We start from the raw sequence: 117410 nt of genomic DNA on the forward strand, positions 1-117410 counted from the left end.
GGGGGGGGGGTACAAAAATATAGTATATATATTTGTGCCTGCCCTTTGACTGTCTGTATGTTCGGAGTTGGTAGCTACAGTCAGTGGGGCTGCAATTTGGCTGAAATTTTAGATATAAGGGCAGCTTGAGTCATGAAGTGGGATAGGCCCGATGACGTGGCACTACCACTTTCGGTTTCGAAGTTATAAACTTCCGGTTCAGGGCTCTACCCATGCCACGCCAGGCCAACCGCTAGTATATAATAACAAAAAAACCATTGGCTATTATATTTAATTTCATTCACAGATACATCTATATTAATGGCGTCCGTTCACCTAATAAAGCCAGATTAAATGAATATCTAATTTTCATCTACTCTGCTTGTGAGATTACCGAAACTACCGATAGTGACAACACTTGGTCCTATTTAGATTTGTTACCCAAGGCTGAAACAGTCACACGGTCTTTAAGCTGCACAATCCAGTATTCAACGGTATAAAATAAAACATAAAAAAACAAAAGCAAGTGCTTGCAGACCACGTGTGATCTGATACAAATGTTTATTTTGACAAAATCTATGCCCTATATGTTTTTGGGACAATGTCGTCTTACATTTTAAATACATGTAATGTACAATTATATACATTTACTTATACTGGATAATAGTGTTGAACTAAGTCACAAACAGAATCATTATCTCCAAACACAAACTGTAAAATGGAATCCAAAGAATGCTTAAAGGAGCTAAATCGCTAACATTTAGGACCTAGAAATTGACAAAAGTGGGTCGCAACGCATATAATACTGTAATATGAATGTATATAAACTGATTTTCATTCAATCGTTTCCGTTTTTACTCCAATTTCAAATCAGTTATGTTCGGCGAAATAAGCCTGTAGTCTCAATCGAGTGCACATTTCTAGCGTCTAGTTATTCCAGTCTACATACGCCGTTCGATTTGGTGCAATGTGTCTAGCCTCGTCCCAAGAGTCTCTTTTTACAACTGAGGCTGAAGCGCATTATGGTACACGATTCGTGTACCAATGGTAAAATGTTTATTTTGTCTTAAATATTGGATATCAAAAGCCCATCTTATTCCGGTAAGATCACAACATCAATGTTGATTTAATTTGACAAATAAATCGTGTTTTCAATGTTGAAGATTTTGGATGATATTGAGTTAGAGACTTAGCTACTTTAAGTATCAGTAACCACTATAACATTCGAAAAACGCTGCACAGTTTTAAAAATCCTTAACATTTTTATCCGAAATCGCAGGTTTCCAGTAAACTAATAATGTTAAAATTTTGTTTTGCCTTATTCTGTTCTAAATGAGAACCCAAAACATGAATTTCAATTCAAATTTATTTCAATTCAAATAGATTATTTTGTGGATTCATGGTTGTGGTGATGTCGTTCCGTATGCTTCACAAACAACTCCAAACAATGAATTAAGACAACAATCCTTAATGAAAGAAACCAGTTAAAAATGCCATTACCACACAACCAAGAGCAGCATTGATATTCATAAATGTCTGCCATTTTGGATTTTCGTAAAGAAATTGTCTGATTTGTTTCTGTGATATTCCCGGTGTGCCACGATCTGGTTTGTTTTCAGGTAAACCGCATATAAATCTGGCCCAATAATTACAGCCTTTCGTTTCAGTTTCTTCTATAACTACTTCTTCACTAGATTCTAGTTTCATATCTGAAATAATTAAATCGTTTACATGTTGTAACGTCAACAAGATATGTACATTTCGCCTACGTTCAGCGATAACGTGGTCGATATCGTAATCAATAAAGGTTGTACTTTCGATATCCAACATGCAATGAAAATGGCAGCAGGCTAACATTTTGCGTGCATATCAAATGTTCAGGTAGATTGATATGGGGTTTAAAATCCACTCAACACAAACTATGTCATTTCGGGATTAATATTGCGGTACAATTGTATTTCAATAATTCGCTTGCGCGTAGGGGACTTTAGCAGTGGGAGGAGTTCGAATGACCCGGAGAAAACCCATGAGGTTAGGCAGGCAACCTTACCCTAACCTCCCCAAATGTCCAGGCTGAATGAACTAATTTCTAAGACATTCTGATATAAAATACCCTGATTTATTTTATGTGGAAATACTTTTATGGTTTATGTTGTCTAATTTGTTGAATAATGAAAAGATTTGTAGAGGTGACATGCTATTTCCCCGAAAGATTGATGTTTTCATAGATACAAATTTATTCGTATTTTTCCAGCTTAATGTTTTGTATGTTCCACTGTATAGTTTGTTCTGTCCTTGATTTTCCCGCTGTTATTCTGTATTTATTAAAGTTGAATATGTCTTACTCGTGCTCCAGTTGGCAACCCCAGAAGATTACGATTATCATACAGAGGGGAATTAAGAAGAGGAAAAAATGTTTACCAGAATGCCCATTGAATGAGTTAAGATTTTCCTCCTCGAATTTTCTGGTTTCTTCGGACAGTTTATCTATCCTGGTCCAATACGTTACCCCGCGTAACTACAAAGAAACAAAAAAAAAACAGAATTAAACGAGGAGGAGAATAAAATTGTCATTTTATAACTAAAATAAGAATACAATATACCAACTCATTTAAAGATTTCATTGCTTAGTAATGAATGTACCTTTATACCTAAATCATGCAATTTTAGTTGGTAAATATCGTCTGCTTTAAAGTTGTGGTGGTTAAGAATATACTTTTCTTCCGGGGGTTTACTAATTGGTCTTAATATATAACTATTATCTGTTCTTTTGTGTGTTTATTAATTGGACCTAATATATATAACGGATCTGTTCTTCTGTGTGTTTACTAACTGGACTTTATATAAATATATATAACTAATCTGTTCTTCTGTGAGTTTACTAATTGAACTTAATATTTTAACTGATCTGTTCTTCTGTGAGCTTACTAATTGGATTTAACTAACTAATCTGTTGTGGGTTTACTAATTGGAATAAAAATAACTGTTGTGTTCTGCTGTTGTGTTTACTAATGAGGCAGCTACATCTATATGCCGATCCGTTTTTCTGTAGCAGATTAACAAACTTGGCAATCAACAACTAAACACTGACATGCCCCTTCACAATGGATTTACTAAACATTAATATGCTTCTGTTGTTCTGTTATGGTTTTACTAATTGAATATGATGTATAACTAAATATTATTTTATGGTGGGTTCCTAGGTATACTAACTTGTTCTTCTGTAGGAGCTTTACTAATTAAACTAAATATAACTATACTAATACACGTTATAATTAGTATCATTGAACCAAAATATGTATAATGGACATAAAGTAACACTGAAGGACGAGATTCTTCTTCCCCGCATTCTGGTGCTGGATAACTGAAATCTACTGCCATTCGTATCACTCCACAGACATGTCCAACAGCAATTCCCCAAAAAGCACCCTGAAAAATAATTGATGCTAGTATATGGTGCAGCGGTAGTTTAGGCAGCATTTTAAAAATAATGAATGTGTAGATTACCAAACCTTACTGGCCTTTGTACATAAACTTATAACTGACATAAATTTGTCTTCCCGTGCTAGGTTTCTGTCTTGTTGACACGGACTATACATTCACTGAGGGAGGCGGGTAACTATCTAATTCTATATAAAAGACAAGTTATGACAATGAACACATAGGGGATAACGATAGGCCTGTTACGCTCACTAATTTGACAGAGGTTGTCAAATAAATGCATATAATAAATGTAGACGCTTGGTTCCGTCAGAAATTTTACTAAATAGGAATAACTGTTAGTTACCATTTAAAGGAAAAATACCCACGTTTTCATTCATTCTTTTCCAGAACACCGCCATGACAAATAACGATGTAATGGGTGTACCAAGATATCCCTGGACAGCTTGAATATAATTGAAGAGTTGTCCACCTTGTGAAGATTTTACAAGTGGAATCCAAAGGATACTCACACCACATAAGAAGAGGACGAATAATCTGCATTAAAAACAAACAAAAGGTTAGAAGAAGCATTAAATCGGACAAGTATCTGTTTCTAATCTTATTTGAATGATATTAACTACACCAACAGAGATTATCCACGGTACTGGTATACCCTGAGTTTTGCCGCCCGGGACATTTAATGCGCTTACAGACAACGTCCCCACTCCCCGCGAAAAACACTACGCAAACCACATGCAACATACTTAAACTGTTAAAAAAAATCGTGTTTTCGTGAGAAGAAAATAACATTGTGTCCAAGTAGAAAAAACAAAGATACCAACTGACATACCTTCCTACTATAAGTAATTCTCTTTCTTGTGCTACAGGTCGCATCCTCCGCCATAGATCCATGGTGAATAATGTACTGGCGCTATTAAAGATGGACGTCAGAGAACTCATTATAGCTGATAACATGACCGCCATTAATAAACCCCTCAAACCTGAAACACAGTGAACAATACTCGCTAAATCGTCCAGCAATGTTAAGTCTAAAGAGATTGAAAATTTGTTGAACGCGCATTGACTCAGTTATATAATTCAACGACTCTTCCTAGACTACCATTGGCGGCTCTAGGACAATTCACCACTGAGCAATTCGTTACTGGACAATTCGTCCTGAGACAATTCACCCCAGGACTATTCGTATCATAGGACTATTCGTATCATAGGACTATTCGTCTCTCCAGACAATTTGTCCCCTAGGACAATTCATCCCCTAGGACAGTTTGTCCCTGGACAACAATAGTGGTATTTCAATTATCAACAACTGAATTAATCTTTACTTTTTATCCCAAATCTAAGTTTTGGTGCTAGTTTTACATCGTTTTACATTTAGTATTAAATCTAGGCCTTAACTTAATGATTTCTGGAGTTTCTCCGAGCCAATTGATATACATGTAGTAATCAGCTATGAACAGTGACACCTTTTGTGAGTTAGAGAATCCATGTATCCCTTTACTATGGGCATTGTCCATTGTCAATAATGCACTTGACTTATAATCAATATGCATTATTATGTATGATAAAACAATGTAAATTTAGACCAGACATCAGTTAGTTTCAACTTCTTCCCATTTCTTTAGAATTAGTTGTTGATCATAATTAGGGGACGAATAGACCTAGGGGACGAATTGTCCTAGGGGACAAATTATCCATGGACGACCGCGGGGTGACGGAAAAAGACTTGGGATTTATTGGAATTGACGGTACTCACCTACTGGTAGTAACTCTAGTACTAATTTAGGATAAGCTATATTGGAACAACCAACAGCATTTTCACAATATTTCTCACATTCCGCGGGATCTACACAACCAATTGAATCTGAAAAATTAGGTATAAATTGGAGATATGAGAATTGACTACTTAGGTCTGTTGTTCTGGTATGGTAAACAGCACATCACATTCGGGTGCTGGTGTTTCTGAACTGGTTTTTACTGGCACCGTCGGGGTGCTAGAAACGTCACATTCTTGTTCATTTGGTTCGAAATATTCGTGTAACGACCAGAATGACATGTACGGCTGACAAGGAACCTGTATACGTAACAGACATTTGCAGTACAGATAAAGATTCCTGAACTTTGAAGAAACCCACTGTCTGCAAAAACGTATTGTGCTGACCATTATAGTCGAGTGTTAACCGTTGGCACTAGATGGAAAGTGTACCCAGTCTTTCGGATAAAACAAAAAATCCCTCGGTGTAAACATTGCAGTGCATTTCAGAGAACCCATGACATTTGGAATTCAAAAAAGGGGGAGTCCGAAATGACATTATCCCTGCAAATTCCTTTTCTCTAGCATTAAATAAAGCGTATTGTTGGTCTTAAAATGTCTGAATTATTGCGTTGAAGTTTTTAAAATCCCTTATTTTTTTTTTTTTTTTTTTTTTTTGCTTAAAGCAAGAAACCACTGGCATCTTTCGTCTCAGCTTCTTTAAAATCATCTTATTTTTTTTTTTTTTTTAGCTTCATGTACACGAGTCGATATACCAGTTAAGATATGCGTGTACGTTGTCTTATTCAATCTATTCCTCTTCAAAATGATTGAAAATGTAAACTGATCTTTGAAAGTTAATGTAATCGTTTCGTTGTCGTCATCGGCCTTATATAAATCGGTTAATCGGTCATTACAAATGTACTATAGAAATGTAGAACTTTCTATAAAGACGTTTATGGGATCAGACCAGACGATATAATAAGTTGTATCGTGCGGTATTTGATTTACAGTTTATTGGAAGGATATAGTTCCCACCTTCACCTTGCATTTCAAATATTTAGGAAGCTGTGTTCAGTTTTAAGTAGTTTAAGAATCGTAGCCGAGACAGACGTATATTTCAGTATATTGGACTATAGAACATTTTTAATTTTTTCAATAGTTCATTCGTATTTCTGGGCAGGGAATTACATTCACGTGATATTTCTATGTATCCCTCGGGTTCGTGCGCTAGACAGGGGCCCTATGCTATGATGTATGTTGGTGGCAATAATTGAATACTATATAATAATAAATAATAAATATAAGTTTAATTTCATCGACCATTAACATTTGCATTCCTGCGAGTGGCTGTGTGCTGGGGTCCCAGTGCATTGCTTTGTTTGCCCGATGGGGGGAGGGGGCTATAATGGAGTCGAGACCCCCCCCCCCCCCCCAACGGCTAACCATTTTAAGATAACCTTTCTGATGGCGATATCACAACAACTAATTCATCGGAACCGGACTGTTTGTAATTTAAAAGGATAGTAATGAACTGAATGCATATGTCTCTCCAGCTATCGCCTCGTGATCCTTTTGCGTTGAATCGTCACACTGTTCTGTATCTATACATCCAAATAATCTATTCTGATATGTTTAAAATATGTGTGGTCGACCCGACCCGTCTTTGGGTTATTCTGAGACTATCTGATTTTCTATGGTTTACAAGGCAATTTGTGGTAGTCAATTAATTTACCCAAAATACTGAATTTCCCTGCTACAACAATCATTTAAGTACACTGATGACCTCTTTTTAAAACCAATATGACATTCGATGCATATATAAAGTAAATTTAATAAGAGTTATCTAACCTGGATACAATGCTCTACTAATCATACCCGGGAATATCATTAGAAATAATGGTAGAAGTTTCAGATATCCAGCTAATATAGAACCAGCTTTAGCGTGGGTTAGGTTTTTAGCAGCTAGTGTTCTCTGAACGATGACCTTAAATGGATTATAACAATTAAAGTACATATAATTCACGTATATGTAGAAAAGACCCCAATAGTCTGTACAAATAGAAAGGGGTCGAAAAATGACGCCAAGTGTTTGGAAACAAAAATGTACAAAGGATAATAGTCTTTACAACTGCCAGAAGGGGCTTGGACAATGACAAAGTCTTCAGGATCAGTCAATATGCAGTCGGTCCTGAAGTAGACAACATTAAGCAAAGGAAAGCGAGAGAAATCCGATTTGATTCTATAACCTGTTTCGTGTATCACCATCACTAGAAAATCGAATGTGAGCAAGTCGTATAAAATCGAGAGCATTTCGATAAACATATCAATGGCGACATGATGTCGATCATGTAATTATTTTTAGCTCCTTAAAATTAGTACGATATTACTTAACCTCGTGTGCGAAAATAGATCCTAATAGGGTAAGTTTTTTTTCTAAGGTTAACAATATAGACCTTACATGATCAAGAGTTGGGTGGCCGAATGGTTTAACGTGTGCGCGTTAGATCATAAGGTCTGCCATTGATTCAAGTGGCGTGGATTCGGTTCCCTCGTGTACGTGATATAGAGCTACCTGTCCAACCTCGTGGGTTTTCTCTAGGTCCTCCGGTCTACACCCATCACTAAAGACCCCTCTCTCTCTCTCGCCTTACCTGATCACAGCACCAGTACCAAAGGCAGCCCAAACTAGTTTGTATCAGGAGTCCTGGCCATGGATTGTCTGAGTTGATAGGATCACGGAAGATATGAAAAGCGTCTGCTCTAGGTTCCCCACAAGTTGTATTATTTGCGCGAACAGATGGTATAGCTTCCATGTATTTATACTGCAAAGCTTCATAACCCCCAATTTTATCAAAACCTTAAAATAAGCACCCATGAAATATTAAGCAATGTGAATAATAAAACTCTGTATAAGACAGTCGGACCATAAATCTTCATAAAAACAATTATTATATCAGTGTACATTATTTGTTAATTTCTTAGAAAATTGGTAAAATTGGTTGATCAACAACATTATCAGTCGGGTGTGGGGGTAGGGGGCAAATCGGTATTGATGTAGTCAATCTCTTTGATCAAAAATCATATTAGACAGCCATAATAACTCTAAAACTACTTTTGTGAAAATTGTTCAAAAACACAACTCTGTAAAGGGGGTCCAAGTGTGGACATTTATGTTTTGTCTACGACGGGGGCCACGCCTAACTGCACTCAGCTGTATATTCACCTGGACCTTGCACTAGATTGCACAACAAATTATATACAACAAATTATATTGTGACATTTCGTCGTCGGTATAAACTCGTTCTACCATCGCTTTGTTGCAACAGGAACCTCGACGCGTCGCTGAACCAAATTGTTCTCCAGCATTGTTGTGACCATACCCTGTGTTTCTGAACCCACTGAAGTCGGGTTAGACGCTGTCGCGGTATTTCAAAACAGCAGCTCTAACTGCTCGTAATCCGGTTTCACGTGGGCGTTTGCGGACTGTCTAGTCTGAGATCCTACGCCGTCCACGAATTGCTGCTGCAGTAGAGGTCGCTGTTGTGAACCGTTTCCGCAAATTACGTAACCGGATGTGATGATCCAGGGCAGGTGGGGTCACTCTGGTTTGGCCTGAGTTTGGGCGGACACGTGTTGAACTTCGCCGTCGGTACCTATCCCAAAAGCGAGAAATTTCAGAAATTGTACCCTGGGAAACATTCAGCAGCGTGGCTACATCTGGCTGGTATTCACCCGCTTGTAACCGACCGATAGCGTTGTTGCGTCGGTCGTCGTTCAGCTGTGACTTCACTTGACTCGTTGAGTGTTTACAGGTGCAACTGATTTTGAAACTGAGAACCCCGGGATTTTAAAGGCGTTAGTTTTCATTTTCATGCGAAACGCTTGCGAAGTTGTTAAACTCGTGTCTTTGTACAACCAAGCGAAAACAAATTTCGGCAAAAAGTATGACCAGTCAAAATTAATGACCCTACATTTAAACCAATTCTAAATTTCTTTTATCCTTACATAATGACATTAAAAACAAGTAATATTTATGGAAACAACGACCCCGTTTAAATAAAAAAAATGATGAAAAATGGACTATGCGTTTCTGTTTTTGAAGAAAGGGCCTAACATTAACAGTGTCCCGTGTACTTATTGGAGTGCACGTAAAGTAAGCCTTGACAGTTTGCTTTTGATATAAGATTAGGCCGTAGCGCCGTTGGCCAGGTAAAATGTAGAATATTGAACCCCATTTCATTTATAATCCATGGTGTTCAGATGTTTCCCATCACGAGACAACGAGCAGTGTTTTGCCAAGGGCCTGGGTTTGCCGCTGATTACATCTACTTACTTATAGCACATAATATTAAAGCTCCTATCGTCATGACGACAGTTTGAAATGTATCTGTGTAGATGACAGCTGCCAATCCCCCTAAAAAAATCAGAAAACAACCGTCAGGGCATGTAAATTAGTGAGTATTCCTGAAAATCGGAACTGTTTGTCACCAGAGGAAAAAAACATCAGATTTCTCCAGACAGTTGCATCTCGCGCTTGAAGAACATTAAACATATAACTGTTATCTAAGTGGATTTAATAATTTGATGGGAAATGCAATCGGTGTGCCATTTCCATCCTATATTCATAACCGTCTAAACATTTCATAATCGTCCCGTAGTAGATATATAACATACTTACCTAATACTGTATATAAACCAGTAATTAGTAATAAACCAGTAACAGATATATACATATTCCATGCTAGAGCTAGTTTTATAAATAATCCACCAGCATATATACTAACCTGTAGATATAAAATTTTAACAGGTATATTTTATTGGCTTAGCAATGCATCAAAAGACAATTTAAAGCAAATATCCATGCTGACTGTGCAGGTTCAAGTGATCCATATGCAATACTGTCCTAACGTAAGGAAATAATTTCGTTCTCTTTAGAAAGAACTTGTCGATTTTCATATATTTCTCTGTGGGACTGAGATAATGCATATACTGCGTATTTTATGACTCTGAACCATTTCCGGTTCCCACTGTAAAACCAAGGAGAAAAGCAGTATCTACATATACTCACTAATTGTTTCTGTGATGTACGGACAGTTTACAAACTGCATATTTAAGCATAAATATTATTGTTATAGACATTTCCACGTTCAGTTGTGTCCTAACAGTTGGCATAATTACTCTTTTTCCCGGGAATTTACATTTACTGTCAACGCCTCGTCTTAGGTTATCATACATGTACCAAGGAGAACGACAGTATCGACTCTTACTGCGTTTCTCCTTAGTTATACCAGAGCAATTTACATTTACTGCCGAAACCTCGCTCAGGGTTGACATAGGTGTATCAATGAGAATAGCAGTATCTACACTTACTGCGTTTCTCCTTAGTTATACCAGGGCAATTTACATTTACTGCCCAAATCGACACTGTATACCTCTTTACCTAATTTAGATACAGGAATAAAGATATACTGATAAAGCAGATACTGCTGATCACAACGATACCAACGTATTTGGCCAAAATTGTAGGTACTGCCTTCTTCCTTTTTCTTTGCAGAATACATAATGGTTGTGTTTTAAAATGTCGATGCAAGAACTGAACCCTTAGTGGCACCGTACTGAAAAAGCTGTCATTTAGGTCGATTTATATGAACACGATATGATTGATATGAGGGTTTATGTTTTTCGGATTTATTTCTTTTTAAAAAATATATCATACTTGTAAAAATACGAACCGCTAACTTAGTTACTATATAGAGTACTAGAGATAAACAACTTAAATATACTCTAATCCTCTTCCCACCAAATCTCTTCTCCATATATTCTGGCATTGTGTAAACCTGTAAATCATAAACCTCTCTAATTTTTATTTCTGCTCGTTAAATTGTCCTCCGTGTCAACAAAACAGTAATAAGGATTTCTTTATAAATTTGGTTAGAGGTAGGGGAAGATTTGGGATACTTAAAACACGACTTGACGCAGGACTAAAACCATAAACAAGCCTACAGAGGACAGTACAGGAAGTAGACTGTATTTTCAAAATGTTCAGTCTTGGGTAAACGTTTAGGAGATTTCGTTGTAAATATCGATGTTGTCAGTCAATAATGACGATTTGTATGGATCAATGTTAATAGAGAACTATCATAAAACTATTTAGTAGCCACGGTGACTCAGTGTGTAGGGCGCTGAATCACTAACTAGTCTGCCGGGGTTCCATCCCGGTATTGGTCGAGTGTGTGAAATAAATTTATTTAACGTCCGCTTCCACCGAGTTGATATCGCAAACAAGCATTGGCCGAGAGCCAACCGAGCTTATGATGAAGACAGACGGACGCTATCTCGCCTACTCTTCGTTGAATTCCAACTGTCAAGGATTCTTTTAGGTGCATGCCGGCTAGTAGTAGTACATGGTATCTCTTTTATTTTCGTACCATCCAGACGACTAGACATTATTCCTTTCCAGGCCCATGTATTGCACCGCTGACAAGGGAAAACTACACTGGAATATCTCTGGGAACTTGTAGAAAAGCATATGACGTTAAACCTCGTTCATTGTATAATAGTGTGACTTCATGTTGGCACTCAGACCACAGAATAGCTACTATAAACTTACCCCAGCTGATATATAAACAGGTAAAAATATCCATCCTAAACAAATTACTAGTGGCATTGACTGAAATATACAAATCGTACAATCAAAGTTGACCTTGCATTATTAGGTAAATATTATTATGTTCGTCATGTTATGGTAATCATTACACGATAGTGGTGACCAGTAACCAATGTGGAGTTATGTAATCGTGGCAAAAGAGGAGTGGTGAACTCAATAGAGCTTTCATTTTGTGCTATGTTTGGCGTGAAATAACCGAACCACTTGACCATACTTACAATCCATTCATACATGACCATAGCTATACCAGATGCTGCACCAGTACCAGCCAGTCCTACAAAATGTTCACTGCCAATATTACTGGAGAATAGCGATGCTCCAACCTGCAAAATCATATTTGCGTTCTCTTTAATTTGATTTTGGTGTAAATCTTTCTTTATTAAAGATACATTATGGGATATTCGATAACGAGTTGGCAGTTCTCACTATAATAGTTAAAAACTAGATACTGTAATGTAAAGGCAATTTGCTGAAAATTTCATTCAAATTGATCCACTTTGAACCGAGAACTAAGCGTTTGAAATTTCTGCCTAGCCTCTATCATCATTACTAAAGTCAGTACGTTAAACAGCATAGTCTCGATTATACATTTAATCGTTAAATCGTGAAGGAAATTTATGTAGTAAATCGACTCACAATCCACATAAGATCACAGGCCATGGTCTGGATAGGTTAATTAATGTCTAATTAAGAATTTAGATAACATTTCAGACCTAAAGAAAGACATGCAATAGACAGATTTAGTTCTTGCATAATGTATGTTTAAGCCAATGTTGGGATAGTATAAACCAAAGGTTTAAAATAATGCACATAATTATTTTAGACACAAATCATAGATTGTAAAGATACATAGATGTACAATATATCTCTTATCTGAACCACAAATAAACCATATAATACGCAGCAAGTAAATGGATTTATATACATAAGGGTATAAGTAAACATGTAATCAGTGTATTCTAACCAAATACATTATGTATACTTAAATCGAGAGAGTTTAACGCCCAAACTAGGTCATTTCAATAATTCGCTTGTGTGTAGGTTTTTTTAGCAGTGGGAGAAAACCCACGAGGTTGGGCATGCGACCCTACTTCTTGTCACGTACAACCGGTGAATCGAATGACAGACCTTATGATACCGTGCGCACGTACTAACCATTCGGCCACCCAACCCTCCTACTTGCATCGAGATGTGCTTTCTATCGGTAATATAATTTGCATGACTCAATTAAGTAATCATATGATTGGTAATAAAATGTTTGACATGTTTCAAGCGTAATGGCAGCTAGTCGTAACAGACTATATATTTCATCTCCCTCGACTCCAGCATCTTTTAAGTAACAAAAGGCTTCGATTTTCATATTTTATTAAATAATTTATGACAAATAGTAGACATAAAAAACAATAACAATAATATAACAATACTTTAGCATAGCACTTTGGTGTGAGGATATTTGTATTTATTTATGAGATTTCTTGTGACGTTGGAGATTACCAGACTGTGCAAAACCTTTACTACAAATAGTACAGACATAAGGCTTTTCTTTGGTGTGTGTTCTTAGATGCTTAATGTAAGTTGAATTATCCGAGAAGGTTCTTCCACAATATTGGCAGCCATAGGGTCGTTCTCCGGTGTGAATACGGACGTGAGTCTTCAGGGTTGATCGCTGATTGAAACATTTCCCACAATATTCACATTCGTGTTGTCGACTATTGGGTAGTTTGACTGGCTTATGTTTTGGTTTTGGTGTAGGTACTGTAAATTCTGTTGCTTTCGGTGTTGTGGTGACTGTCGATTCAGTACTTGTTTGAGATATTGGTTCCGTACCATAAAATGTGGAGTATTGTGTGTTAGATGGAATGTAATCTATTTGGGGCGCTACCATATCAAAACCTAATACACTTTCAAAGAAGTCGTATGTCTTCACTTCGCATTTCTGCTCGGGTAAACTGAGGATGCTGGCGATATCGTAAGCTCTCGGTTCTTTCTGGGTGTCATTAGTATCATCCATGTGTCCGTTGTCGGTTTCTTCTTCCATCATACCTCGAGCAAGGGAAGCAGTGAAAATAGATGTTGGAGGCATCAGCTCTTCCGGATAGGTGAAGCAGGGGTCGGTGGCCTTGTAGTAGGCACATGATGGTGTTAATGGAGAACAGGGTGGTAGGCTCTGGTTACGGGTTGCTGATGGGCTGGTAGACATTGATCTTGTCACGTTGTTGGTGTGCCAGTAGTTATGACTTGGCTCGGGGTAGAAGTTGGTCTGTGGATCAAAGTTGAAGTATGCTACAGTAGGCATAGTAGATGGCGTGGGGACATAAAAACCTTCTTCACCTACTCGGTGATTCATCTTGGCCAAAATATTAACAACCTCTTGACTAGCCGGGGACCTGAAACGATAGAAAGGTAAATTAAACATATGGACATTCTATCTTTTGATCTGTACAATCATGGGTATCTCACTCGAAATATATTTTCTAGATTGTCATTCTTAATAATATGAAAATTGTTAAATAATATGAAAACATAACTTTGTACTTACGTTTCAGAGAGTGCCACAGTTCTATTATATGGTTGATATCTGTTATTGGATAAAACTATCTTGGCAGGACATCTATGTTTGTATTTATTGGTCTCCATCGGGTGACTTGAGGATCCTGAAATAATAGTAAACCATACTTAAAAAATAATATAAATAATGTATAATACACTAAGCATAAACCTTCAGGTACATCAGGCAAGATAATTTGTCCAAAATAAGGCAACAATATTTAATGCTGTATGAGGACTCGGCAATTAACTTGGATCTACAGGTATTTAGTAACCGGTGCCCTTAAGATTCTGATAAACAATATTACTTACCAATGGTCGATGTTTTAGTTTCCATCTTGACAGGGTTGACTTAATTTGGATAATCTTAGTAGTTGTAGTTGGCAGGAATAGAGAGTGAATCTCGAATGAGGTTAATATGTCAATTTCGAAATATTTATACCCGCTAAATTCTGATTACAATAATCATGATTAAAAATCAATCGTGTAAATAATTAACAAATCATTATATTATTGGTTCATCAGTGTAACAGATATCAACGACCACTGATTGGCTGACAGGTAGCTTGGAATTATGATTACTAAGGGACATGTTGAGTAAATTCTGACTGATTGTTAATTGATTTGTGATTACTAATATTTTTTTATTGTAGTTTTAACAATAACGGTCATGGCTTGTTAGACAACTTTTGTTTTCATCATGGCTTTGTAATTGTTAATTTCTTGCATATAACTTTCCTTTTGAATTTTTTAGTATTCAAATTAAATGACTTAAGAAGTTTATGTCGATTCTTTGTTCAATTTGAAATGCCAATGCTGCATTAATATTCAAGTTTCTTTAATAATTATCATTTTTTTTTAACATTGATGGAATTTATTAGTATTCAAATTAATTTACGTAAGAAGTTTATGTCGGTTCTTTGTTAACTTTGAAATGCCAATGCTGCATTAATATTCAAGTTTCTTTAATAATTATCATTTTTTTTTAACATTGATGGAATTTATTAGTATTCAAATTAATTTACGTAAGAAGTTTATGTCGGTTCTTTGTTAACTTTGAAATGCCAATGCTGCATTAATATTCAAGTTTCTTTATTAAATATCTTTTTTTTAACATTGATGGAATTTATTAGTATTCAAATTAATTTACGTAAGAAGTTTATGTCGGTTCTTTGTTAACTTTGAAATGCCAATGCTGCATTAATATTCAAGTTTCTTTATTAAATATCTTTTTTTTAACATTGATGGAATTTATTAGTATTCAAATTAAATTACGTAAGAAGTTTATGTCGGTTCTTTGTTAACTTTGAAATGCCAATGCTGCATTAATATTCAAGTTTCTTTATTAAATATCATTTTTTTTATTTTTAACATTGACATTTAACTGGTTGGAAATGTTAGCTTTTAGGGGAGGAAATAGTTTTTAATGATTAAGTTGTCTTGTTGCTCAGTCTGTGTATTGAACAAGGTCCGCGGCAGGCGGGGACGCGATGTTTCTACTTTTCATTCGAAGCTAACTTCCCGGGTTGGTTTTTTTTCATCGATGCAAAGATGTAATTATTTCCGTTGATTGTATTCCTTATCCAGACAAATTCTAAATCGCGTAATCATCGAGAATTCTTGAATAAAACAAATTCTTTAAACATAACCAAATATCTTTTTAAAATTATTTCCGATAAATATTATTAATCTATATTATAAAGAAGTTTAAGGACCTTTAATATGGATATATAATATCATAGTTTCAGGAACTGTGTGGCAACAATGATTATGAATATTTTATATTATATCCATGATGATAATTATTCAAATAAATCGCAACATGAATGAAATGTAGAAACTTCATTGGGCATTCAGCTTTGTATAGTTATTCAACTGATTTAAATTTCTTTATTGTTTGATTGGTGGTCACGTCTGATTTGAAATTGATAACTTGAGTGAAAAGTCACAACTTGTTAATTGATTTGTGATTACTAATCAGACGTTGAAACCATTAAACAGATGATGTTAGTTTATTGTTTATATAAAATGATTCCATTATTAGTTTTAACAAAGGAATTTTGAATTGTTTGACATGTGATTTTAGTTTGTTTTTGTGTTTCACTGAAAAGAAATCTTTGAACGTGTCTTCATTACAATAATACTTAAATTGTTTATACAAAAGAAATCTTTGAACGTGTCTTCATTACAATAATACTTAAATTGTTTATACAAAAGAAATCTTTGAACATGTCTTCATTATTATTTTAGTAATGATATTGACATACTGAATAATTAGTGAACTGCCTCTCATTTGGTTTCATATTAATAGTAAACTAATTTTTTTTTTTTTTATAAAAAGCCAAAAATAAAATACTATTGTATTGTAAGTTATTTTTTTATTCACATTAATTTTAAGACACTTTAAATAGTACTTATAGCAATAATTGATTAAATAAAACAATGTCATTGACTTGATTCAATTTTATTACATCAGGCAGTACTCTATTAGTTTTGTTGTACTAAGTCAAAATTCAATTTTCAATGAACGTACTTGCACAGAAACATTTCCTATACCACAATTGTTAAAAATTTATAAAGCTTATAAAACGTTTAAAAACAATCAAACTACGTACCGGGAACCATTTCATGTCTCTACCAGCAAGAAAATAACTTTTAACACTTCCACGATTTGGTCTACATAGTGACTGGAATAAAAAATAGTAACCTGCATACATATTATTTTGTATTAAAAATAAACAACTAGAATCTTTTTACAAACACGTTCATAAAAATAATTTAAACAATATTTATTTCCTTCACTTACATATTGAATTCTGTTCCCAATGCTGTATTATCACATTCGTTTTTTCATTAAGTCCATTCAGTGCAATAATATATCTATTCATTCAGTGTTTTAATCTGTCTATTCATTCAGAGCAATAATTTATCTGTTCATCCTGTCTTAACCTTTCTATCCATTCCGTGCTTTAATCTATTTATTAACCGAATGCAATAATCTATCTATTCATTCACCGAATGCAATAATCTATCTATTCATTCACCCAATGCAACAATTTATCTATTCATTCACCCAATGCAATAACCTATCTATCCATTCACCCAATGCAATAATCTATCTATTCATTCACCCAATGCAATAATCTATCTATTCATTCACCCAATGCAATAACCTATCCATTCTCATTTACCCAATGCAATAACCTATCCATTCTCATTCACCCAATGCAATAACCTATCCATTCATTCAATGCTTTAATCTACATGTATCTATTCATTCCGTGCAATATATGTCTATTCAATCAGTTTAGTTGTTAAATCTATCTATCTATTCAGTACAATAATATATCTATTCAGTACAATAATATATCTATTCGTCCAGTGCGATAATCTATCTATTCATTCAGTTGTTTAATCTATCTATTCATCCAGTGCAATAATCTATCTATTTGTCCATTGCAATTATCTATATAATTATCTACATGTATCCATCCATCCAGTGCAATAATCTATCTAATTATTCAGTTCAATAGTCTATGTATTCATTCAGTGCGTTAATTTATTTATTCATTCAGTGCAACAATCAATCCATTCAGTGCAATAATCTGTCCATTCATTTAGTGCAATAATCTGTCTATTCATTTAGTGCAATAACCTATCTATTCATTCGGTGCTTTAATTTATTTATTTATTCACCCAATGCAATAATCTATTTATATTCGCCCAGGGTATTGGGTTTTTTTTATTTTTTAGGGAAATGAAACGAAATGTGGTTTTATAGCACGTCAGCTCCAACCGGGGTTTATTGCGTGAAACATACGATGACGTATACGAGACATATTAAATAATATCACATTAATATATTAATATAGATCAATAAAAAAATGTATCACAGTCGATATAATTAAAATTAAATAACAAAATTTAATGTACATTAATAAATCATGAAAAACGAAAAAATATACAAATTAAAATTTTCCATAAAGATTTGTCTCTTTTAAAAAATTTACCGTTTTACAATATAGCTCCAGATGAGCAAATAATATCTTTGAGGTGCTTGCACTCAATCAAAATGTGTTTAACTGTCAAAGGAACATGACAGTGTTCACATTCTGGCTGAGGCTCTCGCTTCAAGATGAAAATGTGTGTTAAAAAAGAATGACCTATGCGAGAGCGACACAAAACAACTCCATTCCTCCTGTTAGTTCGATAGGAGCTTGGCCAATCTCCTTAGAAAGGCTTAATGTGATGAAGTTTGTTTGTGACTGCAATTTTAAGAAAATTTGATACCAAATTATTTCTTGATATAGTATTTCATAGTTTGCCGTCTCTATGCTGGGGTTTGGCACTCGGGATATACTATAGAGGCACCATTTAAAATTAGCTTTTAAAAATATTTATTTCTCGCACCCGTAGGAAGAGAGGGGGGGGGGGCTCACGGGACCATACTCAGCGACCGGAGCCAAAGTCCGTCCCTGGGGTTTTATACTGGGGTTCAGTCTGGCTATCCATTTGTTCAGTGTATTCATTTGATCAGTTAGTATACTCATTTGTTCAGTTAGTATACTCATTTGTTCAGTTAGTATACTCATTTATACTCATTTGTTCAGTTATTATACTCATTTGTTTAGTTAGTATACTCATTTGTTCATTGAACATACTCATTTGTTCAGTCAGCATACTCATTTGTTCATTGAACATACTCATTTGTTCAGTTAATATATTAATTTCTTCGGATAATATATTCATTTGTTCAGTCAGTATACTCAGTATACTCATTTGTTCAACATACGCATTAATTCAGCTCAATTAAGTTGCTGTGTATTTCATACAACCCACCATTCACAAAGTACAATCAACCATTATATTCACCCAGTGCCACTAATTAATTATTTGGTACAATTAATTATTCATTAATTAAATTTGATTATTCATTCAGTGCTGTAATCCACTATACACTCACTACACAAATTCATTATACATCCAGTACAGTGATCCATTATTCGCCAAATACATTAATTCACCAGTCAATTAAATGTTTTCATCGTGTTCATACATGCATTTCATCATTCCAACTGACTAATAATTTATCTAGCATAGTTATTTGTGTATTTGAATATTTTTAATGTAGAAAGAGTTTTTCAAACACACTTTTGAATCAAGTTAATCTGATACATAGCAAATGTTTATCTCCCTGCCAAATCTTGACATGAGAATAAATATAAACAAAAGCAAACATTTAGAGCTAACAGGGTCAGCGAGTTTATGGTCCGCTTCCACCTAGGGTGATATCGTAGAAAAGGTCAGTTAAAATAAATCTTGTTATTTTGAAGAAAGCAAAATTATTATCCAGAATTGTACCCTATTTTACAGTACATCAGAGATTTTTCTCTGCTAAAAAAAGGTTTTTTTTATCACAAAGGGGTAACAACTCGTTTTGTGCAAATGATGAATTTTGAAAAAGTACATCTTGAAAAAAGAGAATGCGCATCATAAATGTATGAGCAGCGTGGAACTGAGATACTAATTTGACAGCACAGATATTGGGTATGTCATGCGAATGGGGTGGGGGAGGGGGTTACCCCTATAGGCGATAGTGTCCCTTTAATTGCATTTTTTTTAAAAAAGTATGTTGACTTAAGTCTTACGGGAAAAGAAACATTCTTAAATATGTGGAGGACTATAATCTTCAACATTGATTAGTAGTTTTCTCTACGGAAAAACGTAATACGAAACTTTGGCTATATAAGTCGTAGAGAGATAACCAGGAGAATGATACAGTATAAAATAAGTGTGACAGCGACAGAATCCATGGGGAATTACTTGAAACTCCCTTAACCTTCAGTTGTTCCGGAAAATCTGACAAACAAGGACATTAATTCTGGACCATCTGTTAAAAAACCTGCCAGAACAGTCTAGTTAAAATAATACTATAATTTCTTTTTCGTGTTTATCTCTTTTATATACTCATCAAAAAAAGTAGGGGATATTGAAATGCAAATGCATATGCAGGTTGTGATATGATAAATAGTCATGGACACTTGACATGCTTTGAGAGTATGTTCACAGATGAAGAAAACTTATCGCCCCAACAGAACCACTGAGCTGCACTTGCGACACGCAATAACACCATACACGTTTGAGGGGTTCATTCTCAAATTTGACACATCAAGGAAGGGTTGATGGAAACTGTCGCGTGCTGGTTAATCCTATCCATGTTTGCTTTCCTATCGGTTCTTGCATAAGATTTACTGTTTAGCGTATCTTTGCTTTAGTGTGTTACGTTTAATTTGCAATGAGACATCATCAACATGATGAACGTCCACGTGCTATTGGCATGCTTCAAATGGGTTCTACACAGCGAGCAGTAGCCAATATGCTTGATGTGTCACAGTCTTTGACCAGCAGACTGTGGAACCGGTACCAACAAACACACAATGTTGATGATAGACCTCGTTCAGGTCGTCCTAGAGCCACTACACAAGCCCAGGGTCGATACATTCGTACACAGGTCCTGCGAAATCGAGGACAAACGGCCAATCAGCTTTCTGTAAACTTGTACAAAGTTACAGGAATTCGAGTTACACCCCAAACGGTTAGAAATCGTCTACATGCAGCCCATTTGCATACGCGACGACCGCGTGTTGTGCCTCCATTAACTCGCAAGCACATGGCAAACAGGCGTCAATGGTGTAGGCAGCGTAAAAATTGGGGTAATCGTCATGTTCTCAGATGAGTCCAGATTTTCTCTGGATTTCACCGATAGGCGTGCTCGCGTTTGGAGGCGTGTAAATGAGCGTCATGCTAACGTCAGACAACATGACAGATTCGGGCGTGGGTCTGTTATTGTGCGGCGAGGAATCACCATGACTGACAGAACAGACTTGCATATTGTTCAAGGAAGGTTCACTGGTGCGAACTACCGTGACCACATCCTGGCACCGATAGTTCTGCCCTTTGCTCAACGTGCAGGTCGACGTTTCATCTTTCACGAAGATAATGCCCGTGCCCACCGCGCTCGTGTCGTGAATGATTACCTCCAGCGTCACCATATTTTCCATATGCCTCAACCAGCCATGAGTCCTGACATTTCCCCTATAGAGCATGTTTGGGACATGATCGGGAGACGCGTTCCTCGACGTCAACGTCAACCCACAACACCGCAAGAATTGGCCGTGGCACTGCAAGAGGAGTGAGTCAGATTGCCCCAAATCGTGATTGGACGCTTGATTAGCAGCATGCCATGACGAACTGCTGAATTCTGAGGATTGGTGGAGCAATTACTCATTATTAAGACAAAAATCAAAAACGTCCATTTTCACTTTTGACGTGTATCTCTTTGCGAGTGAAATGGGGCCGTCAGGTAAGCCGCCCACATGAACTGTTTATGTTCATGTGTGGGCAATTGGCCTGTTATTAACATACACTGGTTACCTGTAATAAAAACAGCAGTGCATTTCCGCAGTTTTGTATTGTTTCTGAATATCCCCTACTTTTTTTTTTTGAAGAGTATATTTAGACTTTATGTAAACTGTAATAACATATTTAAGTAATTTTATGATCGCAACTGACCAAAGTGGATGAGGCCAGTTAAAGTCAAAGTGGCCAAAGTCAGATATTATAGAAAACAGATAACCGGTAAAGCGGTAGTCAGATCTTATGTAGATCTAAAATTTAATTATTAGTTTTTCATCAAAATGTCACCATAAAGAGTCAGACACTACGAACTAAGATCTAGTTTACACCTCGCTCATCAATAAACTAACTGCTATGTGTGTTTGTTACTACAGTTTAGAGAAATAAAAATTACTTACCCATAAACCCACTGCCAGAACCAAAACAAAATATATGGCAACAACTGTGATGTCAGCCCAATGGTCTAATCCTGGCGTGTCCATCTTGATTCAAGGCTCTGATACTGATGAATACACTTTAATCAAACTGAACACCAAAATAAATTCCAGAAATTCACTCACAGCTTAAAACTAAATTGTTCCATTAAAGAAAAAAGGAAATTTAAAAACAGGATTATCTAGTGTAAGAGGATTATGTTAGAACAGTAATGTGAAGTTCGCTATTTATCGTCACCCTGATAAGCAGATGTCTTCGTGTTCTAGAAATAGTAGGTCTGTGACACTGATTTATATCATTTTAACCGACGACCGATGGTAGTCTAGGAAGAAAGATAGCAAAAAGTTTGTAAAGTATTATCACTCGCACTATTCACCTAGAAAATAAATGATTGATTTTGATTTATTCCACATTAAGACTACCTTAATGACCCATTTTAACAAATCTGTGGTAAACGCAATGAAAACGATCAAAGATCCTTAATTCGCATATCTGAGTGATGGCTGGGCACATTTATCTCAATTTTCTATTATGTCTGATTTGCACATGTCCCATGTAGTTTCACAGAGGTCATGGTCTAATCAGGCCAACTCGAAACCAAATGTCTCTTTTAAACTGTATTTCTACTTTCATATACATGCATAAAACATTTGTATATATATTTATACATGCCCTTGGACGTTAGAATTTCATTAATTTTGAACCTTATTTAAGTCATATTTTAGAAATGTCTTCTTAACCAAACATTTCAGACAAGAGAATGTGAATGGCTATTTTATATTCATTTAAATTACTTAAACCATATACAAATATCACGCAACTCGCTAATACGTTAAATATACCAATATGTTCAATATTCAGGTTTATTTTGTAAAAATATTAACCCAAGACTAACTTTTATAACAGTCTTGGTGACTAAGTTGTTTGCTGTAATAATTCTTGGGCAAAGAAGAACCTTTGAGTGTCCAATTGGACTTCCGGTACACACGTTGACTTGTAAACAATGATATTTTGCACCGACTTTCTTTAAATTCTTTGGAAACCACTAAAAGAAATTGCACAAGTCATTGTAGATTTGTCTTAAATTTCGAATACAATTTGCACGTACGATACAACACTATAGTCAAATTGAAACTTATTTGCAAATACCTATAGAGCCCCAAATCCTGTTTAATAGCAAGGCTATCAGTTTTTAACCGATTCTTTTTCAAATTTGGTGTGAAGGATTGGGGGCATCTCTTCGCGACCCTAGATTCTGATGACAACTTCCCTTTGCTGTATACCTTGTTAGCGCTATAGAGGCTATGGAGGCTATAATAAGCATTGGGGTAAAGAGAGGACGAAATCTATCGTTCTGCAGCCTTCTGTGAAAATGTTATGGCATGACTAATTTTTAAAGCTTCCCGTAACACAGTTAAATTATGAATCTGGAAATTAGTCCTTGAAAACTACTAAAATAAATTGCATGAAATGTACGATTTTAAATGGCTAATGGGACGAAATTTAATTAGCTATATCCATCAATGGATAGTCTTTATGGCTGACGTAAGCATCAATATGTCAATGACAGTAACATAATCTCTAAACAATTAAGTTATATATATGTAAGTTGCCATTACGTAAGGGATGTGGCCCAGAATAAAAACCAACCCTCGTTATTTGTCACCAAAGATTTGCTATAAAATCGTTAATATTAGACTATTTCTGTCTGAAGCAAATTTTCTCGACATTAGTTTGATAATTGAATCTATTAGTGATGGACTGGAATAGCTTTGAAAATGACCCAGTTGTTTTAAAGGAAGACCAAAGACATATATAAAACAAAAGGTTTTATAATTACATGCTGATTCATTATATGTGAGTGTACCTTAATATTTTCTAGTTATACATTGCATGGAATTTCCCACTTGAATATCCTTGGTTCGAATCGCGAGGTGGGATAACAAGAATTATTGTGAGTTTCGCTCCTTGTTCCATTTTTAAGCGCCAGAGCATGTCTTTTCTCCCCTGACTGTTCGAAGGTTACACTACGCGTATTCACTCTTTTCTTGAGTCGGTTCTTTTATTATTAGTTTTTCATTTTGACTGAAATCTATGACAATACAGGCCCGGGAGCCATTCACTTTATCTGATGTGCGTTTGTTGTTTGTGATGTCTGTATATTGTACCCTGTCCGTGGGTTTGTCTTGAGTAATTGTTTGTGTGTGGTGCGCCCCCCCCCCCCTGCACTTACTAATATTTCATAAACATGCTAGAATATAAAAAAAACTTACCTGTTCAAGCTTCCCTTCCTGTTTGTGTAGATGATCCGAATATAACTCAATGATATTTTTAAAAAATAACAACTATTTAGCATGGTGTCCTAATTTCTTTAGGCATATAAACGATTGACAAACTACCCTACACACACGTTATAATTTACTATAGCAATTCGACCCTAGCACCCTATCTTAAACACTTAAAAGACATTGAAATAATGATAATAATACGTGTGAACAATGATAAAGACACGGGACTTATCTAAGATTGCTTCGTGTCTTATCAGTTCGTATTAACACCCTTGATGTATCCATTTACAAGATGGTGCTTTTATTTACATAGTTGACATTGTCAATATTATGGCGGTGGCGTGCCGGCGGAAGGGCATGGGGTGTGTGTGGTTGGGCACCGGCATCCATTTCAGGGACGGTAGAGGGGATCATCCGATCGAAGAGGGAAATTTAAAATTGTCTGGTAGGAGATCTTATTTATGGAAACCAAACCGCCAAACTAAATTATTGTGGCTTATTTATACCTAATTTGAATACAAAGTTTACATCATTTGTTTTCCATAATAATTTACACCGCCCACTTTTCTCATATTTCTCAGTCCTATACTTGAATCTTGGGTGCATAAAACTAAGTAGTAGTCACCAAGCCTCTGCACTCCCCTGATATAGAGATTTAACTAGGCCAAAATGCCACCACCGCTTGCTCATGGAAATAAATTAATAAATATGCTGAAATATTGATATCGCAAAGCATATGGTTTATAATTTAAGCAATATGAATAAAAAATCTAAATAATGGCGTCTACTCGACACTACACTAGGCGGGACTAAAATATAGTGTATACCTTTGAATTGATTCAATCTTTCGCTTGTGGGCAGAAGTCTGTAGAGGTGGGAGGAACCGGGGAGTACTAAGATATGGAGCTCTACAGTACACCACAATGATCAATATCATGTCTTGCATATTATCCCATATACCATATCAACAAACTTTATGTCATTTGTTGCTGACTGAATGTATGCTGAGAAAGGTATCCCTAAATTAAGATGTTTAATCCGATTCATTAGAAAATTAAAAGGTCTGACTGTCTCTCTTCCAATTATTTCCGGTGTAGGAGGGGTGGGGGGGGGGGGTACTAGATGTGCGGGTTCTCAACAGAAGGACCCGGAGGTATGCCGAGTAATGTTTTTCAAAACAGTTGTTGGTGTAAATTAATAATAGCAAAAATACACTTTTACTTGATGTAAAGTACATGTAGAAGAAAATCGGTGACTTTTCTGAATGTTGGTACCTAGGGGCGTGGGTAGGATTAGAATCTGTCAGTCCACTTTTTTTTTTGGAAAAAATGGTGAATTAAAAAACTATAAGCCACATGACCGGGTCTTCGCGCTGTGGGGCCCGACTCTTCCCCGTTCCACTTGAGGCTCCCATTGTCGTCAGTGTTTCCGGGTCCCCTTCCATTTGAATCTAATTCAATATGATTTGGGTATTGAAAAACAATAAACGAATAGTTTATGTGATGAAAACATTTTCATTTTGATATTTTGGCGTCTAATGGTCACGGCATTTGTTTTTCCATTTGATTGCTTGCTTAAAATATCCTTTCCAAAATCGTGCACATATTCTGATTATCGTTATGATCAGTAAACCATGCATTTGGTATGTTTCTGTGTTTTAACAAAGTGACCCCCAGTTACCCCAGATACACGCTAAAATGACGCTATAGAGACATGTATCTTTCAAAAATTTTCGAGCTCAGACTGAGACCCCCCCCCCCCCCACACACTCCCCTCGCACGATCCACCCGAGTTTTGTCGCGGGCCCTGACTCTTGTATTTATAATGACAGGCAGGTAGTTAGGAACATTTTACAAAAATGTGAAAGCATAGTTTTATTTTAGAATGTATACATCGTATATAAAGTATAAATATAAAACAGTACATTGTAAATTAAATCTATACAAATAAAATGTGTATGTTATCCCATCACGCTTCGTCGCCACAATCCACCTCCACATAATATCAAATTAACCAGCATGGCCCTGTGAATGTTTTAGGCGAATTGGACCTGGGCTACGGGCGAATAACGATTCGTCGCCGAGCTCCATCCCCAGTGGTATCAAACTGACCAGCATAACTCCGTGAATGTTTTAGGCTACCAAATTTGGGCCCTGGGCGAATCTGGACTCCGGGTGAATTCCAACTTACTAAAAACCAGGCATGTGAACTCTCCAGAGATTCAATTCAGAGATTCAATTGTTCGTGCTTAATCAAAACCAATACATGTAATTGGCTGATTTATATACTACATGATGACCGCCAAAGTTCTAATTCCCCTGTAATGGATCTGACAACATAACTAGCCCTATATAATTGAGTGTTGGATCTCTAGAAATAATCTGACGACTTGTTACTCTGGTGTATATCTCATCACCAACATCTAACTCAAATACACCAGAGATATAACTTGAGTGGAAATCAATGTTACTTCTACGTTGTGTTGATATCTGTGTCAAGGTGTGGACACTTTGTAATAATTTCTCCTCCCCATCATTAGGTAGATTATCATTATACCTGTCTACAATATGACTGATGATTTTTAATCCATCAGGCCAGTTAACATCTTCAATCAGTTTAAAATAAATCTGACTGTAGACCAAATAGATACCTTTAGTTTGAACAATTAGACGATCGTGATGTAATTTAACACCTGATAATAAAGATAATGATCTGGTAGGTAATAAATTGTGGACAGGTGGAAGGTTTTCAACATCTAAAAAAAAACAAAAACAAAGACATCACGAATTGTGGTTGTATACGTATATATTACTATGGGGTTATCGATTTAAGAACACGCTGTCCTGTTTAGTTTACTAGGGCTTTGGGGTACATAGGTGCCATAATTGCTATATAAAGATAGATCATTGTAATTCCTTAAGACAACTGACTTCGTGCATATGGGAGGTCCGTCTGTATTGCAAATAAGATTATCGGATCATCAGGTGATCCGGGGTGATCTGGAAATAAACTGGTTCAGTGACGTATTTAATGTCTGGTGATCGAAATTTGACCATAATCTTTGGTACCCATCATTAGTCACGAAATAATCCGTCCTCTCCCAACTAATTTTTAGAAAAATAGGCACGCGGTTTCCATATTTGTGTTTGAATCTAGGGTAAAAGCCTTTGCTGATGATCAATAAGTAAATAGTACCTCGTTGGTTCCCGTAGATCACTCTATTAATTGAATAGGGTGTCCCACCAACAAGATGGTGTTTCAGCAGCAAAGGACAATTTAACTGTAAAGTCAATTATAGTAAGGTAGAACTTGTCAAGGAAAGAGATGCTATTTCACCAAATGAGAAGATTTTCAGGAGAGAGAATGGATTGTTCTCAAAAGACAGAAGATGCCCAGTGGGGAGAGGAGAGGTGACATTGTTTATTATCGGTTGGATGATATCAAGCAGAAACGCAGACATTAAGGATCGGGGAATGTGGTTGTGACCAAGCCAACGAAGACTGTTGCATGGACACATTAGAGAATTTCCCATTAAAAGGCAGGTGGCGTAGTCCACAAGTTGAAACAAATAACCTGGTTAACAACACAGTAGAATGTCCAAATTTTAGACTGTGCTTTTCAACTTACCGTTTTTCCTTGTGTTGTTTTGATGATCAGAGAGATCTGCACCAATTAACATGTGAGCTGCTACTGGTGCCTTGTGTAACAGACTAAATGTCACGTCTTCTGTTTCTTTGTTAGGACTGCCTAAAAAATTGTTAATTGCACACATTATAGTTCGAACGTCGTGTACACGTTTCTATTTCTCAGACAGTGATGTTAAGTGAAAAGTTTAAGATGAACATAATGAACTTACTTGCTAGTAATCTGTTCAGTTGCAATTTGGCTTGAATCTGAAAAAAAAACCAACGTTACAAACATTCGAAATTTGCACTGTTTAAAATTGATTTTCCATCCTGAGAAATTCTACAAATATCCATTATAAAGCAACATCGAAAATCCAGATTTGTAATCCGTAAAATTCCAGCGAACATTTTATTTTTGAAAAATCTCAAAAACTTACATTTATAAAGTTGGATAAAAAAAAATGATACTGTGATTTGTAGATTTATAGACCATAGTTGAACCCCATTTTTAAAAAGGCGATGTAGTTTAAAACTGTTACGGGAGGGAGATAACTCGTCCAATAGTTACACCACCACTGGTAATTCCCTTCCTATTAACTGTATGGCATATATCGGCATAACATCTTATTGAACATACCGGTGTGTTTGTTTTTTATAACCCCAAAGATCCCAACATGTCACAATTATTTGATAAAAATCTTGACGGCGGTTGGCCGTCTCTATTTATTCTAACGAGGTCCAAGAAATATATATAGACCGTGACGTCATTGGGAATTTCCCCGATTACAAGCCTTTTTAATTCCCTCACGATAGTTCCGCCCACAATCATGATATTCACTCAAACCTGTTATTTTCTTCAATTCATGACCAATTAACACGCACACAGCCGACACAGGGGAGCGAGTTAATTATTTAAATAGACGAATTCCAGCAGGAGATAATTACAGCAGTAGACGACGTATATTTCCGCACACGTGTATATTGAAGAAAATGAAATGGGGTTTGTTTAACGTACTACTGTTCGGAAGCGACTTGGGTAATGAAGACGGGCATACGCCATACAGTGTGCTATGAGGGGAATATTTCCTTGGCAGTACGTCCTACTCTTATTTCAAATTCCCACGTGTACACGGAATCATGGTTTTTCGTTCCATCCGAACAGTCCTCTGTCCTGCACTACTGAAAAGGGGAAACTACGTCTGAAAATCTCGAGGAAATTTCTCGACCAGCCCCGGGAGAGAACCCTAGACATCTATGCTTTTGAGCCAGCGTCTTACTGGTTGGGCTACCGCAACTCCTTAAAGAAAATCATATAGCAGCGTATGTCTAACACTTATAATATTTGTTATTTTGCCTGGAATGGGGTAAATAAATATTCTACCTACCATTTTCATCAATAACGTATATTGTTCGGATGTTTTAGCACAGCATTTTAACTTGTTCTCTTCTCTTCTAATTTCTACATTATCTTTCTCTATTTGGTTAACAAAACTTAATTCTGAACACTCCATACAGAACTTTGGTAAATCTTGTCTCACATCATCCACTCTAACCACAGTTTTATAAAGAATCATGACACAGATTCCTATGCCAATTAATATCAACAGGAAAACTATAACACAAAAACCTGTTCGATGTTGATGAGGCTTGGCGTGTCCAGTATCTCTTGTTATAAAGGCTTCAGTAGACGTTGTGTCAATATATTTCATTCCATTAAACCTTGGTACACCCATCGTTTAAACAAACTATTACCTCTTCAAAGTCTTCTGGTAGAAATATGTACAACAACTGTTAAACACAATGTGAATGAATAATAAATGAGTTTTCTCAGAAATGAAGATTACTCATGATTCGCCGGCGGAATACGAAAGAGAAACTACTGTTTCTCCCAAAATGGAAATGGGAACTGAAATGTTCTGTTAATCTCGGAGAACGGTAGATTGGTAGTGACGAGGAATTGACTCAAAAGTCAGTGCTATGTTTTTGGTGCTCATTATTAAATACTGTTTTATTAATCAGCCGAAAGTGATTTTATTTTATGAGAAAACCGCGCTCAATGTCTTTACATTTTTAACACTCGGTCCACCGAAGGAATCCGAATGCATGAGCCGCTGATATCCCAAATAAAGTAAATGGAATGGGGATTAACGCCCTACTGTTCTGATCCGAACTGGGCTAATGAAGACCGCATACGTCATACAACGTCTGTGACGGAAATTTTGCCCGGACAGCGGCACTACGGCCTACTCTTATATCGAATTCCAACTTCAAGGGATCTTTTACGTGCACGCCAATGTGTACACGGGACCCCGGTTTTTCGTCCCATCCGAAAGACTAAACAGCTGTCCTTGTCCGCCCCCCCCCCGCCTTGTATCGCTGACAAGGGAGATAAACTTGCTCGGCCAATGCAGGGATCGAACACCCGACCTACAGGCTAGCGAGCCAGCGTCTTACCCATAGCCACCGTTTCCCATTCCCCCTCCCCCAAATAAAGTAGAGAGGGTTTACTAATATTAAAAATCGATTATCACTTACTCAGTTAATGTACTTTTCTTTCTGCTTTATCTTTTAAATTGTAGATTCTTCACCACTCTAGTATTCAATATACTAAACTGTCCTATCGTGTTCTTCGGCTATTTTGTTATCGTTGCACAACTTATATAACATATTATGTACCCTTTTAATATATTTCATGTCTATTGTGTCACTGGGAATTACCTATAATTTTATTCGTAATTTTAATATATCTATTGCCTTAGAGGTTGTCAAATAACTGCTATACAATCATATATAGGAATCATTCTAGCACTTACAAAATAGATTCACATAAAAATTGGAAATAGTTTCTACTCGCCGACGGTATAGCCTATTTATTTTGGAATTTGTATCATTTCTTGGATTTAAACAGAAAATGATCTATTTGCCAACTGACACAAGTAAATTATAGGATTTGGGGTTATTATTATGTGTATCGATGCCATCACGTATTTTAAGGCTTTATTTTAGCATATCCAAGAGTAATATGACTAAAATAATGCAATATCGCTTTAATGTGAATTCACGTCTCTTTGACCGCCTCCAACTTGTTCCCAAATTTTCGTGTGGAACATGTGGCAACCTCTTGTTGAAAAGCAGTTATGTGGTTAACCATGGAGCAGGTTCAAAATCTGATCTAAAGCAAAAGTAAAAGTAGAAAAGCAAAAGTAAAAGTAGAAAAGCAAAAGTAAAAGTAGAAAAACCCTTCTCATAAAAAGTAGCATGGATATTGGATATTATCGCAGGCTGTTGTCGAATATAACTTCGTGTTATCATAACCTTAACGCCGTAGTCTCTCTCTGCAAGACACAAAAAAACATCAATATGTTAGCACTGTGGTAGGTCTCATCACACCCTTCTCTTCCTATTGACATGCCATTTGTCGGCATGTAACATCTTTATTTAATCTTTATAACGTCAAAGAGCAAAACATATGTTACAGTTATCGAATAAAGCCTTGATGACAGTTCAATATCTCCATTTATTTCTATACGAGCTCAAAGAAACATCCAGGCCGTGACCTCATTTTCAGTGGGGATTTCCCGATCACGTTTGTTAACCACATGATCGTTCCACCTGAAAATCTCGAATATTAACTAAAGCCTGGCAAAATATGAACATATGAACAATTTTCTTAAATTCTAGATCAAAAGCATAATCAATATTGACTTGCCAAAGGTAAGTAAAGGGGAGAAGAGATAATTGCTATAAATAGACGATCTATGTGTACGTTCAAACAAATACTGGGAAAACATTACTAGCACACGACGTAATAACATTTCGTCAACTACTGAAATACATGCATATTGTTAGAATAAATAAAAATAAGTGTAACCCGGTTAGCTTTATTCTTCTGACAAAGGCACAATATTATTATAATAGCTATTTTAGGCAGCTGAGTTATCATTTACGTGGAAATCTGTACAAAAAATAGTATACAGCTTACTGTGTTTCTTTTTTTAACCACGTAATATTTATAAATAGAAATCTATATCAAACTTCGCCGATTTTTAGGGGGATTTTTTTCTTTTCTTCTGTTATTTATTTTTTCTATATGATTCCTGAATTATACAGGTTCTTTACTAACTTGACCTTTCGCGAACACAAAATTCGCTACTTTTCCTATTAACTTTCAGACGCACATGCTTCATAGATATACACTGTATATTGTTTTAAGTCAAACAGCCGGTTTAGACTTGACTCACAGGTCAGTCGGTAGTGATTTATTTGTATGCTATTGAGACATGAGGGATTACTGACAATCGGAGTTGCGGGACCCCATTATAGGGCCAATCACTGCAGTCAACTCAAGTCGACCTGACTATGTATTTTGTGCTGATGTTTTAGCATTTTAACTTGTCCTCTTCTCTAATAATATTAACATTGTCTTGCTCTATCTAGTTAATAAAACTTAACTCTAGACTGCAGGACACACAATACAGAACTTGGATAAATCTTGTCTATTATCACCCTCTCTAACAACAGTTTTATAAAATACATAATCCATAATCCAAGAAGTTGCAGTCCGCTAAGCGCGAATATCGACAATATCCAATATCTTTCTGATGTAAATCCATATTTCTAGTTTCGCCAAAATCGGATAAAAATTGTGAACCGTAGAGCGTGGACGATGTGGACGAGCGGTCAGGGGCGAGTACAATATACACGTACATCCACATGAAAATGTGGGAGTATAAAAACTGCTTGATTTTGATGGCCGTGGTTAGTCATGTCTTTCTTTTTATGAAGGCTTCGGTAGACGTTGAGTTAACATTTTTCACTAAACCTTGATGCAGCCCGCCCTCGGGGCATCATAGGAAGGGAGCGCTACAAAATTTTTTCCAGTGCCATTAATCTGCAGTTGAGCGAACCTACCAAGGATTTTTTTTAGCAATAAATCTTTCAAAAAAGATGTTTTAATTTAGGCATACATGTAAATTTTGTTTCATTTCAAAATAAAAGTTTATGTTATGGTTCAATATCGTTTCATTTTCAAATTACATTTCCATGGGGAAACCATATTTGTTTTGGTGTTTAGAGTATCTAAATTTCTTAATAATCCTGGTTTTAATTTTGAAAGTCTTCTTGTAGAAATCGGTGTAGCCTTGAACATATGTTTTATGGGGAATTATAAAGTGCGGCAGTGAGTCAGTGATGAATAAGCTTTACCAGGAAAAACCTATTATTCAGTAAATGATTGAAAGATATTTATACCCCGGAACCACCTACTTGCTCTCAAAATAAATTATTGCTTGAACGTGTAATGAATTCAATTCAGTTGTCGGTTTATTGATTTACGTGATTTAAGTGTTTTATCAAGTCTGTCATTTTGAAAAGCCCCATAGAAAACCTCTCAACGATTTAATTTCCATTCCGCGGGTAACTAGTCTGTTTACTACTTTTAGTTTCGTCTTAGACCTACATGTTGGACGACCGTCGTCTCGACAATATACTGGAACATGCTGCAGACTGCATTTATCATTTGATCTTTTTGAAATGTACATATTATATTGTGTCCATTAGTGAGATGCAGAAGCCCATTGAAGACATGCTTTCAAGATACTTTCACACGAAAGTATTTTTCAGGTAGTTGTTAGAATACATTAGTTGTGGTATATTATGGAAAGAAGAGACACTCAATCTAACAAGAAAAATATTGGATTTCATTGAGGATATTAAACGCCCAACGATTAAACTGCAGGAAAAGAAGTTGGCACAGGATAATAGGGATTTGAACAAACTTTTGATAAATTAGTTTGAATATGTTTTAGTCCAAATATATGATTAAATCACACCGTTTGTATGCTGGAAGGCATCTTTAAATACCCAATCTCATATCTCAGACCCGTAAATGCAGTTTCCTGGTACATGTAACTATAAATAATGTTTATCTGTCACACTTTGAAAGCTTGGTAATAAGTGATAGGAAATATTTATTTCTATTTTTATCTCGTTTTCGTCATTTTAGACACGAAAGCAAACCGTTATTAGTCTATTATTACGTGTTGTTCTTTCCTGGGAATAGAAACAAAACAGTCCACTAGAGGGGGCGAGAGAGAGAGAGAGAGAGACCCAAACACGTGCGCACACACGCAACTTAGGCCATTTCGGGACTTACCAATGGTCGGATTTTATTTCAATAATTCGCTTGTGCGCATGGATCTTTAACAATTGGAGGAACCAAGAGACCCTATTCCTTTTCACGTACAGCCCGAGAAACGAAAACACACCACTCGACTAATGGACAGACCGTATGATCTAAAGTGCACGCGCAAGATTATGTCTCACACTGTAGCATAGTGTCAATAGCCGATTTAGTGTGGGGTCGCTGGATAGTCTTGAATAGTTGATACCGTAGTGTCATACAACATGTTTGACAGCAGAAAGCAAAAAACATTCAACTGTTACTCAGCTTTAACTCGGGTCATTTCCTAATGCCTCTGTAGCTTACTTAAATATCATATTAATTAATTGGTCTATTTCTCACAATCTATTTATCAGACAAACTGATATGCTTCCAATATTGCCTTACTTTTACAAGGAAAAAACTCAAAATAATTTAGTTTGTCAATATGCTTCTTTATAATATTTTGCTTGATTATCAATCTATATAATTTTTTACCAGCTATGTTGAGTGTAATGTCGAAGACCTTTAAGCAAAAAATCCAGTTAAGAACACCATCACCAGAAGACCAATGACTGCATTGATATTCATAAATGTCTTCCATTTTGGTTTTTCATAAAGAAATTGTCTAATTTGTTTTCGGGATATATGCGGTGTGACATTTTCTTGTTGCTTTTTAGGTATACCGCATATAAATCTGACCCAATATTTACAATCCTTGGTTTCGTCGTCCTCTACAATAATATCTTCGCTAGATTTCAGTTTCATATCTGAAAAAGTTTAATATTACTCGTATATTTCGCATATTTTCTGCGATCGGCTAGCCGATCGTAAATGGCAATCAAACTGTAAAGTTTATCAAACAAAAAGAAATGAAATGAAATGGGTTTTTAGCGTCCTATTTTTCTGCACCGACTAGGCTAATGAAGACGGGCATACACCATGCAATGTGATATGAGGGAAATTTTTACGTGCAAGCCAACGTATGCACGGGACCTCGGTTTTTGTGTCATACGACCGACTAGACAGCTGTCCCTGTCAGGCCCTCAGTCATGCACCACTGGCCAGGGGGAACCACGCCGGAAAATTCAGAGACTTTTTGTTGGCCAACTCGGCGGCTAACCCGAAACCTCCAGACTAGCAAGCCAGTGTCTTATTCACTGAGTCATTATTTGTTCGTCAACACGGTGGCTAATCCGAGACTTCCAGACTAGCGAGTCCGCGTCTTACTCCCGAGCCATTGCGGCTTCCTCCCACAAAAAGCCAAGTTGGTGTAGTAGTAGGTGACAAGGTATGGTGTTTTCTAAAAAAAAACGTAGCAGATAAAGTAGTTTATCCAAAAATTGATTAAACATACATTATGCAAGAGCTAAATCTGCCTATTGCACGTCTTTCTGCAGGCCTGAAATGTTTTCTAAATTATTAATTAGACATTAATTAACTGATCCAGGCCATAATCAAGTCTCGATGGCATCGGATTCAACCATATTTTGATTTAATCTAAAAATGGAGGAGCTCGAACAACCAGTACGGTGGTTGCAATTATTGCACACGTCTTGTCAAACCTTCAAAGGCTAATATCTTCGCTCGCAATAGAGTAATTTGACCGAAATTTTCGAATTATTCATTTTACATTATCTATTTTAGAACTATTATTATTTTATTATAGCATGAATGACTACTTCTTTATCTAAATCTTACATAATGTATATTTAAACATACATTATGCAAGAGCTATATCTGCCTATTGCAGATCTTTCTTTAGGCCTGAAAGTTTAATGTTATATAAACTATTAATTAGACATTTATTAACATGAGAAGACCTTAATCAATCCTCGACGCCATCTTATGAGTCCGATTTTCACTGGATTTGAAACCGATCTGCTGCTCAACGCTCATTGATTAAATGCAAAAGTGGATAATCGAGACTATGTTTTTATCGTATCGACTTTAGTAATGATGGTCGGGGCTAGGCCTAAAATTCATTCGTCAATATCTCGGTTCAGAGTGGGGCAATTTGACTGAAATTTTCAGTATATTCCCTTTACATTATCTAGTTTTAACTATTATAGTGAGAACTGACGACTCTTTCTCCAATCTTCCATAACGCATCTTTAATGATTTTCATATGTCGCCACTTACTACGCCATAACAATCGCGGAGCGGGAGTATGATTTCTTGAATTAAATCGGTAAAATATGTCGACAGTTAAAAATGATTTATATGTGACTGGGTTGGCGCTCTTTATCGACAGTAACGCGTGTAATGTAGATATCGCTAGCCTGGACCCCATTTCATCGTAATACAGATAAACTTTACCAGAATCCTCATCCAGGGGACTGTTGGGATTTTCCTCCACGTGATTTGGGGAATTATCTTCGAGCTTATCTATCCTTGTCCAGTATGTTACACCACGTAACTAAAACAAACAAAATATAAAACTTCATACATTGACAATGGACAGGTACAGTGATATGAATTAAATCGAGCGTGAAAAACATGCAAGAGAATATGCTGAAAATTTCTGTCAAATTCAGACCTCAAAAGTGCACGCGTTAGACCCCCCCCCCTCCAACAAACTACTACTTCTGGTCAATTCCTTACTAATTATACCAAATTCCAGTAATCTAACCTGTTCTTCTGTAGGCGCTTTACTGATGAAATTAAATATAACTATACTTGTACACGTTATACTAACCGGGTCTTTTGTAGGAGCTTTACTAATATTAAAAACTAAATATACTAACCTGGTCTTTTGTGGGAGCTTTACTAATTAAACTAAATATAACTATACTCATACACGTTATAATTAGACTCATTGCACAATAATATGTATAATGGACATAAAGTAAGACTGAAGGACGAGATTCTTCTTCTCCACATTCTGGTGCTGGATAACTGAAATCTACTGCCATTCGTATCACTCCACAGACATGCCCAACAGCAATTCCCCAAAAAGCGCCCTGAAAAAATAATAGTTTACTAACACCATGCTTAAATAACACTCATCTTTTTATAATTTATTTACATGGAATTTCTTCTCATAACATTCTAAAATTTTAATGTTAGTCAAGTTGATAAAATGAAAGACAATCGGGGGTTTTCTAACTGCTAGTTAACTTTTTGGCAGGTAAATACTCACATTTTCATTCATTCTTTTCCAGAACACCGCCATAACAAATAACGATGTAATAGGCGTACCAAGATATCCCTGAACAGCGTTGATATAATTAAAGAGTTGTCCCCCCTGTGAAGATTTAACAAGTGGAATCCACACAATACTCACGCCACATAAGACAAGGACGCAAAATCTACAAATAAAAATGTACGGAAGCTTATATTAGAATAATGACTTTATCATAACTACCTCTGGGTTGTCATAACCTACTAATTTATAAAAAAAAATACGGGTGTATTTCTACAGAGCTACAAGATGAGAATCGATCTAAATGTAAAACGGACACATTTCTTTGGCGGCGAAAATGCCGTGGGTCCGATCTTCTACGATATACATGTAGTTGCTTTCTAGATTTACTGTTATACCTTCCTACTATAAGTAATTCTCTTTCTTGTGCTACAGGTCGCATCCTCCGCCATAGATCCATGGTGAATAATGTACTGGCGCTATTAAAGATGGACGTCAGAGAACTCATTATAGCTGATAACATGACCGCCATTAATAAACCCCTTAAACCTGAAACAGTTAGTACAGTTAGTCTTGTATTCGTCACGAATGACATTGGAAATCTTCGTATATGTCAATGCTAAAGGAGAAGATAGAAATTTAGTGACGAGATAAACACAACCAAATACCACATATGAAAATTGTTCTAAAAGAAAAATCTCCAGAACTTCCTCTGGATTAGCAAATTAGTAAACGCAATCTGGGCACAAACAAGGGCGATAATAGGAGAATTACACTTACCTACTGGTAGTAATTCAAGTACTAATTTCGGATAGGCTATATTGGAACAACCAACAGCATTTTCACAAAATTTCTCACATTCCGCCGGATCTACACAAGCAATAAAATCTGAAAAATAAGTTTAAAGGAGCTAAATCGCTAATATTTGGGGCCTAGTAATTGACACGCTTTATAATAATGTAATATGGATGTATATAAACTGATTTACATTCAATCGTTTCTGTTTTACTGTAATTGCTAATCATTTATGTTCGGCGAAATACGCCAGAAGTCTCAATCGAATGGCAATCTCTAACATCTGGTTGTTCCAGTCTAGTATTTATTGCACATGCTCTCTAGATAGGAATATGACGTCACCGTTTGACATAACTTGTGGAATATATCTAGCCTCGTTCTTCGAGTCCCCTATTACAAATGGCACTGAAACGCATTATGATACACGATTCGTGTACCAATAGTAAAAATGTTTATTTTGTCTTAAATATTGGATATCAGAAGCCCATCTTTTCCCGGTAAGATCACAACATCAGTGTTGATTTAAATTGACAAATATTTCATATTTTCAATGTCTGAGAATTTGGATGAAATTGAGTTAGAGACTTAGCTACTTTAAGATTAGAGATATGTATTTTTCGGTGAGGGAACACCCAAAAAGGACGATGGTTTTGTTTCCCAGATGAATCCATCACGCAAGGGTCCCTGTGTGTTTGAACCTTTATTTCAATGTCAGTTTTCGAGTCGATGTTATAGTTGGGTTGAAATAATAATTGAGAGTAAGCACCAGAGGACACCGGCGAGTTGAGACAGTCGATATATATATATCATATTTAAAAGTTTCTAAATTCAACTCTCAGGATTATATACACCAAGAAATACCAAGATTTGGATGTTAGAATCTATATTTTAATAACATTTGAAATTTGCCAAGATCTTTCAGACTTAGGCGTCTTCGGGGCTATGTGTACAAAAGACAATAACGTCGCTTAGTTACATAATAGCCCGACGTCAATAAGAGGTCATCATAGAAAATTTCTATGGAGGTCATAACCAAAGCCCTGTAGGCCTATAGGGAAAGTTACGACAACTCATTTACAGGCGCCATTTTGGGTCCCAACTATGACGCCATAAAAACTATGACGTCATGGCGTCATGTAGGTTTACTTAACAAATCGTTTTATTTTTTTCTTGGTATAACGTTTTACGGGCTACAATTTATACTAAACAAATTGCAAAAGAAATCAATGCGGTTTGGTTCAATGATAATATGTCAGACAAAATCATACTCAAAATCGACCAAGGCAAAATGACATGATTAACATAATTCAATTTGGCGTTCTTCGGGAATTATCGAGAGCGCTATATCGTAATCAGTGTCTTTCAGTGGTGGTAGGATAAATAATTTATTTTTAAATTCCTCAAACACAGAGTGGTTATGCAAGCGAAGTGTGTCGAAAAATCGAATTTGACAAAACATCAATTTAAAAATGTATTTTTCATTTGATGGCGGGCATTTCTTTCAAAGTAACTGCCAAATTAAAAAAAAAAAGAAAATAAAACCCCATTAATTTGGTAATAAAAGGGCAGCGATAATCTCAAAAATTTAATTTCGAGAATTCTTGATGGTAGAAATTCAAAATGGTGGAATTTTCATTAATCGTCATTTCTTTCCGTTGGGTATGACTTGTAATATGTGGTATATTAATCACGAAATGACATAGTTGCTCTTAAATGAATATATTGTTAACGCGCTTTAAACATCTAGATGCAAAAGACAAGGTGTAAAAACTTGATGTTATAAAACACATTATTTATTCAGCTCGACGCAAGATTTGAAATGAATAGATGCGGTTCGTTTAACTTGAATGTAGATATATCATGCATATATAGTACCTTTCGGTTGAATCATATCATAGGAATATCTTATTTGATAGTTTTACGTATTTGTCGACATTAAGGTGTACATGTTCTATAGTTCCATTTAGCCTATACATTTTCTTGTTTCACTTGACTAAACAAAACACTGATAAATGTTGAGATGTGTGGAACATGCTCGAGGCGATTTGTAACAGGCACGATATACTCTTTAAAAAAAAGGTAGGGGATATTAAAATGCAAATACCTATGCAGGTTGTAATATGTGTAGTCATGGACACTAGACATGCTTTGAGAGTATGTTCACATATGAAGAACTTATCGCCCCAACAGATCCACTGAGCGGCACATGCGACACGCAATAGCACCATACACGAGGGTTCATTGTCAAATTTGACACTTCAAGGAAGGGTTGATGAAAACTGCCGCGTGCTGGTGTATCTATCCATGTTTGCTTTCCTATCGGTTCTTGCATAATAGCGTATCTTTGCTTTAGTGTGTTACGTTTAATTTGATCGGGAGATGTGTTCGTCGAAGTCAACGGACAACACTGCAAGAATTAGCCGTCGCACTGCAAGAGGAGTGGGTCAGATTGCCCCAAATCGTGACTGGACAGTTCATTAAGAGCATGCCACGACGAATTGCTGAATGCCTGAGGATTGGTGAAGCAATTACTCATTTTTAAGACAAAAATCAAAAACGTTCATTTTCACTTTTGACGGTGTATCTATTTGCGAGTGTAAAGGGACCGTCAGATAAGCCGCCTATATGAAATGTTTATATTCATGTGTAGGGCATTGGCCTTTTATTAACATACACTGGTTACCTCTAATAAAAACAGCAGTGCATTTCCGCAGTTTTGTATTGTTTCTGAATATCTCCTATGATTATTTCACTGGGTATGGGACGCAAATACCCAAAGGTGTCGGACAAACTCTAAAGCAACTGCGTCTCCTTCACTGGGCACCTTCAATGTATGTCTACCCGTGGAATAACATGTACATTATTTGTATCTGTTAAATTTGTGAGGTTTATATATTAGATTGATATTATTATTTATTCATGGGCGCAGGGGCGGATTGGGGCCGGGAACCGGCTCGGGCTCCCGTGTCGGAGCGGCCCCTTTTACTGACCGCGAAGCCCGGATGGGGGGCCCGGGGGCTCTCCCCCATTAAATTATGAAAAATGAACCCCAAATATGCGATTTGGTGGCATATCTAATTATAATCTCTGTCAAATAATATATCTCATCAATCGATTAATTTAGGCCAAAACCCCGACCTGCAAGTAATTTACAACCATCAACCTGTGAAATTATCATATCGTCATATTAATTAACGTATTATCATTGTATCGTCAAGACCAGCAACATCAAATTCTGCTGAGGCCTTAAAATTGATTATTTTTTTTTAGTTACGAACCATCGGCAGACGTTTCTGGCGACAGCGTCGGGTGAATCCCATGAAATTTTCGGATGAAATTCGGAATCCCCATCGCAGGATTCCGAATTCCGGCCAACACCCAGCCCAGAAAGTCTATTATACCAGCCCATTCCAGACCCTAGTGATGGCGTGGCGACAGCGTCGGGTGAATCCGATGAAATTTTCGGATGAAATTCGGAATCCCCATCGCAGGATTCCGAATTCCGGCCAACACCCAGACCAGAAAGTCTATTATACCAGCCCATTCCAGACCCCAGTGATGGCGTGGCGGCCCGTTAAAGTCACCGGCCACATACAACATGATCATCATCGCTCCATATAATGTTCAGCAGAAAAGGTTTTTTAAGACGAATTGGACAAAACTTATTTTTTTCATTTTTTGTTCGACCGGCCCTTCGACCGATCGCCCGATGGCCTAATCCGCCCCAAACAAATTGCAAAAGACACCAGGAAGTTTCGTAGAGCGATATCTCGTTTCACATGTCACTGATGAAACATATGCCCGAAACACATGTTACGCTAGACACCTTTTATTTAAAGGAGCTAAATCGCTAATATTTGGGACTTACAAATTGACTCAAATGGGTCGGAAATAATGTAATATGAATGTAAATAAACCGATTCGGTATTTCGCCGAACATAACTGCTTTGAAATTAGAATACAAACGGAAACGATTGAACGTAAATCAATTTATATACATTCATATTACATTATTATATGCTTTGCGACACATTTATGTCAATTTCTAGGTCCCAAATATTAGCGATTTAGCTCCTTTAAATTACACTGATTTTAAGCTACACTGATTTTAAATGTTTTATCTATTCAATTTAAAGAAATTTCTATTTTCGAAAAATTGATGAAACAATTAATGATTGATGACCCAATCCGGAATGGCTCCAGACCAAAAAATAATGGAATTTCAGGCATTTATTTTGCCGGCTAGAAGGCTAAAAGGTTTTATCTTCCAAATTACTATATAATTTAAATTTTTAATTTTTCACTTTACCCGTCTGCACAAAAAATCTGATTTTTAAAAGCGTATGCAAGTTAAATATGCAAGTAATTTACAACCATCAACCTGTGAAATTATCATATCGTCATATTAATTAACGTATTATCATTGTATCGTCAAGACCAGCAACATCAAATTCTGCTGAGGCCTTAAAATTGATTATTTTTTTTTAGTTACGAACCATCGGCAGACGTTTCTGGCGACAGCGTCGGGTGAATCCCATGAAATTTTCGGATGAAATTCGGAATCCCCATCGCAGGATTCCGAATTCCGGCCAACACCCAGCCCAGAAAGTCTATTATACCAGCCCATTCCAGACCCTAGTGATGGCGTGGCGACAGCGTCGGGTGAATCCGATGAAATTTTCGGATGAAATTCGGAATCCCCATCGCAGGATTCCGAATTCCGGCCAACACCCAGACCAGAAAGTCTATTATACCAGCCCATTCCAGACCCCAGTGATGGCGTGGCGGCCCGTTAAAGTCACCGGCCACATACAACATGATCATCATCGCTCCATATAATGTTCAGCAGAAAAGGTTTTTTAAGACGAATTGGACAAAACTTATTTTTTTCATTTTTTGTTCGACCGGCCCTTCGACCGATCGCCCGATGGCCTAATCCGCCCCAAACAAATTGCAAAAGACACCAGGAAGTTTCGTAGAGCGATATCTCGTTTCACATGTCACTGATGAAACATATGCCCGAAACACATGTTACGCTAGACACCTTTTATTTAAAGGAGCTAAATCGCTAATATTTGGGACTTACAAATTGACTCAAATGGGTCGGAAATAATGTAATATGAATGTAAATAAACCGATTCGGTATTTCGCCGAACATAACTGCTTTGAAATTAGAATACAAACGGAAACGATTGAACGTAAATCAATTTATATACATTCATATTACATTATTATATGCTTTGCGACACATTTATGTCAATTTCTAGGTCCCAAATATTAGCGATTTAGCTCCTTTAAATTACACTGATTTTAAGCTACACTGATTTTAAATGTTTTATCTATTCAATTTAAAGAAATTTCTATTTTCGAAAAATTGATGAAACAATTAATGATTGATGACCCAATCCGGAATGGCTCCAGACCAAAAAATAATGGAATTTCAGGCATTTATTTTGCCGGCTAGAAGGCTAAAAGGTTTTATCTTCCAAATTACTATATAATTTAAATTTTTAATTTTTCACTTTACCCGTCTGCACAAAAAATCTGATTTTTAAAAGCGTATGCAAGTTAAATATATTTAATATATTTATCTGGTGTATCTTTCATTTCATTTTCTTATGAATTGGACTATATTATAATAACAATAATGTGCGCTTTTTGTTGTATAACAATAATAATAGTTTGTTCAGCTATACTTTTCGTTTAAAAAATGTATATTTTATCTCTTTTTCGCGGAATTCTATGAGATATCCATCTACATCCCTGTCATTGGCAGCCAACTTAAACACAACAGTATGATAGGACATAAAATAGAAAGTGAGTAGGTACAAATACTTGGGACCCAAGATGGCGTCTTTGTGCACTTGACGTCATATGAAATTTCTGGCTTCACAGTTGTCGCAACTTTATCTTATTATACGGCTTTGGTCATAACCAAAGCCCTGTATAGGGAAAGTTACGACAACTCATTTCCAGGCGCCATTTTGGGTCCCAATTATGACGACATAAAAGCTATGACGTCATGGCTTCATACAGGTTTACAATATTTACATACCAAAATTTGTTTTTTTCTGCAGTATTAGGCGTTGAGGGATAACTTTTTACCCTAAACAAAATGCAAAAGAAACCAATGCAGTTTCGTTCCGTGATAAATATCGGCCTATCACACAAAATCATACTCAAAATCGGGGAACTTTCTGAGAGCGATATCTCGTAATCAGTGTGTTTTACTATTTACTGGTGGGATTATAAATGATTTCTTTTTAAAATTACCCAAACACAGAGTGGTTATGCAAGCGAAATGTGCCGAAGAATCGAATTTGATAAACATCAATTTAAAAAAAAGTATTTTTATATGGTGCCGGGTGTTTCTTTCATAATGGCCGCCAAATTTGGTAATATTATTAAGCTTTCATATTACATATGAAAGCTTATTGTTTCTGTTAAGATTATTAAGCTTTCATATTACATATGAAAGCTTATTGTTTCTGTTAAGATTATTAAGCTTTCATATTACATATGAAAGCTTATTGTTTCTGTTAAGATTATTATTGTTATTAAGCTTTCATATTACATATGAAAGCTTATTGTTTCTGTTAAGATTATTATTGTTATTTTTTTTTTGTGTTTTGTCCACAAATCGGATTTCTCAGAATCTAACCATAGGATCGTTCTGAAACTTTTACCTATCCCCCCAAAAATGGGTGGTGGCTGTTGATTAAATATATTTTCAAAACGTTTTACGAATCCGAAATCACCGAATTTTACGAAGGAATGCATTTGACCTACAATGCTGTAACTTTGTGACTATTTGACCTATTTTACTAATTCTTTTTTCTTTGAGTATCTTGAAACATTTACTTCAAATCTGCAATTTCGGATTTTGGCATTTCGAAAATTCGTCGCTGTCATTTCGAACCGGAAGTTATTACCAATTTGACAACTTCTTTAATAGTTGTGCGATTTTCGTGAAATTTAGAATGTTAGTAGATCTTGCCAATGCGACTTCAATGATGTCCTTGGAAATTTTTCTAAATTATCTCCCCTTGGTGAAATTAAGGATCAAATTTTTCAAAAAAATCGTCGAAATATAGGTCAGAATGATCTAAAAAAAAAAATTCGATACTAGACAAGTAATTACTGATTCGTACACAAAATATGGAGTTTGTCGATCGAACCGGAAGTGCCACCATCTTTAAACGTGAAAAATCAAAAAGGCTTTTTTGCTATTTTACTTACAGACTCGGGCGTCATATTTTCGGAATCCTGGAAGGAATGCCTAAAAATCTATCGGATCAGAATTTTGATTTCGGTCACGTGATGGTCACCATTTTGAATTGAAAATGAAAAATAGAAGCAATTTGAAGGGCCGGGACTTTGGAACACAAGAACTCTCCTTCTAATTAAGCTAGAATGTTCAAACTTGGTGTAGGCGTTCACTAGGTCAATGTCATGATTGAGTTCAAAGATGAGCATTTTTTGCCTAGGGTAAGCAGAGATAAGCAAGCTGATTTGTTGATTCTTTAGGGCACGATGACATTGGTTATAATGAATGGAGGGCGATGAAACTCTTGTCAATCGAGAGGCTAATAGCTGGCCTGTTGTGTGAAATCATTGTATCATTTTTTGAAAATGTCCGGGGTAGCCGAAAAAAGGAGATCGAAATCCAAAAAGTCGTATTTTTACGATTTGGGGCATTTTTAGAGGTCGTGTAAAGTAAAATAAAGCATGCATATACATATATTATTGATATTAAATATATCATATAAAAAACTAAACAATGAATCAGCTGTCATTGACAGATTTTATATTATAAGCATGGTCAGTGGAAGGTCAGCGTATTGTCTAACTTGAACTCACTGACTCCGTAACATTATTGTGGGTATGGTATAAGCTGAATTTGATGAGATGCACATATCTCGTATGACTATTTGGTACTTACAGTGTTAGACTTTGTCGTAACGTTACGGTCTCCATTCATCAAATCGTCGTTGGGGCTATAATACGATTTTGAATCAAGTTATTTATCACTGAGGGACTCAAAATTAGGTTTGATGTAGCTCTGCTCATTTACAGTGGCGAATTTAACGGGCTCATGGGTTCCAGCTCCCTCCTCTAGAAATTTCACAGCACCCGCATGGATTGTGGCTAATTTTGTGGCAGAATTTTATTTTTCTGGGGGAGGTATTTCTAAATGGCTCCGACACAAGTGCCTGAAATGCCATGAAATCACGTTTTCGGCCTCCAATTAAAATTTCTTAGCGGGAGAACCCCCTGACCCGACCCCCTTGCGGGGCTTCACGGTCGGTATCAGCCCCCCTCCCCACCACCATGGTTAATCCGGCGTTGATGTTCCCTCTTGTGCAGCTGCAAAAGAATTTCAATAATTCGCTTGCGCGTATGGGTCTTTAGCAGTGAGAGGAAACCGGAGTGCCCGGAGGAAACCCACGGGGTTGAGAAGACGCCTCTATCTCCATGCCACATACGCTCACACCTGGGATCAAAGCCACAGCCACAAGCCAGAGGTGACCGACCAGCTAGAGGTCGAAGCGCGGCACTCTAGGCCATCCCAACCCCCCTTTCTTGTACAGACCTGTGCATGTGTAGTCAATGTGAAAATGAAAAAAAAACTGTTAAAGAGACCGAATTTGATGTTAATACATTTAGTGACAGTGATGATGATAATGAAGATTAACTTTGATGACATTTGATGTGCAGAGTAACTGTTTAATTTTGATTTTCAATGATTGTTTCACTTTAATAAATAATTTCACAACTGTTCATCCTGTTTTCTAACCTTTCCCTTCATTCCAGCCCAGATACACAATTATTTTTTTTAACTTATATCTACATGTATGTTTGTAATTTGACCATTAATCATATCCGAAATAGTAGTTCACAGCTACATGTACAGTTGTAAAAATACTGTAGTGGCTAATTGAAAGGGAACATGTATGTGGGTTTAGAATGTTTATCTTAGTGGAAAAAAATCATGTGGTTCAATGCTTATAAAGTGCTACTGATCTCCATTATTTCAAAAGCATATCACTCAACTACTGTCAAACATATCCCCTGGCTAGAATATGCTACAAATCGACTCTAGCATGTTCCATACAAGCGATAATTTCTGAGCAAACATCCAACAACCAACCCTAACAGGCCCTTGAGATCCAACAAACAAAATAATTATTGGGCTTGTTTGCCCACACCTGGTCTTATGATTCATACAAGACCTGATAGTCTATCAATTACAGGCATTTGACAGAAAGGGAGATAATTCTTTTTTACCGTTAATGGATTTCCACAATTCTTTATTCACCCATGACATTTGTGTTTTGAGCATTTTTATTTACATCAAAATCTGTCCAATAAACTGTTCATTGCCAAGGATGAAGGCATGAGGTGTTTTACCAACTATTTAATTTTATGTCAACTTCAGAATTGTTAGTACACAAATAGCATTTATTTGACAATTTTGACGAATTTCATCTGGCCCTAAATCAATAAATTGCAAACATTTTGCTTGGAACTCCCAGATTTTGTCTTCCTGGCATCATAAGCTTTCCAAAAATGTATAGTTTTTCTTTTATGGAAGACCGTGTAGCGGAGTTGTGTTTCTAAGCTAGCTAGAAATTTTGGCTGCAGGCCTACACCTCCCAAGCTAAATTTCCCTCATGTCATCCTGTATAGCAAAGGCATATGCCTGTCTTAATTAACCCAGTACTAAACACAATTTACTTGTTTAATTTTTCCAGCATTTTTCAGGATAGCTGATGGGATGCGGGTCAAGTTATGCCACTTGTCTATTTAATTATTTACCAGTGAAAAATCGAATTAACTTCACCAAATTTTTACTGATTATAATGATTTTTTTTTTCTGTTCATATTATTTCTATGACATGTGACAGTGACTGTGAATATGAAAGCTTTAATATCTGCTTAGCAGATCTAGTTTTTTTTTTGTGTTTTGTCCACAAATTCGGATTTCTCAGAATCTAACCATAGGATCGTTCTGAAACTTTTACCTATCCCCCCAAAAATGGGTGGTGGCTGTTGATTAAATATATTTTCAAAACGTTTTACGAATCCGAAATCACCGAATTTTACGAAGGAATGCATTTGACCTACAATGCTGTAACTTTGTGACTATTTGACCTATTTTACTAATTCTTTTTTCTTTGAGTATCTTGAAACATTTACTTCAAATCTGCAATTTCGGATTTTGGCATTTCGAAAATTCGTCGCTGTCATTTCGAACCGGAAGTTATTACCAATTTGACAACTTCTTTAATAGTTGTGCGATTTTCGTGAAATTTAGAATGTTAGTAGATCTTGCCAATGCGACTTCAATGATGTCCTTGTAAATTTTCTAAATTATCTCCCCTTGGTGAAATTAAGGATCAAAGTTTTCAAAAAAATCGTCGAAATATAGGTCAGAATGACCTAAAAAAAAATTTGATACTAGACAAGTAATTACTGATTCGTACACAAAATATGGAGTTTGTCGATCGAACCGGAAGTGCCACCATCTTTAAACGTGAAAAATCAAAAAGGCTTTTTTGCTATTTTACTTACAGACTCGGGCGTCATATTTTCGGAATCCTGGAAGGAATGCCTAAAAATCTATCGGATCAGAATTTTGATTTCGGTCACGTGATGGTCACCATTTTGAATTGAAAATGAAAAATAGAAGCAATTTGAAGGGCCGGGACTTTGGAACACAAGAACTCTCCTTCTAATTAAGCTAGAATGTTCAAACTTGGTGTAGGCGTTCACTAGGTCAATGTCATGATTGAGTTCAAAGATGAGCATTTTTTGCCTAGGGTAAGCAGAGATAAGCAAGCTGATTTGTTGATTCTTTAGGGCACGATGACATTGGTTATAATGAATGGAGGGCGATGAAACTCTTGTCAATCGAGAGGCTAATAGCTGGCCTGTTGTGTGAAATCATTGTATCATTTTTTGAAAATGTCCGGGGTAGCCGAAAAAAGGAGATCGAAATCCAAAAAGTCGTATTTTTACGATTTGGGGCATTTTTAGAGGTCGTGTAAAGTAAAATAAAGCATGCATATACATATATTATTGATATTAAATATATCATAAAAATTTGGACACAATACGCCCATTACCACCCCGGACTCTGTGCCTTACCCCCATTTTGATCCCATTAAAAAAAAAAGAGTTTTAGCAAAAAAACGATTTTCGGAATTTAATATTGGTTTTAACCCTGTACCCAGACAAGATATACATATTATTATAATCCCTATGAAATATTTTAATTATTTACTGCTATAATATGAATTATCACTTATTCCCCGTTAAATAAATATCGGTCACCGGGTGCAGCTGTACAACTTCAAGGACCCTGGCTTCAAGTCAATTTACGGCTTCCATGAGGGGAAAAAAGTGGAATTTCGCCGTGACACCGGCACCGATTGTCCGAAAACCATGAAATTTTGACACAATACGCCCATTACCACCCCGGACTCTGTGCCTTACTCCCATTTTAGCAAAAAAACGATTTTCGGAATTTAATATTGGTTTTAATTAATTTTGAAATTGCAAATGCAAAGAGATTTTATCGCCTCTTCCGTATGTGATAGGTATTGGTACTATACACATTATCCTTAAAAGACAATTTTTTAAAATGACCGTAACGATGTATCGACACTAGAAACCGAAATCGCCTATTTTGACCTTTTTTGACTGCTGAGGCATCCTTCCGGTGGTCCAAATCTCTGGAATTTCTAGCGGTTGGCTGCGCCGCGATGATATTTATCACATATTAAATTGGGAAAATCCTCAGATATCAAGAACAATAAAAATTCGATAAAATACGGCAATTTTTTAAGCAAAAAACCTTTGATTGTTGGGGGTGGGTTTTGAATTTATTTTGAACGTTCTCGGAATCCAACACTCTTCTATTTTTAATATGTGATAACTAAGATCCCAAGGTACATTCTGTGCAAATTTGAAGGCAATCGGACGACAGGAACGTTGCCTGGACAGAGCAAATCAATCCGGTCGCGAAAATTTACTCATACTTCAAAGTGATTATCATGTTGTGTTATGATCGCCATGTTAGATCAATCTGAGTCTCTGATCCACCGTCATCTACCAAACCACTCCGAAATATACCCAAAATCCCAAAATCGACCGTAATTTCTTTTTACTTCGCGCATGTGCCACGCTGGAACCAAAGGTACGTTGACTACCAAATTACGGCGAGGAACTTTTCACGTTGGTACCTAGGTGCACTGAAAACTTCAAGGCGATACCTGTATTCGTTCAGGTCGTTTGTTCTTGACACGGTTCCTGCTGTTCGTTTTTTCCGCCATTTACGGCTTCTGTAATGGCGAAAAAAGTGGAATTTCGCAATTCCAAATGCAAAGGGATCTTATCGCCTCCTCCGTATGTGATTGCTATTAGTACTATACACATTATCCGTAAAAGACATTTTTTTTTAAAATGGGCGCAACACCAGAAACCGAAATCGACTATTTTGTCTTTATCATACATTAAATATTATATGCCATCGGTTAATTTTTATACGCCCACATTGAAATGTGGTCGTATATTGTCGTCGCCGCCGTCCGGACGGCTAAAGTTAATATCCGATTACTTTAAATTTATACACAGTGTTTAAGGTCATGAGAGGAAGAAGCCTACTGATTTTAAGCGATTTCCGATAATTACTGTCAGAATTATGGTCCTTGACCACTTCAAAAAATCTTGTGCACGCTCTAGAGGTTAAATTCAATATCCGATTGACTTTAAATTTATACACAGTGTTTAAGGTCATGAGATGAAGAAGCCAATTGCTTTTCAGCGATTTCCGATAATTACTGTCAGAGTTATGGCCCTTCATCACTTAAAATAAATCTTGTGGATGCTCTAGAGGCCAAAGCTAATGTCCGATTGACTTTAAATTTATACACAGTGGTTAAGGTCATGAGACGAAGTAGGCGATTGATTTTCAGCGATATCTAATATTTACTGCCAGAGATGTGGCCCTGATCACTTCAAAATATCTTGTGGACGCTCTAGAGGCCAAAGTTAATATCCGATTGACTTTCAATTTATGCGCAGTGTTTAAGGTCATGACACGAAGATGCCTACAGTATTGATTTTCAGCGATATCTGATATTTACAGCCATTTCCGATAATTACCGTCAGAGTTATTGCCCTTGATCACTTTAAAAAATCTTGTGGACGCTCTAGAGGCTAAATTCAATATCCGATTGACTTTAAATTTATACAGTGTTTAAGGTCATGAGATGAAGAAGCCAATTGATTTTCAGCGATTTCCGATTGAATCCTTTGAAAATCACACCTAACTCTAAAACTAAAGGCAAGAAACGGGCCGGTTTACATTGAAGCACAACTAATTCCTGTCCTGCGTACTCTGTATATAATATACGGTTTTCTAAATATGCCTTGGATGGTAGCCACAAGTCGACAAGTTTTGTTTTGTATTTTTCCCATTTTGTTCATAAGGTAAATGTAACTTTTCAGATACCTGATGACATTTATACTTATTGTTTCAATAGATTCTAATAACCCCCATTGCAGTTAATATGAAAGCTTTCATATCTGCTATGCAGATCTAGTTATTGTTATTTTTTTTTTGTGTTTTGTCCACAAATCGGATTTCTCAGAATCTAACCATAGGATCGTTCTGAAACTTTTACCTATCCCCCCAGAAATGGGTGGTGGCTGTTGATTAAATATATTTTCAAAACGTTTTACGAATCCGAAATCACCGAATTTTACGAAGGAATGCATTTGACCTACAATGCTGTAACTCTGTGACTATTTGACCTATTTTACTAATTCTTTTTTATTTGAGTATCTTGAAACATTTACTTCAAATCTGCAATTTCGGATTTTGGCATTTCGAAAATTCGTCGCTGTCATTTCGAACCGGAAGTTATTACCAATTTGACAACTTCTTTAATAGTTGTGCGATTTTCGTGAAATTTAGAATGTTAGTAGATCTTGCCAATGCGAAAATTTCTAAATTATCTCCCCTTGGTGAAATTAAGGATCAAAGTTTTCAAAAAAATCGACGAAATATAGGTCAGATTGCCTTGAAATTTTTTTTCTGTACTAGCTAAGACAGTACTGATGAGTACACAAAATATGGAGTTTGTCGAGCAAACCGGAAGTGCCACCATCTCAAAATGTGAAAAGTCCATACGGCTTTTGCAATATTTTACTTAAAGACATAAGAGTTACATTTTCTGAATGCTTGAAGGAAAGCCTAAAAATCTATCGGTTTAGAATTTTGATTTAGGTCAACTGATGGACGCCATTTTGAAATGAAAATGAAAATTAGTGAAAAATCCACATTTATGGGCTTGAAAACATACACAATTGGTCGTGGCTTAGAGAATCTGTCTCTTATTACCGAAATTAATACATTTGAGGATAGCCTGGATCATGGTCAAATGTTTGGTATTTGAATATTTCAAAAATTCGAATTTCTCCTTTGATGTTTTCCGTGCCGACAAGGTTGTTTTCGAGTTTAGCTGGTTTTGATTTCGCGCATGCGCTACACAGGAACCAACGGTACCATGAGTACTAAATTCCGGCGAGCAACTTTTCACGTTGGTACCTAGGCACCCTGAAAATTTCAAGGTGATACCTGCATTCGTTCAAGTCGTTTGTTCTTGTCACCTGCCTTTCGTCGTTTTTTTTTCTAAGTCAATTTACGGCTTCCATGAGGGGAAAAAAGTGGAATTTCGCCGTGACACCGGCACCGATTGTCCGAAAACCATGAAATTTGGACACAATACGCCCATTACCACCCCGGACTCTGTGCTTTACCCCCATTTTGATCCCATTAAAAAAAAAGAGTTTTAGCAAAAAAACGATTTTCGGAATTTAATATTGGTTTTAACCCTGTAATACCCAGACATGATATATTATTATAATCCCTATGAAATATTTTAATTATTTACTGCGATAATATGAATTATCACTTATTCCCCGTTAAATAAATATCGGTCACCTGGTGCCGCTGTACAACTTAAAGGACACTGGCCTCAAGTCAATTTACGGAGAGAGAGAGAGAAATGGGGTTTAACGTCCACTCGACACAAACTAGGTCATTTCGGGACCAACATATGGTTTAATTTTATTTCAATAATTCGCTTGCGCGTAGGGGTCTTTAGCAGTGGGAGGAAACCGGAGGACCCGGAGAAAACCCACAAGGTTGGACAGGCGACCCTACTCCTTGCGTCAATTTACGGCTTCCATGAGGGGAAAAAAGTGGAATTTCGCCGTGACACCGGCACCGATTGTCCGAAAACCATGAAATTAGGACACAATACGCCCATTACCACCCCTGACTCTGTGCTTTACCCCCATTTTGATCACATTAAAAAGAAAAGAGTTTTAGCAAAAAAACGATTTTCGGAATTTAATATTGGTTTTAATTAATTTTGAAATTGGAAATGCAAAGAGATTTTATCGCCTCTTCCGTATGTGATAGGTATTGGTACTATACACATTATCCTTAAAAGACAATTTTTTAAACTGACCGTAACGATGCATCGACACTAGAAACCGAAATCGCCTATTTTGACCTATTTTGACTGCTGGGGTATCTTTCCGTACGTGACAAGGAGTAGGTCGCCCGTCCAACCTGTGTATTTTTTCAGGATCACCCGGTTTCCCCCCACTGCTAGACCCCTACGCGCAAGCGAATTATTGAAATAAAATTGAACCATACGTTAGTCCCGAAATGACCTAGTTTGTGTCGAGTGGTCGATCAACCCCATTTCGCTCTCTCAATTTTAGCACTCCTAACTCTAAAACTAAATGCAAGGAACAGGCCTATTTACAGAGGTCACAATTTTAACCTACATGCACACCTACATGATATACATATTATTATAATCCCTATGGGATATTTTAATTATTTACTGTTATAATATGAATTATCACTTATTCCCCGTTAAATAAATATCGGTCACCGGGTGCAGCTGTACAACTTCAAGGACCTTGGCCTCAAGTGCATGGGACCAACTCTACATTTTCTGAAATGTCAATAAAAGCCCTGGAATGATTTCATTTAAAAAAAATAATCAGAAAGTAAATCTAGTTTTATTTATATGCTATTTGTTGCCAGAAAATATATTTTGTTACGAGTCTAATTCAAATTTAAAAATAAACAATGGGTCTGAGGCATATTTTATTGATATATAGAAATTAATGCAGTGTTCTCATTATGTGATAAAAGAGTGCCAGAAATGTCTCGAAATTCAGCCATTTGTGTATTTAGTATATCAAGTATATGCGTGTATTACAAAGCTCTGATTTGTGTGATTTGTGTACACCCCGCTCCCCCCCCCCCCCTCCTCGTGTCACTATCATGTACATATCAATTCTGCTGCCAACCCACCCACGCGAACATGACTAAATTATGAAACATTGTCTAGTCGTTTGTATGTTACGACAAAACGAGGCCAGCGTGGCTCATTTGCTGCAGAACGGAAGGCCTTGCAAGGATTAGTGTCTAGTCGTTTGGATGGTACGAAAACCCGAGGTCAAAGTGGTTCCCCGTTGGCAGTGGTGAAGTATGGAAGGCCTAGCAAGGATCTGTGTCTAGTCGTTTCGATGGGACGAAAAACGCCCGTCCCCTCGTCCATGGTACAAGGATTAGTGCCTAGTCGCTTGGATGGTATGCAAAACAGAGGTCCCCGTTCTCTCCCTTTGTCTGTGGTTCTTGACCGAAGGCCCGACAACTAACTTTGCGTGCAGTTTTTTTAGGTAGGACGAAAAATCGAAATCCTGTGTGCATATTGGCGTGCACGAAAAATAACCCTTTGCATTTGGAATTTTATGCACCCACCCCACCCTCGAACAACGCTTAACATAACATTTTGTTTTCACTACCTACATTGTAAAATTTGTTTGATTTCAGATGACTTAGCCCCGGTTTTTCACAGTGAAAGATTTTGATGAAACTTGACATGCATGTTTATAACCCAAAGATATGGTTCCTTTCGATATTTGCGCATATCGAATCGTAACTTTATGAATTATGGTCCCTGATTGTAAGAAAAATCACTTTATATTTCGCGTGTTCTCTATCTATCTCTCGGAAATGGAATATGGAAATACACAAGCTAGCTAGTGTATTACAGGTTGGTGGTGGTGGGGATGAGGTCTTCTATTTGCAATGATTTTTTGATTACAAAATATACGCTCTAACTCATTACTCAAACTACAGCAAAAAAAAAGCGGAACGGAAACCCGATTTTATATATTCTTACAATAGCAACGCACTTCGGGATTAACTTAGAAATGGTTCCACTACTGATGTCTTCCGCCTTACTCCTGCCACAGTAGTGGCTTGTCCTACGGAGTTCCTTTCCGCAAGTTTTTTTTAGTCAAATGACTACAAAAAGGTTACTGGCCTATGTATAGCTCCCTTAATTTACACATAAACTGACCTAAAACTGCACATATAATAAACCAATTCCCATTGAAATAAAGGTGAAGCCGTACCGCATAATTATATGATTTGATGAAACCCAACTGCTACCTGAAGTTTCTCGCCTATCGAAGTTATAATATCCGCCGGTGTCATGGCGGCTCGCACATTATAAGAATCATTGCTTTGAAAATGTAGAACGCATTAACACAAAGAAAAACTGATGGGTAACTAGTTTAGTGGTCCAGTCTTCACTATACTTTGTGATAGAATTACTTATTTAAAAAAAACTGAATGATGTAAAAATAAAAATGGTTGGAGTGCCCAAGTTTAGATTTGTCGTTGATTTCATAAAGATGTTAGGATATAGAACGTTAAATACTGTGTGATTCAACATGGCGGCCGAGGGGTTTAATATGATATAAGTACGAAATACATGTACATGTAGTACCAAATGGTTTATATGTATGAGAGTCAAGGTTTGGACTAAATGTCTTGGGGAAGTAGGGGGCGACTAGCATGTGCCTCTCTTTAGTGGACCGATGTGAGATTGCCCATTGTATTAACTGGACGGGTAGGCCTATTCACCTTCAGTTATGTGTCAAAGTCAAATAAGCGGCTTCGTATCAACACGGTCGGCTCTGGGCCGGTTTAATTCTACGTATCTCTCGTAGCTGAGAGAAAAAAGATTTTTTAGCCGAGAGAATATCTTCCGTCAGAGTGGTTGTTGATTCATAGATTCTAATAACCCCTTTTGAAGTTTATATGAAAGCTTTGATATCTGCTATGCAGATCTAGTTATTGTTATTTTTTTGTTGTGTTTTGTCCACAAATCGGATTTCTCAGAATCTAACCATAGGATCGTTCTGAAACTTTTACCTATCCCCCCAAAAATGGGTAGTGGCTGTTGATTAAATATATTTTCAAAACGTTTTACGAATCCGAAATCACCGAATTTTACGAAGGAATGCATTTGACCTACAATGCTGTAACTTTGTGACTATTTGACCTATTTTACTAATTCTTTTTTTTTTGAGTATCTTGAAACATTTACTTCAAATCTGCAATTTCGGATTTTGGCATTTCGAAAATTCGTCGCTGTCATTTCGAACCGGAAGTTATTACCAATTTGACAACTTCTTTAATAGTTGTGCGATTTTCGTGAAATTTAGAATGTTAGTAGATCTTGCCAATGCGACTTCAATGATGTCCTTGTAAATTTTCTAAATTATCTCCCCTTGGTGAAATTAAGGATCAAAGTTTTCAAAAAAATCGTCGAAATATAGGTCAGAATGACCTAAAAAAAAAATTCGATACTAGACAAGTAATTACTGATTCGTACACAAAATATGGAGTTTGTCGATCGAACCGGAAGTGCCACCATCTTTAAACGTGAAAAATCGGGCGTCATATTTTCGGAATCCTGGAAGGAATGCCTAAAAATCTATCGGATCAGAATTTTGATTTCGGTCACGTGATGGTCACCATTTTGAATTGAAAATGAAAAATAGAAGCAATTTGAAGGGCCGGGACTTTGGAACACAAGAACTCTCCTTCTAATTAAGCTAGAATGTTCAAACTTGGTGTAGGCGTTCACTAGGTCAATGTCATGATTGAGTTCAAAGATGAGCATTTTTTGCCTAGGGTAAGCAGAGATAAGCAAGCTGATTTGTTGATTCTTTAGGGCACGATGACATTGGTTATAATGAATGGAGGGCGATGAAACTCTTGTCAATCGAGAGGCTAATAGCTGGCCTGTTGTGTGAAATCATTGTATCATTTTTTGAAAATGTCCGGGGTAGCCGAAAAAAGGAGATCGAAATCCAAAAAGTCGTATTTTTACGATTTGGGGCATTTTTAGAGGTCGTGTAAAGTAAAATAAAGCATGCATATACATATATTATTGATATTAAATATATCATAAAAATTTGGACACAATACGCCCATTACCACCCCGGACTCTGTGCCTTACCCCCATTTTGATCCCATTAAAAAAAAAAGAGTTTTAGCAAAAAAACGATTTTCGGAATTTAATATTGGTTTTAACCCTGTACCCAGACAAGATATACATATTATTATAATCCCTATGAAATATTTTAATTATTTACTGCTATAATATGAATTATCACTTATTCCCCGTTAAATAAATATCGGTCACCGGGTGCAGCTGTACAACTTCAAGGACCCTGGCTTCAAGTCAATTTACGGCTTCCATGAGGGGAAAAAAGTGGAATTTCGCCGTGACACCGGCACCGATTGTCCGAAAACCATGAAATTTTGACACAATACGCCCATTACCACCCCGGACTCTGTGCCTTACTCCCATTTTAGCAAAAAAAACGATTTTCGGAATTTAATATTGGTTTTAATTAATTTTGAAATTGCAAATGCAAAGAGATTTTATCGCCTCTTCCGTATGTGATAGGTATTGGTACTATACACATTATCCTTAAAAGACAATTTTTTAAAATGACCGTAACGATGTATCGACACTAGAAACCGAAATCGCCTATTTTGACCTTTTTTGACTGCTGAGGCATCCTTCCGGTGGTCCAAATCTCTGGAATTTCTAGCGGTTGGCTGCGCCGCGATGATATTTATCACATATTAAATTGGGAAAATCCTCAGATATCAAGAACAATAAAAATTCGATAAAATACGGCAATTTTTTAAGCAAAAAACCTTTGATTGTTGGGGGTGGGTTTTGAATTTATTTTGAACGTTCTCGGAATCCAACACTCTTCTATTTTTAATATGTGATAACTAAGATCCCAAGGTACACTCTGTGCAAATTTGAAGGCAATCGGACGACAGGAACGTTGCCTGGACAGAGCAAATCAACCCGGTCGCGAAAATTTACTCATACTTCAAAGTGATTATCATGTTGTGTTATGATCGCCATGTTAGATCAATCTGAGTCTCTGATCCACCGTCATCTACCAAACCACTCCGAAATATACCCAAAATCCCAAAATCGACCGTAATTTCTTTTTACTTCGCGCATGTGCCACGCTGGAACCAAAGGTACGTTGACTACCAAATTACGGCGAGGAACTTTTCACGTTGGTACCTAGGTGCACTGAAAACTTCAAGGCGATACCTGTATTCGTTCAGGTCGTTTGTTCTTGACACGGTTCCTGCCGTTCGTTTTTTCCGCCATTTACGGCTTCTGTAATGGTGAAAAAAGTGGAATTTCGCAATTCCAAATGCAAAGGGATCTTATCGCCTCCTCCGTATGTGATTGCTATTAGTACTATACACATTATCCGTAAAAGACATTTTTTTTTAAAATGGGCGCAACACCAGAAACCGAAATCGACTATTTTGTCTTTATCATACATTAAATATTATATGCCATCGGTTAATTTTTATACGCCCACATTGAAATGTGGTCGTATATTGTCGTCGCCGCCGTCCGGACGGCTAAAGTTAATATCCGATTACTTTAAATTTATACACAGTGTTTAAGGTCATGAGAGGAAGAAGCCTACTGATTTTAAGCGATTTCCGATAATTACTGTCAGAATTATGGTCCTTGACCACTTCAAAAAATCTTGTGCACGCTCTAGAGGTTAAATTCAATATCCGATTGACTTTAAATTTATACACAGTGTTTAAGGTCATGAGATGAAGAAGCCAATTGCTTTTCAGCGATTTCCGATAATTACTGTCAGAGTTATGGCCCTTCATCACTTAAAATAAATCTTGTGGATGCTCTAGAGGCCAAAGCTAATGTCCGATTGACTTTAAATTTATACACAGTGGTTAAGGTCATGAGACGAAGTAGGCGATTGATTTTCAGCGATATCTAATATTTACTGCCAGAGATGTGGCCCTGATCACTTCAAAATATCTTGTGGACGCTCTAGAGGCCAAAGTTAATATCCGATTGACTTTCAATTTATGCGCAGTGTTTAAGGTCATGACACGAAGATGCCTACAGTATTGATTTTCAGCGATATCTGATATTTACAGCCATTTCCGATAATTACCGTCAGAGTTATTGCCCTTGATCACTTTAAAAAATCTTGTGGACGCTCTAGAGGCTAAATTCAATATCCGATTGACTTTAAATTTATACAGTGTTTAAGGTCATGAGATGAAGAAGCCAATTGATTTTCAGCGATTTCCGATTGAATCCTTTGAAAATCACACCTAACTCTAAAACTAAAGGCAAGAAACGGGCCGGTTTACATTGAAGCACAACTAATTCCTGTCCTGCGTACTCTGTATATAATATACGGTTTTCTAAATATGCCTTGGATGGTAGCCACAAGTCGACAAGTTTTGTTTTGTATTTTTCCCATTTTGTTCATAAGGTAAATGTAACTTTTCAGATACCTGATGACATTTATACTTATTGTTTCAATAGATTCTAATAACCCCCATTGCAGTTAATATGAAAGCTTTCATATCTGCTATGCAGATCTAGTTATTATTATTATTATTATTACAGCATATTTATAGCGCGCCCTTTCATAAAACATGTTCAGGGGCACTTTACAAAGTGACAATATAATCATAAATAAACAACAAGATTATGGACATCTTAACGATTGTATACAGAGTCAGTTAAAAGCCTCATTAAATAAATGTGTTTTAAGTTGTTTTTTAAAAGGATATAAGGTCCATCATCTCATGTACGTAATGTTCGGCCATTATATCGTGGTTAGGTACACGAAATGAGCGGAAATCGAATTTGACAAACATCAATTAAAGAAATGTATTCTTCATGTGGTGCCGGGCATTTTTTTTAAAATGGCTGCCGAATTTGGCAATATAAGGCCATTTAACAAAATACCCATAAATTTGGTATAATAAAAGAGCATCTCTTAAGATACGTAAGATATGATTTTTGCTATGTCTTTTATATGGTTTTCGATGTCTCTGAATTTGAATATAAATTTTGAAAATACAAAATAGCAGCAACACAAATTGGCGGATATTAAATTAATCGTCATTTTACCTGTTGGATATTAGATAGTGTCCCTAAACTATGAGGTACACGGTAGTTCGATTTACCCTGTAGTTAAGATACAGTCTCCAAACCGTGTTTACACTGTAGTTTGGGTGTAGTTCGTCAAATGAAGATGAACTTTACGATATATTCATCCTGAAATAACAACCAGCGGCTGCCAGGCAGGATACGCCCACATTTTTGAGAGATGGATAGAGAACAAGCTAAAAAGAAAGTGATTTTCCTACAATCAAGGGCCATAATTCATGAAGTTACAATTCGATATGCGCAAATATCGAAAGGAACCAAGATCTTTGGGTTATAAACATGCATTTCAAGTTTCATCAAAATCGGATTAAAATTGTAACCTCTACAGGGCCCACAACCTTGATATACCATATTTTTACACCTTTCGCGTACAAGCGGCGGCCACTTTGTCCGGCAGTTTTGGTTTGATTTTCAGGAAATTTGAACTCAACCTTTATTATGGTGTTACGGTGATACATTCAAACGATTTTTAAAATCAGATAATAACTGTGACCTTCAGAGGGACCACAAGCTAAAAGAGGCGATTTTTCGTATAATCAGGGGCCATAATTCATGAAGTTACGATCCGATATGCGACAATATCAAAGGAACCAAGATCTTTAGGTTATAAACATGCATTTCAAGTTTCATCAAAATCGAATTAAAATTGCGACCTCTACAGGGTCCACAACCTTGACATATACCATATTTTTACACTATTCGCTTACAAGCGGCGGCCATTTTGTCCGGAAATTTTGGTCCGATTTTCACGAAATTCGAACTCAACCTTCATTACGGTGTAACGGTGATATAATCTAACGTTTTTATAAATCGGATAATAATTGTGACCTCCAGAGGGACCACAAGCTAAAAAAGGCGATTTTGCGTACAATCAGGGGCCATAATTCAGGAAGTTACGATCCGATATGCAACAATATCGAAAGGAACCAAGATCTTTAGGTTACAAACATGCATTTCAAGTTTCATCAAAATCGAATTAAAATTGTGACCCATACAGGGTCCACAACCTTGATTTACCCTATTTTTACACTATTCGTGTACAAACGGCGGCCATTTTGTCAGGCAATTTCGGTCCGATTTTCCCCAAATTCGAACTCAACCTCCCTTAGGGTGTAACGGTGATATAATAATACGGTTTTTTAAATTGGATAAAAATTATGACCTACATAAGGTCCACGAGCAAAAAAACGCGATTTTTTGTATAATCAGGGGCCATAATTCAGGAAGTTACGATTCGAAACGAACCAAGATCTTTAGGTTATAAACATGCATTTCAAGTTTCATCAAAATCGAATTAAGATTGTGACTCATACAGGGTCCACAACCTTGATTTACCATATTTTTACACTATTCGCGTACAAACGGCGGCCATTTTGTCCGTCAATTTTGGTCCGATTTTTTACGAAATTCGAACTCAACCTTCCTTAGGGTGTAACGGTGATATTATAATACGTTTTTTTAAATCAGATAAAAATTATGACCTCTATAGGGTCCACAAGCTAAAAACGCGATTTTTCGTACAATCAGGGGCCATAATTCAGGAAGTTACAGTCCGATATGCACGAATATCGAAAGGAACTGAGATCTTTCGGTTATAAACTTACATGTCAAGTTTCAACAAAATCGGATAAAACTTGTGACCTCTATAGGGTTCACAAGCTAAAAACGTGATTTTTTGTACAAACAGGGGCCATAATCCATGAAGTTTCGATCCGATACATGCCAATATCGACAGCAGACAAGATCTTTTGGGGATAAACCTATATTTCAAGTTTCGTCAAAATCGGACAAGAATTGTGACCTGTAGAGAGTCCACAAACAAATTGTGGACGGACGGACAGGGGCGACGACAATATACGTCCACATGAAAATGTGGGCGTATAAAAAATGAATATATTGTAAACGCGCTTTAAATATCTGGATGCGATAGACTTCGTGATAAAAAATTCAAGGTACATATATCATTGGCAATAATAAAATTCAATTTTAATTTTTAGTGACACACTGTTAACCAACAATAGATGTTTTAATGACAATAAGTCATAAAATGTATTCAGCTAGACGCAAGACTTAAATATAGATACAGTTGGTTTAACTTGAATAGAGATTTTAATTATCTATGCTGCATATATGCATATATCACCTTGCAGCTGAATCACATTATATATCTTTTTAGTTGATGTTCATATCGTCTTACGTATTTGTCAACATCAAGGCGAACTTGTTCTATTGTCCCATTAGCCTATTCAGACTTGTTACCACGAATTTACTCACCCCACCCTCGCATAGTTATGAATATTCTTGTTTCACTTGACTAAAGAAACATTTTTTAGGAATGTGTGCTTTTATAGATTGGACACTTGTTTGCTATATCAAATAAGGGAGACGGGGTTTCAGCCGGCTGATTTAAATTATTTCTTTAAATACAGTAAAGCTTGAAATATGTCAGTTTTCACTCTTTAGAATGTTTTTGTAAATAAGTTTTTATTGTAGTTTCCGTGACGTATTCCCAATAAGCGTTAGAAACAAAGATATATACCCTTAATCCTGGTGCCGATAAATGTTGGGTTGTGTGGAACATGCTAATAAATCTCAGGTACGATATACGTTTGATACTGGTTGATAACAGCATCATAGCAACATGATTGTTTTCACTGGAAATAAGACGCAAATACTCAAAGGGATCAGACAAACTCTAAACCAACTGCGTCCCCTTCACCGAGCCCCTTCAAAGGGGCCCTGTCTGTTTACTTGTGGAATAACATGCATTTGTATCTGTTAAATTTGTGTGGTAGACAGATTGATATTATTTATACAAAGGCGGGGGGTGATAACGCCTTACCCCAAACTGCAAAAGAAACCAGGAAGTTTCGTAGAGTGATATTTCGTAATCAGTGTGTTTTAGTGATGGGGGAATAAATAATTTCTTTTTAAATTTTTCAAATACAAAGTGGTCATAGAGGCGAAATATGCCGAAAAACGAATTTGACAAAAATCAAAAAATGTATTTTTCAAATGTATGGCGCCGGGCATTTCTTTCAAAATGACTGTCAAATTTAAAATGGCATTTTCCGACAAGACCAGCGATAATCTCGTAAGATATGACTTTTACTAGCCTATGTCTTTTAAATGGTTTTCGACGTCTCTTAAAGGTCACCGCCGAAGTCGTGAAACGCACCGTCGGGGGATTTGTTAGGGCCTGTCTCCCCCAGAAAATTTCTAGAAATTTCAAGCCGGAAAACGCGTTGTCTTGCCAGACCGTGAATACGGCAACCTGAAAGTGGTCCAATCAACAAATCAATCAATCAGGCTGTTGTCGTTGCATTCACATGACACCAGACGTGTCACTGATGAAACAAATATGCCCGAAGCAAATGTCGCTGTTAGTGCGACCCATTTGTGACAATTTCTAGGTCCCAAATATTAGCGATTTAGCTCCTTTAAAAGCGAATGCAAGTTAAATATGTTTAATAGCGCTTTTATCTAGTGTATCTTTTATTTTGATTTTTCTTATAGAATAAGGCTATATAGCAATTATGTGCGCTTTGTGTTGTATAATACTAATAATAGTATGTTCAGCTATACTTCTCGGTTAAAAAATGTATGTTTTATCTCCTATAGACACTTATTCGCTGAAATCTATGACATCCAACAATATAATAGGGCATATTAATAGATAATGGGTTGGTAGAGTTACTTGGGACCCAAGATGGCGTCTTTGTACAATTGACGTCATATTTCCATGACGTCATATGAAATTCCTGGCTTCACAGTTGTCGCAACTTTATCTATACACGGCTTTGGTCATAACCCCAGTATGACCCAATCAAAGGGGTTTTATAATCAAAATGTTCATTTCAATCGCCGGTTAAGTTAAGGAGAAAATAACCCTATAAACTTGTTCTATTTGGCTTCAAATATATGTTCATTTATGAAATTCAACTTATATACTCAGCCAAATTAAAAACTTGACACTGATGAATTTCAACAAATTTTTTTTTCTGGTAAGTCAAATAAATTTTAAAGTGTTTCTAACGATAGTAAGTAGTAAGAAGCCTTTAATTTCATAAAATTGTAAAGTCACGAGGATCACGTGACTTTTGAACATATAAAGATGAAAAACCTAAAAAAACACGTGCAAACAGAAACTCGTGAGGTCAATCGATGCAAGTTTGCTTAAACTGAACACGCACACGTAACTTGAACTGGAAAAACAAATTAAAATTGTTATTTTCATCTTTGTTAGAAAATGCCGCGCCTTTCAAATGTAGAACGTCTACGTGCTATAGGTAGGCTGTATGCTGGTGAGTCTGTGGTCACTGTTGCAAGAGCCTTTAATTGTTCACGCCAGACAATAATTAAACTTAGAATGAGAGTGCTTCAAACTGGAACTATTGCCGACAGCCCCAGGGCGGGAGCGCCACGTGTGACGTCACTCCAGGAAGATCAAGCAATACGATTACGTCATCTTAGAAACAGATTTGTCACTGCAACCTCCACAAGTAGAGAGATGTTTGGTGGAAAGGTAACTGTACAAACTGTTCGAAATCGCTTGTAGACTGCTGGTCTTCGAGCTCGGAGGCCCTATAATGGACCAATATTGACACCTCTTCATCGCCGTAACCGACTTGTGTGGGCCACAAGACATAAGATTTACTCAAAGACAGTGGAATTCGGTTGTCTTTAGTGACGAATCTCGATTCACTTTGAGATTTGCCGATGGCAGGGTCCGAGTGTACCGCAGACGAGGTGAACGTTACGCTCAAGTATGCGTCAGAGAAGTTGACCGATTTGGTGGCGGCAGCGTCATGGTTTGTGGTTCTTTTTGTGCACATGGACGTTCTCCTCTTGTTGTTGTCCAAAGGAACTTAAACGCTGTCCAGTACAGGGGTCAGATTTTCCAACCTGTTCTTCTTCCGTTTATGCAGAGCCCCGACCTTAATCCTATTGAACACATCTGGGATGAACTGGGTCGACGTGTTCGCCAGCAAGTGAATCCACCACTGACGTTTCAGGACCTTCAACATGCTCTTGCATGAAACTTGAAATATATCTTTATAACCCAAAGATCTTGGTTCCTGTCAATATCGCGCATATTGGATCATAACTTCCTGAATTATGACCCCGATTGTACAATATATCATCGGTACACCCTAAGGATGGTTGAGTTCGAATTTCGCAAAAATCGGACCGAAACTGACAAAATGGCCGTCCCTGGTTCGCAAATATACTATTCAAAAAAAGTAGGGGATATTTGATTTTTAAGTGTTATTAAAGTCACCTAATGAAACTCGCGAAGAAACAAATGACAAAATGAAATGAAGTTCACATTCATCGATTTATTCCAAATGATCGTTAGACTAAGTAAGGCACAGACTGACCATTATAAGGGTAAAATGATACCCGGGGTCAAACAGCAAAGTTACCACAGCATCACAACCAAGTCAGTAACGGGTAAATCCTCCTCTGTTTGCCAAACAAGCATTGATCCGACGTGGCATACTCCTAATGAGACGTCTAAGGTCATTTTTGTCCAGATTGTCCCATTCCTGTTGCAACGCAGCAGCAAGTTCTTGGACATTGGCAGGACGTTGTTGACGTTGACGTAACCTCTGTCCAAGCATGTCCCAGACATGCTCGATGGGGGAGAGGTCAGGACTCAGTGCTGGCCAAGGTAATGTGGTGATGTTCTGTTGTTGGAGGTAACCTGTAACGATCCTGGCCCTGTGACATCTTGCGTTGTCATCCTGGAAGATGAAACGGCGGCCATGACGTCGTGCGAACGGCACAACATGGACTGCCAAGATGTTGTCCCGGTAGTACTGGCCTGTAACACGCCCTGCAACAACATGTAAAGCCGTTCGTCCAGCAACAGTGATGCCTCCCCACACCATAACAGAACCACCCCCAAATCGATCATGTCTGATGACGTTAACGTCTTGGAAGCGCTCGTTTCGACGACGCCACACCCTCCTACGTCTGTCCAAAAAATCAACAGTGAACCTTGACTCATCTGAAAACATCACATTGCTCCAGCGTCGATTATCCCAGTGTTGACGATCCCTACACCAACGACGTCTTGCCTGAATGTGATGATCTCTCAAACAAGGGATCACGCGAGGACGTCGGGCGCGAAGGTGACCCCTATGCAGTCGATTCCGAATCGTCTGGCCACTCACTCTCACACCAGTGTCTGTTTGAAGATGAGCGCTGATCTGATTTGCTGTGATGACACGATTTCTCAAGGCCAAGGTACGGATAAATCGATCCTGGGCTTGAGTTGTCGCCCTTGTTCGACCTGAGCGTGATCTGTCCTGTACAGACTGTGTATCACGGTATCTGGACCATAGCCTGCTTATGACAGACTGCGAAACATTCATCGTCTGTGTTGTGCCGATCTGTAGCATGCCAAGGGCACGTAACCTTTCATTTTGGGTAAGCCGACGCATATCAAAATTTGTTTTCTGGTCACTAAAACAATTAAACTGATGTTTCCACCCTGGAATTCAATGCCACAATGACTGTAACATTCAAAGTCAGAGTCGTGCAAATCTTGGGTTGGACCCCCATGATGATCCCAAGCATCACCTGCATTCCATGCGGTAGCTATTGGTGCGTTTGGGCGTCACATGTAACTGGAAATGTTTCTTCTGTTAGGTTCTATAGTGACTTTTTTCGTAGTCATTTGCATATTTTAGTATTATGCCCCCAAAATCAAATATCCCCTACTTTTTTTGACTAGTATAGTATCAAGATATTATGTATCAGGGTTGTCAGGAGCACAAAATACTTCCCGGTGAGGAGCAGCCTCCTAATGTGCCTGCCTCTACAGGTGGGCAAAGCGTATATAACCGACGCCCTAGATGTCCAAAATACACCTACGTCGTGTGACGCCAACAGGCAGCCTCGTCACATCTCAATTTTGGAAAAATATATTACTGCTCGGGAACCATGTGACCTAGGTATTTAAAATGAACACAAAATGGCATTTTTTCATGTTAATCTGGATTTCAAACAAAGTCAACGTGTCCTGTTTTCTATTTGTCATTCGTTTTCTGTGGTTATATTACCGGGGCTTCAATGTGAACGTTCGTATAATTTGTCATTTATTATTTGTGTATATTTGATTTTTCTGTGGCTAAAATAAAACTGATATGATATTGAAATTTCTTTGGAATTATGAATAATAAATTCAATATCCTCTAAATATTTCATAACTAAATTCATGTTTACATTTATTTTGAATGTTCGCATAATCAATCATTGAAATGTATTATTTCATTTTGTGTATATTTAATTATATTCCAGATAAAATAAAACGGATAAGATGTTAGAATCACATTAATACTGGCCGATAAATATTTCATAAATAAAATCATATTTACATTTATTCTGAATGTGAAACAGATAACGCCTTATCTCTCTTTATAAATCTCTAAATTAATTATTGATAAGCATTTTCCATGTCGCACAATATGGATGTTTGACAATATCACTACAAACTGCAGGTCCGTCGCTCAAATTGTGTTAACATAGTACGTGTTTTAAAAAAGAATGTCCATTCACTTTTTACGAGACTGAGACGTCACATCAGACGCGGCTCTAATGATTTCCCCATTGACTTTAATGTTAATTCTCGTCTCTTAGACCGGCTCTAACTTTTTCCCAAATTTTCGTTGGGTAGAACGCTTTCTGCCACAGATGGAGCAACATGTGGCAAACTCTTGCCCAAAAGCATGTATGAGGTTCACCATGAAAAACTTGAGATACACAAGCTGGAAGTAGAGACATGTAAACATGCAATTTTCGGCCCTACATTTCAAACTAACCAACATCTCAACTCTTGTATTCTTCCGCCTCAAAATCGTGAATATTCACCAAAACCTGGCAGAATATGTATTTTCAAACCCCTTTCTTCGATTCTACATAACAAAGGCAACAGAAATCGCCATGCAAAAGTGAGAAAAGGGAAAGGGAGTGAAAGACTAAAAATAACGAGACGGCGTAGAAATATTTGGCGAGCTGTGTCCATATAAACATATAGTCAATATGTCTATCATCTTGCACTTTCCACCCAGAAATCAAGCTTATTTCTGACCAATTTGCCCGTGCATCCTGTATAAACCTTACAAATTACGTATCCATATGATTCAAACCTCGGGACTGGTGTAATATTATTGGGTGAATTATGCTATCCTAATGCATAATAACATTTGGTGTCTGTTTATTTATATTACGATAAAATGCTAGTAAAGAACATTGACCGAGTATTTTGTCGAGGCCAATGTCCATATAAGGGTGGTTCTCAACGGCATGAGGCGTAAAATATAACCAATCACTTAATTAACTGCATAAACTTGGCCAATTGAATAATTAATAGCGGAAATTTGGATATATACAAAGCGCTGGAAGTGGGCTGTACTTTTAGATATCATGTAGATTCTTTACATATCTGTCCAGCATTGGATTCAGTAAACCCCGTTGATTCGTAGGCAAGCCATGATGTAGGGGAATCCGTTCGTAACTCGCCTTGCGAGTTCATGGGGTTGAGAGAATAACTTTTATGTATCCTCAGCTTGACATAAAATGTAGAAACGAAACTGTTGTAGTGTTATTCCCGTAACCATATAGTTAGCTGTTGTAAATACACAAAGTTCAAGTGAAGTCCTAGAGTAGAGAATTGCAATAACATACGTCCGAGAAAAATATAGACGATCACAGGTTAACCAGATGTGTAGCAAGACAATATATCAAACGATTTGATGGCACCGTTTTAGAGATCCGACCGACGTGTATTGTTACACTGGTGCAGTCACTAATCTTTTGTTTATATTCTATATTAAAAATCTACCCCAGGCGTTGTGCGAAAAAAAAGTCCAGGGGCTTTCTATCGAAAAGGGGTTATGGGAGGATGCATGAAACAATTTACGACAAATGGCCTAAAGGATACAATTCGAGTAAAATGGGCAGAAATATGCTTAAAAGTAATACGAAATTCCATTTCTGGGTGGAAAAGGCACATACAAAATGTAATATACTCAGCCAAATTAAAAACTTGACACTGATGAATTTCAACAATTTTTTTTTTCTGGTAAGTCAAATAAATTTTAAAGTGTTTCTAACGATAGTAAGTAGTAAGAAGCCTTTAATTTCATAAAATTGTAAAGTCACGTGGATCACGTGACTTTTGAGCATATAAAGATGAAAAACCTGAAAAACACGTGCAAACACAAACTCGTGAGGTCAATCGATGCAAGTTTGCTTAAACTGAACACGCACACGTAACTTGAACTGGAAAAACAAATTAAAATTGTTATTTTCATCTTTGTTAGAAAATGCCGCGCCTTTCAAATGTAGAACGTCTACGTGCTATAGGTAGGCTCTATGCTGGTGAGTCTGAGGTCACTGTTGCAAGAGCCTTTAATTGTTCACGCCAGACAATAATTAATCTTAGAATGAGAGTGCTTCAAACTGGAACTATTGCCGACCGCCCAAGGGTGGGAGCGCCACGTGTGACGTGACTCCAGGAAGATCAAGCAATACGATTACGTCATCTTAGAAACAGATTTGTCACTGCAACCTCCACAAGTAGAGAGATGTTTGGTGGAAGGGTAACTGCACAAACTGTTCGAAATCGCTTGCAGGCTGCTGGTCTTCGAGCTCGGAGGCCCTATAATGGACCAATATTGACACTTCTTCATCGCCGTAACAGACTTGTGTGGGCCACAAGACATAAGATTTACTCAAAGACAGTGGAATTCGGTTGTCTTTAGTGACGAATCTCGATTCACTTTGAGATTTGCCGATGGCAGGGTCCGAGTGTACCGCAGACGAGGTGAACGTTACGCTCAAGTATGCGTCAGAGAAGTTGACCGATTTGGTGGCGGCAGCGTCATGGTTTGTGGTTCTTTTTGTGCACATGGACGTTCTCCTCTTGTTGTTGTCCAAGGGAACTTAAATGCTGTCCAGTACAGGGATCAGATTTTGCAACCTGTTCTTCTTCCGTTTATGCAGAGCCCCGACCTTAATCCTATTGAACACATCTGGAACGAACTGGGTCGACGTGTTCGTCAGCAAGTGAATCCACCACTGACGTTTCAGGACCTTCAACATGCTCTTGCTGAGCAATGGCGACGTCTTCCTCGGGTAGTGTTTACTAATGTTCTGAGATCCATGAGAAGACGTTGTGTGGCAGTACGAGACGCTAGAGGAGGCCACAACCGTTACTAAACACTTTATTCCGATTGTTCTCCAAGTCTGTGAATTTCATTTTGGGGGGTACTGTGACATCACGAACGTTATCAATGTCAAGGACTTTCGGCGAGACGTATTCTTGCTTTCTGTTGATGTCAAGGTCGTCTGTGCACAACATAACACTAAAATAATTGCCTTAAACCAAATATCAAAAATCTAGTCCCAAAAATCCCGAGTGTCAAGTTTTTAATTTGGCTGAGTATATATTGGCGCGGCTTTGAACTTCCCTTTACCACATATGTTCAGATGGTTACTTAGTAGAACTGTTCTGTTTTCTGGGTGGAGCATCTGGGACGTGTATAGATTCATTCGAAGGTTAAGTTGTTGGTCGTTTTTGCCAATATAGTATTCCCCGCATCCCGAGCAAAATAACAAGTAAACAACATGCTTAATTTTGCAGTTCATGTTTTGTTTAACAGTAAATATTCGGTTATTTGACATAATCCACACCGTTTATCACCACATTTTGATACGCGTGAATTTTCCGTAATTTCATTCATATCAAACTAACAAGATGTCAATATTTCCCTAAGATTTGCTAGCTGTTTGTAGCTGCTAATAAAGTTTGTTTTTGAAACAATCTTTTTCATTTTTGGGCACTTATCCAGCACCGGCTTGTTCATATCGATGATGTTCATTGTCAATCAGGTTTACGGGATGATCTTGTTATATAAAAAATTGATTCAATTCGCCAAGTTTTTAATTATTGTCCATACCCGCCTCGCTAAATTGTACGGGATGTTACGTTTCGTGTGTGCAGGATGACTTGATATGAAGTTTGGGTATTGATGCGTATCCCGTTTCTATTTCACCAGTATCCGATAAATGGAATATTTCTATCTCCTTTTCATCTGAACGTCTTGAGGCTTTGGACCTTCTATTTTGATAGAAATTATTACATTTAGTTAGAATTAATACCACCGCAACAACGACTTTAAAAATCTCATAACCTCTAGCCTGTGAAGTGTTAACATGGCTTCGTTGACAGGTGCAATAACTATGTGATAAATCATTGCAAGATTCTAAATGTGGACAGTGTTGCGCCGTTTGACTAACAGATCGGTCTACTAGAATATGGCGGATATTGAAATGCAAATACCTATGCAGGTTGTCATATGATAAATAGTCATGGACACTTGACATGCTTTGAGAGTATGTTCACATATGAAGAACTTATCGCCCCAACAGAGCCGACACGCAACAGCTCCATACACGTGGGAGGGGTTCATTGTCAAATTTGACACTTCAAGGAAGGGTTGATGAAAACTGCCGCTTGCTGGTTTATCCTATCCATGTTTGCTTTCCTATCGGTTTTGCATAAGATTTACTGTGTAGCGTATCTTTGCTTTAGTGTGTTACGTTTGATCGGGAGACGTGTTCGTCGACGCCAACGTCAACCGACAGTGGCACTGCGAGAGGAGTGGGTCAGATTGCCCCAAATCGTGATTGCACAGTTGATTAGGAGCATGTCACGACGAATTGCTGAATTTCTGAGGATTGGTGGAGCAATTACTCATTATTAAGACAAAAAACAAAAACGTCCATTTTCACTTTTGACAGTGTATCTCTTTACGAGTGAAAGGGGGCCATCAGATAAGTCGCCCATATGAACTCTTTATGTTCATGTGTAGGCAATTGGCCTGTTCTTAACGTAACAGTGCATTTCCGAAGTTTTGTATTGTTTCTGAATATCCCCTACTTTTTTTGAAGAGTATATATATAATGTAAATTTAAATAAGAGTTATCTAACCTGGAAACAAAACTCTACTAATCATACCCGGGAATATCATTAGAAATAATGGCAGAAATTTCAGATAACCAGCTAATATAGAACCAGCTTTAGCGTGGGTTAAATTTTTAGCGGCGAGTGTTCTCTGGACGATGACCTACAAGGAACGATAGAAGATATATTCTCATGACTCGCCTTTAACAAATAACAATCAACTTTGCTTTCTAATCCAGTAAATTTGTTTAAATTTAAACTGGAACTATACTCATTTTAATGTTTCAACCCCTGTGGCTTCTATGTAGTAGGTGCCTGTTTAAAGACTACCAAAATACGTGTTGTTTGTTGTTTTCTGGATTTCAAATTTAACGTCCAATACACTAAAGACCAACGAGCATGTTAAACGAATTACATCACTTCCGATTTAGATAAAGATTAATTTCTCGCTTACAAAATCTGTTTGCTTGAGTTACAGGGGTGATTATTTCTAAATATATATTTAAAATTTATGGAAACCTCGTGTTGAAAATCTTCCCCTTTAAGATTTTTAACATATTAAGGAGTAATACAAAAAAAAATGAAAAAAAAAAATCTTGTATATAATACTTTGATCAATCTACTATGGGAAATAATGTTTAAATCAATCTGATTAAAACACAGATCCTATTTCGTTTCGTTTTTTATGGCTCAAAATTGTGTTTTACTTGTCTTTACTACACCAGCATCTGGAAGAGTTGTTATATAATTCGCGTTCTGGATGATGTGAGGGATTAGCCAATGAAACGGTCTGTTACGGCGAGTTTTTGGCGTAAGGTGCGCGGAACAGCGGGGTAACCCACTAGAAACATCAATGCTGATTGGTAAATCAAATGTCTGACGTCATAGGGTCAAAAACCGCTCGTATGACCCCTGGCGCGACCTTCTACTACACGCGGTCAGATCTTCATGTAGTAGAGGCCATCGAAAAATAAAAAAAAACGAAACAAAATATAGATCTGTATTCTAATCAGATTGTTTTTAAATATGGCAAAATTTAGGATGATTCATAATCAGTATACAAATCCTTATGAATTAGCCCTTTACCTGATCACAGCACCAGTACCATATACAACCTAAACTGGTTTGTATCAGGAGTCCTGGCCATGGGTTGTCTGAGTTGATAGGATCACGGAAGATATGAAAAGCGTCTGCTCTAGGTTCCCCACAAGTTGTATTATTTGCGCGAACAGATGGCATGGCTTCCATGTATTTATACTGCAATGCTTCATAACCCCCAACTCTATTGAAACCTTGAAACATAACATATTGAATATCAACGAAGCAATTGATTCATAAAGCTCTGTAATAATGAAAGTAATAATCAATTACATATCAGAAAAGGTAGGAATATCACAATATTAAAGAATGAAATGAAATGGGGTTTAACGTCTTACTTTTCCGCACCAACCGTGATTATATTCGCGTACTATTCTGAAGACACCTAGTATTATTGATATTGTGCTGCTTCAGATGCCCCTTTCCTTTCAAAGAAATCTGTAAATCAATTTTCCGCTGTTGTGTTACTTACCTATTACACATAATACCAAAGCTCCTACCGTCATGACAATAGTTTGTAATGTATCCGTGTACATGACAGCTGCTAATCCTATTTAAAGATAATTGTAAATTAAAATCAGGACGGTACAATTTTATACTGTAGCATAACTATGATACAACAGAGTTACAGTTTGCAAATTAAACGTCGAAATTAAACATATCACTCTAAAATGAACACCAAATTTGCTTAACAGATAACACAGTTCAGATGAAGTGTTTCCTCTAATTTTTCCTCGAAAATATTAAAGGTATTGTTATCCATACAAACTACGGTTGTTGGAAAGCTTATTATGAACAGAGTTATTAACAAAGATTTAGACAATTAACATTCCGTCGAAACTAAACGCAGACGAATTCCTTCAGCCGAAACTAAAATCCCATCTCGGTGGACATACATTTGAAATGGCTGTAACATTTACAAACATTTCCCTTCAAACAAGTAAAAACATATACCTTATTATTATATTCATGTATATGACATAAATGTACTTACCTAATACTGTATATAAACCAGTAATAAGTAATAGACCAGTAACAGATATATACATATTCCATGCTAGAGCTAGTTTTATAAATAATCCACCAGCATATATACTAACCTGTAGATATAAAATTTTAACAGGTATATTTAATGCATAAAATTAATATGAATTGAAATTGGCTAATGAAGACGGGCATGCGCCATACAGTGTGCTATGGAACTTTATCATTTAGACATTTATTTACACAAGGAAGATGATAAGCAACTCTCTAGGGCATCGAATGACTTACATATTGAATGGATTAGAATACCTTCGCTATTTAATAATTTAACGATAAATTGGATAATCGAGACTCTGTTTATTATCGTAGACGCGATAGTTGACAATCGAGACTATCTTTTCAAAACTTCAGACACTCACAACTTCGCTCATAATAAGTAATAATAATATATCCATTTCCCATTTTCTATTTCTGAACTATTATAGCAAGAACAGCCAGCTCTTTATCTAAATCTGACATAATATATCTTTAAAGTAAAGCTGAACAGTCTGGCCCGTGCACAAAACTTTTCACTAAACGTATAGCTAATTAATAATTATCCGTAACATTCTTGTTTGGGGTTTTATCTTGGACGGCGTCGGCGGATGTGGGGGGGGGGGGGTAACAGAAATAGAAATACGAACCGCTAACTTAGTAACTATATAGAGTACTAGAGATAAACAACTTAAATATACTCTAATCCTCTTCCCACCAAATCTCTTCTCCATATATTCTGGCATTGTGTATACCTGTAAATCATAAACCTCTCTAATTTGTGTCTTACATTACGGTTGTTTAAAGTTATGTAGTTGGAGACTATGTTAAAAAAAAAAAGTTCGTTGTAATCGAGTGGTCAGGGAACTGAAATGTCCTCCAGAATGTCCCTGGACCGAACCGCTGAATATGAGGGACGAAAATCCTAGGCCCATTCGTGTGCACTTGAACAAAATCTAGCCAGTTGGAAATCTTAGAAAATTAGACAAAATTGTCACTGCCTGAGACGAGTAGCTTTTCTTACATGCACAAATAGATAAATATAATTTTTTGCTGTAGATTTCACTTTTACTGAACCTGATTACATTACGGCGTAGTGATACATCATTTTCTGACAGCAATTCAACCATTGCAAAGTCCTTTATATTAACCCAGTGTTTCCATCAATGTCAATTAAATAACAATAGTTCATTTTTAATAAGAAAAAAATTTACTTTTAAAAAAAATGAACTGTTCTTTGAAAATAAAATAAAGTAGTTCCTTTTCAATTGACCAATCAATAAGGAGATATCGCAGTAGATTATTAAATATATCACACAGGGGATATCTACTGTACAATGTATTATTTGGTGATAAATAAAGATATATTACCCCGGCTGATATATAAACAGGTAAAAATATCCACCCTAAACAAATTACTAGTGGCATTCCCTGAAATGCACAAATTACATATATCAAATATACATGATCCCATATTAATAATATATATTTAATTTGAATATATGCATTATCATTATCCTACACTGTAACAGCTGTGAACGAAAGAATCCCTCGGGTTATTTTTCCATCTGGGCACAACCGAGACGGGGTTCGGGTATTTAAAAATGACTTGACTGTGAGAAGTTTATAATTCTTACAATCCATTCATACATGATGTTAGATATACCAGATGCTGCGCCACTACCAGCCAATCCCACAAAATGTTCACTGCCAATATTACTGGAGAATAACGACGCTCCTACCTGTAAAAGATGAACTATGACATAGTTAAATACGTCACATATACACAACCAACCAATGTAGACCGCGAATTTAATAAATCTAAATCTATTTGAACATACATATACCCACGGATGTGTTAGAGTTTGTTTTTTATTGCAACTGCGTGATTTCTTTTGGGGATTGCTGAACTTGGTGTATTTAAAAGACGATTTATGGTTAATACAAGAAAGATCCAATCCCTCGATATCGTCTCTAAACATATACTAAATCTAAATTGCATTGATATTGGACTGAGAGAAAATATGTACCAGAAAAACACATGGAGAAAATGAAGGTTTACTGAAGGTGGGTATACTGAAAAACAAAATTGCTTAATATGTGACATACTTAAATACAAAGATCGTTTACTTTAGTTGGAGAATCATAATAATTTGTTAAAACTTATTTAACATTAACCAGTCATGAAAATTGAAAGATATAAGATATAATCAGACGATAAAAATAGGGAGAGCTATGTAACATATTTTATACTGCAATCGGAAGAGGTTGTCGACAGGGCGAACCTTTATCTCCTTATCACTTTAACCGTTGCTTTGAAAATTTGGCAAATCTTTAGAAAACACACACACACACACACGCACCCCCCCCCCCCCCGCACACACACACACACACACACACACACACAAATTTTTCTATATAATTTTTAAAAAACCTACCGGGAACCATTTCATGTTTCGACCAGCAAGAAAATAGCCTTTTACAGTTCCGCGATTTGGTCTACATAAAGACTGAAATAGAAGTATACGAATAAAAATATCATTGATATTGAATGTAAATATAATACCGTTTTTATTAGCCCAGTCGGTGAAGAACAGTTGTAAATAGTATATCAGATAATTTGTAAATTATTTTCTGTGCACTCTTCTGTTTGATTTTCACAAACTGCGCAGCATGGCCCCTATGTGGAAAACACTTAACCCCCTGAATAACCATTATAAAATATTTGAAATTTAGATGTTGTGGCGTTAGGTCCAGCGAGTCCACCATTTTATTCTAATAATTAAACTATACTCGACCCATAATCTTTGTTCGCTTCGCGGCTGAAATATTACCGAATCAGTCTTTGTAAACACCCCTTCTCGTTTGAGAAATTCCTTGTACTTTTACTTTAAAATATTGCTTCTTAGCAAGAATATGGAGGTGTGTTTCCTAATAATAGTAAAAATATTATGTACATACCCATAACCCAACTGCAAGTACAAGAATAAAATATATAACAACAACTGTAATATCAGCCCAATGGTTTAATCCTTGTGTGTCCATTTTGGTTTACTCCTTTCTAAACAGTCAATTTCAATACCTGGATAAATTCGAGAAGTTAACAAATATCGCCCCACTATTGACAGACTGTACTCCAATCCATGATCTCGGTGGTTGTATTTTGTCTTTTATCATAGAGTGATAGCGGGTGTAGATTAAAGTGATCAAGAAGCTACGGGCTTCTCATTTCCCCATGTAGCATGTAAAATTCCTCTTAGACTGACCGTTAGTCTGGGTGTGTGGATTACCTATTGTGGGCTTGATTGTGGTTTTACTCAGTGTAAAAAAGGACTAATTATGCCCTATATTGTATTATATATACATTGATCACACATTATTATATTGTTATGTGTTTGTTTTTAGTTTGAGTGGAGCCTGTATCTCTACTATTCCGGAACTGTACTCGAACTATTATAAAATAATAGTGCACGTCAAATATGCATCCACATCAAACGTCAACAGAGTTTAATTTTTTTTTAATACACTGGCTTTGATCAAGCTATAGAAGTACACACGAAAGATAGAATTTCCATATTACTGAGTTGCCAATCTATTACATAAAATGTTATAACATATCCTATTATATATAAAAGTGTAAAACGTATATTATTTGATTATACATTGAGAAAAATCTTGAGTTAAAGTTCAACACAAGGACTTGTGTGAAAAATGATGTACACAAACTTCTTTTCTAATACATTAACATAAACTTGTGTTCTTTTCTAACACATTAATGCTAACTTGTGTTCTTTTCTAATACATTAATACAAACTTTTGAAAAATTATCAAATGATGTGTTTTCCGTATATTTAGCAAACGTAATGTGTATTCTTCGATAATGACAAAATATGTGCTGAATCTTAATGATATATATTGATTTAAGAGGACAGAAGAGTATAGAAATGTTGTGAAGTGACCTATATAGCTATAATATGTCACCCGTTCTAGTTTAAAGGGGAACTGGGTAAGATTAGATAACGAGCTGACAGTTCTCGCTATAATAGCTTAAAAAAGACAATGAAAGCAAAATAATTAATGTCTATTATGTTTAATGTTATTTAATAATAACATTACTCAATGCTTCTTAATGCACCTCCATTTCGAAATACAACAACTTTTGTTTTCGAAATGTTTACATCAAGATCGAATTTATGACAGAAGTTCTGCAAGATATTAAAGATATTAAGTTTTTGCTGTAGGTCCCCTACACTGGCTCACACGTAAATAAATTAACTGGAGAATTCTGGGGTTCAACAATATTTCCTTCGGCATAAACAGAATAAATATATCCCCCCTCTCTTGAATCTTGAAAATTCCCTAACACCTCCTGCCTCCATATACTCGTTGGCATACAAAAGCATTGTAAAAGCTATCGTACCTTTTCAACGTCTAGTAAATAGTTTAACTAGAGAATTTTGGCGACCAAAAATATTTGACTGATCATACGTTGTGTATGGTTCAGGAGAGCACCATTACTGATATCTGTAACACTACAGATAACAGAAGATCAGCATAATTATAAGACATTTATTAAGAACATGAAATAGACGTAAGTCGTGGGGAGCTCTATTCCGAGTCTCACTTATTGTCATCAAACTCCTGGTTATATAGCGTCCTACAATAGTGAAAATGGATAAGAGTCATCGTCATATATGGAATTGATAACTTATCAGGTCATGGTATGATTAACTGACCACTGCACATTTCCTTTGAAGTCATGTATCAGGTCATGGTATGATTACCTGACCACTGCGTATTCCTTTGAAGTCATGCCGAGGTTGTACACAGATCATATGTAGCTTGTAAAGGACATGTGTGATTAATTGCATGTTAAATTAGAACACTGTTCGTGACTAACAGAAGTATATACAGCGTTGAAAAGTCAATATCAGATATTATCAAAAAACAGTTGGTAGGCAATAAGTTCTATCTTTTGACCTAATTGATCGTTCAATTTGATGAAAGTTATTGAGCACGTTGTCACAATATAAATATATCCTCCATCTCTTGAATCGTGAAAATACCCCTAACACCCCCAGTTTCCATATACTCTACTATCGGACTCGGTATGCAGTCCAGTCTAACCCACAGGAGCATGTAACGTGGAACATATATCAAAAAGAATATTAAGTATAATTATTAAAGGCTCAATACCACTCTTGTTGTAACTGAATAATATGTCCCAATCTTTATTCTGGTCAACAAATTGTACTATTTTAGAATATTTCAATTAATTGATGATACAAATTTCATCTTAACACACCTTATTTAAAAATTTTGAAAAATTCAACATAATGGTTTGAAACGTCTAACGTAAACCTTTTCAAATTTAAAAATATTTTCGAACCCTCTGCACAAGTAAAATAGGATGTAATGGATAATTTACACAACAGGTAGGACACTTTTACATCTAGTACTTAGATAGAGATATTATTTATTTTCTGGAGCTTTCAAGCCAGCAAGAGCGTTATTGTCCCTTTAAGTATAATGTCTGAAGTCTGTAAAGTCCATGTTCGTAAGCGAAATTATTAAATTATTAAATCCGATTTCTAACTCAAGGGCACATAACTCGTTTGAAACCTGTTCTCTTTCAGTAGATATAATAATACCAAGGTGAGAAAAGGATTTGAATTAAATAATTGGGATCAAAGTTCACTACTCTAGATTCCACCAACCAGTGGCAGTACTCACTAAATTTCGCTAGGTAGACAATCGGGTCTACGATGACTTTTTTTTTTAATTATCCACATGATCGCTTTAAAGTCACGTGGAGATTTTTTAAATTAGAAATTGGAATCAGCCCAATTATTTGATAATCTCGCTTACGAACATGGACTTAACAGACTTTAGAAATGAAATGAAATGGGGTTTAACGTCCTACTGTTCTTCTCCGAATTGGGCTAATGAAGACGGGCATACAGCGTGCTATGAGGGAAACTTTGCCGGACAGCGGCACTACGGCCTACTCTTATATCGAATTCCAACTGTCAAGGGATCTTTTACGTGTACACCAATGTGTACACGGGACCTCAGTTTTTCGTCCCATCAAAACGACTAGACAGCTGTCCTTGTGTAACAGACTTTAGATATATACTTAATCATTGTTTGATGTTATTTTTTTAATATTTCCAAGTTACAGGCGACTGTGGTCTAATCCCGGAAATACAATCGAAATAAGGCGTTAGTTTTGAATCTACCTTAACACTAGAGGAGACTGATTTGTACATGGTTTTTAAGGCATTATGCATTTTACCTTGAATACCTCTTTACTAATTTTAGGATACTAGGGCCATTAATTTCAACCGGTTGATAGAATCGTAGGCTTTAGAAAAATATATATGAAAAACACATATAGACGGCCTTTAGATTTTGAGAGATGTTTTTGGACAAGACCCTGCAGAGTGAAAATAAATGCATTGTATAGATCTATAAAGTGACGGCAATATTTCCAATGTTGATTGTTTACGATAAGAATGTTTCATATTGAGATTCTTTGTATCTGCAAAGGAACGGCAATAATTCCAATGCTGATTGTTTACGAAAAGAACGTTGTATATAATATGTACTTCTTTGTATCTGTAATATCTATGTATTATATAGTCGATGAAATGAAATGAAATGAAATGGGGTTTAACGTCCTACTGTTCTGCTCCTATACTGGGCTAATGAAGACGGATATAGTCGATGAAATAGGTCAATTCGAAACACCAAAGAAAATAGTAACATGACAGGCGTGGTTACAAAAGGGCTTTACCTAACGACAAAACTTTAGCTGCACCTACGGTTCTGTGATAATCGTCGTTTCCCGTAAAATATTAACATGACACACGCGTTTACTAAAAGGTTCTACCAAACGATAAAGCATTAACTGCACTTACAGTTCTTTGATACTCATCGTTTCTCGTAAAAGTAATTTTGTTGTTTATTACAAATTTAACGTCAAATACATTATGCTTGATATTATGGACAGATTGATTTAATTCATTTATTTACATTTGAAGGCGTAATTAATAAAAGTATAAAAACATATAAAAACGTGCTTGTATATCAAAATGTCACCTTAAAGCATGGTGATAAATTGCGCTTTCGCGAGAAGAGATGGCGGGTCATCTTCTCCTTTTGTCATAATAATATCAAATTAAAACAGGAGGTCCGTCTGATTGATGTTTGGTATCGTCAATGCGGATAGAAAAAAACGCGGGGAAAAGAATCCACTTGATTAGTTTATGTATGCGGGATAATGGACCAATCAGTGCATATCGGTGTAACAATTTCAGGTAATATTCTATCATATCCTGGTGTGCATAGTTGTGGTTCAGTGTGATTTTTATGCATACAAATGAGTGCCAAAATCTAAATATTAAGGTCCACTGCAGATTTCGTCAAAATCGCGAGATGTAAATAGGGTTAGGGCACGTGATTGTTGACAGATTGTGGGTTAGGGGTAGGGTTGGGTTACCCCTGTTCACGTCTCGTGACTTTTGACCAAATCTGCAGTGGGCCTTAATGTTTAGAACTAACCAGTTACATCAAATGTCATGAGATATATTAACCATAATATCCTGTATTATATAAAAACATGAAAAGTATTTTTGCAGTTATCAAGTTTCAAAGGCCTAGAATACAATTATTTAGTTCGCTCTTTGTTGGAAATATTGTGAGAACATATGAAACTGACCATTTTAGTCGAATTCACTAAAGATAGGGGAGGAAGGGGACGGGGAGAAACATCCTGTACGGCCCGTAGACCGGAGGGTGGCGATGCCGGCCGGGCATTTTCCCTCCAATAATCTACTTTATATTTGAATTTACCTTTGATCTGTAACTTAATGAATTAATAATAATTTTTAAAAATTTTGTTATGTTATTTATAAAACATTACAATTCAACCAGAACAAAATGAAGGCTGCAGCATGAGAACCTGGGAAAGGTGGCTATACTGGATATACAATGGGACTCAACTTTATGTATGGAAACAACACAAGTTTGTGTATGGAAACAACACAAAATATACCATGAGACAACACAAGTTTCTTAAATTTTGACACAAGTGATGTGTTCATTTCCACACAAGTTTCAACACAAACTTTTATTATTTTCTTAAATTTAACATTTGACACCTAACTTGTGTTGAAAATAGCACACGTTTGTGTTGTTTCAACATAAGCTTTTATTGAGAGTGTATCAAGCTTATTTATTTGGCTCACATCGCTCGACTGTCTCTTTTCTTATATCACTTTGTCGGATATATTAGTAGCTATTTTCGATGATAAATCATAGGCCACTGACAAGACTTGATTGCGAAAGCATATGGCAGTGATATAAGAATGCCCCAAACTGTTTTAATATAGTATGTAGCATATAGCCGTGGTATTTATTCAGAACAATCACCAGAAAACGTCAAACAAAAAATTGCATCGTTCCACTCACCAGGAATTTGCTCTCGTGCCCACCACACTCATTTGTGAACAATCTTATATCCGACCCTGTCCATACGACATATGAGGACGAAGCTTCGCCATAGGCGTACGAGCCAGGGGGGCAGGGGGGGCGGGGGGGTACAGCTGCCCCCCCTCCCTAACTTTCGGGCAAGCTGACTTTTCGGGCAGACGGGTAAAGTGAAAAAACATTTTTATTTCATCTACTTGGCAAAATAAAGTGCCCGAAATCCAATAAAACACTAATTTTACGGGCTGGAATAGCAGTAAAACCTTCGCCGCTGTCTGTAAACCTGAAATTTTTCGGGCATTTCTAATTTTGCTTCCCTAACTGTCATCGAGCCCTAAAAAAACACTAATTTACTTTTCTTTTAATTGAATACCACGAATTTGTACTGAGTTGACTATGGATTAAAACATTTTGTCTGGAGCCACTCTAATTTGTGCGACATTTTTCGGGCATCGATTATTATTTGTGAATGCAGCTGCAACAGTCTGATTGGGTGGTTGGAATTCAGAGTGCGATTTCGGTTACAAAAACATTGGATACTTTTGGAGTTGCTTACACGGGATAGAATAGCAGAAAACGCATTTGCGGTGGTTAAATTTTCAAAATTTTCTCCGGGAGGATGGGTGGGGCCCCATACCCCGCGACGATTGATTGGTTGTTTGGAATTCGGGTCAGCCAGGTAGGCTATATTAAATAATAGGTGGTTTATATCGTAAGATAAAACACAAACATGCCAGAATATTGAGGTAAACTATAGAGTATAAGACCACCCACAAGAAAAAGTACTTTTCAAAACATTCGTTGTGTAATAAAATTATGAACTTTCAGTGAGCTAGCTTGGAATCTTCGAAATGTAATGCTAAATCTGTCTATTGCAGGTCTTTCTTTAGGCCTGAAATGTTATCTAAATTATTAATTAGACATTAATTAACCTATCCAGACCATAATCAACTCTAGATGGTTATGCTAGCCTGCGATCTTTAGTGGATTATGAGCCGATTTACTGCATCGAGACTATGCTGTTTATCGTACTGATGATCGAGGCTAGGCTGAAATTTCTACCGCTTAGTTCTCGGTTCATAGTGGATCAATTTAACTGAAATTTTCAGCAAATTGCCTTTACATTATCTAGTTTTTTTTAACTATTATAGTGGGTACTGCCAACTCGTTATCGAATCTCCCATAATGTTTCTTTTTATAAGGTCAGTCAGAAATAATCAAACCGGACAATAGCTACAACGCACATTGGAAACGCATATTGGCATATTCATCATAACTCTATTTAGCTCACCTAGTGTCAAACACAAACCTTGGCCCAGATAATTATGCTATACAAATCGTCCCTAGCGTTCCACGGGTCAAAATTGTCCAAGAGAACATACACCCGTTAAAGATATAAATATTGTGTTTTTGTGACTCGGTGGGATTTTGTTGCTTAATTATACAATATCAGCGGTCACCACATCCCTAAGTGATTGGTATATTCTGATATTTATTCTATACCATAGTCAACAAATATTTATGTTCATGAAGCAACGACCGCGAGGCGAGTTTTACAACATCTTGATAGGATGTACGGGGTTAAAACGAGATCAAGCCTTTTATTAAAAATGATATACGTTTCTGTGTTAAATCATGAGTAGGTATTCTTGCCTTGTCATACCACCCTGAAAATCCTTATCCTGTACATTTCAAACACATCTACGACATTAGAAAGTGGTTAGATACCCTTTACGTTATATGACAGCGAGATGTGTTTCTCTTCACTTACCACTGTATATGTCAGCAATATAATAAACGTCATCTCTAGTTTAAAATCTCATTCTCATTTAATCCATATTGGTAAGTTACATTAATTTCCCAATTGACTCTAATGTTAACACGTGTTTCTTTGCTCGGTTATAACATTTTCCCCAGTTTTCGTGGGGTTGGGCGTTTTCTTCAACAGATGGGGCAACATGTGGCAACCTCACCATGGAAATATTGAGATACACCAACTGTAAGTAGCATATTTGTGAACATGTATATTCAAACCATTTTCTTCGATTCTACAACAAAACTCGCTATGCTAAGGGGTGAAAAAACGGAAAGGGAGAGAAAGACTATAACTAGAGTTTGCGATAGATTCGTAGGCAATAATACTGTCCTGTTTCCATATTATCTTGATAATGTTCTTTTGCAAATTTGTATGAGGAAATTCTCCAACTTGTCTGCACAAAAATGGTGCTATTTGGTATGGTGATGAAATTGAAAACTAATGTGAAATCCTGGACTTGAACTGATGTACAGCTAGTATATTGCAATATGGTCCATGCGACTAGCGAAAACAAAATTTCAACCTGTTTTGATGACAGGACCAATGCCTCCGAAAATAATTGATCGCTGTAGTACAGTGGTCAGACCGTGGTAACCTATAGCCTGCAGTACGGTGGTCTAAACCTTTTATAACCCATGGGCTGTAGTGCGGTGATCTAAACATTTTGTGACAAATGGAGGGATGCTGAATTTTCCTAAGTATTTAAATCAAGAGTTATTCTGGATCTTTCAAATCATAATTTAATCGAGAAGTATTTCTGAGCACCTACAGTTTCAAGTATTAATTTTTCTAGTCTTTAACTTTTAATTGTTCTTATCGCCATTGCTTTAAATAATGTGTACATACCCTTAATCCCACTGCCAGCACCAGAATAACATATATATAAAACACTCTTAATATCAGCCCAATGGTTTAATCCGTGTGTGTCCACCTTAGTTTACTGACCCACTGCAGATAAAGGTATTCGATATTGGGAATAGATTATTAGTATAAATATTAAGGTCAGTGCTTGACCTTGCCACAAATTAAAAGATATGTCCAAGTGTTGTGGTTCAATGACACAAATAAACAGGTCTAAGAACCCCAACCATTCGGAGAAATCACACTACTACTGAAAAGGGTTTGCCAGTCACATCTTTAGGGACGAACACAATAATTCTGCTTCTTATTAGGTTAGATTGTGCATTAGGTGATATATTTGTCCGTCGGTCATATGCCCGTCCGTCTGTCCGGTGATCAGCATTCTGCTTAAGCTAAGCACGGCGACCTTCGGATGTAGACTATGGTCGCAACTACAGTCTGAACCAGCACCCGAACGCAAAAGGCCCGGACCATTGCCTATTCAATATGGCGGCTCCAATGTCAGTTGTTCCGCCTGCTATATTTTCTTCTATTTACACATGTATTTTAATTTTACACACAGCGATGTGAAAGCAAGTTTATTGAAGTGGGTTACAAAAAGAATTAGTCAATATCAGGATATTTTTCATTGGAATTATGTCACCCAAGATCATTTCACAAAGTTTTTTGTCGTGGGCCTATATATAACACGAATAAGAAAAATCTAATCTGTCAAATTCATCAAGAATGCACAAATCGTGTGTAGATGTTTGCATTAATTCTGCCTGCAGTGGCTCCAGTGTAAAAGTCTATTAAAGGCTAGCCATGGTAACGGTTAGCGTGTTAGCCTTGAGAATGCTGGCAGTTTAAACGTTCCTGTGGAGTTTGTTGCAACTTCCGATTTGCTTTCCACTTTCCTAAATTCACTTATCGAAATAAATAAAACAAAAACAGATTAATTGATTCTGAGTATTATGTAAATTATTTGATCCCGAAATAAAATAAAATCTCTCAAATATCAGCCCACGGCGTTTTCTCTAGAAATTTGTGTCAAACTCCGATACTTCTTCGTCTAGGGCAGTGATTATCAAAAAGTGTTTCGCGAGATCTTCCTAAATGTTCCACGAAATTTTGAAGGCACACTAAGAACGTGCGAATAAACACGTGATCCCAACTTAGTAGTCACTGGTTCATACTAGTAAGTTCATAATTGTTATTTTCTTTTCTTTTTTTAGTTTGAGTCATTCTATGTGTCTATGACTTGTCTTTGTCTTCGGTACTGAGAGCCAACCAGCAGCGCAGAGTGATCGATGGTGCATATAGTACATTGGGTGCGATTGGGTTTTAGTATCACTGGATCTGGTTGGAAGGACAGCAGGGAGGGAGGGACAGGCTGACCACATCATTGTCGTTTTGGCTTTTCCTTGAGTATTTGAGACAACTAATTCTAGGGCTCTTTTTCAGACGAAAGGGCACTTTTTCAGACGCAGGGCACATAGCAACGCACACTCCTATGTATACCCTGGTAGGAAATTTCATCGAATTCGAGTGTTATCTTTTGTTTTTGCATTTATTAGAAAACAGTAGGCCTACTCGCCCAGCACGCCTCTGATACAACGTACGTAGGAATGGGGGAGGATGGGGATATTCTTTTTCCGTTATTTTGTTTTAGTCTTGATAACACTCATATAACTTTTTAAAATTTTAAAACTATTTTTGAACGTATATTTATTTGTTCATGACTTTCCCAGTGGTATCGTTCCCCTAACCCCTGGGTCTATTCACGTGGTATTCACGAATTATTTGCCCTTGGCCACATGAGTTGTTTCTACCTCTTAGCATCATTACACTACAATACAGCACCTTGTACGTTTGATTATGAGAAACGTTGCACGAAATTTAATATCACGGAAATGACAAGCACACAAAAACAAATCCTTTTCACAAAGTTTACAACAATCTTTCGGCGAACTTACTTTCAACGAAATGCGAGTTACCCCTCTTCTGGGAAAAAAATTTAATTGGGCAATATGATCATGTGTCTCACCCGTGAATGAACCCAGGGTTAGTGAAATAGAACGGCATGATACCACTGGGAATATTGAGGATCAGTATTAACATACTATATGAAAGTTATGAATGAATAATAATAATATACTTTCCAAAATTAGTTTGCGGAAAATAGGAATTTTTGCTTTGATCATTTTTGAAGTGATGCAATTTTTGCTAAAACTGTATTCAACAAATAGTTTGTTTTTTTCGTTATGTATTTGTTTTATTCCTATCGCCAAATAGATCAAATAAATGCGATCATTTTGATGTAAAAAAGATCCATGTAATTTTGCCCGTAGCAAAGTTATTCATTATTCGATTTTAATCAAGTTTTCACCATTTGACGCCTAGAGCAAATAGTCAATTTGTAATTTAGTCAATTACAAAATACCGGATGTAAAGTGACGCTATTGTGACATAAACTGTACTTTTAGACGTTAAAAGAATTTTTAAATTGATGTTATCCGTCAATTTGTATTAAGAATATTATTTTTTTTTAACTTCATATAACAAAGAACTTATTTCTCTGTTAAAATATTTAGATGACTACAACAACAAGGTTATTTTGCCAGAAACTGTAATTTTGATTCTTTAAAAATAAAGTTGTGAAAGTGCACATTTTAGTCCATATTTAACTGGAAAATACTATGAGATACACAAACTGGAAGTAGCTTGCAAGTAAACATCCAACACTTTTACCCTTCCACCTCAAAATCATGACTAATCTTCAAAATATACATTTATATTACATTATATGTGTTGCAACCCATTTAGGTCCATTTCTAGGTGCTAAATCATAGGGACTTAGTCCCTTTCACAGTGAAAACAAAACACAAATAAAACATTACAAATATGTTGGTTAAACCATGGGCCTTGTATTATAAGGTCCAACATTGAAGACTATTAAAGTAAAAGACAGTTCGGATAATATATTAACTTTGTCGCTACCCATAACCCCAAACATCTTTAAAACAATGCACGAGAGCAGGACAATCCTGGCACGAGAACTCCTAACATGCACTGAATTTCCGCGAAAAAGCATGACTACTAGAGAGAGCTAGAGACAGAGAAAGGGAGAGAGAGAGGGGGGTGGTTAACGTCCACTTGACGCAAACTAAGTCATTACGGGACTAACGTATGGTTCAATTTTATTTCAATGGGGGAAAACGCGGCACGGGGAAAACCATTGAGGTTTGTCACGTACAAGCGGGGAATCGACACCACGCCACTTGTCTCAATAACAGATCTTATGATCTTACCACTAGACCACACAACCCCAGGAAAGTCACATAATACATAGGGTTTGTCCTCTCATGACCACAATGATTCACACCAAATTTGAAAAGAATTCGTCAAAAGCTACTGTCTCCATCGCGTTCACAATGAAAAGGTGGTATAACTCTGGTTCGAAAGGCTGCTGAACGTTGAATATCAATAGGGTTCATCCTCTTAGGCCCAGGATGCTCCACACCAAATTTGAAAAGAATCCGTCAAAGATTGTAGCCTCCATCGCTTCGAAAGTCAATAGATGACGGATGGGCCGACGGATAGGGTTACGACATAATACACCCACACAGAAATGTGCGCGTATAAAAATCTGTTGAAAAATATAGACTCTCATGCGTTCACAAGACAATTGTTGGCGGGCCGACGGATGGTGTGACGACATAATACGCCCACATATTACGTCACTGGTTCTAGTTTTCTTTTAATGGATCTGACAACATAACTAGCCCTATATAATTGAGTGTTGGGTCTCTAGAAACAATTTGACGACTTGTTACTCTGGTATATATCTCATCACCAACATCTAACTCAAATACACCAGAGATATAACTTGAGTGGAAATCAATGTTACTTCTACGTTGTGTTGATATCTCTGTCAAGGTGTGGACACTTTGTAATAATTTCTCTTCCCCATCATTAGGTAGATTATCATTATACCTGTCTACAATATGACTGATGATTTTTAATCCATCAGGCCAGTTAACATCTTCAATCAGTTTAAAATAAATCTGACTGTAGACCAAATAGATACCTTTAGTTTGAACAATTAGACGATCGTGTTGTAATTTAACCCCTGATAATAATGATAATGATCTGGTAGGTAATAAATTGTGGACAGGTGGAAGGTTGGCAACATCTACAAAAATGAACAGAATATTTAAAATTGATAAAATGAATGATCCCGGACAAATAAATGGTTTGAACAATAGGAATTAACAAACTGTGTAGTACAAGTAGCACATTAAATTTAGCTTCTGTCGCCAGTATTCTTTTAACCCTTCATACGAGGGTCAGCTGAAAAGAACAGCTCAATTGGGTTGAAACAAACTTTTGCAATCATTGAATGAATCATAGACATAGGAACTGCAACTGTAGTGGTATTATTGTCTTCGTACCAGGTCAGCTTGTGAACCTACCCATTGAAATCACCAGAAACGGACAAAACTGGCTATAGGGCGTCATCAGCTCTCTACAGAAAGGACTATAGCCCCAAGAAGTGAGCTGCGAAAATTAAGCGTGGTAGAGAGAGCATTGACGATGTACCGCGTCCTTTAAGAAAATATTACCCGGGTGCATGACATGGTGATGGCTGATCGACGATTGGCCACTCAAAAAATGTCCAGGGTTATTGGCATCTCTCATGTTAAGCATATTATCGCCAACGAGTTAGAAATGACAAAAGTTTCTGCAAGATGGGTGCTAAAGCTCTTGACTGCGGATCAGAAACGAGTCAGGCCCCTGACGTCCCGTGACGATCTGCACCGTTTTGAAACAGATCCTGATAATGTTACGGCCAGATTTGTAGCCATGGACGAGACCTGTTTCAAAAAATGATCCAACGGTTGCCATTCAAGACACGCCTAGATTTTGCAAATGGGAAGAAATGAAATGAAATGAAATGGGGTTTAACGCCCTACTGTTCTGCTCCGAAGATGATGGAGAACAAGCTAAAAAGAAAGTGATTTTTCGTACAATCAGGGGCCATAATCCAGTGAGTTATGGTCTAAAATGCGTGAATATCGAAAGGAACCGAGATCGTTGGGTTATAAATATACATTTTAAGTTTCACGAAATTCGAACACAGTCATCATATGGATATAAACATATATTTTAAGTTTCACCAAAATTGTGACCTTTAGGGTGTTCACAAGCTTCGTATTACATACTTTTACACTATTTCCGTACAAGGAGCGACCATTTTGTCGGGAAGTTTCGTTTCGGCTTTCCCATAATTTGAACTCAACCTTCATTATGGTGTAACGGTGATATATCTAAACGGTTTTTAAAATTGTGATCTCTACAGGATCCATAAGCTAAAAATGTAATTTTTCGTACAATCAGGGACAATATTCCCGGAAGTTATGGTCCAATATATGCGAATATCGAAAGGAAACAAGACCTTTGTGATATTAACGTATGTTTTAAGTTTCATGAAAATCGAATAAAAATTGTGACCTCTATAGGGTCCACAACCTTGATATTCCATACTTTAACACTATTTGCGTACAGGGAGCGGCCATTTTGCCCGGACGTTTCGGTCCGATTTTCACGAAATTCGAACTCAACCATCATTATGGTGTAACTGTGATATATTCGAGCGTTCTTTTTTAAATCAGATAAAAATTGTGAACTCTAGAGGGACCACAAGCTAATAATGCGATTTTTAGTACAATCAGGGGTCATAATCCAGACAGTTACTGTCCGATATGCGCGAATATCGAACGGAACCGAGATCTTTGGATTATAAACATATTTTTCAAGTTTCATCAAAATCAGATAAAAATCATGACCTCTAGAGTGTCCACAGGCTAAAAACGCGATTCGTCGTACCATCAACGGCCACAATCCATGAAATTACGGTTCGATACATCCCAATATGGAAGGAGGGTGGGATCTTTTGAAGATAACTTATATTTCAAGTTTCGTCAAAATCGGATAAAAATTGTGACCTCTAGAGGGTCCACAAACAAATCGTGGATGTACCGACGGACGTCCGGGCGAACAGAGGCGACGACAATATACGTCATTTTCCTAGTAATGATGACGACATATCAGCTGTGAACAACTTGTTTTAAGGTCTGGCCGGCATTCAGTGGAAACCATCGACTTCGTACAGGTCTTCTACAGATTGCCCTAGAACCTTTCAGTCAGCCCTCGTATATTCATTCATGAAATGATGCGTATACTAACCGTTTATTCTTGGGTTGTTTTGATGATCAGAAAGATCAGTACCAATTAACATGTGAGCTGCTACTGGTGTCTTGTGTAAGAGACTAAATGTCACGTCTTCTGAAAAGAGTAATTGGGGTTATGTAACACTATAGTTATAGTTTTTGTTTGGGTAATCAATTTATTTATTTTTTTATTTTTTTTTACATTTGTTTATTTTGTGAGTTTTGTTTATTTTTTGCTGTTGTTCTTCTAAATACGTGATTATATAGCAGAATAGAAAACAGCTGTTATACACTTCAAAAACAGTAGGGGATATTCAGAAACAATACAAAACTGCGAAAATGCATTGCTGTTTTTATTATAGGAACCAGTGTATCTTAATAACAGGCCAATTGCCTACACATGAACATAAACAGTTCATATGGGCGGCTTATCTGACGGACCTATTTCACTCGCAAAGATATACACTGTCAAAAGTGAAAATGGGCGTTTTTGATTTTTGTCTTAAGAATGAGTAATTGCTCCACCAATACTCAGACATTCAGCAATTCGTCGTGGCATGCTACTAATCAACAGTCCAATCATGATTTGTGGCAATTTGACCCACTCCCCTTGCAGTGCCACGGCCAATTCTTGCAGTGTTGTCGGTTGACGTTGACGTCGACGAACACGTCTCCCGATCATGTCCCAGACATGGTCTTTAGCGAAAAGGTCAGGACCCATGGCTGGCCAAGGCATATGGACAATATGGTGACGCTGAAGGTAGTCATTCAGGACACGAGTGCGGTGGGCACGGGCATTATCATCTTGAAAGATAAAACGGCGACCTGCACGTTGAACAAAGGTCAGAACTATCGGTGCCAGGATGTGGTCACGGTACACACCAATGACCCTTCCTTGGACAATATGTAAGTCCGTTTTGCCAGCCATGGTGATTCCTCCCCACACCATAACAGACCCACGCCCGAATCTGTCTGAGGTTAACGTTAGCATGACGCTCATTTACACGCCTCCAAACGCGAGCACGCCTATCGGTGAAATCCAAAGTAAATCTGGACTCATCGAGAACATTACACGCGCCCATCGACGATTTGTCATGTGCTGGCGAGTTAATGGAGGCATGCATGTAGACGATTTCTATTCGTTTGGGGTGTAACTCGAATTCCCGCAACTTGATACAAGTTTACAGAAAGCTGATTGACCGTTTGTGCTCGATTTCACAGGACCTGTGTAAAAAGGTATCGGTCCTGGGCTTGTGTAGTGGCTCTAGGACGACCTGAACGAGGTCTATCATCAATATTGTGTGTTTGTTGGTACCGGTTCCACAGTCTGCTGATCACAGACTGTGACACATTAAGCATGTTGGCTACTGCTCGCTGTGTAGAACCCATTTGATGCATGCCAATAGCACGTAGACGTTCATCATGTTGAAGATGTCTCATTGCAAATTAAACGTAGCACACTAAAGCAAAGATACGCTAAACAGTAAATCTTATGCAAGAACCGATAGGAAAGCAAACATGGATAGGATAAACCAGTACGCGGCAGTTTTGTTGGGCGACACTTTCTTCATCTGTGAACATACACTCAAAGCATGTCAAGTGTTCATGACTATTTATCATATCACAACCTGCATAGATATTTGCATTTCAATATCCCCTACATTTTTTGAAGAGTATATATTACATATAGATAACCACAAGCTATTGTCTAGATGAACGCCGGACCGGGTGGCATGGAAACACTTTTATAATCTCCCCATCTTCTCGTAATTATGTCGGACTACAATCACGCATGCTTACTCTTTTGAACCCCCCAAAAATGTCAGAGGTATTAATTACTTGACTGGTCAAATATACGATGAATATCGAAATATGGAAACAGCTAAAACAACAATATGTCTATATTTGTAGAACGATCGTTGAGCATGCTTTTGGGTGGATTTGGCGTTCCACAAATTATGTCCATTATCATTATCATCTTTGACATCATGTTTGATAATCAGCAATGGAATCTAGATGGCACCCTGTTTATGATTGCGGTTGATGACAGACATAACTCGAAAAACAAGTTCATTACAAAGTAGAAATAGCTATCATAATATCAGAATTCTTGGACATTCGCTATCAATATTGTCCTTTGGATGGCATCAATTATATTACACCAAGGAGTCTAGTGAAACAAAACACCGAGAGGTGTGTAACACACAACTTGGTTATTTATATAGACTTTTTATACAATAATAAAGAAATTAAATATATTTCGCGAAACATGTCCTGAAATCAGCAAATGATATTTAGATGTAGTGCAGGTATAAATTTAAAATAAACCAATATAAATAATAGTAACGATAAATTATACATACTTGATACGAGTCTCTTTAACTGAAGGCTGTCTTGCATCTAAAAGTAGACAATTATATATCCTATTTAAACATGCATTATGCAAGAACTAAATCTGCCTACTGCAGGTCTTTCTTTAGGTCTGAAATGTTATCTAAATTATTAATTAGACATTATCCAGACCATAATCAAGTCTCGATGGCATCACTAGCCTCCGATATTTACTGTATTATGATCCGATCTGCTGCTCTACGCTCATTCATGATTAAATCAAGAAAAATGGATAATCGAGACTATGTATTTTATCGTACCGACTTTAGTACTGATGATCGAGGCTAGGCCCAAAATTCAATCGCTTAATTCCCGGTTCAGAGTGGATCAATTTGATTGAAATTTGACTTTACCTTATCTAGTTTTTAAATATGATAGTGGAAACTGCCAGCTCGTTATCTAATCTCCCATAATGTATCCCTAAATGTGAGTATTCAACTCAACATTGCAAGAAATATTAGATAGGGTAGATTACATATTAAAAGACATGTAGGCCTATCTAAATAAATATATTTTTATGTACATTAAAATCTAAATCGGTAAACTATTAAATCCGTAGAGCGCAACTATCTAATATATGATACACCCCAAACATAACACAAAATAGAGAATACAACATAAAATGTCACGGTAGAGCTCTTTAATAACAACAAACAATCGAGTGGTGTTAGTCGCTTCGGAAAGAGTAAGACTACCCGTGCACAACAATCGTCACCATATATAATTAGGATCATACACAATGTCTTTGCTACTCGTGGATTTATATTTGTTTCAATTCCAATAAGACGATACCCCACTGAAATATGTTGAAAAATGGACAAATTGTCATGCATTGTTAGTATATATTTCATACAAAATGTGTATCTGGGAGATATTGGATTGTACAATTAATGTGTACTAATATAAGCAACTGAGACAATTAGTAGTAGGCATATCCGGAAACGGGATGAAAGTAACAGCCATGATATAATCTTTATGTTTACATCTGCTATCATGTTGCAAGTTCACCAACGAACATTGTTTTGTTGGCATTATCACTAATTTACGTTATTCTGTGTTTTACCCTATCACCTGACTTTCCCTTTGAAACAAGCGGTTGCCATGCAAGTTACGTTCACATTTGGCAGAGATGAACAGAGAACAAGCTGCAAGCGACTTTTCGTAAATTTAAGGGCCATAAACCAGCATGTTACAATATCAAAAGGAACCAAGATCTTCGGGATATAGACATACATATTAAGTTTCATCAACGTCGAATAAAAATTGTGACATCTAGGGGGACCACAAGCTAAAAACGTGATCTTTCGTACAATCAGGGGGTCGAAGTTATTAATATACATTTGAAGTTTCATCAAATTCGGATTAAAATTGTGACATCTATAGGGTCCACATCCTTGGTATTATGTACTTTTACACTTTTTGCCAACGAGGAGCGGCCATTTTGTCGGCCAGTTTTAACCCGATTTTCACGAAATTCGAACTCAAACGTCATTAGAGAGTAACGGTGATATATTTGAACGGTTTTTAAAATCGGATGAAAATTGTAACCCCTGGGGGGACAACAAGCTAAAAATGTGATTTTTCGTACAATACTTTTACACTATTTGCGTACGAGGAGCGGTATTTAGTTGAACTTCGAACACAACCTTCATTAGGATGTAACTGTGATATATTTGAACGGATTTTAAAATCTGATAAAAAATTATGACCCCTAGTGGAACTACAAGCTAAAACCGCGATATTTCGTTCAATCAGGTGCCATAATCCAGGAAGTTACAGTTCGGTATGCGCGAATATTGAAAGGAACAGAGATCTTTGGGTTATAGATATACATTTTATGTTTCACGAAATTCTAACACAGTCATCATTAGGGTGTAACGTTTATATATTAAAACGGCTGTTAAAATCGGATAAACATTGTGGCCTCTTAGAGTGTCCACAAGCTAAAAATCTGATTTTTCGTATATCACATGTGAAGTTACGGTCCGATATATGCCATTATCGAAAGAAACCGAGGTCTTTGGACATAAACCTATATTTCAAGTTTCGTCAAATTTGTGGACAGACGGACAGGGGTGACGACATATACGTCCACATGAAAGTGTGGGCGTATAAAAACCCATTTTACGTCATTCCGGATAACGTCTATTGAAAGTAAGGGTATTCCCCAGCTATGTCCTATGACAGTTGAAGAAGGATAATACAGGTGATCAGTGTATAATATCTTTCCTGTTTTTTTTTAAGAAAAACATTTCTAGGTCAAAGAAGCCGGTCCAGATCTTACTGAGTATTCTGCTCCAACCTAGATAATAATGGCGAATATACGCCATGCGGTGCCTATTGTCGAAATTTCGCGCATTACATTCTAACTGTCAAGGGCTTTAATACGTCTATGCCAACGTTTACACGGGACTTCAGTTGTTTGTACAATCCGAACAACTTGACGCTGTTCCGATGCTGACCTGGGAAAACCAAACTGGAAAATTTTGACGAAATGTCCCGGCCAACTTCGGGTTTGGACCCGGCATCCCCCCAGACTAGTGAACCGGTGTCTTACTCACTGAGCCACCATGGCTCCGGTATACACTGATAAAGTGAATTTATGATTCAACACCAAAATGTAATGCAATAATAGCAGAACTGTAGAATCTGTCTACGGCCCACCACTCGGATTAGCAATATTATGTTTGCAGTGAATATACAGGTTGATAAATATACCTGTATATAGAAAGTGGAAGTAGCGATGCCCAGACTCTACTAAGTATGGTGTTTCGGACTATACCATGCATACAGAAATTGGAAGTAGCTATACCCAGACTATACCATGTATGGTGGTGTTTCAAAATATGCCATGCATACAGAAAGTGGAAGTAGCTGAGGTGTTTCAAAATATACCATACATGGTAGCTGTACCCAGACTATATCATGTATGGTGTTTCAGGAACGAAACCATTCTCCACACAAGTCTGCTTATCCGGCATTAGAGTGGTTCACAGCTCAAATATTTGTCCTTATAAAAAATTTGACACACTTATGTGCCATACTGCATCACCGAGGAGAATAAAACAACCAAGAGACAACCCAAAGGGTGTTATATATAAAATAAAATGTGAGTGTAATGACGCGTATATTGGTGAAGCATCCCAACCAATTTCAGTGCGAATTGGGAACACATAGCAATTGCAGAACATATTTACAAAAATCCGCAGCATGATTTCAAATGGGAAAAACGAATATTCTAGCCAGGACTTGCCAGTGTGGAAAAAACAGAATTTTCCGAGAAGCCAAGATATATGGTAACATAAGCCTAAATTTAACAGAGAAACAGGACATGTTCTCCCAAATCTTTGGGTAGATTTACTTAATCCTAGTGTGTGGTTAATGTTTTCTCCCCCAAATGTTTGTTAACTTATCATTATTTGCTTGATAACGATACCTGAATGTGTATTGAAACGTAGCATGTTAATAAAATTCATGAACCACTCTACAAATATGCGAGTTTGGGCTGCAACGGGAAACCACTCGTTTGGGAGATTGGGGCGAAACGCGAGATATAAATAGAATCTACATGCCTTTTTAAACAGCAGGCGTACAGTATCGCAGTGTGATTATCCTTACATGCACTAGCCTTGGTTGTAGTGACATTAATTCTTTCACTGTTTTTATTTATTGTACATATATTTATTTCACTGTGTGATACTATTTTATATACACTTCAACCTTACTTATATTATAGTCTTGATTTATAACCTGTTTTTCACCTTTATTATAAATAACCGATGGTAACTCTTGTCACTCCATTTAAGAGTGCCTGTAGTCTGACCGTAACATTAACTAGTGTTATTTACTTATTCGATGATATTAAAGGAGAAATTAGAGATATATTTCAGTGAATTTATATAAATCCTAAGCAAATGTCTTCAGCCCTATGATAATTTTTGAGAAATGCCAACGTTCAGTGGAGATGGGTTTAGGACCGTAACTAGCTTAGATTAACGAGGGGGCGGGAAGTGTCCTCGGGGGTGCTGTAAAATTGAAGGACAATGTATATCTAGGGTTTTTTATGGTCGACAATTTTTTTCACAGGGGGGGAGGGGTAAGCCCCCCCCCCCAACACACACACACACACACACACCCACACACACACACGCACACACCCACACATAGTTACGGGCCTGGCAGGGTCCGTTTTTTCCAGGCGAATTCATGTCTTGAACTAATACTTTCTGACATAATCGAAGGGCTATATTTTCAGTTTTTGGTATTTTTAAACGGTTGCCGGATACCCTGTGCCTTTAAAAAATTAAAAACATATTACAGTTTTATACTATCAGTGTTTAGTTTTACGCTTCTCTTATTTCTAATTACAAACTGTATGGTTGATATCTTTGTAAATATCTGTTTCCATACATGTACAACCATGCCTAAAGCTTTATTGAATTTTTTGCAATTTTATTTTTAGCAAGGGTCCCTCGGGTACATGATCATAAAGCAGAGCATAACCAGTTTATTTTATATAGCTATTAAATGTTGTTGTATTAATGATTAGTGACATAAATCGTCGTGTCTGGAATATATTTAAACTAAAATTATCTTAAGATACTGTTTTGTAAATAGGTAAAAATTAAAAATAGCTATCTTCAATGGTGTTTCGGTGCAAAGTCATGTACCTTAAGCAAGTAGGGTATTCCTAATTTTTAAAGTTTGAAAATAATGATAATGTTGAAACTGGGTATTAAGCAGATGTTTCGTGTAAGATGGTTAATTTTATAACGAAAAAGCCAAGCTTTAGATTTGGGTCATAGTGCATCGCCTCGTTTCCCACCTGTTCATCTTTCGTGCATCAAATAAATTCGGAATAATTAAAATGCAACTACAGGTCCTCAGATATGGCGCAAATTTAGCATACAATCCAGTTTGAACACCTCCGAGTCCATTTCTTCAAATGAAAAATTAATAATTGTGTATTAACAGAGAGTACTGACTGCTTCGGAAATTACAGTTCAAAACCGTCGAAGATAATTTCAAATAGACCTCACAAATATTCTACAACACTAAATTGCAGAAAATAAATAGGAGTCTTCAATGATAATAACAATTGTCTTACATAGTATGTTATTAGGAGGTTAATTACGTGTGTCAATTGCTAAATACCGCTCAAAGAAGATTATTGTGAGGTGTGGCCATTCCAAGCTGGATTGTCCGAAATGGTCGAAAATCATAGGACATAACCGCTTATTACAAAATCGGTTTACGTTTAGCGCTCTGTCTCAAATAAAGGGCATGTGACATGTATCTCATTTAGCCGTGGTCACAATAATTGTTGTCTCGAGAGTGTTAATAAGACATATACAACGGATAGGATGAATACGGTATATAACCACAATAAGATATGGACGTAGATTTGTACACAAATAATACAAACATTTCCAGGCTGGTAGTACGTGTTAAAACACATAAAATCATTAATCCGACCCTTAATAGATGTTGACTGACCCGGCGCGTATTAGTAATACGGTACCGAAACAAATTGTTACTTAAAAAAAAAATAATGCCACCCTAAAGCTTATCACTGATAATTAAATTGGCTAGACTTCTTTGATTAATGACAAATACGTCGTTATTTGGCTCAATTATCTGGCCTTTTCCCAAAAACTATAGCTACAAAAAAACAGCAACCATATCAAGCCAAATTTACAGGGTTTTGAAGTGGCAAATTTTGGTTGGAAAACCAAAGTGGTCATATAAATATTCATGTAGCAGTACTCCAACATCATAGATTTTTAAACCTGCTTTAGGATACAAATCATTCAGACAACGGAATTCAGATTCACAATATTTGATATTCAGTATAACTGAATTCAGTTATTCTTAACATCACTTTCTGGTACTTCATCAATTGATTATTCTTAAGTTGTCGTGAAGAACTTTGCCACTCAGCTATTCGTAGTTTTGGGGGCAGTTGTTATTTCTTGTACCACTTCCTACGTAATGCATTAATAAAATCCCCAGTCCATCAACGTCGGATCAATGGGCAACAGAACAGCGAGAGAATCAAAATTGCCAAGTACCAGTACCGCTTTAACAATGTTGACAGATTTTCGTACCCTTAAAGATGATTTATGTAACATTTATATACCGAGCTGGCCGTCCTTGCTATAATAGATCAAAAATAGATAATGCAAAGTTAATTTTGAAGATATAGCGTAGATTGATTATAGCCTAGCGAGTTGATTAGGGATTGTCATGTTATTAAATGTTTAAATAATAGTTTATATAACATTTGAAGCCAAATACAGACCAGCAATAGGCATATTTAACGCCAACATAATACAATTATCATTTCGGTATATCCTGATTAACAAATTAGTGTCACGGTTTTTATAATTTGGAAGCGGTCTTTGTACTTACCTTTTTCATCAACCATGTATATTGTTCTGGTGTTTTAGCACAACATTTTAACTTGTCCTCTTCTCTTCTAATTACTGCAACTTCCTTCACCTGGTTGTTGATAGAGCTTGCATATAACTCTGAACACTCCATACAAAACTCTGGTAAATCTTCTGAAACTGAAACTTTAGTCTCGAGAAGTCTGACTTTCAAATATAAATATACAAGAGCCAGACCAAGTGAGAGAGTAAAGAAAGAAATAAAAATGGATACTACAACACGTCTCAGATAAGATCGACTTATCGTTTTAAGATCGGTTGCTACATCAATTTCTATTTTCGGTAACAGCAGACCTTCTCCATCTTGGGAACTCAAAGTATTACTGGGAACTTTCGTCGGTATTCCAAGGGATGGTTTGCCCATTTTGGGTAATAAATATTAAATCATCAAATGTTGATGTCTGAAAGAAAAAATGTAAAATGATCACAATTTAAACAAACAAAAGCAGTAAACCGCGATTCCAAACGGGGGTAAACATTTATGTCAAAACAGTTTTTATCCTTATTCCACTCCATTTTTGGGGGATCGTGTGGCCGAATGGTTGACGCGTGCGCATTGCATCATAAGGTCAATCATTAAGTCATATGGCGTGGTTTCGATTTCCCGCGTGTACGCAACAAGGAATAGTAGAGCTTGCCCAACCTCGTTGGTTTTCATCGAGTAACGGTTATATATTTGAACAGTTTTGAAAATAAGATAAACATTATGACGGGCCCATAAGCTAAACACGTGATATTTCATAATCACGGGGTCATAATCCAGAAAGTTACGGTCCAATACGAGCCAATATCGAAAGGAACCCAGATCTTTGGGATAGAAATATATATTTTAAGTTTCATCAAAAAAATTATGTAGGCTATGAGTATAGTGTGTAAATCTTAGACAATTTTTTAGCTTCATTAGTCAATGTATTATCGTTGAGTATCTGGAAAAAAGCAATTTCTATTGGTGAAAACTGTGTTGCCTCAGACTGGACTGAGATGCAGAGCAACAAGATGTAATTTAAGTCGATTAAAAGGACCGCCTTCCTCACACTATGATAAGGAATCACATGATAACCAATGGGGATGTGTACAAGATTGGCTGGACATGGAAAAAAAACTACATGTAACCCACCATGAGAGACAAAGAGAACACTCCTACCAAACTCTATTGCATAAGAACCTTTTATACCTTCTATACCATTCGATTTAGAACTGAAGTAGGGTATTTTAAAATTCGACTTTATAATCGCAATCTACATGTGCAAAAATGACTGGAAATGGAGAAAAACTTACTTAAATAAGAGAAAAGGGAAATAAAAAAGGAAATACCCTAAAATAAAATACGTGTAATAAGAAAAAAAAAATCCACAAGTCGGACTCGAACCCAGGCCGCTATCAATCTACGGATTCAGTTGCGCACCGCTCTAACTGCCAACAAGCAATCTTACCTCCATGGAAACGGTTGACCAATCATAGGCCGAATAGAAGTGCAATGGCTATGTGAGTTGGGAAAAACAATTCGCACCCGGGCCGTTAATAATTGTAGCCTACTTCCGAGTCAAGAAAGCGAGAAGTCGAGTGCGCGAATTTTGAAAGGCGAGAAAGTGAGAAGTAGAGGTAAAAATAATCACGTGTTCTCGTGAAGAGATCCTCACATTACTGCTGAAAGTGCCTTTTCTCAGACCCAAATATGTCCGTTCCCAACCCGTTGCAGGGATCCCAAATGACTCAAACCATCGACTCAAACACACCAGTCTGGTCTAATTAATGATTCCACTTTCAAACGAATTCTTGTTGTTTAGCTGACGGTGCCCTAATCCTATAGAGTGACTATAGACAGACATCAATGATAGCATCTTGTGGAATCGGCGGCGTATACACACATGCCCATCACCGACTCGCATGAGTGCAACTTGATGTAGCATTGTTTCATGTGTGGAGAGTACACAGTACAAGTTACAAGGCTTAAATAGTGAAGTGGCTTGGAAAGATTCGTCTTTTTTCACATCATAATGCCTCGATCGCCTTGACAATTTTCGAGTCGCATGTTCAACTGGATTTTTTGCTCGATTTTAAGGCTCTTTTTCAACGATTTCCGAACGTTTACTTAGACGAAAATATCAGCCAAATAGCTCTTGGAATGGCTACAGATGCAAGCAAATGACGGATAATTTTCTTGGGGGGAACCTGCCCGCCCCAAGCCCCCCTCTCAGTGGCGTGCCCCGTCTCCGCGGTCAGTGCACTCATTTTGCGGCGCCTACCTTTTCAAAATTCCTAGCTCCGCCCCTGTTTTGGCTATTTTTCTCTCGCACTCGACTTTTCGCTTTCTCGCTCTCGACTTATAATTTGGCCGCAATAGGTTTCCATACGCAATAGGCTTCCACAGTCTGCTATCGAACTTTCATCGATCCATAGAACCAGGCCTGCATAGAATGATCGTTCGACGATTAGTTACTGTGGGCAACTGTGCATTTGAAAAACCGTCGATATTCTGCATTCATTAAAAAGGGGGTTCGAAAATGTCATGAGCTGCGAGCATAACATTATAAGATATGCACTGGGTAATTAAAGTCAAGGTCACTTCGACCTATTCTGCAAAATATAAACATACAGTTGTCATCTTATGAATCGTGTACATATAGCTTAACAACCTGATATACAAAGAAAATCTCAACAGTTACGTAGATTATACAATCTAATGCTCCTTCGCCCATGAATTTCTGGTGAATAATCAAAGCGTATACCAATAATTATAATATATGTTACATAACAAGAGACTTGCCTGCAGAAGGTTTCGGGTGGAAACATTGAATTGTGCGCATGTCTGGAATTTTGTTATACGGCGACCTCACTCGGCAAACCTCGGCAGATTCCGGAACCCTACATACTAGGCGACCTTCGGTTATCGTGATTTCTTGACTATGATCGAACTAACTGAATCCGAATTTCATTTAGACCGGACCATAGTCCGAAAATACTGAACCATGCTATTGTAGCATGGTCGGAGTAGTTCCAAGATGGCGGTGTCAAGGAAACGAAAGTGTAGAATATGTAGAAAGAATCTATTTTTGTTAAGTATATGATTTTAAGAAAGCTTGAATGTATTTTAAATGGTTGCTACGTCTATGAGCAGATAATTTTGTCTCGTATGTTATGTCTGAATCTATGTAAATCTAAAAATTACGCATTATTTCAATATTTGCGCTATGCAAAAAGTAAAGTCAAGTTACAAGGAATTTTGTCGTCTCTAAAATTAGTTTGATTCGCGCAAATTTAACTTCATGAAAGTATTATTTGTTTATGAAACTATGTAACACAGCGATTCATTATCCTCCATGGAGCGATGTATAGACCTTCCTTGGGGTTAAGTTTTTTTTTTCAGGGTTATGCTCTAGGTCTAAAGCAAAGTAAAATGTCATCACCATGTCCCTGGGGGCAGCCATCTTTGAACAGACGATGGTCAGGACCATTCGCGTTCGATTTCTAGTTCCGACCACTAGTCGTGAAAAAATTATAACCGAAGGTCGCCCAAGATGTAGGGTACTGGAATCTGTTGAGGTTTGCCGAGTGACGGCGACCTATATATCACAGAATAAAAATACACCACAGGACAGAGTAAAAATACACAGAGTGGCTACTCGCATTACGGCCACTGATCTATATAATAACTGGATAGCTCATTGGCTGAGATGTGTTAAGTCACCGGAAGTACCAATTCCGCCATGTTACAACTCTCAAAACATTGGTTCCTACCGTTGACGTAGTTGTATTTACCCCAAAGTAAACTTCGATAATTAATACCGTTAGTTGTTCTTAAAATAATCATAAATTTTCAAAATTAATTACAAGTTATCCTGAATGAAATGTGCGGCAGTTGAGTGAGTTTATGAAAATAAAATAAACTAAAACGTGAAAATCACCGTTTACGTGGGCATGCCTTGCTCTTTCTTTTCATTCATAATGATAATCATAATCATAAATATGATCGCATGGATGGTAAATAGAAGACGTAAATCAGTCCTATTATTTTAACGAAACTTTTCACATCATAGAGGAAGGAAGGAGAAATGAATTCACGGGTGAAAAGAAAAGCAAATAAAAACAGATCGACTTTATTTATAGATTAAGCATTAAGGCCAAACATGCAGCTATTTATAGGCCTACCATAAGGCAACAGTCATATTTATGTATTTTAATATAGTTCTTCAAGTTTTCTTTTCTTTTTTTAATATATATATATTTCTTCTTTTATATTTATTTATTTGCTATTGACTTTGATTTAAAAAAAAAAGAAATTGGACACATATTTAGGCCTATATAATAGCCTTTTTTAAAAAAATAATCTCTACATCCTGGGCTTTTTTCCTCTAGAATTAACTGTAAAATTACAGAATAGTAAAGAAGACAATGAGTTAAGACTTAGCCTATAATAATATAGTCCTATAATAATATGTATTTTTAAAGAATAAATTTGGACAGTGAATAAACAGTGAAAATACAGAATTGTAAAGTATGAGAAGAAAATGGGATATAAGCAGGACTATGCAATGAGTAAGGGTCTTTTAAGAAGAAAATAGGATATAGGCCTAAGCTATGGAAGTGGTTTTTTTTATCATACAATTACCTAATGTATCTTTAAACTTTTCAAAAAATATAAGAAAATACAGAATAGCAACAAAAAAAAACAAAAAACAAAACAAAAAAAATTCTTTCTTGTTACATGCATGTACATGTATATGTTGATTATATTTCGTTCATTTTTATTTATTTCCCTTTTGTTTGTTTAAACATCAGTGAAAAAGAAGTAATAAAAGAAGCTAGACACATATCATATACACATAGACCTATAATTTTTTTTTATTATGTGAATAGCCCATATTTTTTTAAATAAAGACTTTAAAATTACTGATTATTCTGTCTAAAAGTTTGCATAAGAATCTTTTATACCTTCTATACCATTCGATTTAGAACTGAAGTAGGGTATTTTAAAATTCAACTTTATAATCGCAATCTACATGTGCAAAAATGACTGGAAATGGAGAAAAACTTACTTAAATAAGAGAAAAGGGAAATAAAAAAGGAAATACCCTAAAATAAAATACGTGTAATAAGAAAAAAAAATCCACAAGTCGGACTTGAACCCAGGCCGCTATCAATCTACGGATTCAGTTGCGCACCGCTCTAACTGCCAACAAGCAATCTTACCTCCATGGAAACGGTTGACCAATCATAGGCCGAATAGAAGTGCAATGGCTATGTGAGTTGGGAAAAACAATTCGCGCCCGGGCCGTTAATAATTGTAGCCTACTTCCGAGTCAAGAAAGCGAGAAGTCGAGTGCGGGAATTTTGAAAGGCGAGAAAGTGAGAAGTAGAGGTAAAAATAATCACGTGTTCTCGTGAAGAGATCCTCACATTCTGCAGAGGCGGATCGAAGGGCCGCGCGAGGGGGGCGCCCCCGCCCCACCCCCTAATTTCCGACAGTGCACTTTTTTACTGCTGAAAGTGCCTTTTCTCAGACCCAAATATGTCCGTTCCCAACCCGTTGCAGGGATCCCAAATGACTCAAACCATCGACTCAAACACACCAGTCTGGTCTAATTAATGATTCCACTTTCAAACGAATTCTTGTTGTTTAGCTGACGGTGCCCTAATCCTATAGAGTGACTATAGACAGACATCAATGATAGCATCTTGTGGAATCGGCGGCGTATACACACATGCCCTTCACCGACGCGCATGAATGCAACTTGATGTAGCATTGTTTCATGTGTGGAGAGTACACAGTACAAGTTACAAGGCTTAAATAGTGAAGTGGCTTGGAAAGATTCGTCTTTTTTCACATCATAATGCCTCGATCGCCTTGACAATTTTCGAGTCGCATGTTCAACTGGATTTTTTGCTCGATTTTAAGGCTCTTTTTCAACGATTTCCGAACGTTTACTTAGACGAAAATATCAGCCAAATAGCTCTTGGAATGGCTACAGATGCAAGCAAATGACGGATAATTTTCTTGGGGGGAACCTGCTCGCCCCCAAGCCCCCCTCTCAGTGGCGTGCCCCGTCTCCGCGGTCAGTGCACTCATTTTGCGGCGCCTACCTTTTCAAAATTCCTAGCTCCGCCCCTGTTTTGGCTATTTTTCTCTCGCACTCGACTTTTCGCTTTCTCGCTCTCGACTTATAATTTGGCCGCAATAGGTTTCCATACGCAATAGGCTTCCACAGCCTGCTATCGAACTTTCATCGATCCATAGTTCGACGATTAGTTACTGTGGGCAACTGTGCATTTGAAAAACCGTCGATATTCTGCATTCATTAAAAAGGGGGTTCGAAAATGTCATGAGCTGCGAGCATAACATTATAAGATATGCACTGGGTAATTAAAGTCAAGGTCACTTCGACCTATTCTGCAAAATATAAACATACAGTTGTCATCTTATGAATCGTGTACATATAGCTTAACAACCTGATATACAAAGAAAATCTCAACAGTTACGTAGATTATACAATCTAATGCTCCTTCGCCCATGAATTTCTGGTGAATAATTAAAGCGTATACCAATAATTATAATATATGTTACATAACAAGAGACTTGCCTGCAGAAGGTTTCGGGTGTAAACATTGAATTGTGCGCATGTCTGGAATTTTGTTCTACGGCGACCTCACTCGGCAAACCTCGGCAGATTCCGGAACCCTACATACTAGGCGACCTTCGGTTATCGTGATTTCTTGACTATGATCGAACTAACTGAATCCGAATTTCATTTAGACCGGACCATAGTCCGAAAATACTGAACCATGCTATTGTAGCATGGTCGGAGTAGTTCCAAGATGGCGGTGTCAAGGAAACGAAAGTGTAGAATATGTAGAAAGAATCTATTTTTGTTAAGTATATGATTTTAAGAAAGCTTGAATGTATTTTAAATGGTTGCTACGTCTATGAGCAGATAATTTTGTCTCGTATGTTATGTCTGAATCTATGTAAATCTAAAAATTACGCATTATTTCAATATTTGCGCTATGCAAAAAGTAAAGTCAAGTTACAAGGAATTTTGTCGTCTCTAAAATTAGTTTGATTCGCGCAAATTTAACTTCATGAAAGTATTATTTGTTTATGAAACTATGTAACACAGCGATTCATTATCCTCCATGGAGCGATGTATAGACCTTCCTTGGGGTTAAGTTTTTTTTTCAGGGTTATGCTCTAAGTCTAAAGCAAAGTAAAATGTCATTACCATGTCCCTGGGGGCAGCCATCTTTGAACAGACGATGGTCAGGACCATTCGCGTTCGATTTCTAGTTTCGACCACTAGTCGTGAAAAAATTATAACCGAAGGTCGCCCAAGATGTAGGGTACTGGAATCTGTTGAGGTTTGCCGAGTGACGGCGACCTATATATCACAGAATAAAAATACACCACAGGACAGAGTAAAAATACACAGAGTGGCTACTCGCATTACGGCCACTGATCTATATAATAACTGGATAGCTCATTGGCTGAGATGTGTGAAGTCACCGGAAGTACCAATTCCGCCATGTTACAACTCTCAAAACATTGGTTCCTACCGTTGACGTAGTTGTATTTACCCCAAAGTAAACTTCGATAATTAATATCGTTAGTTGTTCTTAAAATAATCATAAATTTTCAAAATTAATTACAAGTTATCCTGAATGAAATGTGCGGCAGTTGAGTGAGTTTATGAAAATAAAATAAACTAAAACGTGAAAATCACCGTTTACGTGGGCATGCCTTGCTCTTTCTTTTCATTCATAATGATAATCGTAATCATAAATATGATCGCATGGATGGTAAATAGAAGACGTAAATCAGTCCTATTATTTTAACGAAACTTTTCACATCATAGAGGAAGGAAGGAGAAATGAATTCACGGGTGAAAAGAAAAGCAAATAAAAACAGATCGACTTTATTTATAGATTAAGCATTAAGGCCAAACATGCAGCTATTTATAGGCCTACCATAAGGCAACAGTCATATTTATGTATTTTAATATAGTTCTTCAAGTTTTCTTTTCTTTTTTTAAAATATATATATTTCTTCTTTTATATTTATTTATTTGCTATTGACTTTGATTTAAAGAAAAAAGAAATTGGACACATATTTAGGCCTATATAATAGCCTTTTTAAAAAAAATAATCTCTACATCCTGGGCTTTTTTCCTCTAGAATTAACTGTAAAATTACAGAATAGTAAAGAAGACAATGAGTTAAGACTTAGCCTATAATAATATAGTCCTATAATAATATGTATTTTTAAAGAATAAATTTGGACAGTGAATAAACAGTGAAAATACAGAATTGTAAAGTATGAGAAGAAAATGGGATATAAGCAGGACTATGCAATGAGTAAGGGTCTTTTAAGAAGAAAATAGGATATAGGCCTAAGCTATGGAAGTGTTTTTTTTTATCATACAATTACCTAATGTATCTTTAAACTTTTCAAAAAATATAAGAAAATACAGAATAGCAACAAAAAAAACAAAAAACAAAACAAAAAAAATTCTTTCTTGTTACATGCATGTACATGTATATGTTGATTATATTTCGTTCATTTTTATTTATTTCCCTTTTGTTTGTTTAAACATCAGTGAAAAAGAAGTAATAAAAGAAGCTAGACACATATCCTATACACATAGACCTATAATTTTTTTTTATTATGTGAATAGCCCATATTTTTTTAAATAAAGACTTTAAAATTACTGATTATTCTGTCCAAAATACCAAAGAAATAACTAACTGGACATCAAATCTTAGTTTTTCCCCCTGTGAAATTACAGAAAAGGAAAGACGAAAATTATATATAATGTAGGCCTATATATTTGTGAAAAAATAAATTTTGACTATTTTTTATGGGATATAGGCCCATAAAATATAGTTATATAATGTAATCCTATATTTTATTACAAATCAATTTGAGCTTTTATTCTCTCTGAAATTACCATTGAAAAACAGCATTGTAAATAGTAAAGAAGAAAATGTGATATAGGCCTATAATATAAGTAGTTATTTGTTTTAAAAAATAGGATATAGGCCAATACTATATGTGTTTTTTTAAAAAAGAAATAAGAATATGATATAGGCCTATAATATAAGTAATTTTTTTAAAAGAAAAATGGATATAGGCCTATGCAATGACACGTGTTTATTAATATAAAGACCCCACAATAAAAATAACTTATATATAGTCCTATATATCTTTGAACTTTTCTAAAATTACTAGAAATCGGACGCAAATATAGGCCTATATGTGAATAGCCTTTTTTATAAAAAAAATAATAAAAAACTCTAAAATTACAGATTATACTGACCACAAGACGAAAGAAAAAAAAAATAACTGGACAATGCATCATTAGTTTCTCTTCCTCTAAAATTAACTGTGAAAGTAAAAGAAAAGTAAAAGAAGAAAATGCTGTAAGGCCTATATATTTCTAAAGAATAAATTTGGACTGTTTTGTATTTAATTAACATTGAAATATAGAATTTTAAATTGTAAAGAAGAATATGGGATACAGGCTTGTAAAATATAGTTATTTATTTTATGTTCAGTAGTGGAATACCGCGTTTTATCAGTGAAATAAAAGTGTTATTTCACTGGCTAGAAGCGGACAAAGTAGTCCATGTTGCTTTTACCTAAAATGATTGTAAAATCATAAAATAAATAGAACATTTGTCGTTTTGTCGTGAATAACATATTTTATTTCATCTCTAAGCAAGAAAACGTTTATATTTTCACTCATGCTACGCATTCGTGAAAATATAAGTTTTCTTGAATTTATTTTATATAAAAACGCCAACAATGTTTTCGACACAATATAATGTTCTGTTGTTAATGTTTTCGTCGAATTTGCTTGTAAACAAAGCGCATACTAATAATAGTGGAAATAAGAGACTATAAGTGCTTCTGGGTGTAGCAAGATGGCGGACGGTGGCTTCAAGTTACGTCATTTGTTGATTGCGTCATGAGCTATCCAGTTATTATATAGATCAGTGATTTCGGCCCATAGAAACACAGCGACGCGCAATGCATCTTGGGAATTGTCTGTAATAAACACACACTGACAGTTCGCTCAACGACGTTACGATCTATATCGATGAACTAAATCTCTTTAATTTCGTAGTTTTATAGTATTTTCGGCAACAAAACTACTGAGAATTATCACATACAATCATAATATGTTAGTTGTGTGTGTGTTTCGGGAATTTATAAAACATGATTCATATTTTTAAAACATGCATAAAGCGTGGTACGGCCCGGAATCAAGTGAGACTGAGACGAGAGACGGCATTTGTGACGGTTTACGAATTGGTCTATTTAAGACCGTAAACTATTGTCGATTTTTAAGAGGTTTTATTAACTTTGAAACTATTCCACCAAATACTTGTTGTTTCCATTCCTAGATTTGAAATGTAATTTCCATACACCTTAAAAAAGGCAATTTGAAAATGTCAAAGTAGGATACCACGCCCTTTTTTGGATAAGGCCTAGCTATTTTACTCAACATCAACATGACTTATTTTTCTCCCAAAGAAAAATTCCTTTGTCTTCTAGAGCTTATAGGGGGGTTGGATGGCTGAATGGTTAGCGTGCGCGCGCTGTATCATAAAGTCTGTAATTGAGTCGACTGGCGTGGTTTCGAATCCCCGGTTGTACGTGGCAAGGAGTAGGGTCGCCTGTTCTATTAATTAATGTAGGCTTTCATTTTTAAAAAATAAAATAATTAAAGATATTAAAATTCTATTTTAAATAGGCCTATAACATTTTTCAATTGATTTTTTAAATTTTTTGAGTTGATTGGTTTCTCTTTTTACCAACAAGTATAAACCAAAAACAACTTGAGAATGAATATTTTGCATATTGCTCTGGGTGTCATGAAATGTTTTGACGGCCTTTATAGGCCCTCCAATACTATGAAATTGGCCATTTTACTTTTACACTACTGCATAAGAATATATTAAATTATAAATCTGAAGTTTGCTCTAGATATCCATGCCGTTAGGTCTGATCTGTGTTCAGAGTTATTTGTATTTTTGTGATTTTTTGTCAACTGATTATTTAGAAATAGAAAATTTAATTTATACTGTGTTCTATTATGGAATTATCTGCCATACAAACTGAAGTTAACCATTACAGCATAATAGATAATCACAGAGTAAATTAAAATTATATTTTGAATTACAGAATGATTTAAAATTATTGATAGTGATTCAGCAAATATTTTATTGGTCGGATTAAGGCCTACCAGTAAAAGGGGAAATTCGATTTTGAATAGCATAATAGTATTTTTGTAATTTTAGAATTACGTGTAGTTGTGATTTTTAAAAGATCAAACTTTAAATAGTAAGCTTTACCCAGTAAGTCTGAACTAGCTGCACATGTTCTTTTTACATTCTATAATAGGCCTACGTACCGCAAGTCTACTGAATAAAATAAATTTAGATTCATATGTTATTTTCATATTGCAGCTATATAGCAAGCGATATGAACTGTCAGCGGACATAGTCCGATCAGAGACAGTTCCAAAAGGAGCTATAGAGCCAAGAGTATTTTATCTTGGAAAACAACCAACGGCTCAAATCTGTTTATAATTGGAAAACGTTATAGGCCTATTTGAAATTAAATTTTAATATTCTTAAATTATTATTTTATATTTTAATGGAAGCTTACTTTATTAACATAACATAAATAAGAGAAGCACACAGTAATAAGCTATAGAAGAATTCTTTTTTTTGGGGGGGGGGGGGAATAAATCATGTTGTGTAAAATAGGCCTTATCCAAAAGAGGGCGTGGTCCATTTTAAGTTGTATGGAAATTACATTTCAAATCTAGAAATCGAAACTACAAGTATTTGGTTGATTAGTTTTAAAGTTAATAAAAACCTTTAAAATCGACAATAATTTACAGCCTAGTACCAATTCGTAAACCGTCACAATTATTGCCGTCGTTCACTTCAGTCCGGGCCGTCCCACGCTGCGTTTATCCATGTTTTAAAAATATGCAACATGTTTTATAAATTCCCGAAACACACACACAACTAACATATGATTGTGTGTGATAATTCTCAGTAGTTTTGTTACCGAATATACTATAAAACTACGAAATTAAAGAGATTTGGTTATTTTTACTCTGTGATGTTTAGTGACATTACAGACAAACCCCAAGAGGCAGTGTGCGACCTACTTTGTATGCAAATGAAGCAGTCGCCACGCTGTGTATTTTTACTCTGTGAATACACCAAGAGGTGTCAATATTGGTCCATTATAGGGCCCCCGAGCTCGAAGACCAGCAGCCTGCAAGCGATTTCGAACAGTTTGTGCAGTTACCCTTCCACCAAACATCTCTCTACTTTTGGAGGTTGCAGTAACAAATCTGTTTCTAAGATGACGTAATCGTATTGCTTGATCTTCCTGGAGTGACGTCACACGTGGCGCTCCAGCCCTTGGGCGGTCGGCAATAGTTCCAGTTTGAAGCACTCTCATTCTAAGATTAATTATTGTCTGGCGTGAACAATTAAAGGCTCTTGCAACAGTGACCACAGACTGACCAGCATAGAGCCTACCTATAGCACGTAGACGTTCTACATTTGAAAGGGTCGGCATTTTCTAACAAAGATGAAAATAACAATTTTAATTTGTTTTTCCAGTTCAATTTACGTGTGCGTGTTCAGTTTAAGCAAACTTGCATCGATTGACCTCACGAGTTTGTGTTTGCACGTGTTTTTCAGGTTTTTCATCTGTACATGCTCAAAAGTCACGTGATCCACGTGACTTTACAATTTTATGAAATTAAAGGCTTCTTACTACTTACTATCGCTAGAAACACTTTAAAATTTATTTGACTTACCAGAAAAAAAAATTTGTTGAAATTCATCAGTGTCAAGTTTTTAATTTGGCTGAGTATATTTGGTGAAAGATGTTTTCATATTTGATTGGTTAGGCTTAATTGGCATTATATTGCATATGATATTCTAATGCAGAGTAGACTACTGAGTACTGTAGGCCTAGAAGAAGTAGATCCCTATACCGACTATACATCTTTATCTTATGATAATATGACCTCTCGCTGTAACTTAAATCAAATCAAATCAATGTGCTATTAATGTCTGTAGTTGCACATGTTCTTTTTACATTCTATATTTTTTGTAAAAACAAATAAAATCTACTAACACAATAATAGGCCTATACAGTCTACCGAATAAAATAAATTTAGATTCATATGTGCGAGGGAACTAACAACTATATTTTCTGAAGAATCTGTTATATTCTGGCAAAAGGATAATGGACAAGCCTAATTTTTTCTAAGATTGTGTATCGCAAAATGTGATTCTATGTAGGCCTACAATTACTTGTGGTAAACAATTTAAGTGTTTTAACTTAAAAGTTTATGGTATGTTATATTTATATACCGTTCCAAATTTCATAACAAAAATGTTATTTTGCTCAATTTTCAGTTGCAATAAGCTTTTAATAAAACAGTAAGCCTAATACTGTTATGCTATTCAAAATCACATTTCCCCTTTTACTGGTAGGCCATAATCCGACCAATAAAATATTTACTGAAGCACTATCACTAATTTTAAACCATTCAGTATTTCAAAATAATTTTAATTTACTCTGTGATTATCTATATAGTATCAGTATGCTGTATGGTTAACTTCAGTTTGTATGGCAGATAATTCCATAATTAAATTTTCTATTTCTAAATAATCAGTTAACGAAAAAAATCACAAAAATAAAAGTAACTCTGAACGGGTTTTCTCCGGCCCATGCGCTTCCCTCCCCTACGCGCAAGCGAATTATTGAAATAAAATTGAATATGTTTTAGTCCCGAAATTACCTATGTTAAGTCGAGTAAACATTAACCCCTACATGACTCCTAGAGGTTACACGCTTTATTCGATTTTGATTGATGTGAAAATATTTGATATTTATTACAAACCAGCGGCTGCCAGGCAAGATACGCCCACATTTTGCAAGAGATGGATAAAGAACAAGCTAAAAACAAAAACGATTTTTTGTACAATCAGGGGCCATAATCCAGAAAGTTATGGTCCATAACCTTTGTATTACATACTTATATACAATTTGCGTACAAAGAGTGGCCATTTTGTCGGGCAGTTTCATTTCGATTTTCCCCAAATTCGAATTCCACCTTCATTATGGTGGAATGGTTTTATATCTAAACGGTTTTTAAAAACGGGAAAAAATTGTGACCTCTAGAGAATCCACAAGCTAAAAATACGATTTTTCGACCAATCAGGGGCCATAATCCAGGAAGGTACTTACGTTCGGATATGTGTGATTATCAAAGATCTTTATGATAAAAACATATATTTAGAGTTTCATTCAAATCGGATAAAAACTGTAGCATCTAGAGGGTCAACAACCTTGATATACCATATTTTTACACTATTTACATACAAGGGGCGGCCATTATGTCCGTCAGTTTTTGTCCGATTTTCACGAAATTCGAACTCAACCATTATTAGGGTGGAACGCTGATATACTACAACGTTTGTTTTAAATCGGATAAAAATTGTGACCTCTAGAGGGACCACAAGCTAAAAACGTGATTTTTCGTACAACCAGGGGTCGTAATTCAAAGAAGAACCAAGATCTTTGGGACATAAACATGCATTTCAAGTTTCATCAAAATCGGATCAAAATTATGACCTCTAGAGTGTCCACAAGCTAAAAACGTGATTTTTCGTACAATCAGGGGCCATGATCCATGAAGTTATGGTCCGATACATGCCAATATCGAAAGGAACCGGGATCTTTGGGAGATAGACCTATATTTCAAATTTCGTCAAAATCGGATAGAAAATTAATGTGACCTGTAGATTGTCCTCAGTGGACGGACGGACGTCCGGCGGACAGACAGGGGCGACGACATTATATCCCTCATAGCACACTGCATGGCGTATGCCAGTCTTCTCTACCCTAGTCGGTGCAGAAAAGTAGGGCGTTAAACCCCCTTTCAATTTTCATTTCGCGTCTCAATGTTCAGTTAAAATACCCTCACCCCTCGCAAATATTGGTAAAGCCCGTAATACTTATAATACCAAGGCTGTGGGGCTCTAGATGAAACTTAAAATATATGTAAAATATGTACATATATCCTGGAAAGGTTTACCTCTTTTACGCAAAATGGGAAATATGTACAAAGTTTGTGGACACCCTGATTTAAAACATATGTTAAGGGTTAAAAGGTCTCGGATGAGTTGGGTTGTTGTGGAAATGGGGTCATCTGAGTATATGGTAGTCTGCATGATATGTTTACATTACTAGTGGACATAAAACTTGGGTCTAAAACATTTGACTGAGGTACCACTTGAAACCATTACCATGCAGCGCTTACTACTGAAAATGACATACATTTTCTCCTTGATAAGGGTACGCTAAACTCCCGAGCAAGGTACCAAACAAGCCAATTAACGGTGAGGCTGATATCCCCCTCCGAAATCCCAAATAAATATTAATTTATTAATTAATTGCACATTTATTGTTTTTAAATCATCGAGCAATCAAACTGATTATCAATAGTTAGTCTAAGCATAAAGTGAAGTACGTGGTAGCCAAACTATACACTAAGTTTTACCACTCTCCATCAGTTAGAATCAGCTATCTTGTTCCAAAGCATCGACCCATGAAATTGCTTAGCTCTGCTTAGCTTCAGCGGGAAACGTTAATCATTGAATTCGGTCAAGACTTTCACCTAAAGAACATCTACATCAGGATTAAACATTCTACCTCAAATAAAAGCAGAGTTGTTATGTTCCAAAGTATTGACCAATCAAATTTCTAACAGCTACATCGTATGTGCAAAACATTCTCGTCATCGAAGTCAGTCAAGGTATAGATATGATGAATCTGTACTCGGTGTTTCATCGCTCTCACCCAATTAGATCCAAAGTCGAATTATGTCAAGGCATTCACCTAATAGACACCTATACCAAGTTTGAATACTCTACCTCAATTAGAAGGAGAGTTATTGTGACACACTAACACTATTTATGGAATAACAATCACTGGTTTATTAACATGCAACGTTTCGACGATGATACTCTCGTCTTTATCAAGCATCATTTGCATCATTTGTTCCAGAGTCAACTGATCCTTGAGGTTTTATACACAACGTGAAATCAAAGCTAGTTCTTAATTGACTGTAGTGTCACACAGTGTTGAAACTATACACCAAAATGTCACCACTAGAACCAAAGTTATCATGCCCCAAAGCATCAATCAATCTAATTGCTAATTTATGCTTACCCTAAGCAGAAAATGTTCATCTTCAAACTCCATCAAGGCATGGGGTGGGGCGAATGGTTAGAGCGTGCGCGTTGTATCATTGGGTCTGCTATTGAGTCAACTGGCGTTGTTTCGATTCCCCGGCTG

The 117410-nt window shown here is 36.5% G+C and overlaps 4 protein-coding genes and 1 long non-coding RNA gene across 18 annotated transcripts; 1 reads left to right on the forward strand and 4 right to left on the reverse strand.

Moving 5' to 3' along the window:
* Positions 1-409: 409 nt before the first annotated feature.
* Positions 410-24823, reverse strand: LOC126832218 (sodium/mannose cotransporter SLC5A10). The gene is made up of 16 exons (XM_050562942.2): positions 24515-24823; positions 22205-22375; positions 17006-17077; positions 12062-12166; positions 11787-11846; positions 10909-11013; positions 9855-9960; positions 9510-9590; positions 7828-8033; positions 7025-7160; positions 5177-5284; positions 4253-4403; positions 3789-3957; positions 3193-3408; positions 2401-2497; positions 410-1688 (listed from the first exon to the last, which is right to left on the reverse strand). The coding sequence occupies exons 2-16, from the start codon at positions 22286-22288 to the stop codon at positions 1447-1449; spliced, it is 1938 nt and encodes a 645-aa protein (XP_050418899.1). The 5' UTR covers positions 22289-22375; positions 24515-24823; the 3' UTR covers positions 410-1446.
* Positions 24824-26388: 1565 nt separating this feature from the next.
* On the reverse strand, positions 26389-30850 carry LOC130010364 (tumor necrosis factor ligand superfamily member 10-like). Of its 3 annotated transcripts, none has more exons than XM_050562995.2 (5): positions 30691-30850; positions 29541-29921; positions 28386-28422; positions 28157-28276; positions 26389-27284 (listed from the first exon to the last, which is right to left on the reverse strand). In XM_050562995.2, exons 2-5 carry the CDS (start codon positions 29886-29888, stop codon positions 26839-26841), a joined length of 951 nt encoding a protein of 316 aa, XP_050418952.1. In that variant the 5' UTR covers positions 29889-29921; positions 30691-30850; the 3' UTR covers positions 26389-26838. The 3 variants fall into 3 exon arrangements, with proteins under 3 accessions (XP_050418952.1, XP_050418944.1, XP_050418941.1); XM_050562987.2 differs by having other exon boundaries at positions 29541-29943; XM_050562984.2 differs by lacking the exon at positions 30691-30850 and having other exon boundaries at positions 29541-30011.
* Positions 30851-31494: 644 nt separating this feature from the next.
* LOC126832301 (uncharacterized) lies at positions 31495-38454 on the forward strand. 2 transcript variants are annotated; one of them, XR_007684653.2, is made up of 3 exons: positions 31495-31529; positions 37480-37640; positions 37896-38454. It is a non-coding gene; the product is annotated as an uncharacterized LOC126832301 (long non-coding RNA). The 2 variants fall into 2 exon arrangements; XR_007684652.1 differs by lacking the exon at positions 31495-31529 and adding an exon at positions 31734-31869.
* Positions 34776-83427, reverse strand: LOC126832165 (sodium/glucose cotransporter 4). Of its 9 annotated transcripts, XM_056099766.1 has the most exons (15): positions 77757-83390; positions 77230-77305; positions 76433-76533; positions 76167-76226; positions 75446-75550; positions 74773-74878; positions 74251-74328; positions 73767-73972; positions 72708-72843; positions 38241-38348; positions 37859-38009; positions 37458-37626; positions 37063-37278; positions 36635-36734; positions 34776-35085 (listed from the first exon to the last, which is right to left on the reverse strand). In XM_056099766.1, exons 1-15 carry the CDS (start codon positions 77838-77840, stop codon positions 34844-34846), a joined length of 1938 nt encoding a protein of 645 aa, XP_055955741.1. In that variant the 5' UTR covers positions 77841-83390; the 3' UTR covers positions 34776-34843. The 9 variants fall into 9 exon arrangements, with proteins under 9 accessions (XP_055955741.1, XP_050418839.1, XP_055955745.1 ...); XM_050562882.2 differs by lacking the exon at positions 76433-76533 and having other exon boundaries at positions 77234-77305; XM_056099770.1 differs by having other exon boundaries at positions 77230-77863.
* A 3098-nt stretch (positions 83428-86525) lies between these two features.
* On the reverse strand, positions 86526-107615 carry LOC126832281 (tumor necrosis factor ligand superfamily member 10). Of its 3 annotated transcripts, none has more exons than XM_050563009.2 (5): positions 107593-107615; positions 100977-101415; positions 94538-94574; positions 92191-92289; positions 86526-90136 (listed from the first exon to the last, which is right to left on the reverse strand). In XM_050563009.2, the coding sequence occupies exons 2-5, from the start codon at positions 101376-101378 to the stop codon at positions 89691-89693; spliced, it is 984 nt and encodes a 327-aa protein (XP_050418966.1). In that variant the 5' UTR covers positions 101379-101415; positions 107593-107615; the 3' UTR covers positions 86526-89690. The 3 variants fall into 3 exon arrangements, with proteins under 3 accessions (XP_050418966.1, XP_055955784.1, XP_050418969.1); XM_056099809.1 differs by lacking the exon at positions 107593-107615 and adding an exon at positions 103782-103931 and having other exon boundaries at positions 92191-92286; XM_050563012.2 differs by lacking the exon at positions 107593-107615 and adding an exon at positions 103782-103931.
* Between the last annotated feature and the right edge of the window lie 9795 nt (positions 107616-117410).

The sequence above is a fragment of the Patella vulgata genome, chromosome 1 (genome assembly GCF_932274485.2).
Source record: "Patella vulgata chromosome 1, xgPatVulg1.2, whole genome shotgun sequence".
Classification (NCBI taxonomy): Eukaryota; Metazoa; Mollusca; class Gastropoda; family Patellidae; genus Patella; species Patella vulgata.

Coding starts and splice junctions, on each gene's coding strand:
- LOC126832165 (XM_056099766.1), bottom strand. CDS start 77,840: ATGGACACACAAGGATTAAACCATTGGGCTGATATTACAGTTGTTGTT. Junction 74,329..74,772: donor TGGTTTATATACAGTATTAG/GTAAGTACATTT, acceptor ATCTTTAAATAG/GATTAGCAGCTGTCATGTAC. Junction 35,086..36,634: donor TCCCCTGGATGAGGATTCTG/GTAAAGTTTATC, acceptor AAACTTTTTCAG/ATATGAAACTGAAATCTAGC.
- LOC126832218 (XM_050562942.2), bottom strand. CDS start 22,288: ATGGACACGCCAGGATTAGACCATTGGGCTGACATCACAGTTGTTGCC. Junction 2,498..3,192: donor AAGCTCCTACAGAAGAACAA/GTTAGTATACCT, acceptor GTTTCTTTGTAG/TTACGCGGGGTAACGTATTG. Junction 1,689..2,400: donor CTCATTCAATGGGCATTCTG/GTAAACATTTTT, acceptor TAATTATTTCAG/ATATGAAACTAGAATCTAGT.
- LOC130010364 (XM_050562995.2), bottom strand. CDS start 29,888: ATGGGTGTACCAAGGTTTAATGGAATGAAATATATTGACACAACGTCT. Junction 28,277..28,385: donor ACTGAACAGATTACTAGCAA/GTAAGTTCATTA, acceptor ACAATTTTTTAG/GCAGTCCTAACAAAGAAACA. Junction 27,285..28,156: donor AAACAACACAAGGAAAAACG/GTAAGTTGAAAA, acceptor GTTTTTTTTTAG/ATGTTGAAAACCTTCCACCT.
- LOC126832281 (XM_050563009.2), bottom strand. CDS start 101,378: ATGGGCAAACCATCCCTTGGAATACCGACGAAAGTTCCCAGTAATACT. Junction 92,290..94,537: donor GTTAAAGAGACTCGTATCAA/GTATGTATAATT, acceptor TACTCTTTTCAG/AAGACGTGACATTTAGTCTC. Junction 90,137..92,190: donor AAACAACCCAAGAATAAACG/GTTAGTATACGC, acceptor TCATTTTTGTAG/ATGTTGCCAACCTTCCACCT.